The sequence below is a fragment of the Aedes aegypti genome, chromosome 3, assembly GCF_002204515.2.
Source record: "Aedes aegypti strain LVP_AGWG chromosome 3, AaegL5.0 Primary Assembly, whole genome shotgun sequence".
NCBI classification, from domain to species: Eukaryota; Metazoa; Arthropoda; class Insecta; order Diptera; family Culicidae; genus Aedes; species Aedes aegypti.
This window is the reverse complement of record NC_035109.1, coordinates 3,212,296-3,356,474: the sequence shown is the minus strand read 5'-3', so window position 1 is coordinate 3,356,474 and position 144,179 is coordinate 3,212,296. Positions and strand designations below refer to the sequence as shown.

At 36.9% G+C, this 144,179-nt stretch overlaps 1 protein-coding gene across 1 annotated transcript; it reads right to left on the bottom strand.

Moving 5' to 3' along the window:
• Positions 1-32,645: 32,645 nt before the first annotated feature.
• Positions 32,646-83,733, bottom strand: LOC5567867 (tyrosine-protein phosphatase 69D). Its single transcript, XM_021853130.1, has 12 exons — positions 83,285-83,733; positions 82,506-82,614; positions 66,829-68,687; positions 50,281-50,514; positions 49,958-50,216; positions 49,310-49,895; positions 48,931-49,251; positions 48,713-48,865; positions 48,354-48,644; positions 47,996-48,294; positions 34,116-34,251; positions 32,646-34,036 (listed from the first exon to the last, which is right to left on the bottom strand). Exons 1-12 carry the CDS (start codon positions 83,376-83,378, stop codon positions 33,953-33,955), a joined length of 4,425 nt encoding a protein of 1,474 aa, XP_021708822.1. The 5' UTR covers positions 83,379-83,733; the 3' UTR covers positions 32,646-33,952.
• Positions 83,734-144,179: the final 60,446 nt, after the last annotated feature.

Here is a 144,179-nt window from a genome sequence, read left to right as displayed (position 1 = left end):
AGGCTCTGTAACAGTGAAGACGTAACGCCAAGAAGAAGAAGAACTCATCATTCTCAGAGGAATCACTGATGGAATCTTTGTAGGAACTCCTGATAGAATCCCATGAGGAATTTCAGTTAAACTTTCGGTAGGAATTTATAAAGGAATTCTTACAGAAATTTCTTGTTAAATCACTAGACAAAATCTTGATTGGATTTCTGGAGGAACACCTGGTGGAATCATGAAGGTATTTTGGAAGAATTCCTAAAAATATCACAAGAGAATTACCTGGAGAAATTCCTAGTAAAATTCTTGATGGAATCCCTGTAGTACAGACCCAAATACAATCCATGGATGGATTTTTTTGAATCACAGGTAAAACTGCAGATGGATTCTCTGAAGATATTTCTGGAGAAATTGGTTCAGGAATAATTAAAGAATCCTTGATGAATTTGCTAAAGAAAATGGTTAGAGATAGTTCGAAACGATATTTTACTATCTATATAGAAACAGCTCAAGAGCGCGCATTTGATAGATCACTATGGCACCGACGCACAGTGGTACCGCCCATAGGTCATAAATCGAAAAACAAAATGTCTTGGTTGTCATTCCTTTACATTTTCATGGATCAATTATGATCTCAAGAATGTAAAAACATAAACATTATAGTCGTTCCTAGTTGCTATGCATAGTAGGGCTATGAATGATTGAGTGTATTTCTCATGTTTTAAAAATACGTTAAAAATTAAGCGATTTCAGCACTTTGTTTATGGTTTTTGCGAACCAGAATCAAATGATTTTTGAATCAATTTAGATTATAGAACATTAGTACATATGTATATCTATCACTTTCGATATATTTTAGTGTATTATTTGACATCTATGAAACAGTATTTATGTGAGTAATGAGGATAGAAATATACTCACTTCGTAACTACATCACTTTATTTGAAGTACGTTTTTGAATATGTTCTTAATCACATTTAATCAAGCTTATGCCTCCAAATGATCATGTTTGAGTAGGAAAATGAACCTGTGAAGGTTCTAGCTGCAAATATTTGCAAATAAGTTAACAGCGTGCCTTCAAAGTTGTGAGTTTTTACCAATAAAAGCAATGGTAAAATATTCATGGAATTAATTACATACCAGTATATTTGTAGCTAACTCGAATGAATATTCAAAATAATGAAATTTTCACTACTCATACTTTAATTTGCTATGAATGCACTTGCAACTTTGTTTATTGATTTAATAAGTAGTTTTGGTGAGAGCGCTGAGACAATAATATCTTATTAAATTAGTATTGGTACATCAGCCATTCTAATATATATGACATGACTCCCCCAAGCGACATGAAACTGTTCTTGTATTTATTTTGAGCATCAAAACAAGATATTCAAATTCAACAACATTCCAGTATCTATATATCCAGCGCTAAAAAATAAAATAGTGAGAATAAAAAAAATATTAAGAAGCAACAACATATTAACAAATAATTTATTAGTTATTTCTTTGTTGTTAGGATTCGAAACGTAAGGTTAATTACATTAAGTGACATGTTGATTATTTGGTTTTGGTATAGATTTGATGTGAAATTGGCATTATCAATTGATAAGTATTTCAAGTATTTATTTGGTATCTACATCTTCGGTACTTAGAAAATTGTTTAGATCCACATACCAAAAGTAGGTCAACGAGCATGTGAAGCAACTCTGTGCGGGGAATCTTTTCAAGTTGGACAGTAATAATCCTGATATATTGCTTTCAATATATAGAGTTCATGGTACTTATCAATAAAATTTTAAATACTATTGTAAATCTTGGACACTGAATGAGAGATAATTAACAACATTAACCTAGATGGAGTTTTAACAGTCAAAAATAAATAATTTGGTAATTTCTGATGGTATTTTCCATCGGATATCGAGTAGAATGATTTATGACCGCTTCGTAGAACAAATGGAACCACTGTGCGACGCTGCGTGAATTCACGACTTTCCACCCATCTGCATCGGTAGTTCATGGGACGTCGAAGCTTCAATTTAACATGATGACGTCGATGTTCGTGCAACATCCCTACAGACGGTACGATCGGTTCGTCAAACATTTGGCTCCGCCCACCGGTGGTTTGAGCAAAATCAAACTCGTTTGATTTTAGCCGACCAATTCGTCAACCGTCAAATCAGTTTCACAAACTGTCAAATTGGTTCGTTAAGCAGCATCACACACGCTCAAACATAGCACCAACATGAGCATCAACCTGGGGGGAGGAGTCAATGTTGGTCAAACCGTCTGAGCGTCTGTGGGCTGCATAACGTGCTATGTGTTTCAGACCTTGCGATCAACCTTCTATCCGTAAGCGAAATCTGTCAAAACGGATATCGTGTTACGTTCATTGACAAGGCATGTGAGGTGGTACAAAAATATTTTTCCATTTCATGTCGTATTTATGAGTTTTGTGATACAAATTTGATGTTTCATTTTCAAAAACAAGTTTTGCAGACAAACTATTGAATGGAACCTATATCAAAATAATAAGTTTTGTTATTAATGATGTATACAAGCCATTTATGCGATTTACGTTATGAAAACCATTATAAGTGTTAGAGCTTACATAGAAATGGTAATATGAATAATTTAGCGATATTCAGTAATTCTCTGAATTATTTTTCAGCTGTTTTCAATAGAAAATGGTTAAAAATATTGAAAAAATTCAATAAGCCCTAAATTAAAAAAGTACAAATTTGTGCAGCTAAATTCTCTACGATCCTTTAGTTTACATCTCAAAGTAATACCTTTGAAATACATTTTAGCCTGGGACAAAAAAAAAGTATGGGATGTGCAAATTTTTGATATATAATCTAATATATGTTTTTCAGTGCACTCCCCTAATTTTTCCAACCTAAAGGACGAATTTTTATTTCATTTTATTGTTTTTAAGATAACTTTTTGAATAAGCTTTCGAACAGCGTATAAAGATCTGTATAAAATATTACGATTATGCAGTTTATTGTGTTCAATGTGTACCTTGTGTTTGCACTGAATTCTTCATTTTTCTTATAAACTTTGACCTACTGTATCAATTAAAAAATAAAATATCGTGCCTTGATATTCCAGGAATAACTTAATAGTAGGGGATTTTTTTAATTTCCGTACGGGTTTGGGCCGAAAGGTCTCAGATTTTCATGAAACTTTTTCCACAGGCAGAGCTCATCAATATATGAATAAAAAAAAAATTGAGAAAAATTCAGGGTCGCCTATTTCCCCGGAAAACTCAGTTGGAAATTATTTTTTTCCCTGACACTACTTTGAAAAATCATAACTCAAGAACGAAGCATGATGGAAACAAAGTTTTTTTTTATGAAAATGAAAGCAAATTTTCTCAGGAATAAAAAAAAATAACTGTAAAAAGTTTTCCACAATTTTCCACCGTTGAGAAAATTCGTAAAGAAAAGCCGGAAAAACTATGCTCCAACTCGTGGAAAATTTTAAAAATATATTTTTGAGAAATTATTAATTTCTGCTGACATTCTAATACTAGCATCTTTAGCCATTCGCTTAATGTTGCCATCGATACTATCGACCTTTTCCATGTGAGGTTGGGAAAAAGTGCCATTCTGCTTTAATTTCAAAATCATTTTCATGGTTGCATAAATTTTTGAAATTTGACATTAAGCGAATGGCTAGAGATGCTAGTATTAGAAAGTGAGCAGAAATTAATAACGCCAAACACATTTGCACATTTTTTACAAAATTGGCCATAACTCAAAAACGAAAAAAAAGTACATTTTAAAGCTTATGAAATTACCTTCTCAAAAATATATTTTTGAAAGTTTTCCACTAATTGGAACATAGTTTTTCCGGCTTTTCTTTACGAATTTTCTCAACGGTGAAAAATTTTGTGGAAAACTTTTTCCAGTTATTTTTTTTTATTCCTGAGAAAATTTGCTTTCATTTTCATAAAAAAAACTTTGTTTCTACGATGCTTCGTTCTTGAGTAATGATTTTCCAAAGTAAGTAGTGTCAGAACAAAAAATCCAACTGAGTTTTCCGGGAAAATAAGCGACCCTGAATTTTTCTCAATTTTTTTATTCATATATTGATGAGCCCTGCCTGTGGAAAAAGTTTCATGAAAATCTGAGACCCTTCGGCCCACTTTGTACGGAAATAAAGAAAAAATCCCCAGTAGTGTTTACTATGGAAAGATGTTCAAGAAAAACCTATCAGAACAAGTCATTTTTTCGATTATTAGCCACCTTATCGCCCATAGTGCGATACTAGGAACAAATATTAATATGGTATTGAACATTAAAGCGAGCGGTATTATTTTGTGTGCTATCCGAAAGTGTTTCATCTTGGTTTTGTGGGAAAATATGAAAAATCAAATATTTGTACTCAATATAGTTCACATGTGCCTTTACGTGCACTATTTCTTATTTCTGTTCCTATAGTAGCACCAGTTTCAAGGCTCAGTCGAAACACTTAAAGTTTTCATATTTTCTTAATAAAGAATAGATCAAAAGCTCTCGATTGTTGTAAAAAAAAAAATCTTAATTCTTCCATGATTAGGCTGATACAAATATTAATTTTCTTTTATGTCACCCCCCCCCCCCTTCAAAAATCCAAAAATTTTGAAGGGGAGAAAAAAAAAGATTCATCATTTATTTTACATAAGTTAGGTTTTTTCATTTTTTAAAGTAAAAAATCAAGTAAAATAATGATCCAGATGACGATTGAAAAAAGTTTAACAACTATCATTAAAAATAAAAATTCGAAAATATAATTTTTTTTCCTCTTAATTTTTTTGTTCCTTATTTATTTTTATCCCCCCCCCCTCGTACCTTCCAAGTGGTCTCGGACATAAAAGAAATTTAATATTTGTATCAGCCTTATGTTTAATAAAAAATTATTTGTTTCAGTAGGGTTAATAATCTCTTGATTTTTTAGGATTGATACCAGCAGATTAATAAAAATTCGATTCAAAGAGCGCAATTTTAACTAAAACTACTCATACACAGAACCATATGATTTCCGTAAGACCTTTCTTTCGAAATTCATTGTCATCGCACTACTGTGCCACCCAGGAATGTTTTCTATTTTAGGGTGTTTTTGCAATTTGCTCCAATAATTGTGAAATGAACAATCATCCTCAAGGTTCTTCAACGATTTAAAAATGCAATAAACTTGATTTTGACTGAAATTTGAAGCGTTGGACATTGAATGGTTTCGTGAAATATTAATTAAAAAAAATACCTAAATAACTCGCAGAAAAATATTTCAAATCAAACTAAATATACATCAATATTCTTTAAACAATGCCTGCGTGCCTACAAAGAAGACAGCATAAACCGATTTCAAAATTATTTTAGGAAAAAGTCGTTCTAACGGTTGAAATCCAGATGGTCGAGAAAATGACAGCTTTTTATACTTACATTTTCAAAAGCACAGATTTTATTGTGTAGAAGATCAACAATACTAACAGTTTTACAACTATTTGAAAAATTATGATTGAACAGATCTATGGTGTTCACGGCATATCACGAAACGAAAATTTTATTCATTGTTTTTATTGTTTAATCTGTTTAGACTTCATTTTGCGCTTCAGGCATAATTTATATCTGTTACTTTCTCCTTACTAGAGGGGAATTGGAAACATACCTTCAAATGTTGTCATGCAGATATTGAGTTCAATATCTTTGTGATGGAAACTTTAAAACATCAACGACAGGGTAAGATTCTTCACAAGACTTGTCTCAAACATTCGCCCATGTCAAATGCTGAAACGGAATCATATCTGGAGTGCTGGAGATTTAGTCTTATTTTAGAATAAGCGGCTCATTGTAGACCAGCCGTGGTTGAATTTTCATATAACTATGATATGCGGCTCTGTTTAGCTAAAAACCTTTGAGCTAGTATTGATCTCAGTTGTGTCTAACTGAAGAAACAAATTTCTCCCTCAAAAAACTCTTATAGACCTCTGTAATGATTTTTTATTATAATTTTCAAAAAACAAAAAAAAATACTCGTCAAACCCATAAGACATAAATGCACACAAATCCATGACCCTGGCAAAATATTTAATTGTGGGCATGAAAAACATCCTCTGATACCAAACATACTAATATTTGCAACAATTGAGTGGGATTTTAGAAGGTGGAAATTTGATCACCAGTGTATACGACGGGCAAATGCTTTTCTGACACTACAGTAATAATCTTCTTCTTCTTTCTGGCGTTACGTCCCCACTGGGACAGAGCCTGCTTCTCAGTTTAGTATTCTTATGAGCACTTCCACAGTTATTAACTGAGAGCTTACTATGCCAATGACCATTTTTGCATGCGTATATCGTGTGGCAGGTACGAAGATACTCTATGCCCTGGGAAGTCGAGAAAATTTCCAACCCGAAAAGATCCTCGACCGGTGGGATTCGAACCCACGACCCTCAGCTTGGTCTTGCTGAATAGCTACGCGTTTACCGCTACGGCTATCTGGGCCTACAGTAATAATACACTCATCAAAACAATGAAATTAACGCTTGAATATGCATTCAAACAGTTTTCGCATTTTTAATGGTCTATACAGTAATTGTTACCGGACTAATTTGTATAAAAATCTCAATCGATCAGTTCTTCAGCTATTGCCAAATCATGAGAGGTTTATCCCATCAATCTTAAGTTTTGTGTTTGCTACTATATTGCAAAATAACTCATTCTCAAGCCACGAGAAACGATTAAATTTTGTTAGAAATTCAAAAACACTCAAAACTCTGAAGTATCAACGAGATAAGAGGATTTAGCGATTTTTTAACTCAACTTTATTCAGGATTTTTCTTCAACCATTTTTTTATGAAACGATTCCTCACAACTGGAACTACTTGTCTCATAATCTGAAAACACATTGGAAAAGAGGTTAGGAACCCCTGCCGCCCTAGTGGATTGTGTGCGATATGCGCCACGGATGGGAAGAATCGAAGAAATGTACACACGTTCCTGCTCCTCACAGTGTGAGAATGATATTGTACTTTTTTCCCTGAGACGAAAAGCGAGAGGTTTTAAAATTGGCGGATCACGCAGACAAATCTGTGAAATGAAATAAATTGTAACTCGTTGGTTGATGTACGGACTATGAGGTGCGGTGAACTTCCCGATCGGGTGCCTGAGTTTTGTCTCTCTCTTTTTTTAATAATAATGCTGGGCTGGATCGGTTGGATTTGGCAGCTGTCGCCCGTTCCCATTCGAACAATATGTGCACTGCTCGGAGGAGTATTTATTTCAAAGGTGGCAAACCAGTTTTTTTTTGTAGCAGGATCTCGGGTGAGATTGACTAGAGTTGCATTCAGCGCATGTACGCAATGGCTCAACAAGGATATGTTAACAATTTTGTTGATTACGAATAAAAGAGTTCCAATGCTATTATTATGCAAATTCTGACATTTTCATGAAGCAGTTGTATGCTTGTATTTTATATATATTTGTTTTTCAATCTATTGTATGATTTTGTTCTCGTTCTCAATATAAGGATGTGTCTCGACTCCAAATTATTCTTGATGATCACCATCTTGCTAGGCATCAGGTATTACTGACATATCATAACAAAGGATGAAATGGTTAAATGTGCCAAATAATTTCACCTTTTCAAATGGAGTTTCAAACTAAATGATGGTATCATTTCATATCTATATGCCTTCCGAGCCGATTGATTAGAGTCTGCGGCTACAAAGCAAAGCCATGCTGAAGGTGTCTGGGTTCGATTCCCGATCGGTCCAGGATTTTTTCGTAATGGAATTTTCCTTGACTTCCCTGGGCATAGAGTATAATCGTACCTGCCACACGATATACGAATGTAAAAATGGTAACCTTAGCAAAGAAAGCTCTCAATTGATAACTGTGGAAATGCTCATTCAACACTAAACTGAGGAGCAAGCTCTGTCCCAGTGAGGATGAAGTGCCAAAAAGAAGAAGAAGAAGGAGAGGACCAATCCTGCGAATGGCTCTGAAAAAACTCCTCCAAGGAATTACACAGGTTTTCGATTCGAGATTCAGAAATTCTTTCAGTCTTTCTTACAGGAGGTTTAGATTCTTTTATGACCAAAATCTACCAGATATTCCATCAATTTCTTCATGAGTTTTTACCACGAGTAATGGCAAAGCGTGATTGGAAGAAATTTTTCTGTGAAAATATACGAAGGTTTCACATACAGTGGCCCAATTTCATATTCGTACAGGATACTGTTTCCACTTCAAGTTAGTAAAAAACTATTAAATGAAGTATTGAGCTAAAAAAAACTTTATCCACATTGAAGGTAACAGGTGTTATCTATTTTTTGCCAATCACAAAATGTTTCCATTTACATTCATCTTTGGATTAATAGAAAAGTATTGAATTGATGTCTAAAATTCACCCAATTCCATATTCGTACACCTACCAAAATTCATACGCACAACGTTCAAAACCAAATTTAGAAGCTCTATTTGATTACTGAAATGCTTTATTATGATGTTCAGATGTAGTGAAATACATTTGGGCAATTTATTAGTGGACATATATGAAATTTTGGTAAAGTTATGAGAAATGCCAGTTTTCCAATGATTTTTGCTATTAAATCCTATAATTCGAACAATAACGTTTATTTGTGTCATTGGATCCAATCTATAGATTGTACTCGTAAGCTCTGATAGAAATTAATTTGAAATATATATAGTTTACAGAAATCATAAACAGTTTTCATCCCTTTTGAGTTCAGAAAATTGTTGTGCCATAAGTTCAAAACTCTTCTAAAATGATATTTTTAATCAATGTAAACCAAATTTTCATTTTTAACAACAGGTAAATGTTAATTTTGAATTTGTCTGTAAAAATAATTTGAACTACGAACTTCGTTTTACAATAAAGTACCCTTAACTACGCTGTACATACCTCCACATAATTGATGTCATCATTATCATCATCATCAATTATCTTTGAATTAATATTCAAGTTATATTCAAAATAGCTCCCTATTTAGCAATTTATTGATTTTATAAGATAAATATAAAATAACTTGAATGAGCGGAGAGCATTGATATACTATTTAATAGAATATATCCTGTTGTTTTCATCATTTTAAAAAACGTTTGTGTTGCGGTTATGGCAATAATATTTAATCTTTAAATCTCTATAATCATGTTTGGTAGTAAAATGTAAATTAAAAATGATAATTACGCAATGTTTTGATAGGAACATTAACTATGGATTATGTATATACATTTAGGAGCCAAACATAAAGAAATTGACTAAAATTTTTGGTTTTGGATTTGTTATAAATGTTATACTACCTAAGATTCAAAAGTATAAGTTGTCGATATCCACTCCTAGCTACTATAAAACTGATTATAATTTTTTGAAACTTGTGCAATATTCGCAGTTATCGTTCTTAAGGAAGTGATGTTGAAAAAAATGCAATTTATTGTTCGACTTACCGAATATTTTAGCAAAAAACATGGGAAAACTGGTATTTTTCTTAAATTTACTTAAGTTTCAAATATGTCCGCTTTTAAATTTTCCAAATGTATTCTACAACACAACGAAGAGCTTAAGTAATCATCTAGTCCATTAAAAATTAGTTTTGAATGCTGTATATTTCTTTTTTGTTAGGTGTACGAAAATGGAATTGGGTCAATTATAGACACAATCTCAATACTTTTCCATTATTCCAAAGATTTAAGCAAATGAATACAGTTTGTCATTGTCAAACAATAGATGACATCTATAATCTTCATTATTGATAAAGTATATCGAAGTCCATGCACCATTTAATAGATTTATACCAACTTGATATGAAAACAGTGCCCCGTACGAAAATGAGATTGAGTCACTGTAAGTGTAAATAAGTGCCCGGTGAAGTAAGTCACTCAGAAGGCGGGAAGAAATTTGAATCGTAATGTGGCGTGACCAGTGCTGGGAATAGTAATAGTAGTAGGCTTGAATTTCGCGAAAATCACGTGGCTTTCCCTGTACAGCTGAGAGAGACTCGCGAAGAGGAAAAATATCAACGTCATATGCAGCCCAGATTCCCCTATCACGAAACGTCAAATGCAGCCCACCGTTTTTATGGCTGGAAAAGTGAAAAGTATTGTGTTCAAAGAAAACTGTTATTAAAAACCTCAGTCAGCGGAGCAGTTTTTTCCAAAGTTGCTGATAAATCTAAGCAGAAGATTAATTATTTCTAATCTCTACAACGTTTGCTGGCATGAAATTTCACTCAAACGGCTGTTTATGATTCGATGTGATGCAAACTCAATCATTTTTTGCTGAGAGGTTCATGTGAGGATTTGAACGACTTGCGCATAATTGGTATAAACACAAAGTGGAATAAGAAATAAACTCAGCAATCACAGAAAAAGAAGACCGTCTTCGCGAGTCTCGTCTCAGCTGTACAGTAGTCAAAACCGTGAACCTCATCAAGTAGCCTATGTTGGGTGCATGAATTTTCTAAATCGTTAGTGTCATTGAAGGCGCAAAATGCGGGAAATGCAGCGGGAAATAGAACATTTTTCTACAGTAATTTTGGGTTGCCCTTAGCAACGCGTGTTTTGCAATTTTCAAGGCTCTTTGCCTACAGCAGCGATGGACCTATGCATGGGTTCATTATTTGACATTTTAGCTGTGCCGTGTTATTTATGTGACCATGGAAACCAGTGAATTCGGCACCGCTCAAACGTCAAATAAGTGAACTCGTGCACTGGTCCATGGATCAATGCACGAGTTCACTAATTTGACGTTTGAGCGGTGCCGAATTCACTGGTTGCTATGGCCACATAAATAACACGGCACCGCTAAAACGTCAAATAGTGAACTCGTACATTGGTCCATAGGCGTGAGTTTCAGTGGCTTCGCTGACTGCGATTGGCTTTGTTTGGCTACTGTAGAATGAATTTCAGATTTTTTCCCAACCCTTGGGCGTGACTCAGTCAATCGCTAATCAGATTTCGCTCGAAAAAGTGGAAAGTGAATAATTAAACTGAAGTTATTTATCGAAAAACAGTAGTTTTATTGCATTTTTGGTGTGCAAGGAGACGAGCCACTACAGCTTTTACAAAATTACACTTGGACTATGAATCTATATTGCAGGTCAGCTCGAACATCTACCGTAGTGGAACATTTCAAGTTTGATACGACCAGGGCCGCATTTACGGGGGGGGGGGGCCCACAAATCTCGACAAACATATTTGTAGTTAAACTTTCACGAATAATCAGAACCAATGCAATAGCCCATACTTTTTGAAATCGTGTCATATTATTTGAAGGATTTTATTTTTTAAATATATATGGAACATTCGTTGATGTTTATGCAAATAAATTGAAATAAAACTCTTAAAACAAAACATATGAAAATTCCGAATTGGATTTTGTTAACTTTAACTTCAAATTTCAAAAACAATTTACATAAACAAGAAGAGTGTCATCCTTTTGCTTAAATTCCTAAAGATTTCCTTACGTGACTATCCAACTGTAACGAAAGCTTTCTCAACGAAGTTTAAGACTAGGTTCGGATGCAATTTATGTGTGCAAATCAAGTAATAGGACTTAATTATTTATTTACACACCAAATTTTTATTGCCAAAATTTTATTGTGCCAGCAAATGAAAATTCAAAACATAATTACAAATGTACTTTGTATTGTTTCATACTCAATATATCTGCGAAATACATGTTGGCTCGTTAAATGATTGGTTCTGGTTGTAAAAACAAAACCAGAGAAGTTCAACTGGATGCAATCTGATACAACTATCTGAAAGCAATGGTATCACAATTATGTCGAATTTTTAAACTAAATATACTAAGATGCTTACCTGACGGTTAAAACTTCCAAATTCAAGTGTTTGACACATGCTTTGCTTATTGTTTCAGTAACTCTATTACTTACTGGACTATCCAGCAATTAGTATCGATGTTACTGAATTTACCTTTAAAATCTTGTTTGCTGAAGTAGTATCAGCAATTCATTTTGCTGGAAGGTGAAATGAAAATTTGGTGTGTATATATTTATTTTGAAAATTTCTCTATTATTCACACTGAAGGGCTTGTAGTGTTTAAGTGCCTTAAATATAGGAACTTTAGAGGCTTCTAGCTTGAAAAAAAAAAACAGATCAAAAAGAGACCAGAAATGGACCAAACAGGAAGCAGAAAAATGTAAACTAATAGGAAACAGAAGATAAGATTTTGATTATTCATCATCGAATCATTTATCTTTTTTGCAATTTCTCGTGAAATTCGTAGTTTTTTTTCATGACTTTCTTTATGAATTTAGTGGGAAAGTTCAGAGATTATTCCGGAAATTTCTGCAGGAGTTCATTAAGTGATTATTTGCAGTGGAATTCCTCACAAATTTTCCTTAGGAATTCCTCCAACAATTTTTTTTCGGATACTCATGAATATATTTTGGAATTTTCTAAGAATCATTAAAGACATAACCTTATCGATTCCATCAGGAATTTCTCCAAAGATTTTTTTAGATATTTCTCAAGGAAGTCTCAAGTCCTCCAGGATTTTCCAATGATTCTTCACTTGATTTCCTTACTACATCCTCCAAGAGTTACGTTTAGAACAAAATCTTTGTCAGATTTCCTTAAGTAAAACTAGAGGATTCGTTTGGAGGATAAGTGAAAATATCTGGAAAATAGTTAGTGTATTCTATGAAAAATAATCGGGATAATCACTGAGGAAATTACTGGAGGTAGTATCGTTGGAGTGCTCAAGGATTACCTATAGAATATCTCCTAAGCATCCTTTGAAAAATCACTAGTAGAATTTCTGGGCGACATAGTAAGGGAATCTCTAGAAATATTTCTAGAGAGATCCCTGTTTTAGTCCATGAAAGTATTCAAGATGAAAACGCTAGACAAACCACTTAATGATTTCTTGAAATTTTTCTTCGAGACCTGTGATACGAAATCCACGAAGAAGCTGCTAAATAGCTGCGCTAAAGTCTTGAATTTTTCTTTGAAGCCAGTAGTATATTGCATCAGGATTCACTGCAATCGCAATAAGGAAAGAAAAGACTTTAGAGACCATTTTTATTAAAATAGAGACATTCAGACTTTTTGGAGGCTTAATAGAGCACAAGTCTCTGGAAAAAAGACTTGCTACCAGCCTAACACCAATTTCTTCAACTCAAAATTGTAAGGTAAATCTGTATGTTGAACAATTTTAAGATTAAAACATAAATAAAATCTGTATAATTTCAATTAGTTTTGGTGAACTTTTTTGTTGACGAAGAAAACCCAAAAACATTGAATTTAACATATACAATCTACAAAGATATGCAGAATTTTTAGGAAAACATTAGTTAAATAAAACGTTCACAATGGAAAATCATTTTTGAACGTTATAAAATAGTTTGACGTTAAAATTTTCTAGTCTATTCTAAAGTATAAAAATGTTCTTCTGGTTAAAGGGCCTCCACCAGATAAAGGCCCCCGGGCCCCCACATTTGTAAATCCGGCCCAAGATACGACCAATAATTGTGAAGTAGTACAATGAAACCCTAATAATTTCACGAGGAACATTTTGAAGGTTCTTGAAAACAGATACAGAAATGAATCTTAGAAGACTCAAAGAAATCCCTCTGGGTGGATTGTCGAGAACCTTTTGGAGATATTTCTGTCCAAGCAACTGCAGGGGTTCATAGATTCAATAACTCAAGTAATTCATGGAAAAATCCAAAAAAGTATAATTGGAAAAATATTGAAGGAGACACCAATCATCAAATTGGTATAAACTTCATAGAGAGAATACACGATTTGTCTAAGGTAAACCCAACAATATTTTAGGAAAATCACATACAAAAACCATTGTGGCAATTCTTCGAAAAAATTTAACAGAATAACTTGGAAATTTTGTGGAAAATGCTTGTTATCCTTGGTAAAATTCCGTTTTATATGGGAATACTTTATAACCTTCGAAAGAGTTCCTGGCTTCCTGGTTTCTCGAAGCATAGAATATCTTCGCACCCGCAACACGATAAACGAATGCAAAAATGGTCAATTAGCAAAAAATCCACAGAAAAATTGTGGAAGTGCTCATAAGAACGCAAAGCTGAAAGGCAGGCTCTGTTCCAGTGAGGACGTACCGCCAGAAAGAAGAAGCAGAAAAGTTGAATCTATATAAATAAAAATGGAATGGTGTTTGTATGGCACGAAATGGCTTGAGAACGGGATATCAGATTTTGAAAATTTTTCCATACTTATGTTCCCAGAGTGCTCCGACGTGTTTGTGTATATGAAAAGTACAGGATATTGCACGTGAAATACGAGAAAAACGGAGGTGAACGGAACTGCCATTTAGTACGGGACGTTTCATGGCATTTTTCATCAGCCTACTTGATGGCAATACGAAGTTTGTCGGGACCACTAGTTTCTGAATAAATTCCTAAAAACCTGATTAAGGATATAGGCGGAATTCCAGAACAATTACAAAGGGCACTTAAACAAAAGAAATTTGGAATTTTTCATTTGTATACCATGCCTCTGGATAAGATCTAGCCTAATTGCAACGTAATAAATATCAAAAAATGTTTCAGAATCGCAAGCACTACATGCTAGAATCAGAACATATGTATGCCTAAGCACACCCTCCTGAAACGTAATATGCAAAGGGAGATCCTATCACTGCTTATATACACTGTGTCATTTGTTGGGTTTCCCCTACCGCAAGAGCAGCCCACGCTGCGTCGTATTTTCAAAATTTGTTAACCGAGAAAAAAAAAATACACCCTAGCGCGCATAGACTCCGCCCCCGATTGCTGATACCAACGTTCGTGCGCAGGATAATCATGTCGAGCAAATTCAAGCATTCAACGGCAGACTGTAGCAAAAGCAGTTGGGTACATTGAAAGTGTTAGACGCCCAAGTCCAAACAAAACGAAGAAAGAATAAGCGACACTGATTGGGTGAACCATCGAACGAAAGCAAAATGTGAGAAACTCAAACTGACCAATGGCGACGAACCGGTCAGTTGATCACTTGAGTGATTTTTGAATGATTTTGGAACTCCTCCCTCTCTATAATAATTGTAATGTTCGGCTATTGGTTAATATGATTTTTTTTTTCTAAAAAAAGTAATTTTACGATTTATTTGTTTAGTTCATGAAAAACTAATTATAATTAAATTGTTATATGGTTGGAAATGTTTCAAAGAGAATTAACATCTAGTACAAACCACAAAATTTTAACAAAAAGAATTATAGATAAGTAGATTAAAATATCGAACTTAATCCTCTTACCTATAAAAATTTTTAATAAAATTTTGTAGTTTGTAGGGGAAGTGTTATACAGTTAACTCTCCCTTACTCGATATTCCGTATTTCGACATCGAGTTAGAGAACCATATTGAAAGTAAGTTTTCATGGCTAACTCGATGGTCCCTTAGATCACAGTTGCACTGGTTTTGTGTTCTGTAACTCGATACCTCCCTAACTCGATGGTCCCTTCAATATCGAGTAAGGGAGAGATGACTGTATCACTTAACTCAATGAGAGTGTCTATCCTTTGACAGATATGCGTATTTCGACCTCAACTGTAAGGCCGTCTTCAGTGTCGTGTACTAGACTAAGAGCCGTAGCGTTGATCCTGGGCGAATCTCTATTAGTGCGCCCCTGGAAGCTTTTTTATTTTCATAGTACATGTTTGCTTAAAACATACCAAAATAGTTCCAAAACGATTCTTTTTGATGTTCTATTAGAAATCGCCAACTAAATTGTCTGAAAATTTCATGTAAAATTTAAGTTTCTTGATTGGAAAAATGTATAAATTTTATTGAAAGCTACAAATGAAATGTAATACAAAACTTTCGTTACAATGGCTAGGAAAAACATGCGGAAATTACTAGCAACAATTTTCGTTACATGTTTTATAAACATTCAGAACAAAAATAATAACAATTCAGACGAAAAAGACTTGCAGAAATTGCATCAAAGGCTGATCATAATTGTATCATCTGTTTGCCATGCCGATTTTTGAGATGGTTTTCAAATACGCATATTAACTTTGATTGTTCTCTATTCTCATGGTAGGCAATAGAACAAACAATATTAAAGTCGAGTCTAGTACACGACACTGAAGACGACCTTACAGTTGAGGTCGAAATACGCGTATCTGTCAAAAGAAACAAACTCTAGTGGAATTAAATGGTATAGTACTAAATTCGGTTTTTCATCTACTTATAGGTATTCTACTAAACAGCTCGAAGATTTATTATCAATATTAAACTATTTAGGTGAAGATTATGCAATAAAATGTTGACGCGTACTTAATTAATAAATGCGATTCCAGCACAATTTCAGCAGTAAATTTTAACGTATTTCTGGTTTTAGGAATTGCAATTCAGAAGATCGCAGCAAGCCGTGCGCGCGGGCGGCTGCGTTTTGAATTTTCTGTCACGTTTACCTCGGTTCCGAGTTATATTTTTTTTTTAGAAGTCAGCTTGTGTTTTGAAACAATTCTTTCCGAAACAAAGCTTTGCGTAGTAAAATTTGATGAAATAAAAATCAGTAGTTAAAAAGCTACATTAGTGCAAAAACATCGGCAAAAGTGGAATAAATGTGCACCTGACGTGTGATCGATCGTGAGCGTTTTCTAGCATGAGCGAAAGGGGATGGAAGCGCAGTAGATGGAAGCTTACATGGCGATAACTTCGATCAACTGAGTGCGATTGTTCTGATTTTTATTAAATCATTTAAATTAAATCAAAACAAATAGGGGAAAGTGGTCCAAAATACCACCTTGAGGAATTGTGGCGTTTTCGCATGTGTTCGTTATGATTCACTTTCAATTTACATACATAAATTGCTGTTTTACGGGATGGGGATCAGAGTAACTGTTCTTTTCATTTCAGAGAGCGAGGAAGGGCGCTCAGGCCCAGGCTTTAGAACCAGGGCATACGGGAGACATACCTGTGTCCCATCCTAGGAAAAGGAAAAACAACAATGGAGTGCGCATTAACTTTCAACGATTTTGCCTATCTCCCTAAATGGAACAGTTGGTACGGTTGTCCCCGTTTCTTTCCTCACAATATTTCAAAATTTTCTGTCTGTCATATTATTCTTTCGTGAATAATCTGATTGCCGGAAATTTTTGAATAACCTTCAAACCCCAAGTCTGCACAGTGGGCCGGGCCATTTTTATATTTGTATCAAATGATTGATATGCTGCAAATATTAATGCTGACAAGAAAATACTGAAAGAAATTTCAGTATTTCCAGGATGCTTTTCAATGTTAGCTGTGCAAACACTTAGAATTAGAATAAAATAGAATTAGGAATTGCAATTCAGAAACATTATATTATCTTCTGAGAAGTTCTTGTGCAAATATAGAATTACTCCGAATGTTCTGTACAGTTTTAATTTGATTGCAAATTTACTAAAATCTAATATTCATTCTTAGTTTTTTTGTTAAAGTCCGAGGTTATAAGATAAAGGTGCCGTGATTTAATTCCTAGCACTGCCTTGATTTTTACTGCCACTTGTAAATTATTATTATATTATTATATTACTACATATTTAAGATTTGCAACAAAGTTTAAATATTTCTCAGTTGATAACTGTGACATTGCTCGCAGAAATCTACACTAAACAGGCTTTGAGATAATGGGATTGTAATACCCATTTACAATTAAATACAAAAACTAACACTTTCTAATAAACTTCTACTAAATACATAGATAGGTATCAATTATCAAGATTTTATAATACAAACATGGCTGACCATATTTTCCGGAACCAGTTTCACGGAAATGGTCATATTTCTGAAGATTCTGAACGAATCTTTATGCGTCCGCCGGCATAAATACAAGCGACAGAAAAAATTTTACGATGCAGGATGACGAAGTAGGGGAACTTACGTATTGTCGGCAGCCTAAGCAGCTGAACTTTTAAGAGGGCAATTTTACGCAACAATAGAGCACAATAATTAGCAGCAGACACCTTAACTACACTTGAGCACTCTTCATTTGTTAATTCTTATACACAAAACACTATTTTATTCTCTTAATCTTCTATTTTTCCTCACCAAAGTCACGAGGCACTTGTTCTTTTATCGGCAATGCAATTACTATTGTCGGCAACAAAAATGTTCACTTCGGCAATCCAAAACTGCGCAAAAACTAGTTTATGTATTGGTAACATTTCGTATTTGTTGACAAATTCTGAAATTAAACGTCACTCATTATGTTCTACTTGTTGAAAGGGCCAATGCAGAAAAATACAGACTACACTGAGAACAGAATTGCAGTTATAAATAGAATAGCAGAGAGTCGAATTGAATACACAACGTCACTAAATTTATGCAGACTAAGGCACCGTCCACAAATTACGTAACGCTCTAGGGGTAGGAGGAGTAGGCTCAAACGTTGCGGCTCAAACAAAACATTTATTGTTTTCATGCAAAGACCGTTGCGGAGGGGGGAATGGTCGAAAATTACCGTTATGTCATAAATGGACGCTGCCTAATTTCGTTTTCATTTATTTTATCAAATATTTTTTTGTATTCAATCTCATTATGGCAGCATTTCGGCTATAAAAAGTGCCATGTCACGGTCTTGCAGCAAGTGCGAATCCAGCCTAGAAGTTGCAGCGTGATTCATTATATTGCGCTCTGCAAGAAAAATCCACGGAACACGATTATCGGATTAATTGCATTTCAGAGTGGCCCTTGAATGGGTTACATGCATGCCCCTATTCGCTACTCACACTACTGTTTATTAGGGTGCGGCTTATTTTTCAAAACCTCTCAAAACCAAAAATTCTTGTACTCTTATGATTCGAATCATATTAGAAAAGACACCTCAAAGTTTGAGCTAAAAATATTAAGATTTAGAGGGGGGCAAGCGTTTTGAAGGTAAATTTTCAAATTATAAAAAATTGCCTTTAGTGAAGTCACCATAACTTCGGAAATTTCTAACCAATTTTGAAACTTTCAGCACCATTATCTTAAAAACTAAATTTATGAAAACTTTGTAGAATATCAAATTTGTGTAAAATCAAAACTAGTTTCAATAAAAAGTAGTTTACTCCAAATGTTTCCTCATATTACTAAAATAATATCTTTGTTTGACCATAACTTCATGAATACTCAACCGATTCCCAATCTTTTTGCATGGTTTAGAAGCTTACTTAATAAGTTTTATACTTTTCATTCGACACATTTCACTAAAAAAATGATTTGACCAAGTTATTGAACAAAAACTGCTCAAAACCATGGTTTTTTAACGAAAAACGTCAGTTTTTTTGTCAGTTACACAATATTTTTAAAGCTGAAACTGGTTTTCCTCATTTGATAAACCTTCGGAAAGGACTTGTCAACAATTTTCAAATAATTTTGAAACAATAATATTTTTGCTCATGTAAAAAAAATATATGAACTATTCAACTCGTAATAAAAACAAAATGCTTTATAAACTCAAGTTTTATAGGAAAAATGTAATTTTTGGCGAAAAAAACATAAATAATCCAAAGAAATTCGATTTTTCTTTAAAAAATCATGTAATTGGGTAGTTTTTGTTACAAAACTAAGCCAAAACCATTTATTAGAAACAAATGTTGTATGAACAGTATGGAAACAACTATTTTTTGCTTCAAAAACATGTGCAGTTGAAGCTCGTTATAAAGACCATTTTAATAGCGACAAAAGCTCTCTATCCAGCTTTTTACGCTAGCCATAAATTTATGAGGGGTGAATTGAATTTGACATTTCTTGTCTTCAAATTTTATAGCTTGATCTTAGTAGGCTGTTTTAAGTTTGTTGATTGAGCTGTCAAGAATTTTCACTATTTACATTTGTTTGTACGTTCCTTCGTAAGTACAGGAGAATCAATTTCTGAATTTAAAAAACATTAACTTTCTCTGCGTTTATTTTTAGGAATACAAAGAGAGCAATCATGAAACTGTATAATGAAATAATACGCCAACAGAGACGTTGTTTGATTCTATATTTTCGGAATATCTACACTACTTGATGTTCAATTCTGGTCCATCAATAGGTCCGCTCGTTTTTATTTTCAGATAGCCGTTCGTAATCTTTTCATGGACTTTAGGATGAAAGAGGTCAAAAATGAAATGTTCGATAATGGATAAACGTCGGGTTGTACGAACTCCTTATGCCGTACATGACTGGTTTTGTTACGATGAGTTTTAATTAAAGAAATTATGCTTATCGAAATATTATTGAAGGCTTATTCAAACGTTTACTGTATCATTTTGAAGAGGAAGTCAATGGAAATAAAAAAGATTAATTATAAGATTAATGCGAAAAAAAGAGAGGGAAAGGTGTAGAATTCCCCCACAGTACTGCTTAATTTGAATATCGGCAGAATACCGCGGTGAAATGGAAGCTAACACATGTAATCCGGTCATGGATATGCTGCGTCCTAAGGGTCACTTGTTCGTCGTCTATATTCAGGTGGAAAATCACTAGACACCTTATAAAACTGATCATGTCCTCTGGGCTCATTAGAAAGACCACATAACGTTCAGTAGTCATGAAAAATCCGTTTCCCAGTTGAATGTTTCGCTGAAAAAACCATTTCTGCATCATGTTTTATCCCGGTTCGTATAGTCATGTAATAAGCTTCATGATAATTAGAATCTTATTCTCCAAGTTGCTGTTGTAAAACGCTTTTCATTAACCTAAAATAATAGAAATAATATAATTGTGAATTATAAAATGTTGTTTTTCAATTTTTAAAAACCCACAGTGAAAACATCTGACGTTTAACAAATTTTCAATATCACGAAGCTTACTTTGATCATGCCATAAACAAATTATAGTGTCGACAAGAAATGTCAGAAGAGGGTGATTCAAATTTTATGGCATGCTAGCATAAAAAGCTGGATAGCGACCTTTTTCGGTCCCTTGAAAAAGATTTTAATGTTATCACTATTCTCTATAACGACATTTCTCTATTACGACGCTCCCTTGTACAGCTTCGATTGTACAAATATTTGAAATAGGTTGAGTGTTATGGTCAAACAAATATGAATTTTCCATAAAAATGAAGAAAAATTCCGAGAAAACTACTTTTAATAAAGATTTCTTTCTAATTAAGACAAATTTGATGTTTTACAAAGTTTTCATAAATTTAATATTGAAAATAATAATGCTAAAAGTTTTGAAATTGGTGAGAAATAACCGAAGTTATGGTGACTTCACTGTAGGCCATTTTTTATAACTGAAAATTCACCTTCAAGGCGCATGCGCCACCCCTAAATTGTTAATAGGATAAGAGATAGAATTTACGTAAAGTACATAATATTAAGTTTTCAGTCTGTGTGATCTTTGACTACAGACGGTGAATAAATCAATATAAAAATCTTAATATGTTTGGCTCATACTTTGCGGTTTCTCTTCTAATATAATTTGAATTCATAAGAGCACACGAATTTTTGGTTTTGAGAACTTTTGGAAAATAAGCCACACCCTAGTGTCTACACACTTAAATTATTTCACCGACCTCAGTAATATTTTTCGCCGAGAACCCAACAGCTGAGAGCTGGTAAATTTTAACGCCGAATCTCGGTACTTATTTTACCGAGATTTCGGCAATCCGAATTTTTTGCCGAGATCTCGGCGAACGTTACCGAGATTCGGTAAACGTTTGCCGAGATCTCGGTAAAAGTTTTACCGAGAATCGTCAAATTATTACCGAGATATCAGCTGTTGGGTTCTCGGCGAAACCGTTTAAGTGTGTATGCGAAAAAATCACCTAACAGGTAACGCGAAATTGAAAATTCTACAGGGTATTTTTACATTTTTTTACGTTCATATTATTTTCAGTGTATGAGAAAATCAGAATAGGCCCTCTGCAAATCAATGCACTTATGACTTGACACAAAAACATCATCCTCTGATTGCCTGTAGAACAACAGGAGTGTTGCCAAAATAGTTTACCCATTGAAAGACGTATATTTTATATGTTTCTCAGTATATTGAAGTTTATGCGCTACAATCTTCAGAAAAGGAAAGTATTGAAAGGCTCAATTATTACCAATGCATGCTTTGTTGCCTAATTCCAATGCATTAATTAGTTGTGTTCAATTTTTTCAATGAATTTAAATTGTGAATAAAAAATACACCGCAATTGAATATGGTTTTCTGGCAACCTATTCCCGTAATAAAAAGTGATTGCCGAGGAAAGCAAAATGCACTAATTTAAAAAATCAGTATTTTCGAGTGCTTTATAGACAAATCATAAGTTTAAAAGTGCATGAGTGATCGGTGCGTATCTTTTGTGACAAATTGGTATTGGAGCGGAGAATTGGACCTTTCAAAGTGGTGAGTTTTTCTTAAGCTGTTCTTGTGTTGTTTTATTCGGCAGCTCACGAATGACGATAATTTCGTAAGCATTAATTTCATTCAATGATAAAACCTAAGTTATATCATATTTTTGTGAAAGATGAAGTTTACATGGAAGATTATAGTTCAAGGAATATATTGAGTACATTTAAGGTAACTCTTGTTCCGTAGATAAATTTTAACAAGGAAGATAAGTTAGTGCTGCCGAAAATACCCTCAGGGTGCCGAAGCCATCATTTACCCTATATTGAGTACTTTCTACTAAATCACAAATTACAAACAACGAAAACAATCGATCATTGCAGTTACGCCCTTATGATACTGAGCGCGAGAATTGGAACACATTGAGATATGGAGATGAATAGGGAGAGATATCGAGATGTGGAGAGTCGACTAATACTAGTAAAACTGGAAAGAATAGCCTAAGCATAAACATGGGAAAGTATCTGCCACCAGCTAAGGGCTTCGATAACACCATACATAATTTAATAGATGGTCATTCTTGACACCCACAAACCCTATCAGCGTTATGAAATTTGTTATTGAGACCTAAGAGTATCGAGACGATGTGCTGAATTGGGTCCTAAAATTTTTAATGAAATCTTGTTTTTATTTAATAACTCGAAAAAGCATGTTACTGTAACTACTTTATCAATTTTTCCCGCTCAAATAATGGCTATATCATGTTTAAACTTTAATTTAAAAATTTGGTCCATAAATGAACCATGACACTTTTGATCATGTTTGACGTTCGCTTAGTCGACAAAAACACCACAGGGGTTTTAGTTCGACCACTGGGGTTGTTCCTATCTGACATTTCGTAAGGGACACGGAAAACAAAATACACCCAAAATTTGAGTTTAAGCCAAAGGATTTGACAAAATCTACAAAAAATTTTTTTTGGGCTTAAACCAACGGAAAACATTAGAAAATTGAGTAAAAATGTGTTTTTGACCTAAACTTAAGCGTTTGGCACTAAAATTGTGACAGGGCTTTAGGACCGAGGGGGGCGACACATCCTGATTACCGTTTAGGTGCACTTTTGGAAAAAAATCCGATTTTTTAGATTCAGTGTACTATTCTAGATTTGTGTGCTTCACGCGCTGACATCTTCTTCTGAATGATGCGCATAGATTGACGAGATGTACAAAGATGTGAATGGTTGGAAGAAGAATCAATGATGATGTTGATTATGGTGAGCGTAGTTTCTTCAAAGTAAACCTGAAAAATTTGATGGATCCTATGGAATTTCTAGTTTCCGAAAAGCGAAAAGGCAATAAGTTTTCTTTTTGTAAATATGAATCAATTGAAACCCAATTAAATTACCAATACATTATTTAGGAGTTGTGGGTGTACAGCGCGTGTACAGAGAAACCAGTACCAATTTATTGATTCACAATACGCATCAAGGTTTAGTAAATTTTATTAATTGCCTCGAATTGGATGTTACCTATACCATCCGTCACAAAATTCCCCTCTCTAGATCGAACAAAATAATAGAAGTAATAAACCATAGAAGAAGAATGTCGCTGGCGTCGCAGCAGGAACATCTTTTGCTGGTGGAGATAGGCGGGGCTATAAATGTCAACGCGAAAATGTATGCAGTTTGACACTTATGTACCCAACATGTTTCTGGGCGAGAACAAAGGGAACACCAGCGACATTATTCTTCTATGGTTTATTATTTCTATTAACAAAATACATAGCTTGTATTCTCTGAGCTTATTTTGTTACCCTTCCCGATTCAATGCAGCTAGGAGTTGACTCCGACGGAGTCAATAAAATAATCAACGAATGGCAATGTTTTCCGCCAAACTCCACCAACAAAGCTTCTCGATCACCGAATGATCCAGATTATTTATCCCTCCAACCGCACGGCATCTCGGACCTGGAGCCGAACTTGACGCTCTCGAAGGCAATCGCCGATCCGATCATGCAATAACCACTTTTGCCGGGAAACCTGGCAAGCACATTCCATACTCGGCTCCTTAGCTTTTCGGGTAATTTCGTGTACCACTCCACTCACGGTATCCATTCTATCCATCCTGTCTGGTCCCACCATGGAATCGATGACCAGCACCTACTGAAAAGGAGACCATCTATATGGTGTTCAAGAATCTCCTAGTCTTTTAATTCGCCATGATGCTCGGAAAGATTGCACCGATGAGGCAGCTCCGTGCTCCTTCTTTGTTGTTTATCGACGACATCTGAGTCAATCTGTCAAAACGTTCATGTAAGATGCGGAAAGATATGCTAGATTCATGAAGATGGAAAAAGGTGTTTTATGGAATACCACAGATGAAACAAGATAATATGCTGCAAGAAGATAAATGGTCATCGCAAATATTATTCAAGGATATCTTAGTGATCTAAAATATCTGGATGTGTCGTCCCCCTCGTTTAGGACCCTATTCACAGCTTCGTCTTAAATAAACAAACCGGTTTTATCTCTCTTGGAGCTCTATGTAATGATGAAAATGACGTCCGGTAAGATCATATGAATTTACAAACTAAATAATACTAAAGCATTAGTTTTATTATTTTATTTATTTTTTGCTTAACTTGTTCATTTCACTGAGCCAAAAAACCGTTTTTAATTTTTTTAAATGTAAAAAAAACATCTGAATACCAAACTAAGGTATTCAATACCAGATAATTTCCAATACTTACAATCTGGATGAGGTATGAATGAGCCCTGCATAAGAAGTAAAATTCCTCAAATAATATCTCAAGCATATTCTACGAACACCAAACTGATAATTAGATCAGATATTGTAATACCTCAATAATACTTCATGGATTTTCATATAAAAGTGAAATTTTTCAATACCTCCAGCAGACCTCAATAGCTGTCTAATACCTCAATGAAGTATTTTTAATTATTTTAAAGATTTTTTTCAATACCATTATAATACCAAATTGAGGTATTGACAACTGAACAATACCTAATTTTGGTATGATACCAAAATATGGTATGCATAAGTTATTGGGAGTTATTTGTTAGTCCTCGGGACTAGGCCACCATCGGCACCCATCGTTAAAATTCCAATTTGATGTCACTGATCGCTAGTATAGGCCTATTCAATTGACGTCTCAAATCAGCTGATCGGGAAGCACTTTGACATTTCTTCTATGAAAATGACAGGCCCATGTTAGCAGCGGTCCTCCACCGATGTAAACAAATGCATAGACGGATCTGTCACATGAAAAGGCCTATATGCGAAAACTAAAGGGTTGTCCTTTCGGTTTTCTCAAATTGGTGGACCCCTCGTATGGCAGCTAGCCAAACAGTTTGCGAAAAAGCCATAGGAACATTCGTGATCAAACGTCAACATCCCACCGCAAAATCGCTAGTGTTTGGAGGTGATTTTAACCTCCAACTTTCCAAATAACCTCCAAATCATCACCTCCAAGTTAGTTCTAATACCCCCCGTTGTATGAAACATGGTGGCGCGTCGATCGTCGCAAGTTTATCGTTAAACAGTCAATAGATGTTATTTTGGGAACTGAAGAACTCGCAGGGACAACATTTCTATCAGGCTAGCCCAACGTACGACCCGCCGCCTCATTTTATACGGCCCACGTAGAGCTTGAAGACTCTTTTCATAACTAGCCCTTTTGCTGCTATACCAACTTGAAAATTCGAAGACTGATTATTACCAGATTCATCAATTCAAGGCTTTATTTTTTATTTTGTTGATTTACATTACATATTTTGATTCTTCTAAATTTGATGATTTTTGAAGGACTGAAAACTTTTTTTTTTGCTATAATTATCACTTAATCATCAGGTGAATTTTCGGTCTCGCAAACTGTTGAGCATAAACAAATACAACAAATATTGGGCAGATCAATTGCTTATGAAATATAACACAGGATTCACACATTAGTTCCAAGGAAAACTTGGACAGAATTTACACAAAATGTTGAGCAAAATAGTCGCAGAATCATTAGTAGAATTTCACAGATTTTCAGTCAATATTATCACCAAATCCTGGATATTATGCTGAAAAAGTTTCTCAAACATACCTAAACGAATAACATAGAGAATTCTGAGCATATCTGCAGATTTGAGGATAGGATTGAATTTTGGATAGGATTTTGGGAGCGGAGACGTGCCATCAGGTATCAGAAGGCCGGCTCCAGAGGCACGTTACCTGCCATATGGGAGATTTGTGCCATCGCCATATTTGAGCCTATTTAATCATCTACCCGATAGGAGAGGAAAGGGGAGGGAAAGATGGGAGGAAATAGGAGTGGGATCCCTTGAAGAGTGGTGCTGAGTTGCCGCCCAAGAATTTCTGAAGCTTCACCCAGCACTTCGAAATTGGAATAGCTGCCTGAGGGCCAATGAAGTCATGCGATGCTCCATTGCGAGCTAATTCATAAGCCAATTCATTCCCAGCAATGGAAGAATAGCAAGGACCCATATAAGTTTTACAGAGTTCACTGAATTCAGTTCCTCAAATTGAGTTCGACGTGCGATAACAAGCTTAGACCTTGAGTTGGCCTAAGCATGAGCTTTTAAAAGCAGCCTGACTATCTGGCATATTCCTTTACAAATAGCCAGACGACAACTCGTCCCGCGAAGGGAGTTGTGAGGAATAAAGTGACAAGCAATTGTGGAATTCACTCGAAGCAAGGACAATTGTGTTCCAATTCACCGGAAGTGGAAACATTCACTGAGGAAACCGGACGTAAGACTGTCATAAGATTTGCTTATGGAATTACGACACAAGAAAAATCTTTGAAATTCATAAGACCATCGTATGATTTTCGGCAGATGCTGTTTCCATAATACACCTCGAAGGAATTTCGTAAGATGATCTTATGTACCAGCATTGACATGATAACAAAATCCATAGATAGTCTTATGAATTACGTTCTAATCCATTCTTGATTCCATAAGACTGTCTTGTGTAATTTGAGCTTTAGATTTTAAATTTCAATGAATGAATTATACTAATTCGCGTTGATAAATAGGTTAACCAACTTGCAAAAATCAAATTTTCGTCCATTTTGTCACGCCGCAATTCGATTAAAGCTTTCAACTGTAGGCATAAGAATCGAGTTGCGATACGACAAAGTGGATGACAATTCGAATTTCTTGAGTTGGCTAACCTATTTTAACGCGAAGCAGTATATCATAGCAGAGAAAAAATATTGAGAAAAATTGTGAAGAACACTTCAATTGGTGGAGGTTTACGTTAGGGGCATCCATAAAGGGATGAGGGGGGCTTATGATTTCTTAAGCGTCATACAAATTGTTTGAAATTTTCATACAAAAATCTTTGTTCGGATCCAATTTCACAACCTGATGGAAAGAAAGTGTCAGTTACAGCGTAAATTATGATAAATAGGAAATATTTACCCTTTGATGCATTTAAAACGGAGACAGACAGCGACAAGTCAAACACGTCAAGTTCGGAAGCCATATTGAATTTCTGATAGTAAAATGCCTGTACCGAGAAAATTTGTCTCACGTTGTTTTTCACAATGATGATCAATGGGATTCATAAGCGTTCTTATGACATTGACAATTGAAGTTATGAAATAATTACACTAGTCTTATAAATCTCAATCTCGTCGTATGAAATACACAAGTGTCTTATGAATCGACAAAAAAATAATAAAAAATGCTTTCATTAGTGTGATCTTATGAAAATCATGCGAGATTTTTGCCTCAGTGTTCAAAACACTAGGATTTCCAATGGACGGAGAGAATTCATAGAATTCGGTCACAACCAATTCCCAGTTTGAGGAGTATATGTTCATATACACTTAAGTAACGCCGAAAGTTCAAACGCTGTTTTAAACATGTTTCTATCACATCTAGTATAAGTTTTATTGTTTTACACACAGGTATACTCCCAAACTTTGTACCATGAACAACAATTGTAGTAAAATATACATTAATAACATGTAAAACGTTAATTTAATGAAGCATGTCGTGTTCTTAAATCCGGACACATGCATCAAAATGCCGGACGCTTTTGAATCGAAATCCGGACAGATGCGTTTTGCGTTGAAAATATACATGAAAAACAATAAAAGGCACTTTACTCTAACGGTAAATCTCCAATATAATAAAATAACAAGCATAAATATACTAATCAATATATGAAAGGCCAAAACTTTGAATAAAAGTACAATTGTTTCATCTGCACTCCCTGCCAACAACCTGCATTTGATGTTCACAGAAAAGATCCTCCATATTAACATTTTTCTTGCGTAAACCCGTTCTCCGCCGACAAATTGCATTCTTGGTTTTATATTTATACAGTTTTACATCAATTCACATCAAAACATTTTCCAAACGCACTAAATATTAGGTTTTTACGATATGTCCGGGTTAACGATCACTAGCCTACAAATCCGGACAGCATTTGAGGCATCCTGTTTTCTCATTACAAATGATTATTTGCACAAATTGTACTCACTCTTTGCTGCACACACTTGAAAAATATTATTCCACTAACTTTATAGATACGCAAAGCACTAAAATTGTATAATTTTGTAACTTCGTTTTAACTCGAGACGTTCTGGCCAAAAATTTCTCTATGAGATTTGGTTATCTGGAGAAATGACGCTCAACTTGTGTCGCCTATTTGTTTTTATTTTTAATATTTCGTTACAAAGGATTACTAGATGAAATAATGAATTAACATGAACAGACATATTGAAAACTACGAATAAAAATTTTAAACCTATATTTTCCATTTGATTTCATATTAAATTTAATAATTACAATCAGAGTGTCCGGATATTGGTACCGTCCGGATTTTGATTCATCACGGTACAGCCATTCCATGAAAAAACGATCTAGTGGGTCACCGAATTCCGTGAAAATTGGCTATTTTGTTCCTTATCCGAAATAAGGATACACGTATTTTTGGATTTTTTGATTAGGGTGACCATTTCCGAAATAGGGGGACCAGAAAAATCGCGATTTTGCAAAATTTTTAATTTTAAAATAATTATAACTTTTGAACCGTTTGACCGATTTTCAATCTTTTTGGACAAAATGAAGGCTAAAGATTTTGACTTTTCAGGAAAAATATAAAATTTCATAAAAATTGTGTTTTTTACATGATAAAAACTCAATAGTTTCCGTTTTTTCGTGTTTTGAAGGTCTCGGGACCAAAGGGGCAATCGCTGTTCTTAATTTTTCTTGAAAGTTCAGAAAATTTTACGTATACTGTCAAATTTTCAGCGATGTATGTTTTTTAGTTTTTGAGGTATATTTTTTTGAAAATAAAAAATCAGTAATTTTTTATCGGCACACATTGTAGGTCTCAGCGCATTAGATATGTAATGTTTAAATAAAATTATAACTTTTGAAATTTTTTTTTTCAAAGTTTTCTTTGTTTTTCCTATTTTTTCTGAAAAGTTGAGACCTTAAGCTTTCATTCCATAAAAAAAGATTGGAAATCGGTTGAGCTGTTCAAAAGGTATGATTTTTTTTTTCTTATTTTTCGTCGCTGGAAATTTGACAGTTTACAAAAAATTTTCTGAACTTTTAAGAAAAAATGAGAGCAGCAATAGCCCCTTTGGTCCCGAGGCCTTCAAAACACGAAAAAGCGGAAACTATTGAGTTTTTTCATGTAAAAAACACAATTTATGTGAAATTTTATATTTTTCCCAAAAAGTCAAAATCTTTAGCCTTCATTTCGTTCAAAAAGATTGAAAATCGGTAAAACGGTACAAAAGATATAATTTTTTTAAAAATAAAAATTTTGCAAAATCGCGATTTTTCTGGTCACCCTATTTCGGAAATGGTCACCCTAATCAAAAAATCCAAAAATACGTGTATCCTTATTTCGGATAAGGAACAAAATAGCAAATTTGCACGGAATTCGGAGACCCACTAGATCGGTTTTTCATGGAATGGCTGTATAGAGATGTAGCGATGATCAGATAATGATTCATCATCTGATACATGCCAATTCGTCAACTCGTGACTGATTCTGTTCAAGCAGAGCATTATGTCTGACACTTCTTCTCTAGCAGACACCATGAAGGTTGGGCGATTCCCTAAAATAAGTAATCCAAGATTTGAACTACTTAAGCATTCCATCAGACTTCAGCTTCTCAAATTGATATCTGAGCTGATCCAGATGATGTGATGAGTATCAGCATCACTACCCACAAATCAGCAGGAGGCCTATTCATAGGCAGTGAACGACAACTCGTTTGAAATCATCCATTGGGGATGGTTCATCATGTGGTAAATACACCACACAACGAAAGACGTATTTCCTTATTGAGGTCACCAACAGAAATATCAATTGTGACAGCACATACATCTCTGGTTGTTAACTCAGAATTGAGTGAAGCAACGATAGCGCTATTTACGAGCACGCATGCACGAGGTATAGCACGCGAGTTAGCCATTTCATGTTTATGAAAGTAACAAAAACTGGGTCCACAAGGTTACCTAGATAAAAGTTCACAAAAGTAAGGTTTTTGCGCTATTTGAACTGTACCATTTGCATGAGTCTACAAAGATTGATCGTTGCTGATATTTTATGCTGAAGATTTGTCTAACTAAGCTATCCTAACCGTAGCCACTACCCAAACTAGGCAGGATTAAGCTTTTCGCAATCTCAGAACGAAAAAGACCAGCAGTGAAAAAACCAGATCGGTATCTCTTAAAAGTCGCCAAAGGCGAAAAGCACAGACTACACTGTGTAATACGCATAATGCGAAACCATCGAGGTGAAAATTTAAACTAAATTACAACGTTTTAATAATCCCACCCTTATTTAGCCTCAGGCTTGAGACTGAAGAAGGGCAGCCGATTATTTCGGAGAAACACAAGGTCACCTACACCATTGCTCCGGGTAGCACAGGAAGGGCATAATACTGTAGAGGGCGCCCAGGTACTCCACAGGCTCCATTTGCGGTTAGGTTTTATTTAGACCACCCTAACCATTCATTCTTTGGCACGGTAAGCTTAAAGCCGCATGAATTAGGGATCACCTGTTAGGTGGATTTTTACCACCGAAACAGGCAGTCCGTAGTGTTAATTCTTAGCCAATTGAAACAACCGCTACCGACACTACACGGCTATCTAGGCTGATCGGGAAAAGGAAGCTAACATTGATGATTAACTCCTGACGTGCCCAAACAGCCCCCAGAAAAGATGGAGATATCTTGACCGACGAACTTGATGTAATTGAAAGGTGGGAGCAGTATTACGATGAACACCTGAATGGCGTAGAGGCGGAACACGAAGGCAGCAAGAGTAATGGTTACATCGGTCTGGGGGCGGAGACGTGCCAACTCCGACAATAAGTGAAGCTAAGGATACAATCAAACAGCTCAAAAGCAATAGAGCAGCAGGGAAGGATGGCATTGGAGCGGAACTTATTAAAATGGGCAAGGACAGGTTGATATTTTTCCTCTTCGCGAGTCTCTCTCAGGTTACTTGTGCATGTATAGTTGCTCTTGTAATAACGGAGAAGCAATAGTAGGCGGTCAATCTTGCTATTAAATCACATTGATCAACATATTGATAAGAATTTGTTGCAATTAGTAGTGGTAAAAACATTTTTTAAGATTTCTCCGAAATTACCATCAGAATGTTTGTTACGAATCAGTCAGAGTTTATAGTATTTTCATCAATTATTTTCAACAGGAAAGCTGGCGAAATTTTTAATGGAGAATTTTTGGAGTAATTATCGGTGATATTCATTGTGGAAATAATGGACAATTTTTTGTAGAAACCTTTGAGTACGTATAATAGAAAATAATTCAAAACAGTTCAAACTTCCCTGAAATTATCACTGAGGGAAATCTGGGTAATATTCCTAGAGCATTTAATTCGGAATATGTGAACGAATGGCTTGAATAATATTTATAGAAGTTGATGAATGAATAAATAACGGAGTTTTTTTTATGTTTTTTTTCGGTTGAAAATTTAAGAATATAATCGAGTAAAATTTGGCAAAAGGGAAGTGTCCGGAGAAATACAGGGAATAATTTAAGATTAAATATTCACAGTGGATTTATGGTGAAATTTTTATAGGCTCCCAAAAAATAAACACAATTTTTGCGTGATGTATATTTAAAAGTCGTTCGCAAATTTCAGTCTTTTTTACGTATATGTAAAACTAGGGCGCTTTAAAGATTATGCCAAAAGTAAGAAGAAAATTCAAGGTTTAATAAGAATAATAATAAGTTCGAAAAAAATATCTTGTTTTTTTCTTCGTTTCCAATGCACCCTCCTTGGCAACTTGCATGCAAATTTCACGACAAGAAAATTCCAACATGCCATGTTCATCAGTTCATATTCCTATTGGATTTCGGATAGATCGAGCGCAACAACATCCACAAACTTTCGTACACAAGTTCCATCTTTACTGTTCGTGTCCTTGCTGTTTCTGTGGTTGTTGATAATTTTCGATAAATACAAACATTATAATGTAGTAGATTGTAGGTTCAGCATCAGCGCACGCCTTTTCCGTTTCACCCACGTTTTGTTCCTATTCTTTCGCGTACGTTATTATGCTGTCCCTTCGTGTGGTTTTCTCTGTTGTTTTTTTGTTTCTTTATTTTTACTCATAGAAATATCATACTGGTACAGATACCTTAATAGTTATTGACTTTTACACACAGATAGAGGTATATTTTGCAACTTTCTGCTTTATTTTAGTGTCATTGTTCACCGTCCCGTGATTAAATTTGTTGTTTGCTCTCTTTTTCAACATGAAAAATAACTTATTCTTTTCGCTCCTGTTGCTCTGCCTTTCACTTGGTTTTTGTATTGTTGCTACCCTTTTTCTACAAGCTCCCTCCGTTTTGATCACACACTCTTTTATTTTCCAACAGTTTTACTCATTTTATTCTGTCTTTTGTTTTCCTATTTGCGCATCGTCTTCCTCTTTTCTACAGGGTTGTTCTGTTCGGGGATTTCTAACTATTTCTTTCCTGCATCTGTCCTCCGCTCAGGGATAGTATAAAAGGTACCTGCTTTTCCTTCCTAGTGTGTCTGAGTTTTATTAGTTATTTGATGACTATTTATAATGTAGTGTGTCCTCTATATAAATAGGAAATGACTTTTCGAGATTAGTAACTAAGGATGGCTTTAAAAGAAGGAAGATACTTTGATTTCGTTCCACTCCCGCCTGGCGGAACACATTTCCATGCTAAACTGTATAAAAATTAAGCATTATAAACAATCTCCACTAGAAATACGTCATCGCTCTAATCTCATTGTCTTGCTCTGACCTTTGATTCGTCATTTGCTTTACGTGTAGTTTGATTGAATACAATGTTAACGTAAATCATGCTTCTGTATACTAGTTAAAAAAAAGTGGCTAAAATTACATACATGTTTATAGCATAATTGAAGCAGTACTAGCACAATAGCTTGCTATGCCCTTTCGCCAGGAATTTATCGTCGTGCACATCCGCCCAGGATAAGCAAAACGATCTGAGAGTGTGCTATCCAGTGATGTGTGGCTCTCGGCTCCAAAGTGATGAGTGGCAAATAAGCTTAATGTTAGGGTTTTGTGTGTGTGTGTGTGATTTCTTCTTCTGACTCAAATCGAACCAGAACTCATCATGCATACACACATACGTATTGTTCAGCGTGGATTTTGCGTTACCTCAGCAATTTGCTATCACTATATAATTCAGCTTATCAACAGTCGGAAGCTATGCCTAGCGAGATTTTGTATAAATCGGCAAAATTTACAATAGCTCTATGCAGAAATTCGTATTGTGCCTGTGAATTTAAGCAAGTATTAAAAGTGGAAATTATTCAATATAAGACACCATTTAGAAGACCAGAGTGGCATACTTACATATGTTTCTATCATTAGACTACGTTGTGCTCGAAGCTTTCTGACTATCGAACAGACGTCGATTCGTTTTTCGGTTTTCAGTTGCATCACAAGTATGCACATGGCAACAAAGAGGGAGCTCTTGTCCGATCCCAAGCTGTAACGAAAGCATTATTGTCAATTATTAGCACATATGGTTTTGGATTAGTCATAACAATAATCAATAAACATATCCCATATTCCCATATATTATCCCAAATGGGATAATATATAATATTATCCCATATATAACAATATTCCCATATCCCATATCCCCGATTTTGTCAGCCCCTTTTTACGAAAAAAAATTTTGCTGTCAAGGTTTTATTATCGACTTTTCTTTTAATCTTACTCAACCCTTTTAACCCAGCATGACTAATTCTGATAACTTGTTTACTTTTTAAAGGAGAGCAGAAAAACGTTTTGAAAAAGGAGCTGACATAATCGGTTCATCTATGTAATACTTCTATGTTTTTTTGTGTAAGGATTCTATATTGAAGATATAAAGAAGGTGGATGTGTGCACAATGGTCAAATAAGAGTCAAAAACGCAACATAGTGCAATTCCTCGGTGTAGCAAAAAGATCAGTCCACGGTTTGGATCACTCCCGATTCAAAAAAAGCACCTTTTTTTGGCAATAGTTTCATTGATTAGGGATTTTACCATGGCAAGTAGCCATCCAAAATCATTCATAGTTACCCATATGCGACTGTTGAATAATGTTATGAAGTTCTCATTTCCTCAGAAATTTTTCCTTGTATTCCTCCAGGAATTTTCAAATGGAAAAGAAACCTTCAGATTTTTTTTATTCAAGAATTTCTCTAGAAATTCTTTAAACTATTTTTCTGCTGCAACTTTTCTAAAAATTCCTCGAATAGTTTTGCAATATATTCATAATGGAAATACTAAAGGGCACAAAATCAAAAGTTACTCCAATTGACAAAAAGCTCATAAAAACCTTGAATAGCTTTAACTAATATGCACCTTCAAAATTTTACAGCTAGAAGAGCATTTCCATACAAAATTTAGTTTTTGTACCATTTAAACAAGTTTTGATATTTATCAGTGCTTCATACTACACACAGCAGCATGTCAAATTGTCCCATAAATAAAAGTAGCCCCATATCTGTCCCACCACAGATTTCCGCACCGTGTAACACAACAATCGGCCCAAAGCTCCATCGATCGTCTTTTGATCATCTTTATATTATTCTCGGAAAGATACCGTAGTAAAAAGCATATTGTGAAAATTTCACTGTTTTCAATCCTCTGGAATTTTTTTGAACATTTGTATGGAAAACAAGTTGGAAACTTGCGATTTACGGCAGTATAGTTCTCCTGACAACAACCATACTAGACGCTGAAGCTGCTGCGGTCCCTGAAGTGTAGCAACGAAATTTCAAACTGCAACAATTCCTGAAAGTACCCGTAAATTGATCGCATTGCGTAACAAATGGCGTCGCCAGTGATATTGGAGAAGAGATCCCATATACCGAGACATAGCTGATGGAACTATCACTTGCAAGCTATCAATATCACTTCGATTTGACAACCAACAGCAGTGATGCGACATAGCACTCTAGATCAAAATCACAGCAGAATGAGTGATCACGTGGTCATTATCCATGCTATTAATATTTTTCAGTTACCAACACTGTCATAAGTTACACTAGATTTTCTAGACCATTGCGTTATACCTGTTTTGTATTAGACATACCTTGCGACAGCTGTCAAAGACTTCCCGCTCCTTTGTAAAAGCTTTTAGTTGAGACCGAGCAAGCAAACAATAAATACACGTTTTCCAACATCAGTGAAATCTACTTTACGGATAATTGAACGGCGTTCCTCTTCCGAGACCCACATTCGGCTACCGTTACAACAGGTATTTTGGCGACGAGTGGTTGTGGACGCTTTGAGAGATGGCGGAAAACGATCCGAATGCTGTTTTCGAGGGTGCACAGCAAGGTGCACAGGGAGGTGCTCCGCCCGCTGCTCCGAGATTGGTGCTACCGGCTGTTGTTCCAGCTGCAGTGCCGCCTTCGTTTTCAATCGACCCATTCGACCGACACAAGATGAAGTGGTCGCGGTGGGTGCAGCGGCTCGAAGGTGCGTTTGTTTTGTTTGGCATACAGAACGATGTTCGTCTTTACATGTTGCTCCACTACATGGGGGGAGAAACCTATGATATATTGAGCGACAAAATTGCCCCCGAGCTACCGCAGCAGAGGACGTACGATCAGATCGTTGCTGTGCTGGAAGCTCACTTCAATCCTGAACCACTGGAGATTCTAGAGAATTTCCGTTTCAAGTGCCGCAAGCAAGCAGACGACCGCCCGGAGGAAACGATCGATGAGTACCTAATTGCACTGCGAAAGCTCGCGATCACCTGCAATTTCGGGCCGTATCTCAACACTGCTCTGCGGAATCAGTTCGTGTTTGGGTTGAAGGACAGAGCGATACAATCCCGACTACTGGAAGTGCGAAACCTGACGCTGGATCGAGCTCGGGAAATGGCCGTTTCAATGGAGCTGTCGAACAAAGGCGGACGAGAAATTCAAGCGAAACAAGGAAAATCGGAAGTGAATCTTGTGGAAAATTCCCGAGGTGGTGCTGCCAAAGGCAACTATGCGAAAGCAGGCAAGAAGAAAAGTGAGAAGTTCGAGCGGAAGAAAAAGGGCGAGTGTTTTCGGTGCGGGAGCGATGCGCATTTCGCGGACAAGTGCATTCACATTCGCACACAGTGCAACTACTGCAAACTCCCCGGACATTTGGAAAAAGTGTGCATAAAGAAGAAAAAAAGTGCTCAGGGCAAGGGGAAGAAATCTGAGGCAAATTTGCTGGAAGAGCCCAACGTTAACCAAAATGATTCGGAAGTGATTTCGCTGGACGAAGTATGTAAGCTGGAGGTTGCGGCCAAGCCGCCATCGACGAAGTTTTGGCTGGTGGTTCAAGTGATTAGTGCGAAGATCCGGTTTGAGGTTGACACGGGTGCCCCGGTTACGATTATTAGTGCCGAAGATAAGAAGAAGCATTTCGCTACCGATAGTCTGCTGCCGTCGGATCTGAAGTTGGTGAGTTTTTGCGACACGAAAATCCAAATTCATGGAATGCTTAAAGTGAATGTGCTATACGGTGAAAAATCCCTGGTTCTTCCGTTGTACGTTTCGAACGTGAAGAAACATCCGCTGCTGGGGCGACAGTGGATGCGGGCGATGCGAATTGACTTGAACGAGATCGCCTATGCGGAAGTAAACAAACTGGCTGTTGCTGCTACTCCTGCATTGGAGTCGACGCCTGCTGCTGTTCAATCGCTTGTGGAAAAGTACGCCGCTCTGTTCGACGAGTCGATTGGCCAGATCAAAGGAGTGTCTGCAAAATTGTGCCTCAAGCCAAATACGAATCCAGTCTACCTGCGAGCCAGATCCGTTCCGTTTTCGATGCGAGCAGCTGTCGAGGAGGAACTTGATAAGCTGATCAATGAAGGAGTCCTAGTCAAGGTCAACCACAGTTCGTGGGCTACGCCCGTAGTTCCTGTTCTCAAGGCCAACAATAAGGTGCGACTATGCGGTGACTACAAGGTTACGGTCAACCCGAACCTGGTGGTCGACGATCACCCATTGCCAACGATCGAAGAACTTTTCGCCAACGTAGCTGGAGGGGAAAAGTTCACTAAGATCGACTTGACTCAAGCCTACCTACAACTGCAAGTCGAGGAGGGTGATCAGGAGGTGCTGACCCTGAATACGCACAAGGGTCTCTACAGGCCTACACGTTTGATGTACGGCATTGCGTCTGCACCCGCTATTTGGCAGAGACTGATGGAGCAGATCCTGAACGGTATACCTGGCGTCACCGTTTTCTTGGACGATATCCGAATTACGGGTCCGAATGACCGGGTTCACATGGAGAGACTGGAGGAAGTTCTGAAGCGTCTCCGTTCATACAACATGCGCATCAATCTGCAAAAGTGCCAATTCTTTGCGAACGAGATCGATTACTGCGGGTACCTAATCAACAAGACAGGTATCCATAAGGCGAAGAAGAAGATAACTGCGATCCAGAATATGCCAGTACCGGAGAATAAGGATCAAGTTCGTTCGTTTGTGGGACTAGTGAACTATTACGGTAGGTTTTTTCCAAATCTTAGTTCCACCTTGTACCCTCTCAACAATTTACTGAAAAACGACGTGCGCTTCGAATGGTCGAGGCAATGCGATGAGGCGTTCAACAAGGTCAAGCTCGAGATGCAGTCGAATAAGTTCCTGGTACACTACGATCCCACTCAATCGTTGGTACTTGCCACCGACGCTTCGCCGTATGGAGTCGGCGCAGTTCTGAGTCACGTCTACTCCGATGGCTCAGAGCGACCAATACAGTACGCATCTCAGACGCTGAATAAGACGCAACAGGCCTACAAACAGGTCGACCGGGAAGCATACGCGATCATATTTGGAGTTCGCCGCTTCTACCAGTACCTGTACGGGAGAAGATTTACGCTGTTGACTGACAACAAACCGCTTAAACAGATCTTTTCTGATACGAAAGGCCTTCCTAAGATGAGCGCACTGAGAATGCAACACTACGCCACATTCTTGGCATCCTTCAACTACGAAATCAAGTTCAGACCAACGAGCCAACACTACAATGCGGACGCCTTTTCGCGTTTGCCGCTGAAGGAGAAGCCAGCTGAGAACGTGATTGAGGAGGCAGATTATCTAGAAATCAATATCATTGAAACGCTACCGCTGACTGTGGACGAGCTCGCTAAGGCGACCGCGGCGGACCAGACGGTGAAGGTGCTGCTGCAGGGATTGCGTAATGGAAAGGAGGTGGATGCAAGAGAACGTTTCGGTGTTGATCAACTGGAATTCACGCTGCAAAAAGGGTGTATCATGCGTGGCATTCGTGTCTACGTACCTCCGAGTTTGCGTGCCAAGGTTCTAGCCGAGTTACACTCAACACATTTCGGCACCAGTCGATTGAAAGCCCTTGCTCGTGGATACGTTTGGTGGGAAAAGATCGACAACGACATAGAAGATGTAATACGCAACTGTAACAACTGTCAGTCAACAAGGGCTGAACCCGCAAAGGTTCCGACGCATTGCTGGGAGACACCATCAAAGCCGTTTGAACGGGTGCACGTAGATTTAGCAGGGCCGTTCAAGAACACGTACTTCATCGTGTTAGTGGACGCCTATACGAAATGGCCCGATGTACGCATCCTGAACAACATAACCACCGCTACAACGATTCGAGTTTGTCGAGAATACTTTTCAACGTACGGGATTCCCTCCGTGCTGGTGACGGACCATGGCGTACAGTTCACTGCGGAGGAATTCCAGCGCTTCCTGAAGATGAACGGAGTTTACCACAAAATGGGAGCGCCGTACCACCCGGCAACGAATGGGCAGGCCGAGAGATTTGTCCAAACGTTTAAGAGTAAGTTGAAAAGCCTGCAGTGCGACGCGAGTACGATGCATGCCGAGTTGTGCAACATACTACTTGCCTATCGGAAGACCATCCATCCGGCGACGGGCAAGTCACCGTCTATGATGCTGTACAACAGACAGATACGATCGCGACTTGATCTGCTGGTTCCGGATAGTTCTGCTGCGAGAAAGCAAGTTGACGGAAAAGTTCGCAATCTCTCTGAGGGGACGAGAGTAGCGGCGCGCGACTATATGGATAAGACCAAGTGGAAGTACGGTGTGGTTTCCGAAAAGCTCGGAATGCTGCATTACCACGTTCAACTCGACGATGGCAGGACATGGAAGCGGCATATAGATCAGCTTAGGGAAGTTGGTCCGAACCTACCAAAGGGACGAGATCAGACAACACCAGTTTTGGTCGAGGATGTGCCTGTTGAAGTTCCGCAACCGAATGTTCCCGAGCCAGCTGCATCAGCTAGTGTCAGTGTTACCCCGAATGTACCATCGCCTAGTCAAGAAGTTCCTGCTGAATTCCCGCCGGAAATTCCTGGCCCTTCAGAGCAGAGATCCGTCGGAGCTGCTTCTGGTTTACGGACACCTGCTGTCTCCAACCAGAAGGCCAACCATGAATCACCGAGGCGATCGGGCAGAGTCATTAGACCGCCAAATAGACTCAATCTTTGAAGTGTTCCTAACACTAAATATTTCATTATTACTATTTTGTATTGAAGTTGAATTTCATTTGTTAGGGGGGAAGAGCTGTCATAAGTTACACTAGATTTTCTAGACCATTGCGTTATACCTGTTTTGTATTAGACATACCTTGCGACAGCTGTCAAAGACTTCCCGCTCCTTTGTAAAAGCTTTTAGTTGAGACCGAGCAAGCAAACAATAAATACACGTTTTCCAACATCAGTGAAATCTACTTTACGGATAATTGAACGGCGTTCCTCTTCCGAGACCCACATTCGGCTACCGTTACAACAAACACATAGTTTCAATCTATCTGCAGCACTGTCGAAAATATCGTACTGATAAATTGCCATTTTATCTGCTTAATTTAAAGCTAAACTTAACCCATCAGTAATATCCATAGTCTATCGCCATCACTGCACTGCTGATGTAGTAGACAGCATGATGTTGATGTGATATGGAATGATCCGATTTGTATCGCAGTCGGCCTGTACAAATCAGCAAATTTTAAGCATTGATAGTGACATCGAGAAACTCTGTTGAAAACACGTGGTTTATCCCCGATGAGCAGTTTGGCTTCAAACGAGGACATTCTACCAACCACCAGCTCGTCCGCCTGGTAAGGATAAATCCGCATTTTGCGCAGGGTATGGTTCTATTAGATGTCGAAAAGGCAAACGATTCTGTGTGGCAGGAGGCAATCCTGCACAAAATGTCAAGGTGTAATTTTCCCCTATACATCTTGCAAATCATCCGCTCCTTCATCCTGAACCGCTACTATCACGTAGGGGAAGGGGTGGTAAAATGAACACCTTAAGGAAATCATCTTGTTTTTGTTGTTTCAACGGGCAGACGTCAAATCGACACCAAATACCAAGGTGCTGTACTAAGCTCCACACTTTACAACATCTTCACTGCTGACCTAGTAATGCTTGAAGATGTCCAATAGTATCTCTTCGCTGACAATACGGATTTCTTCGCATCCGATTCTGACCCGGCATAGTAATTACCAAGCTACAATCGTCCCAAAACTCCATCGAAACCTATCAGAAGAAATGGAAAATCAAAACCAACGCGGATAAATCACAGGCGATTTTGACGTTAACTACGTCTTTCGGCAATATACTGGGTGTCAATTGAAAATCTAAAATTTTGCGACCGTCACGAAATTATGTGAGATTTTGAACGCTAATAACTCAATCATTTATCGATAGATTTTCAATATTTTTCCACCAATCGGTCGGAAATGTATACAACAATTTCCTCGAATGGAGAAAACTATTGATTATCGACAATAAACTATTGAAAATTGTTGGCCCCTTTCTTACGCAACCAATCACGTGCAAGCAGTTTTCTACGCTTCTTTTGCGTTCCGCTTCGCACTATAAAAGTAGACCGATTCTCATTCTTCTTTTTGCCGTCAGACTGTGAACATGGTCGGAGAGCAAGTTTCGAGTGCCTTTCGCATTCTCAGCTCAGTTGTCAATGAGACGTGAATGGAACAACATAACGCCACCGCGACTGAAGCCGCTTGTTGAAGCGCCCATCGTCTTCGCCACCGCAAACCTCATCGGGCGAGGAGGATTTCTACCAGTGCGCCGTCAAAATGTATCCGTGTTATGCGAATTCAATCGGCCCTTTTCAGAGCCAACAAATGTGTTTAAAAGAGTTATTTGTGTAATATTCCCTAATGTGTTTACCACACACTTGCTATAATCTCTTAATTCATCTCATAGCATCATACAATAATTGATTTATTACGAATAATTGACAATACGGCAATTTGAGGATGTTTCCGAGGACGCTGCTGCAGTGCCGTCGGGATTCAATAACAGCATAATGCTCATCTTGTACATCCCTTACCAAGACATCAGTTTCATATAGTCTATTTCCCGGATAAGAAAACGAAGAATTTGAAAGGAGGAGCATCATCTGCTATTCTAGGCGTATAGAGCATACTCCCTTCGTTGAATTCGGTTTCATTCTGTTTTCGCTTTCGAGCTGGTAAGAGCTCCTCCAAACCTGCTCAGCTCCTCGCTACCAGAGGCCAGCTGTTGATCATCAAGCGGCGGCAAATCCAGCGTCCGGATTGTGAAATCGTTCAAGATTTCTTAAGGGACTCGCACTTCCAGAATTTGCCCTGCAGGAATCGGGGCGCAAAGGCAAGTTTGTACGAGATGGCTGAAGTAAACCGACAAAAGCCGCTTGTTGAAGCGCCCATCGTCATCGCCACCGTAAAACTCATCGGGCGAGGAGGATTTCAACCAGTGCGCCGTCAAAATGTGTCCGTGTTTCGCGAATTCAATCATTCAATCGGCCCTTTCCAGGGCCAATAAATGTGTTTTAAAGAGTTATTTATGTAATATTCCCTAATGTGTTTACCACATCTCTTGATTTATCTCATAGCATCATTCAATAACTGATTTATTACGAATAATTGACACGTATTGTCGCAATTTGAGGATGCTTCCGAGGACGCTGCTGCAGTGCCGTTGGGATGAGTGCTCAACATTTCACAACGATTGTAAAAAGAGTGGCATTTCAAACAGCGTCTTTGTTTTCCCATATTTTATGGGACAACTTCGATGACGAAAATTATCACATGTAACAAAATTGCACAGTCGAGTCTAGTACACGACACTGAAGACGGCCTTACAGTTGAGGTCGAAATACGCGTATCTGTCAAAGGATACAAACTCTAGTGGAATTTAATGGTATTATACTAAATTCAGTTTTATAATCTACTTCAAATTGCACAATTGTAATAATTTTGGCAATTGTAATAATGGATCAGAAATTAACCTTCATAATAAATAAAACTAATGATTATCAATAGCTTATTATTGAATATTTAGTAAACGTCAACCCTTCCAACAAATCATTCATTTCACATGCCCATTTCCCAGATTGGACTATCAGAAAGAGAAGAACACGAAAGGGAGGAGCATCATTTGCTATTTCAAGGTAATAAAACATGGTTTCTACGTCGGATTCGGTTTCATTCCATTTTCGCTTTCGAGCTGGTAAGAGCTCCGAACCTGCTCAGCGAGCAGTACCTCGCTGCCAGAAGCCTGCTGAGATGTACATTTTCAAGTTGCCAATCCAGCGTCTGGTTTGTGAAATCGAACAAGATTTCTAGATTGGCTCGCGCTTTGAAAATTGGACCTGCAGGAATCAGTGTGCGCTAATGCAAGATTTGTACGAGATGACTGAAGAAAATCAGCCAAAGCCGCCTGTAGAAGCGTTCATCGTCATCGCCACCGCAAATCTCTTCGGGCGAGGAGGATTTTAGCCTGTGCGCCGTCAAAATGTGTCTGTGTTACTCGAATCTAACAATTCAATCGGCCCTTTCCAGGGTTAACAAATGTGTACTAAAGAGTTAATTGTGTAATATTTCCTAATACCACATACTTGCTATAATCACTTAATTCTTCTCGTAACATCATACAATATCTGATATGTTATGAATAATTGCCAATAAGAGCCTTCCTTAGCCGAGTGGTTAGAGTCCGCGGCTACAAAGCAAAGTCATGCTGAATGTGTCTGGGTTTGATTCCCGGTCGGTAATTTCGTAATGGAAATTTCCTTAATTTCTGGGCATAAAGTATCATCGTACCTGCCACACGATGTACGAATGCGAAAATGCCAACATTGGCAAAGAAAGCTCTTAGTTAATAACTGTGGAAGTGCTCATTGAACACTAAGCTGAGAAGTAGGCTCTGTCACAGTGGGGACGTTATACCAAGAAGACGAAGAATTGACAATACGACAAATTGAAATTTACGTTGGCGATGACGATATCGATGACTGGAGAACTTTTCCGAACGGAGAGCTTCTCACTGTTCTTAAATTCACAAACCGTTACATTCTGAACTATAACTAAAGGAAGGTTGCAAATATGACAATTGACTTGAATTCAAATGCAGCAAATCACATGGCGTAGTTAACGTTATGCGGTCGTGTCTTGTACACAACCCCCACTGATTTGTTTTTAAAACGATTTAAGTTCAATTGAAGCATAAGCATTCATCGCAAGCAAGCATGAAACATCCAGATTTAGAAAATATTGAAATATGTTACAATTTAGAAATATTGTACATGTCTTTCATTCTGCTATTCAGCAAAATGAGTACACTATAACCTCAGTTCGTACTAGATCGGGGGTGCGTAAGTTGAGTTGGTGCGTAAATTGAATCAGTGCGTAAAACGAGGGAGATCAGTTCGTAAAACGAGGTTTTGCCATTTGGAGTCTACTTGTATGAAATTAATATATATTATTTAGGAAAAAATATGCTCTTTTAGCACCATTTACATATTATTAATACATTGGGTTCTAAATCAGGCTAGAATGTGTGCAGTTGAGGTCTTCCAAGAACTCTTTGGAGTTTGGGCATATGATTCTACATGAGTTAACGGATTGGAATCGCAGCAAGCCGTGCGCGCGGGCGGCTGCGTTTTGAATTTTCTGTCACGTTTACTTCGGTTCCGCGTTTCGGACGGTGAAAAATAGATTCGGCTGATGGCGCTATGCCACCTTAAACTTTCGGTTCGTCGGAATGGAAGTTTTTTTTTTGGTTTTCGAGCAGTGCAGTTCGAGAAGCCCAACAAGTGGATTTGATTTTTGTATCGCTTTATCGGAGGAGTGGAAGTTTTTTTTTTCTCGGTTTTGAACAGTTACGCATAAATGATACTTTATAGCTAACGGTGAAATAGTTCGACGACATCGTTATGACGACCAGCTTCAAAATACAACAACGATAAAAAAAAAACCGGTGAGATCTTTTCATGATGAATTGTGTTATTTGATTATATTTCCAATGTTATATGCATTTTGGGTTGGGTGGGACCATCAGGGCACCCGATTGAAGCGAGATGGATAGGAAGAGTGAAACTGTCAACTTTCTATCGCTAACATTTCGTGGAAAAAGGGCGGGCTCTTCTTCCCATCTATTGGGTCTTTCTGACAAGCAAGGGCTTGATTGTACGACTGTTCGTGTGAACTTACTTTTGGAAGGAGATTCTTTTTCCTTGCGGGTTTCGCGTAAGTGTCTCTGCTTACGGGTCCGCCATTCGTTTTTGGCCCTTCAGACAGGAGTATAATTGAATACGAATAGTCATACAATCTTGAACAAATTGTTTTGTTAGAATAGGCCATTGCTACCGGTGGATACCTTGCTACAATAGATGGCAGCCTATATCATCATCATCATCATCATGATTCTACATGAGTTAACGGACATCAATTAATCATTTCTATGTAGAAGAATGTCTCACAATACTGAAACCTAGAAGATTGTTATATAAGCGTTTGTATTGTCAGATCCAAGTATTGGTAATTAAGTGAGTACAACAGGTTTTCTAGTTCATCCAAAAACTTCCTGGAATATATACCTGCAATGTACTGGCATATTTAGCGATCCTTTGATGTTTTTTTATATGGCACAGGCCCTTATCTATTCATAGTAGTAAAATGAGTATTTTTATAATTTGTGCCGATGTCCTAGGTCCTCCAAAGACTCCATTGAATATAGGCCTTGGCATCTACGACCGTAATAAGAGATAAGAGGTTAGTTTGCAATTACTCCACAGGCCCCTAACCATTTATGTGAGTAAACGGTGTATTTTAATAATTTGTGCCGATGTCCTAGGTCCTCCAAGGACTCCATTGAATAAAAGCCTTTGGATCTACGACCATTATAAGTGATTAGAAGATAATTTTCAAATACTCCAAAGGCCCCTTACCTTTCCTGTGGGTAAACGGTGTATTGTATGAATTTGTGCGGATGTCCTTGGGGGGGGGGCAGTAGGATATACAAGCGTAACCAATCATCAATAGATAGTTCTTCAATATTGCAAAGGCCTCTTACTGTCCATATTTGCAAACAAAGTGTTGTATTGAGTTGTGTCGATGTTTTTGTACTTCCGAGAACCACGATACCGTTAAGTCACCAGTCACCGTGCGGCCTCCATGCACCGTGCACATATACAAATTCCTACAGAATATTCATACAATTTTCACAAATTATTCTTTTGTCAGCAAAATAAGATAAAACTGATGAAATGAAGTAGTTTTTGTCACAAAGCATTTTGAAAAAACCTAATTTATGTAGTCAAAATCATGTGAATTCTTTTTGATAATGAGATTTTTCAACACTCTTAGTAGAAACGCCAAAAATTCACATTTTTCATTTTAACAATAGAGTATGAAATTTTTCAAAATTTCAACAAATTTTCACTGTGGATACTATAAGTAAGATGTATTTCATCGTATGAGCAATGAGATTTTATGCAAATTAGAATTTTTTATTGTGTTTCAGTCGAAACCCAAATGCACGGTGAATGGATCCTTTTCAATATATATGGTTCCTATTACCGTGCATTAGTATAAAAGGCAGGAAATTATTCGGTCGTACTAGATTTATAGTTATGTCGCCATTAAACTACTTCATATTTAGTTTTTAAGTGAATGTGGAATAGTTTGAACACTACAGTCAAACCTCCTATAACGATTTTAATGAAGAAAATAATGATTTAGCCAATTTTTAAACTTTTTATGGGTTTTACTGTAAATGAAGATTTGAACACTCTTAAAAATGAGTGCGCACACTACTAGCAACATAGTGGCTCCATCAACAACGTTTCTTCCAGATACAAAATTAAATCATGACGAAAACTATACGCACGGTGAATGGTGCACTAGTGTGCACGGTAAATGGTGACATAGAACGGTACGAGGCGACCTTAACATGACATTTTCAAACATAATTTTTGAGTATTTTTTTGTTGTGCATCACTAGTTTTAGAGTTTTTCCTGAATTATTATATAATTGCACGCTACGTAGTGGTATTCTAGTACGCTTCAAATTATTTGGAAAAGATATATAATTTTTTGAAGCGCAAATTTTTCTTAAATGCACGGTGAATGGTAGCTTGACGGTACATGGGCCTGAGTATCTACAAACTTTAGTAGTTGTACATTGATGATACTTTAACATAAAATCTAAACTCTTAAGGCTAAGTGGCTCGTCATTCGTTTTGGTAGCCTTGTTGATTCAATTCCAAATTGGCGTCGGACATCGATTTTCGTCATCCCCTCATCGTGCCCATTCCGAAAATACCCATATTGTATGGGTTTCCAACGGTTATCCCGAACCAGAGGTCGCCATCTTGGATTCCAAAATGGCGTCGGACATCGATTTCCGTCATCCCTTCGTCGTGCCTGTTCCGAAAATACCCATATTTTATGGGTTTCCAACGGTTTTCTCCAACCGGAGGTCAATAATTTCCCACAGAATTATCAAAACTCAATTTACGCACTGCGTAAAAAAAGTGACTTAAATTGAGATAGCGTAAAAAAAGAATTCGTAAATTGAGGTTTTAGTGTAATATTCGTGCTGCACAACGTCAGGTTCGTACACGGTATCCTTTCCCTTCCTCGTAAAGGAGAAGATAGACTTGGTCGGCTATCATGCTTTTCCATTTTAATCTCTTCAATTCGATAGATGTTCCAACCTTCAGCATAAAAAACTTGAGTAATCTACTTATTATGTGCCAGACATTTGTCTGAAATGTGTTTAGGTAGTGTAAAATCCGGCCTGTTAAGCCCAAAATATTTGTACTTTGTATGGACCTTTGAGCTCATTAAGCTTTATTCTTCCACCAGTTATTATAAAGGCTCGTATATCAGCCATTTTAGGCTCATATTTTAAGATTTTCAATAATATTAATACAATCCCTTACCTGCAATGAACGGCAATGGTGAAAATGTCCTCCTGCTGGGTGCTGTGCTTCTGCGCTTGATTGACAATCTCGATCATACCGCGGGTCACCTCGGGCACCTCACCTTCCACCGTGGGCCAACCGTTGTACTGGAACTGCGTCACCTGGATGGTGTCCTTCGTCTTGCAGTTGGTCACCGTGAACTCCCGCTTGGTGTAGTACGGTCCACTTTCGCTTTGGATGTACGTGACGAGCAGATTCTCGTACTGCATCTCCTCGTCGGCCCAATACCGTGGGCACTTGTTCGGACCATCTCCGATCTAGGAAATTAAGTTATGGCTGTAATTGACCTTAAGCAACTTCACTTCCATCAACCAACCTCAGAAAACATGACGATCGTCTTTATCCGCTGCTCGAAGATCATCCGCCAAAAGTCGAATATGGTGTTCTCCATTGGGTCCTGCGTGATGATGAAGTTGTTCTCGTCGTCATACCCATCGATGAACGACGCATTGATGTAGGTGCAGTTGTCATGACCGGGAATCGGCGCCAGAATCACCCTATTCTTGTCATACGGCACACACGACTCGGAGCGATTCTTGGTCTTGTTGTCTTCGCAACCTCCGATGGCTGTCGTTTTCCGGGTGTCTTCCTGGAACGTTTTTATTCGCTGGAGGGATAACAGAAAAGGATTAGAGCCATATATGAGGTAGAGTTAGGTACGATTTGTAGACATACCTGGAATTGAGCTTCCAGTTTGCATATTTCCGGATTCTCAGCGAATGGCTGTTTGAGGCTTTCTACGGTTGCGGCTAACGACTTTTGGTCGATTTCTGTGTCTCCAAAATACGCCAGTTCGGTGAGAGCTCGATATAAAAATATGTATTGTTTCTAGAAGTCAAGAACCATCATGAAACTATTTTCAAACCGAGTGACCCAGATGCAAGACAGCTTACCAATGACTGTACGAGGAAATTTCTTTGATATCGCATATCACAAATGGTGTTGAAGATGGACACCTGGCCCTCCTCGTTTAACTGCTGACTGAGTGAATCTAGTGCTACAAAAGTTCCAGTTCTGCCGACGCCGGCACTACAGTGTACAAGGATGGGACCGCGCTGCAATGAGTATTCGGAGTTGATGCGTTTGATGAACTTGGTGATGCCCTGCGGGTGCTCCGGGGCCATGAAATCCTTCCAGGTGAGATAATGGTACTGCGAGATGAAACGGGTGTCTTCGACTTCTTCGCCGGATGAATTGACGCTACGTTTGGTGACCTAGATAAGAACAGGTCAAAAAACTGAGAAATCCTCAAATACAATTCTTTCAACCTACCTTCAGATTTCTAATGATATAATCCGCATAGTAACTGTCCGAAGCGAATGTTATCAGTATATCTCCATACTGAGTAGAATCGTTGATGTTCTCCGGCCAGTACTTGGCGCATTTGGTTTTATTGTACTCCTCCAAGTTGGTCAGCATGACAATGATCTCCAAATGTTGCTCCCAAATCATTCGCCAGAAGTCGATGATCGTGCTGTCCATTGGACCCTGAGCACAGATGAACTTCTTGCGTTCCTTATAGCCAATGACGAAGTTTGCGTTGATGTAATCCGAGCCGGACATTCCGTTCATCGTGGACAGCTTGACCCGTGTCTGATCATACGCCTTGATATCCGGGTATCGATTTTTGTGCATGTTCTCCTTCAAGTCGGAGTACTTCGTTGTCCTATCGACAAACTTATCCGGGAGTAATTCAAACTCGTGCTGGAATCCGTAGTCCGAGTCCTTGTGCTTGTCGTGGTATGCTTTGACGAGGTCTTCCTTAGATATCGGAGGAAGCACCGGTGGCTTGGCACTGTTCGTTCCAAGTAAATGTCGATGATGGGGATTGCCATTCCGTCCATGACAAAGAGCGCGCCTAGAATTTATTGAGGATCAGTTCAAATCACGTCGGCTTGGAAGATCTAATAAAAGACATACCTGAGCGAGTCTCCCAGACTGATGGCTTCGCCTTCCTGGGCGATATTTTTGCTGAAATGCTTGTGTAAGAGGCAGAGAGTCAATAAGACGATTAAAACTATCAATATCAGTCCGCATAAAATCTGTATAACTATGTTGAGGATGAAGGTGAGATCTTTCCCGTCGTCTTCACTCGCCAACGGTGCTCCGGCGTTCATCTCCTGGAAATATTCGCTGAAGGCCGACACGTACCGAGGGCCGTGATCGGTCTCGGTTTTCACTGAAGTGGACAAACAATTGATCAACGCATTCTACGGACATATTCTATTCAAGCTTTGACCTACCTACGACCTCGACGAAGCCGGTATAGTTGCTGGACGGATCCAGAACGCCATCGAAGGCCGTTTCCAGCTGGGGAGGTCCTGGGTGATCGTTGTTGTGTCCGTTAGTTTCTCGCTTGTCGTGACTAGATACTTTCAGCTGATCCTCAACCGGAACGGCTTCGTTACCGGTGCGTGTCGGAGGGCTTGCTGTCGTGGCTAGCGAGGCATTCTGCGCCTCGTCATCTTTGTTAATGGCTTGAAGAGTAAAGAGAAAGAATCGATATGAATACTCGTTGAACGAGTTATAGACGAATATACTCAAGTAATTTGCAATAAAACTGCCCAACTGCCTATAACAGCATATTTGTCACATTTAATATTTTTGACTATTTCGAGTTTATACCGTGGAGTGTCATCAACTGATAAACACTTTCGATCAACTTACTAAAATCTGTGAGATTGTTCTTGTTTTATTCAAAGAAACGTGTGGTGGGCTCGGTGTGCAGAACATAACTGTTTACTTCATGTATATACGTCAGACTTGTTTGTATAGCAAATAGAGCTGGGCATAACTAGTATGGCAAATGGAGTAGGATACAAATCTTGATTTAGCAAACGACATCAAATTATTAATGATATATAACATCTCCTTTCTCATCAATGAAAAGCCTCGGCATCCTACAATTTAATACATTTCAAATCTTCATATCTCTTTGGGACTCGAACAGTTCGTCTGGGACGATCAACCTCTGTCATAGCCGGTTGGCCATCCTCAAGGTTTGGTTCTGGGTATTGATGATGCTCGACGACAGCCTGCTTTGAAAATTTTGTATCCAAGCGTGGTTCGACCTGATCGGACTGGAGAGCATCTGGAGGATGAGCTAGTTCGATACATGTGTTGTCTCGACGATAATTCCGACCAGCAACTTTAACTACCGTAGAACGATCTGTGACTGGGTCTCGCACAGTTCCTTTTTGCCAATTTTAATCCGACGGTTTTATCTTCACATAAACCGGTTGCCCAAACTCCAGGGCTGGGAGAGGCTTCGTCTTTCGGTCATAGAAATACATGGCTTGTTGTCTACTCTTTACGATTCGCTCTTTCACCCCCTCTTCCACATTTGGTGAGTATTTCTCTTCGGACATTGGGATTCCTGATCTTGTTCTCCTATTAAGAAGCCGTTGAACTGGTGAACTTTCAATTTTGTTGGGGGTATTTCTCCATTGCAGCAACACTCGCCAAAAATCTTGTTTCGATTCGTCAGCCTTTTTCATAAGAAGCTTTGCGATTTTAACGGCCGATTCAGATTTGCCGTTAGCTTGCTGGTGGTACGGCGCGGAGATGCTATGTTTGAAACCCCAACTCTCTACAAATCGGTTGAACGTCTCATTCGTAAACTGCGGACCTCCGTCACTCGACACTTCTTGAGGAATACCGATCCTTGAAAAGTTTTTTCGACATACTTGCACCACTGCAATCGCATTTGGAGTTTTCAACTCGTCGATCTCAAAGTAGTCAGAAAAGTGATCTACTGTGATTAAGAAAACTCTTCTCTTACCTTCCAAGTCACATTTACATAGGTCCATTGATACCTTCTGGTATGGATATAGCGGAATTTTGTGACTTTGCATGGCTTGGGGTTGCTGGCTAGCAGAGTATTTCGCACAGACCTCACAATTTCGAACAGTCCGCCGGATATGGTCCTTAATACCTGGTCAAAACACAGTATCTTTGGCCAATTTGGTGGTCGCTTCAATTCCAGAAGGAGACAGGTGTAGCCTCTCCAAAATGTGATTTCTCATGTTGCTGTAATATCGCTTTCGTTTAGTCGAGACTTTCGACCACAGAGTGGAATCCCCAAAACAATGTATTATGGAACTGAGTGGAATGAGAGTAGCTTACCAGAGACGAGTGAGTTCTAGTTTGTGTATAAAATGAGCATGAGAAATACATGAGCTTCAGAAGTTTTGTAACTATCAACTCGACAAGTGTTCACCTATTTTATTCTCCCGAAAATACCAGATAATACAGTGTCGACAAGGATTGAACTGGATTTTTTTTTAACCGCGTGTGAAAGTGAAAATTTCAGTGCAGATCGAAGTTTTCGGGTTTTTGTGAACCGTCAAGTGCGCCGGAGTTGGTTCGGATTTAAGATTTGTCCGTTTGACGAAAGTTGGAAGGCCACAGTACGTAAAAAAATTGATCAAAAGTAAGAAATCATTATTAGCTGAAGCATATATTGAAGCGCTTTTGTTTCTGCTAGTGGTTTTCAAGCCTTTTTGCAGAACGTTTGTCAGCTTCTGTGAAAATCGATATTCCAGCTAAAACCTGTGATTTTGTTTTACCGTGAAGTTTTGAGCACATTTATAAAAAGTTTTTATAGAGAAATCTAGCATTCGCGCCACCAGTAACGCCATTTTGTGAAGTAATATTTGCAGTTGGTTATTTTGAGTTGGTGATCTTTTATTTATCTGCTATTCATACCATTGTTTTTTTTTTCTCCATCTTTTATTTTGTGCTCAGGCACAGAGTTCTGGCGTCAGTGGAGATCACACCGTGATTAGTGAGAAAGCCAATAGTGAGAGATCTTTCACCTCAGTAGATCTTCAGTGAGAGCTATTTTTGGAAGCAAATATCACTCGGTTTGTTTTGAAAAAAGGTTATTTAGTGTAGAAAGGTCATTGACCCGCTTGTATTTTGGTCAGAAGATCGTACGTTGACCTTTGCACCTACTACATTGCTCTATTGGGCTGTTGCTGTGAAGAATACGCTGCTGCTGTGAAAAATACGCTATAACTGTGGAGGAAACGTTGCTGCTGTTAAGAATACGCTGTTGTTGCTGTGCTGCTGGTGCCATTGCTGCTGTTGTGGATATTTTGCACCGCTGATTGACGCTGTTGTGGCTGAGTTGGAGTGATCGATCTATTGGATTACATTGGTCGAAAGGTTAGTGGTAACTTTTATTGCCCATTTTGTTTTTTGATTGTGATTCGTTGCTTTTATACTCCGTTCATTTTCCATTTTTGTTTTCTTTTGTCTTTATCAAAAGATGCCTCTATCTACCAATACCGAACAGTTTTTGCCAGGAACCATTCATTTCGCTCAATATTTAGAGCAACTTGAATGGATGTTTCAACATAACAAATTCACGCCTGATGATTATAAATCATCATTTTTGGCGGTTTGCGGAACGGAAGTTTTTTCCCGTTTGAAACTACTGTTTCCAGGTCGTGATTTCAAAGACCTTACATATAATGAAATCACCGAGAGTTTAAAGAAGCATTACGACAAAACAGATTCTGATGTCATTCATAGCTTCAAATTTTGGACGCGCAGGCAGAGCCAACACGAAAAGGCGGTTGATTTTGTTCTCGATGTAAAGAATTTAGCAGAGCAGTGTAACTTCGGTGATTTTAAAGATAGGGCGATTAGGGACGTGTTAGTAATAGGAACATACGACCGTCAATTACAAAATCGACTATTTGACGAGGAGGACCTTACTGCTATCAAGGCGGAAAAAAATATTGTTAACAAAGAATTGGCTTCAGATAGAACGAATTCATTACAAAGGGACGATGAACCGCGAATGGGTGTTATAGCCAGGCTCGGGCGTAGATCACCTGATAAAATAGGCTACAGAGAAAGAAGTAGAAGTGATAGTAGAAATCGTTCGGTTCGATTTAGGAATGGAGGTTTCAATAGGTACAATCGTGAATACGGTAACAGGAATAGAAGTTCCAGTAAATCGCCATATTTCTGTTCCTATTGTAAAAAGAGAGGCCACACTAAAAAGTATTGTTTCCGTCTCAAAGACAAAAAAGAAAGTAAGAATACACCAAATGTAAATTTTGTCGGTTCTCCTAAGCCTAGTACCTCCGATTCTTCTGGCCTTTTTAAGAGACTTGCAACAGACTTAGAGGAAAACTCTGATGAAGAGGATTTTGCATGTCTGATGATATCTTCGGTCAATAAGATAAATCAACCTTGTTATGTTGAAGCAGTAGTAGAAAACAAATCATTTAATATGGAAATTTATTGCGGTTCAGCAGAAAGTGTAATCTCAGAAGAGCTGTTCCTACGAAGTTTTAAAAATTATTGCTTGGAAAGGTGCAACAAACGGTTCGTGGTTATCGATGGCAAAAGATTACAGGTTTTGGGAAAAGCGGATGTATTGGTACAGCTGAACGGTTTGAAGCAACGTCTGCCTTTGATTGTATTACGATGTGATAACGATTTCGTACCTCTAATGGGGAGAAGCTGGCTGGACGTCTTTTTTGGTACCTGGAGGCAAGCATTTACCCAAACAATGACCCGTATCCACTCGCTGCAGAATGAGGAATTAGTAGACATTAAACGTAAGTTTCCATCTGTTTTTGATAAAGATATGTCTCGTCCAATAAAAGGTTATGCTGGTGATTTGGTGCTGAAAGATGATAAGCCTATTTTTCGTAAAGCGTACGATGTTCCTTTAAGGTTGAAGCAGAAGGTTTTAAATTGTTTAGATGATTTAGAAAAGGATGAAATTATTGAGCCAATTGAAGCCAGTGAATGGGCCTCACCCGTAGTGGTGGTAATTAAAAAAGATCAGGGTATTCGTCTAGTCATTGACTGTAAGGCAACAATAAACAAAGTAATTGTTTCAAATTCTTACCCTCTACCATTGATACAGAATATTTTTTCAACTCTCAGTGGAGCTAAATATTTTTGCTCTTTAGATTTAGCAGGTGCTTACACACAACTTCTGTTGTCAGAAAGGTCGAAGAAATTCATGGTGATTAACACCTTAAAAGGTTTATATCGTTACAACCGTTTACCACAAGGAGCTGCTTCAAGCGCAGCCATATTTCAAAAAGTAATGGACCAAGTACTTCATGGTTTAGATAATGTTGTTTGCTATTTGGATGACGTTTTAATTTGTGGGAAAACTTTAAAAGAATGTAAAGAAAAACTTTATTTAGTTTTGGAGAGATTAGCTAAAGCTAATATAAAAGTTAAAATGGAAAAATGCAATTTTTTTGTTAATGAGTTGCCTTATTTAGGACATGTAATAACTGACAAAGGATTATTACCCTGTCCTGATAAAGTGAGAACTATTCGCGAAGCGAAAGCTCCGGAAAATGTTACAGAGTTAAAGGCTTTTTTGGGAATGGTGACGTATTATGCTAAGTTCATTCCAAATTTATCTTCTCGAATCAATTGTTTCTATAGTCTGCTTAAAAAAGATGTTAAATATGTTTGGAGTACGGAGTGTGACAAAGCATTTAATAATTGTAAACATTATCTTTTGAAGCCTAAACTTTTGGAGTATTTTGATCCTGAAATGCCTGTAGTAATAGTCACTGATGCTTGCTCCTATGGTTTAGGAGGTGTAATGGCACATGTTGTAAATGGCGAAGAACGTCCTGTTTGTTTTACGTCCTTCTGTTTCTGTAACAAGGTTACAGCTTTATTTGAGAGAACTTGCTATTTACGATTACGAGATAATTTATCGTCCATCAAATAAAATGGGTAACGCCGACTTTTGTTCCAGATTTCCACTTCCAGATGCTGTTCCGGCAAATGTAGATGTGGAGTTCATTAAAAGTCTTAATTTTACAAATGAATTCCCGATCAATTACAACGAAATAGCCCAGGCAACAAAAACTGACAATTTTACAAAACAACTTATGAAATATATTGACAAGGGTTGGGCAGAACGTTTTGATAAACAGTTTAAAAATGCATATACTATCCATCAGGAAATGGAAATAGTGGATGGTTGCATTTTATTTCAAGATCGGGTTATGATTCCTGATGATATGAAAATAAACATTTTAAAATTACTCCACATGAATCATTCAGGTATCACTAAAATAAAGCAACTGGCACGCAGATGTGTTTTCTGGTTTGGTTTGGACTCAGATATTGAAAAATTTGTGAAATCTTGCAATATATGCAATGAGATGACAGCAGTTACAAGACCTGCCAAATATTCACAATGGATTCCAACCAAAAAACCATTTTCACGCGTCCATGCTGATTTTTTTCATTTTGACAAGAAAATTTTTCTGTTGGTAGTGGATAGTCATACTAAATGGGTAGAATTGGAACACATGCCTCATGGAACAAATACCAAGAATGTTATTAAGATTTTTCTCAATATTTTCGCCAGATTTGGTTTACCAGATGTCCTGGTAACAGACGGAGGTCCGCCATTCAATTCCGACCTATTTGTAAATTTTTTTGAAAAACAAGGGATAATTGTCATGAAAAGCCCTCCTTACCATCCTGAAAGTAACGGACAGGCAGAAAGAATGGTGCGTTTGGTAAAGGATGTATTTAAAAAATTTATTAGGGACGCAGACATGAGGAAATTAGATATAGGGTTTTGTTCTTCTTCGTCGTAAGCGCTACTATTCGTCGTATCAAACTATAAATGTTCCACTGCGGCGGATATTCAAACTTACCTGCAACATAGATTCATTATCCAAGTGTAATTTTGTGAAAGCTGTTAGGGTTTGTACACTTGTACACCAAAAATGCAATAAAACTACTGTATTTCGGTAAATAACTTCAGTTCAATTATCCACTTTGCACTTTTTTACCGAAATCGCATGGACGAACACGATTTGAGAGAAATGCTTAGCGATCGACTGAGCCACACCACTTTCCAACACAAGTTTCTTCCCGCCCCCTTGGGTGGCTCACTTCGCCGGGCACTTATTTTCACTATGGAAAACCTTCGTACTTCTTCGCTGAAGGATTTCATTCCAATCACACGCCGTAAAACTTCAATAAATCACCAAATTTTACGAAATTTCCTCAACCGCCGCGTATAATTGAGAATGTAAACAAAGTTCAATCCGTCGTACTGAGAAAAAAAAGCTTGTGCGCATCAATGTGTGCACGACGCTCGATGTAAAAATACGGTTTCTTTGATTGTGTTGTTTTCGCTGTACTGTGAGCAAATGCCATAATTGTACGGACAAAAGGAATTGTGTTCATATGTTTGGGCTGAATTTTAATAACGAACAATGAATTTTAAAGGAAATTAGTATATTCCATCATGCTGAAGGAATGGAGGGAGATGCCAGTAGATCTATATATTCTAGTAAAACATTTTATTATAGCGTTGAAATGTTGTGTTTTAACCATTCAATACACACAGTGAGCCGTAAGTTGTGAGACGAATCTGGAAACTGATTGCGACGGAGTTGAAAACTATACGACGGACTGAGAATACGGTAAGATGCATTTTCTTTGCATTATTTCCGAAAAGAGATCAAGATTTATCAAAATGTTATTGTACAATGCTAAAGCCGTTTTGTGAAAGAATTGTTTGGCATCGGTTTGTGTCAGCATCATTCACTGCAATACTGGGAAAATTGCAGTTCTCACTGATCAATGCTTAATACGATGGATACTAGCACATTACCCTAAATGAACAAACAGCATTCTTTCTCATCAATAGACCATTTCCGTCAGATCTAACCCCCAGTTTTTGTATTTTTATTCGAAAGACAATCATTTATAATGAATATTAACGCTCTCAGATTTTGTTTATATGCACTCCTGATTTTCTTGCAAATTTTTGAAAACATGGATACTCACCACATTTTGAAAAATAATTCGAGATGCGGCACAGTTTGTTCAACCCTATGGGTATCAGCGTGGTGATTTTGCAACAGTTTTTCGATTCCACCCCTGCATTGGGATGCTTGTTTACATTTGCAAACGTCAAATCAGGTGCGCGCTCAAACCAGGGCTGCCAGATGTACAGATTTCTCTGTATTACACAGATATTTTTATTCTGACACAGATTCAATTTGTATGGAATACAGATTTTCTTTCAACAATTTTTGTATGGACACAGATTTTTTTGTATGGGACACAGATTTTTTAACCTCGTGGATACAAATTTTCTATCAAACCATCTGGCAGCTCTGGCTCAAACTGACCGTGATTCCGGTCAGGGCGCCCCAAACAGGAGCGCCACCGAATCTACTCAAACAAACGTTTTTAAACCAGGTTGGAACTGGCGCAACCCGCTCTGATCACAGTTCCAACTCCAACCCGATTCAAGTCTTCCTTTAGGAAAATATATTTTCCTCCACAGATTCAAAATTCAAAACCACCCCCTAACAACAAATCTCTCACCCACCCAGCAGTTACGGTACCGCTAGTTCTATTAGAGGCTATTTTTTACTATTCATGCCGACAAATGCCTTAATCTGTCTGTTGGCTGTTGATCCGGAAGATTTCCGCCTTGAGGCAGCAACAGCCGCGCAAGGAAATTTTGAGCGGCTGTTGCTGCCTCTAGGCGGGAATCTTCCGGCATATTCAATCCCTTTAATCCTCGTCGGCACAAAGCAGAGAGTTCAGGCATCTGTCGACTACAATCCTTGCGTTACAGAAACGTGTAGTGTTCGCCGGGTGCGGTCATAACCGTCCGGCGCGGTGATTACGGAGACTTCTGGAGCCGTGAAGGAAGGAGGGAGCGAAACCGCAACGGAGCCCATTATGATGAATGAAAACATAAACAAAAATCATCTGGTCACGCCAGCTGATCGTAAATTCACCACAACGTGGTGGCAAAACCATAGGGGAAAAAGGGGTCTGCTTTTTTTCGAGGTGAAACAAATTGTAGGGGACCGAGGGGTGAACTAACGTGCCGCAAGTTTTTAATTGTTTTCTAACAGTTAAAGGCTCCAAAACACATAGGTTCCTTAGGAAAGTTTGTTCAGTAAATTGACAGAAAGCATATAAGCCAATAAAAATTTTTCACGGAAATGGTCTATTACAGAAATACGTGCCTTGGCGCAAATGACAAATTTCCATCTGAAAAGCTTCTTTCATATAAACCAAAAGTTTTATTAGACCTGATTCATCCGAATAATAATTATAAGAAAAAAATGACTAATTCAGTGAATGAATCTCAAAGAAATGATAAAAGAAAGGATGACGCACCCGATCCTTTTGCTTGTTTAAGAGTTGGAGATCTGTTATACTATAGAAATAATAACAAGACTGACATAAGGAAATGGTTACCTGTAAAATTTATAAAAAAGACTTCTTCAAATATTCTACAGGTTTCTCTTGGTGGAAGGGTGGTCCAAGCGCATAAGCGTCAGTTGAAGTTGACAGACTCTCGCCGGAAAACGTCAAATCGGTTTGTTTTCCACGGAGAGAGCGTTGCATCGATACCACTAGAACAACCAAGTACTAGCGACAGAAACATTGTACCGAGTCATCCACATCAAGCCGACATGGCTGATACAACCAAGAGATCGAACAAGAGAAGAAGAGAAGACGATGAAGGAGATTGCGTTGGTGTTATTAGCTCTGATTCAGAATCCGACTTTTATGGGTTTGCGGCTGATTCATTCATTTTTGGCATTCATCAAGATCCACAGTTTTTAACACATATCGGAAATGATTCAATTCGAAGATCAGGAAGAAGATTGAAGAAAAAACGAAACGAAGATTATGTATATTATTAATGATTCCTAATTTGTGTTTAAATAATGAATTGTATGTTCCATCTGAATTGTAGTATAAAGAAATTGCTTTCGAGTTTTTAATCAGTGATATTTTTGGCTTAAAGGGGTAAGGAGTTGTAATATCGCTTTCGTTTAGTCGAGACTTTCGACCACAGAGTGGAATCCCCAAAACAATGTATTATGGAACTGAGTGGAATGAGAGTAGCTTACCAGAGACGAGTGAGTTCTAGTTTGTGTATAAAATGAGCATGAGAAATACATGAGCTTCAGAAGTTTTGTAACTATCAACTCGACAAGTGTTCACCTATTTTATTCTCCCGAAAATACCAGATAATACAGTTGCGTGGAATTAGGATGCGATCATTTCGCAATACTAATCCGTCAAAAGTGCTAAGCTCTAGTTTGTACTTCCAGTACACTTGCAAGTTTTGAGGGACTGTGTTAAACTTATCGGGCCATCCATTTACAATGTATGCAACAATCGCTTGGATTTCAGGATCTGCTTGGCTTTCCTTTCGGATCTGTTCAACTTTCTCGTCTGCAATAGGTAAGTAATCGACAGCATTTACAGTGTCTATACCATATACAGTCAAACCTCCATGAGTCGATATCTGAAGGGACCATCGACTCAAGGAAATATCGAGTTGTGGAAAGAAATGCCTTGGAAAGCTGTTTCAGGGGACCATCGTAGTAACCATGAAATTGTGTTTTCAGTATGGTTCCATGAGTCGATATCGAGTCATGGAACATCGACTCATGGAGGTTTAACTGTATATCGTAAATTTCACGACATGTGTTATCGTTGCTGTCCACCGCAGCTCGAGATAGCATGTCTGCAATAATGGCTTCCTTATCTGGCATAAACTTCAAGGTTATTTGGTAACGTTGCAGTCCGAGCATCATGCGCTGGATGCGCAAAGGAGCTTCTGTCAGAGGTTTCTGGAAAATTCGAATTAACGGTTGATGGTCGGTTTGTACCGTCACAGGGCGTCCGAGTATGTACATTTCGAATTTTCGACATGCAAAAAGTATTGCTAATGTCTCCTTCTCTATCTGGGCGTACTTGCGTTCAGTAGCACTGAGGGTCTTAGACGCGTAGACGACTGGCTGCCCTTCTTGAAGGAGGACAGCGCCTAGTCCTACGCTGCTACTGTCACATTGTATCACTGCAGATTTGGTGATTTCGAAATACCGCAAGACTGGGGCTGACGTGATCATTACCTTCAATCGGCGAAATGCATCTCCATGGTCGGGTGACCAATTCCAGGGTTCCGTTTTGTGGGTCAACCGTCTTAACGGTTCAGCAACCGTAGACAAATCCGGAAGATATTGCGACAAATAAGTGATCATGCCCAAAAATCGTTGAACCGCAGTTCCGTCTTCCGGCCGAGGCATGTTGATGATGCTGTTTACTTTTTCCGGATCAGGCTTCACTCCTGTTGATGTTAAAACGTGACCGAAAAATTTGACACTCTGTTGACATAGCTTGACTTTATCCGGGTTCAATTTTACGTTGCACTCCTTCATTCTTTGCAAAAATGCGTCCAGGCTTCTGTTCTGATCAGCCATAGCTTCGTCCATGGTTTCTCCACAACCGAAGATCATGAAGTCGTCCATTGATGCTCTCACGTTCCGCACGTTCCTTGGATAATTTGGTGCGCTTTCAGTTGGAATATCTCTGGTGCAGACGAGATACCCATTGGCATTCGCAGCCATTTATAACGGCCGAAAGGTGTCCAGCAGGTTGTGAGTTTTGCACTTTCGTCATCTAACTGCAACTGAGAAAATCCCGATTTGGCATCGACGGTAGTGAACACTTTTGCTTTCGATAGCTCTGGTAAGAGCTCGTCCAGAGTTGGCATAGGGTAGTGTGGCCTTTTTAGGGCTTTATTTAGTACCGTTGGATCAATACATACCCGAAGTTTTCCATTCCGTTTGACCAACACTAGGTTGCTTACCAGGGTTGGGAAAAAATCTGAAACTCACTCTACAGTAGCCAAACAAAGCCAATCACAGTCAGCGAAGCCAGTGAAACTCACGCCCATCGCTGCTGTAGGCAAATGCCTTGAAAATTGCAAAACACCCGTTGCTAAGGGCAACCCTATATTACTGTAGAAAAATGTTCTATTTCCCGCTGCATTTCCCGCATTTAGAGCCTTCAATGACACTCATGATTTAGAAAATTCGTGCACCCAACAGAGGCTAATTGATGAGATTCACGTTTTTGAACTACTGTACTGGGAGAGCCACGTGATTTTCGCGAAAAGTCAAGCCTACTACTATTACCATTCCCAGCACCCATTCCCAGCTTACCAATTCTGAATGGTCTTTCTCTTCGGCGATGACACCTTGTCGCTCCAGTTCTGAAAGCACTTCACGTAGCTCATCGCGCATGGTAACTGCTATGCGTCGTGGTTGTTGAACGACGGGGTGCACGGCAGCATCAAGCTCCAGATGAACGGTTCCTTCTAATTTTCCCAATCCGGTAAACACTTCCGGGTAGCGTTCGATGATTTGCTTCGCAGATGATTCCTGATTTACGTCGATCGAATGGCAAACTTGGATCAATTTCAATTTTAAACACGTCTTCAATGACAGGATCGGAGCCTGATTGAAGTCGACGACATGGAATACCATTTTGTATTCCTCTGTGTTATAACGACAGGGTATGACGATTAGACCTAGTGGCTTCACAGTTCCTGCTCCAAACGCTTTCAACAATGGTCGGCAGTTGTCCAACGTTAGCTGTTTCGTTCTCAGAAGATTGATAGCATTTTCCTGGCCAATTACATTACACCTGGGAGGGAGGCACCGATACTACACACGAAATATGACACAACACTTTTCCAAATTGCAAGATAACTCCCGCTCACCGACGACAATCAAGGCAGGCTTGGGGAAAATCGCTAGTTTTCTTTTGTTGTGTACCTTCGATCTTTCTGGACAAACTTGGAAAAAGGGCCATAGTTTTATGTGCATTCAATTTTTATGATGATTGGAAAACAGTAAAAAGATGCGTGTTTCTTTACTATATATTCGATCAAATTAAAAGGTACTATCGTGGCATTGCTTTTGGGTGTTGCAGGAATTGATTTTTAACCGACTGTTGTCAACATTGTTACTACTATGATGGCTTTTTTAAACAGATTTCTGAAAGTTTTTGTTCCACAACTCGTTTTTTTTTAAGTCGATCGTCCCTTCAGATTCTTCATGGAAATTAACTGTATTGGAGAAATATAATCATTGTAAAAAAAATTATAGATCTCAAAAACACCAAAATATACCTCTCTGGAATTTTGACATCCGTTTCATCAAGTATTGCTCTTTGTTGCCTGAAAATTTGAGCTTGCGATTTTTTGCGCTTTTGGAGATATTAAGGTTCAAAAAATGCTCCATTTTTCAGGTTTTTTCATAATTTCTTAATTTTTATGCGTCGTATTACAGTGCCTTCCCGATTTTGGCAACACCCGCTTTTGTCTACCCCCGATTTTAGCAACACCCGTTTTTGGCAACATTTTCTTCTCGATTTTGGCAACACACTGAAAAATATTTTTAATTGCTTATCAAGTACAGTGTTTTGAGCTAAAACAAAGTGAAAATTAGTCAAAATGAAATTAGTGGTGAACATTGTGAGCTTGAAAACGTAATGTGGAACATCTTTATGAGTAGAACTCGCAAGAAAGTTATTGTTTAACGTAAAGGCAGGCAAGCTGTATAACTTATTGCTACTGTCATGTATTGTTATGTTATTGTTATGTTCTTCTTCTTCTTGGCATTAACGTCCCTATTGGGACAGAGCCTGCTTCGCAGCTTATGCGCTTATGCTGTTCTTATGAGCACTTCCACAGTTATTAACTGAGAGCTTTCTTTGCACTGAACGAAATCTCCCGCCATAAAGTGAATGATTTTTGCCTCATCTCCGCCCCATACCTATTATCAGACACAATCAAGATGATTTACGTCTGCATGGAAATCATCTGTTTACAAATCACACCGAATGAAAATCATCCGGTCTTGAAACGATTTCTACCCTTCAGATAGATGCCTGAAATTGAATGATTATCATATTCCAATGTAAACAACCCCCATTACTTGTAAGTTAAAAGTTAAAACAAATTCAATTGGAAAATAAAGAATCACCCGACGATGTTGGTTTCATGTATTTTAGTATTTATTTGTATATCAATCATCACTATTACAATTCTCGAGAATAGATCCCTGGATGCCTTGTGATGCAATGCTCCTCCTGGATGAACAAGTGATGCGCTGCTCTTCCTATTCTATGGCACCACAGCTTCAACTCCATGGAAACCTGGTATAATCAATTTGTGGGTGGTACTTACGCTTAAAATGTAATGAAAAGGTGTTATAATTAAGGATAATTGTGGATTATTCCATATGAATAGCACACTTTCCTACTGATGTCGCCATGTTTACGATGCGGTTTGCAAAGATAATTTGACATATTCAATTATCAGTTTTCCATCTGGTATTTCAGACAATAATTGAATGATTTTCGGTTTGAGACATGGGGAAATGAAAATCTACCATAAGTTGCACGTTACTCATTTGTTTTATTATAATTCAATTATCTGCTTATAGTAGCTCAAATCTATAGTGAACGTCATCACATAATTGGATGATTTTTGTTCAATGGACTTTGGATGCATCATATTGTTTCGTACTCATTCAAAATTAGGAAAGCAAAGATTTGCAGCCATGTGAATTACAAATCATTCAATTCACGGAAGGAGCTTTCGTTCAGTGTGCCTAAGTTGCCATTTTCGCATTCGTATATCGTGTGGCAGGTACGACGATACTCTATGCCCAGGGAAGTCAAGGAAATTTCCATTACGAAAAGATCCTGGACCGACCGGGAACCGGTACTTCTTACCATAGATAATTGTAAGCATTTCTACAAATAAAAAAAATCTTTTTTTTACTGTTATCAAAAATAAACGTTAAATTTCACACATTATTCTGCAAGAATACAAAAGAAGTAATGATTATTGCATTTTTTTCCACTGATTCCGCAAAATTTAAGCTACAATCCCGCAAAAATAAAACCGAAAATTGTATCCCTATTGTATCGAACGTGTTTTCATCAGAAGCATACATTGGTGGAAACAAATTCATGTGTGCCAACAAGATTTCGCATGCAGTTTTTTTCAAAAAATCGTTAAAAAATCTCACGGTATTCTTGTGAGAAAAGAAACAACAATTTTCACCAACATTTGATTCGAAAATTACTCCTCATGTTGCTTCAACAATTCCAGCACAAAATACTTCCTTAACATATATATATATATTTTTTTCAAGAAATTCCTTTCATTTAGCTGATTTTGCATTTGCTACTCTCAACAAAGTATTTCCCGAATTTCAGTAAACGACCTTAATGTTTGATGAGATCTCGCCATTGAAGTTATTTTTGGGTGCATGGTGGTCTCGATAGAAAGCATTGAAAAAGTTACATGATCCAAAAAAGCTTGTAGTTTTTTTACGGGCCTTACTGTACATATTTGATCGATATCTTTCATCTACTCGTTTTCTATTCAGTCCTGAGCTTACATTAAAACTGTGATAACATTGATTCTAGCATAGTAATGTATAAGAACATCTACTTCTTTTTAATTTAGAACCTTGTTCACTACATAACATGTGTGGTAACCAAAATTGCACTCTATGTTCAGGAAATCCCTCTTGAAAGATATTCGAAATCTGATACTTTTAATATGGTTTTGCTATAAAGTTGCACATTTGCACTCTATAACACTCGCAAATGGCCATTGAAAGTAATACCACGCTTATACTGTGTACAGAAAGTGTATGCTTTCCAGATGGTACATATAATCATGATGTCTATACTTTTGGGTCAAAAGCTGAACTGAAGAAGGCTCCCAGACATTGTTTACATCATTCGTTAAAGTTGCCAAGCATTTTTTGATACATTTAAAAAATCCCGAATTTGGCAACATCCCCAATTTGGCAACATAAAAATCACGCCTTGTTGCCAAAATCGGTAAGGCACTGTATTAAAATTTTTCCACCAGAGCTTGCGTTTGGTATATATTTATCAGCAAAAAATATTATATGACATGGTTCTTAGGAAAAATGTCAAATTCGGTGAAAAAAATCGTTTTTTCACTAATTTTCTCGTATTTCGCCATTAACTCGAAAACAGTAGGCTGTGGAATTTTGACGTCTTCGAGAGAGTTGTTTATTTTATCAAAATGAACAACTTTGCAGAACATATCAAGTCTCTAGAACGTCACAGTAAAAAGTTAGATTGTGGCGCCATCTATGCGGACGATTTACGAACTATCCGTTTATGTCAGTAGATGGTCCTCATTGTAACAAAAAACTTTGTCGAAGACACCAAATACCGGAAACGCTTCGTTACCGAGTTATTAATTTTGTCCCGCCAGATTGCGTCCCTGTCCCATAGTGGCATTGATAACAAAGTGTAAATCATGCTGAGATGATCATTTAATTACTTTCAGAGCAACACTGCTTTTTCGCTGTAGAACATAGTAGCCTGGATTACTTTGATCTATTCTACCCACCAGGGGCACCACTGTTGCCTGACGAGCAGTTGGTGAAGCATGCAAAAGCGTTTTCCATAGTAATCTCCATATGAACTTACAATGGCGTGTGCACAGTCCAATTTCTTCTGAATCGCTTCAAATTTTGGGAAGATGCTATTTACCATTATAAAAATCGTTTAAGCATACTTAGGGGAGCCAAAATTTCAAAATTTGCATCGCTCTAATGACCAAAGTATGACTGGGACTCATGCTTGTAAATTGTTAGTTCTAGATAATTAACAACTACAAGATTTTGACACCAACTTTTTGCACAATGTTAGTCTAAATCAGTTTCAATAGTTCACCTCACTTTAATTGCTTGATCTATGGAAAATTTAAAATAATATTATAGACAACAAAAATTAAAAAAAAACCTTGCGCTTGACCCTCCGATGGATTCTTTTGATTTCAACAACAAATGAAAGAAAAAAGTCTAGGCTTCGATCTGTCCAAATTTGAGACATCCCGATTTGTATCAATGTCAATATCAAAAGCTGCAACTTACCACTGGGTTTCTCCACCGGAGGCGCTCGTTTGTGCAGGCACTGCGGGCACAGGTCCGGGTTATGGTACTCGTTGTTTCTTCCATCGCCCAGGAACACCTCGGAGCTGTAGTTCAGCGTGGTGAACACTTCCGCCAGATAGGTACCGCCGTGGGTGTTGTTGATCGAATGGACGTCAGCGTAGCTCGTCACCGGGATATTCTCCGGCACGGGAAGCGAGTTGTTCCGTTGGCCCAGCCGCGTAAGGTAGACCTTGTAGCAGCAAATTGGTCCATTCCGTTCGGAAACCCGTGGCAGGAACAGCTTGAAGATCCATTGGTTGTCTTCGGTGCGAAGCTTTCCCCACATCATGCGACCAATGTTTTCCGGGGTAGTCGCCGGCATGGTGCAAGTCGCGGTAGCCATATCTCCCGGACGTTTCGTCCGAGTGACTGCCGCGACTCGAACGGTGTAATTCGTGTTGGGCAGTATACCGTCATATTCAGTTTTCGTGTACTGTGCTTGTACATTCTTGATCTTAGGGCCGTAAGTTTCATTTTTCAAAATACCGTGTTCACTACGGTACTGGGACAATCCGTCCAAAATGACCTGATATGATATAACCTTTCCATTAGGTTTCTTTGGCGGATCCCAATGGATCCGCACGGAGGAGCGGCGTGAGATATTGTAGTGTATGCAGGAAATGTTTAGGTTTACGGGCTCTGACGCGAGACTGTCGCTAGTAGTTCCATTTACTTGTTCTGACCAGTTTCCGCAAGCTCTATCAAAATCACTACAGGCCCGTACTTGGAAACTGTATTCTGTGGCGGTGTCTAGGTTGTCGAACATGTACGGAAGATTACGACTGTTCTGCGGATAGTATGTTTCCCATTTGGAAGAATTTTTGCCTGCAACGGAAACCTCCATTTCGTAGTACTGGATGTACTCTAGAAGATCGGCAGGTGGAGGTGCCCATCCTATTGTGATAGTCGAATGAGTATTGCCCTTGACTTCTACCGCCGGTGTGAAACTCGGATCGCTGTCCAGAGTTCGAACTTTGACAGATGGCGATGGAGGGCCACTGCCTTGACCATTTTGAGCAGTCAGCTTTATCTCATAATCAGTGGAAGGAGCAAATTTCTGCAACACAACTGAAGTGTTAACACCATCTATGCGATTTTCGTAATATGTAAATGTAGAATCTCCTTTCTTCATGAACTGCGCCATGTAATGTTTGATGGGATCGTTTCCATCATTGACAGTCCAGTTCAGAAAAATCTTATTGGCACCCACCGCCTTAACATAGTCGATCGATACTTGTGGTTTATCGAGAACAAGCAAAGCCATCGATTTCTTATCGATAGCTGAGTTTTCGTCCAGCATGGCAGATGGCCCAACGTTGCAAGAGTATGTTCCATTATGCGTTTTGCTGACATCTTTGATAGTTAGTGTCACGTTGACGTGGGTTCCATTCAGTACACGCACTTCTGTGTTCTTGAGAAAGCTGTTTTCGGTGGTATCGTCTTCCTTGAACCATTGAATTGAATTGTTGAAATACTCCAGTGGGTACATTTGTATCACACAGTACAGCTGGGCCTTGGTTTGCTGCTTGATTTTAGTCGACTCCGGACTGGAAGCGGTAATCTTTGGTAGAATCACCTCCCGGACAGAGTATTGGGAGAGTACGCTGTTGTCTGCACCGCGGCATGTATAGTTACCGGCGTCGGCTTTTGAAAAGTTGTGTATGGTTAGGGTGGTGATGGCCGTGTTCACGTCTGCTGCCGGTTCTGTGGTTTCATCTTCTGGAGATTTACCGTCAGAACCACCGGTGATTTTCTCCACATCGGCTTCCGTGTCGACGATTAGGATGGAGATTTTTGCACTGTAAAGAGTATGTTAAAAATTTGATGTTAATATTGTTTCATTTATTTTCATTATAATAAATGATTCATTTGTGAATTCAACTTAAATTCAATCAGAGCTTCTTATACAATTCCTCCAGAAAGAAATTCTTCCAGGAGCTCCTTGTGGCGAATATGCCTGAAGCAACAAAAACACTACAACATACTCATCATCTTCTAACAATACTTTTTTTTAAGGCACTCTTTGCTCGTGGCCACTACTGTGCCGGAATCAGTTGATCTGTAGCTTCTTCTTAACCGATATACAGATCTATTTTCAACTTATCTATATTTACATCTTATTTTCAGTCTCTCCTACTCTTTTACTCTCACACCGAGCAGGTAGGAGAGAGCTCTGTTTTTAGTGAGGCTAGGGTCAGTTTGTCTCCGTCACCATTCTGATACTGACGGAGGATGGATGTGCTCCCCAAAGCATGGTCCTCCGTGAGGCGTCTTCTGGTGGCTGGACGGTTTTTTTTTGTGGAGGGGCTGGGAATCGAACCCATGACCTTCCGCTTATGAAGCGAAAGCGTAACCTCAAGGCTACAGCTACCTCCTTCTAACAATACTTATTTACAGTGGCTCAATCTCATTTTCGTACGGGGCACTGTTTTCCTATCAAGTTGGTAAAAATCTATTAAATGGTACATGAACTTCGATATACTTTATCAATAATGAAGGTTATAGGTGTCACCTATTGTTTGGCAATGACAAACTATATTCATTTGCATAAATCTTTGGAATAATGGAAAAGTATTGAGATTGTGTCTATAATTGACCCAATTCCATATTCGTACACCTAACAAAACAGAAATATACAGCATTCAAAACTAATTTTTAATGGACTAGATGATTACTTAAGCTCTTCATTGTGTTGTTCAGATGCAGTAGAATACATTTGGAAAATTGAAAAGCGGACATATTTTAAACTTAAGTAAATTTAAGAAAAATATCAGTTTTCCCATGTTTTTTGCTAAAATATTCGGTAAGTCGAACAATAAATTGCATTTTTTTCAACATCACTTCCTTAATAATGATAACTGCGAATATTGAACAAGTTTCAAAAAAGTATAATCAGTTTTAGAGTAGCTAGGAGTGGATATCGACAACTTATACTTTTGAATCTTAGGTAGTATAACATTTATAACAAACCCAAAACCAAAAATTATAGTCAATTTCTTTATGTTTGGCTCCTAAATGTATATACATAATCCATAGTTAATGTTCCTATCAAAACATTGCGTAATTATCATTTTTAATTTACATTTTACTACCAAACATGATTATAGAGATTTAAAGAATAAATATTATTGCCATAACCGCAACACAAACGTTTTTTAAAATGATGAAAACAACAGGATATATTCTATTAAATAGTATATCAATGCTCTCTGATCATTCAAGTTATTTTGTATTTTTCTTATAAAATCAATAAATTGCAAAATAGGGTGCTATTTTGAATATAATTTGAATATTATTTCAAAGATAATTGAATATTACGATGACATCAATTATGTGGAGGTATGTACAGCGTAGTTTAGGGTACTTTATTGTAAAACGAAGTTCGTAGTTCAAATTATTTTTACAGGCAAATTCAAAATTAACATTTACCTGTTGTTTAGAATGAAAATTTGTTTTACATTGATTAAAAATATCATTTTAGAAGAGTTTTGAACTTATGGCACAACAATTTTCTGCACTCAAAAGGGATAAAAACTGTTTATGATTTCTGTAAACTATATATATTTCAACTAAATTTCTATCAGAGCTTACGAGTATAATCTATAGATTGGATCCAATGACAAAAATAAACGTTATTGTTCGAATTATAGGATTTAATAGCAAAAATCATTGGAAAACTGGCATTTCTCATAACTTTACCAAAATTTCATATATGTCCACTAATAAATTGCCCAAATGTATTTCACTACATCTGAACATCATAATAAAGCATTTCAGTAATCAAATAGAGCTTCTAAATTTAGTTTTGAACGTTGTGCGTATGAATTTTGGTAGGTGTACGAATATGGAATTGGGTGAATTTTAGACATCAATTCAATACTTTTCTATTAATCCAAAGATGAATGTAAATGGAAACATTTTGTGATTGGCAAACAATAGATAACACCTGTTACCTTCAATGTGGATAATGTATATGTAGCTCAATACTTCATTTAATAGGTTTTTACAAACTTGATGTGGAAACAGTATCCTGTACGAATATGAAATTGGACCACTGTATAATGATTTGGTTCTACCATCTATTGTAGCAAGGCATCTGCCTATAGCACTGAAATAAACTAAGAAGCGGTTTGTTCAAGATTGTACTAGAATCTTGTCACCTTTATTCGCAGAAGAGAGGCTCGATGAAGAGAAATCGATCATGCGACTTACGCCCTTATTCTAGGACACGCTTGTGTTGTTTGTGATCAGTCAGACTCCTGTATGAAGGACCAAAAATGGATACATCCGCACATGTGCGGACCCGCAAGCAGAGACACTTGTACACTACCCGCGTCAGGGGAAGAGAATCTCCTTCCAGAAGGAAGCTTTCATGAACAACTGTAAAATCAAGCCCTCGATTGACAGAATACTCCCAAAAGATGGGGTCGAAGAGACCGCCCTCAATTTATGAAATGTTAACAACAAGGAGGAGGCAGTCCCAAGCGCCTTGTCCAAATTGCTTCATTCTGATGTCCTGGTGATCCCAAGCCCAACCAAAAATACAAACAAGAATAGAAATAAAATCAGATATGATATAATAAATGAAATCATTATAATGGAATATAAATACAAACATTGAAATTATAGTTATATATGACTTAGATATAGATGTTCAAATTAATTTGATTCTTTGAATGTGATGAATCCAACTAAAGTAAGGGCGGATTGCGATTTCGGGAGAAGAACGACATTCTGAAATATGAAGAGCGGTGATTAAGCTAGTATTTATATTTATATTTATATTTATATTTATATTTTTATTTATTATCGTCAATCAAAGTAGACTACATGTTAACACTTAAATCTATATACTGCTATATCTTACAGAGTTAAAGTATATTCTTAGTTTACTACGCGACATTGTTAAATCTATTGTTTTGCAATGTTGATTATATAAACTCATCATTCGGTTTAGAGGAGAAAATTTTGCATAATTAGTACGACGGTGATTAATAAAAAACAAGTTACGATTCCTCAATTGCCGGGAAGGAGTATAAAAATTTAAACTGTTTAATAGGTTAGGAGAATCAATACGATGCGAAACAATATCGTTCACAAATGAAACCATAGCGAATTCACGGCGCTTTTTCAATGTCTGAATATCAATGAGCATGCATCTTGATTCATAAGATGGAAGAGGGAAGGATGTCCAGCCCAATTTACGAAGAGCATATAACAGAAATTGCTTTTGAACTGATTCAAGACGTTCTTCATGCGTCTTCATAAAAGGAGACCATACAATACTACAATACTCTAATATAGACCTCACGTAAGCGACGTACAAAGTTTTAATAGTGTATGGATCATTAAAGTTAGAACCAAAGCGTTTGATAAAACCAAGCATATTTGTTGCTTTATGTATAATGGTGTTGTAATGATCGATAAAAGTGAGTTTTGAGTCTAAAATTACGCCTAAATCTCTGACCCTATCGCATTTTTCAACGATTTGATTTCCTAAAACTACAGTTGTTTCTTCTGTGTTTCGCTTTCTGCTAAAAGTAATTAAATTACATTTTTTAACATTTAACTGAAGTAGGCTTTTACTACACCATTCATCAAAAATAGATATTTCACTCAGATAGATGTCAATGTCGTTAGCATACTTGATTTCCATGAATAACTTCATATCGTCGGCATAGATAAGAATATTTATATGCTTAAGAATGTAGGAAATATCATTTACATATAATATGAAAAGAAGAGGTCCTAGATGTGAGCCTTGAGGAACTCCTGATGTAACTTGGATAGGATTCGATTTTTTACCATTATATCTCACGATTTGTTGCCGATTTGTTAAATATGATTGTATCCAGTTTAAAGATGGTTTATCAAATCCTATTTTTTCTAACTTGAAGAGTAACATAGAGATATCAATGCGGTCAAATGCTTTGCTGAAATCAGTATACAGAGCCTCTACATAATTACCATTGTCCATAGCATTCAAAGTGTAATTGGTGAATTCTAGTAAATTTGTAGAAGTGGAACGGCCTTTAAAAAATCCATGTTGTGCATTTGTAATTCTGTTCCTTAATTGCCCAAACAATTTTCTATTAACAATGGATTCAAAGAGCTTTGGAATACAGGAAATTATAGCAATTCCACGATAATTACGAATATCAGTTTTCTTCCCTGATTTGTAAATAGGTACTAAGAATGATTTCTTCCAGATTTTAGGAAATTTGCCGGATTTTAGTGACATATTGAACAGCCAAAACAAAGGAGATGTTAATTCAACAGCAAGCTTCTTCATAAATACTGGAGGGATTTCATCAGGTCCTGCACTTTTTGTGGCATCCAATCCTTTCAAGCCTGATAAGATGTCTTGTACACTTATCTGGTGCACACTAATGTCATTTGAGGGGGCAGGGAAGAACGAAAAATAATTTTGGTCCCGATCCTCTTCTGAAAATGTCGTATAGATTTCTTGGAAAAACGTTGAAAAGAGGTGGCAAATTTCTTCCGGGTTGTTAGCGTCTTTATCGTCAAGTTGCATTTTGGATGGTAGATTGTTTGATTTTAATTTTGTTTTAGTATAATTAAAGAAACTTCTTGGGCATGACTTTATATCGCTCCCAATTTTTCTATTATACTCTTCAAGTGCAGAATTTATAGCAATGTTCAACTGCTCACATAAGTCCAGGTATTTCTGCATATTATCATCACTTCCATGTTTTTTTTATAAATTTTGTGAGCCTTTTGCTTTCGATTTTTTAAATTCCTGATATTTCTATTAAACCAGATGGGATTTTTTGAATTACCAAAAAGTTTTTTCCTTTTCACAGGTACCTCTTCACGAATAATTTCCATTAGTAAACTGTAAAATATATCAACAGCTTTTTCGACATTATTTTCTTCTCTGATCAGTGATTGCCAGTCAATTAAGTTTATTCTATTTTTTATGTTTTCATAATTTGCATTATCGTATTCATAGATATCCTCATATTCGCACACTGTGGGTCTGCAGTTATTGTGAATAAATAATTTCCTATGTGCAGCCTTGTAACAGTACCTATTTATAAGGACAAATCCTAAGTCGTCTAATTCTTCTGTATTTTTCAACGATGCAATCAGAAATTCTACAAAAGAAAATTCCTCGAATTCCTACTAGATAAATCAGATGATTTTTCTAATAATTTGCATCAATTCATTTTAAAGTTTTACATTAGAAATGCGTGTTACTCCAGAAATTCTTAGTGAAATGCTTACATGAAGTAAAGTAATTGTGGATGTGGGTAGACTAGTGGGAGAAATTGATCACTCCCGTATCCACGTGTATGTATAGAATCTATTACAATATGAATAATGCACAACTGCCAACATGTGGCTAGAATGACTCCTATCAATTAATCATTGTCATAAAAGGGGCGAGCAAATGATCCATCAAGAATCATTTTGCACTTTAATTTTAGTGTTAACTATATCAAAAAATGATTTCATACTTGCTCTAAAACTCACACGAATTTCAGAACCCAGTCGTCTCTTCTTGCCCTGAATGAATTAGAAGAATATCAACTAAGCCCTCCTAAGCTTGTAAATCACGCAGTTAATTCCATATATATTGTAACCTAATACTTGTTAGCGCTCAATCATCTCAACTAACTTCAACATTTTTTGTAAAATCAATTGGTCGGTGTTCAGACGGACCGGACTAGATAATATTTTGGCGTTCTAAAGATAAGTTAAGGACTCCATCAAATGTATTTTTGTCTATACTATTCATAAAATTCTGTTCTTAAGGTGGATTTTAAGGTGAAGCCACTTTGTGCTGGTGCACAAAGCCAAAATAAAAAGTGCACTGTTGTGGGATGCTTTCTTCGCGAGATTTATGCCTTTAAAGTTTTAGTGCAATCTTAGAAGTTGATTCCAAACTGTTTCACCTTAACTACGGTAAGTGCGAAGTCATATATCTTGCAACACAACTTATTTAATGTGTAGCCAACAGTTGAAAAACAACATGGTCTGCTTGGAGTGTCACCGCATCAGTCCACCCTGCCTTACACTGAGAAAAATCTACACGTCAAGGTCGTGTGTTTTACTTATAGATTTGCGCAAAGAGGAAAACCACATGACTTGAGTGTGGTAGCCATATGGATTTCGTAATTGACTTCACGGTATAATAACATTTGTATCAACATTAGGTTGTCATGTGAAACGAACATGAATGTCTAAATATTAAATCATGAAAACCAACTGATTTGCTTATTGAATGCGAAATGTAGTGGCTTTAGATAGTTATGTGTGATAGAACATGAATGTCATGAGACTGAAAGAAGAAATTTGGTAGAAGAACTCTTGCTCCCCAATATATGGATTCGAGGCTCCTCTGCTTGTCGCAAGCTCACTTGAATGTTTTTTTTTTTTCAAGCATGTGAGTCAGCAACAAGCGTGGCGCCGCAAATCCATATTTTGGGAAGCCCGGGATTAGCATATTTCATTTCATTCGAAGCTGAAAGCAAGGAAAATCTGTTAGTGGAATTCGATTCTCTAACACCATACATTATATCCAATGCTGGAAGTAATGCATTTCATTTATAGAAAAATAGAATGAACTCATCATCTTCACTCGGATATCTTCACTAATTGAAAGAAAAACGAATCCGCAAATTTTCCTCTAACACTTTCAGCTTCAGAATTTGCTTCTTCTCTTTGGAACATGATGATGACCGTCGTTCGACACGAGGGCCGACCGCAATTTAGTTCACTATGGGTTGGTCACTAACAATTGAGAAATTTGGAACACGGAAATCGACAGCAAGCTCATCGATTTCAAATCGACCAACTTGAACATGATGAGCATGACACAAGATAACCATAAGTTAAACACACTGAATCCGTGTTGGATGATGATATATGCACCCATAGGTTGACACACACGAATTTGAAATGGAAAGCTTCAGGAACTTATGTGGAAAATTATGGAATTCATGTTGTCGGTTGATGAATCGGTCCATGAAGCAAAACTAAAGAATTGAATGTGGAACACACACGAGGTTTGTAAGAAAATCACAACAAATCGATATAGACGTTCATGAATCGATCCATAATTTTAAGCACACGGATCAAACGTGTGGATTTTTCTCAGTGTACTCAGATTGCAGCGACACAACCAGCATTGAGTGTCGTGCGGTAAGTCGTCAGTCTTCGGTCGTCGGTCGTATAGGTAAGTCCAACTCGTAGTTTTGGGCGATTCTTTTAAACGCCAATAATGAACTTTCACGCCTTCCTGTAGAGGAATCTTTAAGTATCATGTCCAAGATGTCACAAAAAGCCTACTCAAAGTTGTATGAAAATCTTGCCGGATTCTATTCTTGGCACTTTTGATTCACTTCGGCAGTGAGCAGTTGTTTTTTTAAAGCTACAGGGCTCATATTTCGCCACAATATGCGTCATACTGATGCGCTTCTTATTGCAAAGCGTTTGACAATTCAGCCGAGAAACCCCACACCCGCCCCCTCTTCCTTGCCAAAGTGGTCATGGAAGTACCTATGTGGTTCTGCACTTCATCTTGTTTAGCATTCTGTAGTTTTCTTTTTGGATTTTTTCGAATTTATTATCAGTTTTCTTTGAAAATTTCTTTCAGGATTGTGTATGACTCAAGCATGATTTCTTACTATTTCCAAAACACAAACTTATTTAATATATCTTTTCCTTTTCTTCAAGTGCGTCATGCATTTTGGCACCCCCTAATGCCTGGCCTAACCAGGCCATTTACATGGGAATGACATCAAACAACTCTTGTGAAGGCAAGCGATTGACACACTTAGGACAATTTCAGTCCAGTTGATCTCGTGAAGATAGAATACTTATAGACAAGTTTTGTGCTTTACGATTCTGATAGTTGAGGTGAGATGTGAAGAACAAATTGTATAGATTACAGAATTTTCCCTAAAAGGAAGAATTTTCCTGTGAGCAAGAAGCATAAAAAGGCTTAGATAAGCTAGTTTGTGATTCAAAACTCTCATGAAGCATTCTTATTTCGTTGTGGAATAGCATTCCCCGAACGAGGGATTTTTGTTTTGGTATTTAGAATCCCTAATCTCATCGGCGCATCGAGGTACCCACGCGCATCAGCACCAACCTAAGCGCCACGGTGGTGCTCATCCCATTTCGGTGAGAGCGTGGAGAGGAAAATCTCGCGCGCTATAGGAGAACTGTGCGACACTCCCAGCGCCGCACCGCCAACGAATGACGCTCAAACCCACTGTCCTTCCATTTAAGGCTCCCCCAAATCAAGGCGATTTTTTACAGCGACAGCGACAAACAATCGCTGCGATTTCGTTGATGTTTCGCTGCATGCACAGTTTTATGAGCGTACCCAAGCCACGGAGGCGCGATTTCGCTGCGATTTTCGTCGCGTTGGTCTAGATAGTATCATACAAGATTGCCTGCAGCGAGAAAACGACGGAATCGCGGCGATTTTTCGTCGCTGTCGCTGAAAAAATCGCTTTGATTTATCGACGATCGATTCGGGTTACATAACCGCCGAATGATCTCACGGTGCAAGTTCCAACTGCACGACAGCCAGGGTGGATCTCAGTTAGACTGAGACTGCAGAGAAGTCGATAGAGCCGTCGCTCTCTCTTAAATAGCTCAGTGCTGAGAGCTTAGCGGTACGAGCTTGTGCTCCGAGGAGCGACAATCGGGCCACAACCTAAGAACAGAATTTGTACGACAAACTGTAAGTTTTTCACACCATTGAGCTCAAAATTCTAAAATCGTTAGAGTTGGTCGGAGAAAACTGCGTGTTTGAGCCACCTCAAATACTCGCCTATATAAAAAGTCTTATAACCGGATCTTTGAAAAGCGTCAGCAGTCTCTCTAACCAGAGAATGGCGCTAGAACTGTTGTACGTTGTGTTCTAAGCAAGCATTACAAATCAATTTGCAGAGAAAAAAATGATTTTTTCGTAAACAGGTTGCCAATTTCAATGAGTAATGATTCAAACTCAGTAAGCCAATATGTAGCGATCTGTGGCATATCTCTTCATTTTTCGACACTAATAGCAGTGAAAACTTCCATTGTAGATTTCTGAAAATTGTTTTTGTTGTTGTTAAATCATTTCGTCAAAATTTCGTTTGCATAATTCGATAAACATCCAACTAGTACTGGTTTGAGCAATATTTAGATGATAAAACATGCATCCCAGCAGATCTTATTGAACAAAATCGCTCAAAAGTAATCAACTTCACCCCATTTACGGTAGTCAGAATTTATTCATAAAACGCCGCGCGAGACAGGGCACAAATAAGTGTTAATAATCACTTACGTTCTAAGAACAATAAGTGTTGTGTTCTATCTTGCGTTTTGTCGAGGTTCTTACGTTAGTACAAACTCTATGAAATTTAAGCAGTTTGGATTCCTCACAAAAGTGAACCATTTATCGTTTTCCTCCAGAAATTATTACGGGCCTTGTTTCAAAGAATTCCTACAGATATTTATCAGAGAGATTCTATAGGGTGTCCGTATATTATCGATATAAACTTTGAAAACATGTTTTTTTTTGTGACAAAGCTGAATACTCTCGTAACAATTCTAAAGGGCCAATGATAAAATTGTAAACGAATCGGATTTTGATACCATTTGATAGCATCTCCCAATACCCACAAACTATGCAAACATTGTCAACATAATCATAAAACTTACCGTTATAAATCTGATTTTCAAAACAGCCAATAACCGCTTTTTCCAAATATTCATTGGCCCCCTGCTTAAAAGTCATCGGGTCTCTCTCCATCAAGACGACCTACACTGATAAAAATCCACACGCTCGATCTGTGTGTTTAAAATTATGGATCGATTCATGAACGTCCATATCGATTTGCTATGATTTTCTTGCAAACTTCGTGTGTGTTACACATTAAATTCCTGTGTTTTGCTTCATGGATTGATTCATCAACCGACAACAGGGATTCCATATTTTTTCCACATAAGTTCTCGAAGCTTTCTCTTCAGATTCGTATGTGTCAACCTATGGACGCATAGATCATCACTCTAACACGGATTCAGTGTGTTTTGCTTATGGTTACCTTGTGTCATAATCATCATGTTCAAGTTGGTCGATTCAATGATTTGCGCAATGAGATTGTTATGATGAAATCCATGAGCTATGCTATCGATTTCCATGTTCAAAGCTTCTAAATTGTTTGTGGTCAACCCATGGGATGCATAGTGACCTGAATTGCGGTTGGACCTCGTGTCGAACGACAGTCATCATCATGCTTCCAAAGAGAAGAAGCAAATTTTGAAGCTGAAAGTGTTAGATGAAAATTTGTGAATTCGATTTTTCTTTTATTAGTGAAGTTGACCGATGTACGAGAGTTCTACCTTTCTATAAGAAAACATTGATTATAATGTATAGTTTAGTAGAAAAATCGGATTCCACTATCAGATTTTCCTGGCTTTCAGTTTCGAAAAAAAATGGAATATGCTTATCCCTGGCTTCCCAAATTATGGATTTGCGGCGCCCCGCTTGTTGCTGGCTCACGGGTTTGAAAAAAAATCAAGAGAGCTTGCGACAAGCAGAGGAGCCTCGGATCCATATTTTGGGGAGCAAAAGTTTTTCTACCAAATTTCTTCTTTCAGTCCCTTGACATTTATGTTCTATCACACATGACTATCTAAAGCTACTACATTTCGAATTCAATAAGCAAATCAGTTGGTTTTCATGATTTAATATTTGGAAATTCATGTTTGTTTCACATGACAACCTAATGTTGATACACATGTTATGATACCGTGAAATCAATGATGAAATCCATATGGCTACCAGACTCAAATCATGTGGTTTTCCTCATTGCGCAAATCTATAAGTAAAACACACGACCTTGACGTGTAGATTTTTCTCAGTGTATACAATCGCAAACTCTCGATTACTTTTTCAAATCGACGTAAGTAACTTTTATACGGTTTTGAGAAAATTAATTCAGAAGAATCAAAACCTGTCTTCTAAAACTGTTTTAAAATGAATCACCTTTTTAACATTTTTTCGACGTGTACATTTCTTAAATTTTGCTTACAATGAGCTCGCGTTCAAAAACTATGGAGTTCCTATTATTTCACACAAGAATTTTATGACAAAATGATAAGCCGTTTCATTCAGTTACTTGCGACGTTTTTCTACCAGTGTAAAATCGACTCAAGTAGTGTTTTGTTTTGATTCGTGGTTAAGTCACTTTGTCTCTCCATACAGCGGGGCGGCGAAAGTAGTGGTTAGGTTGCGAAAGTTGAAAATCTTACTTTCGTCATTTTGTAAATCCGGAAATTAAACGTTCTAAAAGTGAAAAGTTGAGTTGGTACAGAGCGGTACGCGTAGAATTCCGCCTGCTTAACACGTAGGATCGATAAAGTAAGTTTGTATACTTTTTTGACTTGAGTCTGTATGAATAAGTTTTCGAGAACTGTCATTGGCCTTAGTACGGTGAGAGGCCAATGACTCTTTCTTGCTCATTCGTTGAAAACCAAAAGGGCCTAGCCTTGGGCCAAGGCACGCCAACAAAATTATAGATGGCCTATAAAAATCGGAAATAGGCTGAGCAATTAAAGTCATCATATTTTTCACATTTTCGGCAGTTTTCAGAATCTAATCGATTGTTAACGCGTAATAATAGTAAATTGTCACTCATCGAGCAAGAAATCACATTGATCGATTTGAATACTGAGAAATAGGAATCAAAAATTTTATAAACAATATTCATATCGAGTTTTCTCAGAATCATCGATCTGAGGATTGGCCCTTTTGAATAGTTACGTGAGGTTTGTTTTCTCAAAATGTAGAAGTTGATTGAGAACGTAAACATAATGTTGCCACCCACTCGAACTACCCACTAAAGCACCCTCTTGAGCCACCCAACAAGACGAAGCACAGTGTTATGTGCGCAGGCAAAAAATGAATAATCATGTTCCATGTATATCTCCATCCACAGAATTGAGTAGACAGTCACAGTTTACAATATTATTCAGGTAATATACTTCGAAAACTGGCAGCTACTTGGCAACGTCATTCCTATCCACTTCGAACAAATTTGTTGAAAAAATATTCTAGTGATCCAGATTGTATATGCTACGATAGGAATGACGTCATATGTTTACAACCAAATTTGATGTTTACACTAGTAAAGAGACTGCCTTGTATTGTTTATGCCGTGAGCAGTATTACTTGTACATGTTGCATACAATGGTATTTATGTCGATATTAATTCATCAAAACATTCATAAAAGATCAAAGTATGTCTTTTGACCAAAATTATAAGCATTTCTGACACCATGCGTGTTTTGTTTATGTTGTTTTTACAAAACAGTTGCCATCAGTGTGCATTTAAATGGCACGGTCAATTGTAGTGGATAATCCGCCACCCGCAGTGCTCGCTTCGTTTTTGTTCGTGTTTGATGTTTACACACTACCGCCATCTGTTGACCCGTCGGCCAAACACGCTGATTTTAGCATTGGGCGTACATGTCCTCGTGACTATGATTTTGATCGAGATTTGTTCTAAGTGTTACGTCTGTTTGTCTGTGATCTTATATTCATTTTTGCTGTTAAGTGGCGTCCTAGATTGTTTTTTCCCACGCAAAAAAAGTTTTGCAAAATTTATTGAATGTTGATGCAAGCGAATAAATATTCAAACCACTTCCAATGTTGGCTCAGTTAACTTGCGTTCCGGTACTGTTTTTCGAGCACAAATAGATGAATATAAGTGATTAATTGATTCCAGCACAGTGTGAGAAAAATCAAAGTGTTTCAAGTATCGCATCAAATTTTCAAATGCTACGATGAGTAGAAAAAAATAGAGTTTCAGAACGGGCATAGAAAAAGCACTCAAAAATCGAAATCGGCAACGAGTACCGTACAACATTTTTTGTGCAATCTGGTAAAAGGTCACTTAGCGGATATCAGAAATCATATCGAGATGCGTTCACGATTATTTTGTCATTGCTGTTTGCATTTGACGTGCAAATCCAGTCTAACTGAGCTTCAAATGCGGTAACATTGAGTAACCAAAGGATACTTAGCAACCATGATGCATATCACCGCCAACCTAGCAAAGAAAATCAAATTTTGTCTTCGCCTTCCTTGTTAAAAATCTTACCGCGTTTGGTGTTCCCGCATTTGATATTTGCATTTCAAACGCACACAGCAATATTTCATTACGAAACTAAAAAGGTATTTTTTGTAATTTCTCATCGTAATAGGCTGTTTTTCATTATGCCAATCTGTCATGGAACGGCCTACTTTCGTGCACTGAAGTTAGCAGTATGGGAATAGTCATTACGCAACTGAAGACAGTGCTGTAATGACTCATTACGCCATCATCCATTACGCATTGTTTTGAGTTGCGTAATGAATCATAACACCACCATTTTTCAGGAATTATAAAATAATGGTGAATGCATTCCGATATAATTTCTGATACCCTCATGTGGTCTTCTACGAAATTGCAAAAAATGTTGCACGGAACAAGTTGCAGAATAATGATTTTTACAGCACGAGTCGTAAATTTATCCTACGCGGCTTGCCATAATCGATTCCACATCCACTTTCAGTATCCCGATCCGTTCCAAGATTTCCGATGACTCACCTGCTGTCGGAAAAGTTCTTCCCATCCTTCTGCCACATTGGGTTCTCCGCTCCAGTAAACCTGCAGGATAAGGTGCCATTTTTGCCAGCGAGAAAATACCGCGGTTCAACTGAAAAGCGAAAGAAAAGACGTCAGCTAGATGAATGAATGTTTAATGGCTTCGAAACCGCAAGCATCCTCCGAGTAGGCGGTGCACTTGCCATGCTAAAATTAACGGTTAATTATTATCGGGAGTTGCAAAAGGGGGGTGGATTATAGTAAATTATTATCGTCGAACAGTGTGATGGCTTGTTGTGACACATCTACGCGCCAGACTAGTATTGGTAATAATGCAAATATATGCAAGGTGGCGTCGAACGGATCGGGCTCCATTGTATGTTTGAGCTAATCTTTGTGTGTCCAGTCAATGTTAATAAGGAGCTGAAAGGACACGTTTTGGAGCCCGCTCGTAGCACGCATAGTAGGCGCATATATCGCCATAGGAAGCCTGCCCGTCTAGAGTTGTTGCTGCCTGCCAACGAAGTCGCCTACTACATATGTGCATACTCAACAAAAGAGCATAGATGCGACTGTGTACATCTAGGTTGCTGCGATTGAATGAGTGAGTGAGGAAGAAAAGAGAGCTACTGAGTGTTGATGTTACGGGAGAAGAACTGAGGGGGTGTCGTACAGAATGAATGAAAAATGGGATTCCGATAGCGAATGGCAACCTAGATTTTACTTTGATTAAGATCTTAAAACTAAAACACTTGATCAGATTTCGATTACTATCAACGTACCTAGACTACCGGCAGCGTCGGTCTCGATAAACTGAAGGCCCAAAGTGTAAATACAAACAACTAGAAAGCACAAGTGGGCTTGGTTCTTCCACATTGCTCTCCCTCTTGTCGCAAGTGTGTAGGATCCGTCGTCGCCCGTAAGTCGTAAGTCTGTCCGTCCGTCGTCCGTCTTTTCGCGTAGGGCTGCGCTCGACGGCTTATTGACTGCGTTTTGCACCGATAGCGAATCGGAAAAATGCCGGTATCGTCAGTTCACACCATTCTCGCACGTATTCCGCACCGAATCTACACAGTTCCACTCATGCCGGACCGAATTCAGTTTGATTATTTCGCGACAAAATAATGGAAAACAAAAACTGAAGGAGATTTGTCGAAAAGAATAATGGACACTCGCTCTCGCACTTCTATACTCTTTTTTGCCTTCTTTCTTCTGCCACTGATGGCCGTACTTCTAAGGGCAACCCTGCGGTAAAGTAGGCACCGAGCTTGGTGCCAGAGCGAGACGGTAAGAACATCTGTCAGCGTTGACGTCTGTCAGAATGGAACGAGGGGTACTGTATGCTGATAAAATGATTTTTATTCAATGTATGCTGATGCTGAACAAATCCAATTGGATTTTAATTCTATAATGGCTTGTTCATATATTTCATAACGCTGAAAATGGTCATTTTGGACACCCACCCAACCCCTTGTGTCGCTTTTTGTATTGATATTTTTCTGATTTCTGTGCCCCGCCATACTTTGTTGTTCCTACACGTTTGAAATATCCAGTGCAGTCAAACCTATATGAATCTACTCATGGAAATATCGAGTCATGAAACAGAAAAGCTTTGGAACTCTTTCATAGTAACCATGAATTTTTTGTTTTAAGGTGAAACAGTTAGGAGTCAACTTCTTAGATTATACTAAAATTTCAAAGGCGCATACCTTGCGGAAAAAGCATCCACGAACAGCGCACTTTTTATTTTGGCTTTGTGCACTAGCCGAAAGCTTAAAATAAGAAGATCAGAAACGTTTGCAAACTATTTCTCCAGTTTAGTGCCTTTGAAAACGCGAGTAGGGGCACAAGTCGGCCATTGTGGCGGCCATCTTTGGATTCTGAGACGTTTCTCCTTAAGCATGGGTCCATGAGTCGATATCGAGTCATGGAACATCGACCCATGGAGTTTCCACTGTATTTCCCAAGTTTTTGAAGAGAACTAACAGATAACTTTGACCCTTTTGGCCAAATGGCGTTCGGCCAAATTACACGGAACCACATATGCTTCCTTTCAGTAACTACCGTAAAACTGGGTAACTTCGATAGTTTTTTCGAAGAAAACTTGAATATTTAGGCACGCTGTTTCAAAGAATTACAATTTATATTTTTAAAACAAGTACCGTAATCCGGGGTATCATTGATCAGCGGGGTAACATTGATCGGAATGACCCATCTCATAAAAAGTTCGCATTATCATTTATTGATGGAACATTTCCAAATCATGAATGGTGCTTCTCTTTCTTATATTCATCAGCTGATATTACCGAACGTTGTTTACATAGGTGATCAATGTTACCCCATATCAGGTAAAATAAAAAATCACTTAAAACATTTTTTTTTAACATGCTTAAATTTATTAAAAAACAAAATAAAGTGTATAGTCACGAGCTATGGGTGGCAGTACTTGTTTTAAAAATATAAAATTTGCAATAATTGCATTTTCGAACCAACTATTTAAGAAACATTCAAAAAAATGATCAATGTTACCCCGGTTTACGGTACTGGCATCCTAACTATCGATTGCAGTTGATAGATAACCAAAAGATTTATACTGAATGGATATATAATTTTTCATACAATCGAAAGTCGGCTTTCTGATTTGGGGTAACTTTGATAATGGAGTATAAGTCGAACAAAATTGTATGAGTTACGGAACATTTATAGGGCGTTGCATACCTCTAGGCGTTTAACGCTATATGGAAATTTCTGACTTAGATTACAAAAATGACCCTAGTTTGTAGAAATGGTTTTCGCTAAAAGATTTGAGGCCGAATTCATATTCTACTACAACTAGGCTGTCAAGAATAAGTGACGACTTTATTATGACTTCATCAAATAGTGATCATGGAACAGATTGTTTGTGAGCATTTCAAAAATTCTAAAATCTTATACAATTTTAATATTTGCATATAAATCCTCAAATGCACTTGATTCCAACGAAAATAGCTTTGACATGAAGTGTCATACAAACACTCTTTACTTTTACATTCGTTTTGCTTAACAGATTAACTGCAACTTTGTTATTTCGTTTAGTATGTTGTGGGTCTCGCTCTATCAAAGTTACCCGCATTATCAAAGTTATCCTGTTCTACGGTACTCATAACTTCAGGATTCAAAATATAATGATTGAATATTCATTCTCTTGGAAGAAATAAAAAGCTGTTAAGATCTCCAAGTAAATATTGATAAACAACCGTCACACGATCAATGTTACACATGTTGATTTGAAAACGTATGGAACTATCTCATATTCCAAACACATTGATTTAAATTATGATCAGCATGAATGAACATGATTCAATTCGTCTGAGCTAGTTTAACTGATTGTGCATTTCCCAAAAATCCACTCTGCAGAACACTATTCCCCTGAATGGGACATTCCTCAAATATCCATTCCTCAGGATGAGACGTTCCTCAGAAAAAAATAAGAAACCGATAGGTACACATCTAACTGGAAAACACGGAGGAAAACTAAATTTTAGTTTCCCGGAAACGTTTGTGTTTTTTAAGATGATTCAGTTTGGAATCAACTTCTAAGATTGCACGGAAACTTCAAAGGCATAAATCTCGCGAAGAAAGCATCCAACAGCAGTGAACTTTTTATTTTGGCTTTGTGCACTAGAAGAAAGCTTAAAATAAGAAGATCAGAAACGTTTACCAACTATTTCTCCAGTTTAGCGCCTTTGAAAACGTGAACAGGGGCACAAGTTAGCCATTGTGATGGCCATATTTGGATTCCGAGATTTTTCACCTTAATGGAACGACTTCCGGTTTGTAGCAATCGTTTTCATATTGATTGGGAGATATTGAAAAAAAAACTCATCGACTACTGTGCAGCGCATGGTCGGAAATGTAACTGTGTTTTCCATATATTTGGACGATTTTCTTCATATAAATTGCAAGCCTAGAATTGATGGATTCCACTAAAATTGCGACATTAGCTTCTTGAATCCCCAGAAGCTGAGCTAATACTCCAGTGGCGAATCGCGTGACATGAAAAAGCGTAAATTGCGACACAAGCTGAAAGAACAACGCGAAATTAATGATTTTACAATTAAAGTAATAGATTCGGAGGAAGGTTGTAAGAGAGAGATGATGCATATAGAAGAAAAGCTGGTGAAGATTTGCGATAAGCTTGAGCATAGCAAAACAAAGAAATTCGATATGTCCGCGGTCCAAACCAGGTTAATTCAGTTGTATTACCGATTAGAAAGATTGAAATAAAAGGTTGATGTGAATAGATTAGTGGAGGAGATTTTAAGTCTGTTGATTCCGTTCCGGATTGAAAATCATGTTGTAGAAACGAATGTAGTTGGAGCAGTAGATCGGGATTTAATGAGACTTAGTATGCCCGAAGAAGATGAAGATGACTCAGAGCGCGAGGGTACAGATTGCGACGACTCAGATTGGAGAGAGACAGATTGTTCAAATAAAAGTACGGAGGAAGACACACGGAAAAAGAAAATGCGTAAGACGAAGTCAACTGTTAGGAAAGCGAAAGGGAATGAGCCAAAGTTAAAGAAGATTAAAGAACCAAAAAGAAAGTACATTCCGAGGAAATGTTGAAAAAGCTGTTAGATCACATAGATAATTTTATGGAAACTAAATTTAACAATCTAAGGAGAGAAATGGACGAAGACATTTGAAAGGTAAGAAAAAGGAAAGGCATGCAGTAAAGAAAGGCAAGAAAGATAGCGAGACGGAAGAAAAAAGTAGTTTGGCCTCGGTCAGTAGCAGACTGGCGGATGCGCTTTGATGGGAAGGATGATGGGAAGAAGCTGAACAAGTTTATTGAAGAAATAGACTTTATGGCAGAAGCGGAGGGACTGAGTAAACGAATGCTGTTCAACGAGGCCATTCATCTGTTTGCTGGTGATGCCAGGACATGGTACATGGAAGGATAACGTAACTGCGATTATCGTAACAGGAGTGTGCTGATTGCAGAATTGAAACTTGAGTTTCAGCCTCCGGACATGGACTTCCATTATGAGCAATAGGCTGCACAACGCAGACAAAAACGCTCGGAGAAGTTCCAGGATTCTCCGAGGAAAAGCTTCAGGAATTACCATAGTGATTGTATATAGATTTTTGTCAGGGTCTCACACAGGGATCTCTCCAGAAACTCTTCTAAATATTTCTCTACCAATTCTCCCAGAAATTTTTCAAAGGATGCTCAGAAAAATTTCTCCAGAAATTGCTCCAGGAAATCCTTGAGAACTCCAAAGCAATTAACTTCAGTAATTTTCTCATGTATTACCTGAATTCTCCATCCCAAAACTCTCTTAGAATATTTCTTTACTCTTCCTTTAACTGAATTCTCCATTTGTTACTCCAAAAGATGTTCCTAAGATTTCTACGGATTTTTTTCCGATGAAATCTCCAAATTTTAATCTTCTTATTTCAGAGATTAAAAAAAATCTGAGGGGTTTTTCAAGGATGCCCCAATTATAAATAAAAAAGCTACTCCAATATAAACGCCAAAACGTATAATATTGTTTGAACACCTTTTATTTAACTCGCATAAAATAGTTGTTGTAGTTCTGTTCTATGATATGAGTCCGTTTGATTCCTAATAAAGGTATTTTTATCCCACTGATCCATATCTGTGGGATGGACTACTTTGGAAAATTGTATTGAAATTGACACTTTCACAAAGAGCCATGAAATTTGAGGTATATGTGAGGTGTATATGTGACATTGTCAGGGAAAAAAAAATGTTTCATAAAGCATCATTAAAAGTCTTAGTCAAGCTTTGTTCAAGAAAATGATCATTAATTGATCCACAACTGAAGGGTGACTATGTTGGTATGCAAGGATGAGACGCTTGTTTGACAAACTTCCTCACTACACAGTGTTTGCAGAAACAATTGAAGAAGAGAGAAGCAAATAGCAGTAGTAAAAAGTCACTCATACACCATTGCATCCGAACTTCTCAACTGCATTCAAAAAAGATTTGAAAATTCCTGGTATCTCCTTATTATTATTCGGACATATTTTCCAAGAAGTGCTTGGGTGGCTCAGAACATTCACTTCATCAATGCTGCAACCCATTTATTTGAAGCAATATATGTACAAAAATATATGTACAAAATATATATGTACAAAATATATATGTACAAAACACATACACTTTCAAAGAATCATGGTCCACTGATCTGGAGACTATATTCCAGGGAGTTATGGAGTTTATAGCTGCAAGAAAATATCAATAATTTGATCGAATGAATGGCCTAAACTAGATTAACAAACTTCACAAACGAAATTGTAAACATTATATAAGTAAAAAGATATCGTAAAATGAAACCAAAGTGTCTATCAATTATTACTTACAACGCGAATCTATGTCCAATAGACTGATGCAAATTTTGAAATTTTTGCTCCCCTGTGCTTAAACGGTGTCAATTATGATGAAAACCATTCTCCCAAAATTTGAAGTGATTTGGAAGAGATTTGGTTGTGCACAGGTCATTTGAAGTTAATATGGAAATTACTATGGAAAAGGCAAAGCTTTTGTGTTCAGTCCTCTAATTGCTCGTACTAATAATCAGTGGCGTAGCTAGGGTTTTTTTGGCCCGGTGCGGTGTTCCATTTAGGGGCCCTCAAGAAAGTAATGTGAACGCCGTTCAAATGCGAACGCTAATGTGAAATCAACTGTTGAAATAAACGATGACCAAATAACTTTTATAGAATTATGACTAAAATTATGGAACTTATGTTGATATGATGATAATGTTGTTGTAGTCGTTAAATGACACAAATGTCAGTTAATGAGCCTACAGTTCTTTTTTTAAATTCTGTTCAAAAATACATTAGTTTACTGAAAATTATCAAAAGGACTTCCAGTGAACTGCCATGTAAGTTGATATATTAGCTGGCGGAGTAGCTCTGAAAAGCAATGATCCATATACAGCTTAAATTGGGAATTCTAGCGTAATGTTGACATTACCCGAATTTTGTGTTTTGTTCGATTTTGAAATTCTTGATGGCAGAAAAGCCTTATATTATGCTAACTTATTACAAAATGAACACCAAAGATTTTCTCAAGAGTTCATTTTGTGATTTTCACGAACTTCCTAAAAATTAATAAACCCTAAAAAATCCAATGTAGAGTTCTCCTTAAGATAACCATAAAAGTTACCTTAGAGATTCCAGCATAAATGTCTTCAAAAAACCTTCCTGAAATTGTTCAAGAAAATAAATACTCCAGAAATGTTTACAATGATTTAACGTTTTCTCATAACTTCCACCAAGATTCCCGTTTACAATATCTTTATGATTTCAAGTCGTCTTTCTCAAAGGGTTTTCTAGAATTTTTTTTCAAATTATCGTTCAGATTTTAACCAGTGAATTCCTTCAGGAATTACTCCAGAGATTGTCCCTAGGATTATTTCGGGAATTAAAGAATATAGAGTTCTTAGAGATTTTTTTAATTGCGACAGTTATCTTGTAGGAATTCCACAAGTTAATCCTCATGATATTCATGCATAAAATCTTCTGAGATATTCCTCAAAAATAATTCCAGGGATTCCACCAGATTTTTTTTTTTTCAAAGCGAATTCAGAGATTGTTTTAAGAGTTTCTAGAAACATTTGATCAATATTGACTTAACGGATTCCCGTCCCAAGGATTTCTTGAGAAATTTCATAAGAAAATTGTAATTAAATTCCTCCAGGATTTTATCCAGAATATTTCCAAGAACTGTTTCCAAAGAATTCCGGATTCTAGGGATTTTAAATTCAAGGATTTTGAATTTCTCCAATAGTTTCTTTAACAGACATATCTATGAATTCTTCTATGCCTTTGATCAAGAATTTCACCCAGTGATTTCTCCAGGATATAAAGAAGATTCAACTATTAATTCTTCAAACCATTTTGCCTACGATACTTTAATTTTTCCGGAGTATAGAAATTCATAAATTATTCCAGCAGTTTATCATAAATTTTTTCAGCGACTCTTTCGAAGAACTATCCAGTGATGATTCTTGAAATGCCCTAGCAATTATTCAAAAAACTCGTACAGGTATTCGTCCAAAAAGCTAAAAAAAAATTTCTCGAATTATCGTCAGTAAATTAATTACGAAATCCGTCCATTTGATTCCATCAGGAATATCTTAAGAAAGTTCTTTAGGATTTTTTTCAGTAGGTTCTCCAAGTAATCTTTAAAATTTTCGTCTATAGAAAATCCTACTGATATTTTGTATTACAAAATATATTCGGGAATTCGTCCAAAAACTTATCAAGATCTCCAGATCCCCCAGAGATTTCTCCTGGAATAATGCCGATACTCTCACAACGTATTCGTTCTGAAACTTTTCCATGGAAAATCTTTCAACGTTGGTTCTTCTTTGAATGGAGTTTTCTAGTGATTCCTTCATCAATTTACTGATACGTTTTTTAAAGAATTCTTGGGGAATTTATTCTAAAATTCTGTCAAGAAATAACAAAAGGATTTATTTCAAGAGTTCCTCATAACAAAATTCTTCAAGTCCCATAATTGCCTAGGGTCGGTGTTCTCTTAGTGGACAGTCCCCTATAGTCGCACTAGTGGCCATTTTGATATAAATCATTTCAAAACATTTTTTGACATGGAGGTCAGCTGCTATTTATCTAAGTACCATTGATACTAGAGTTTTCAAATTTCCCGGGATTTTATTTCCCGAGAAACGGGAAATAAAATAACCATTTCCCGGGAAATCCCGGGATCCCGGGAAATTCTGGAAAACGTGAAAATAAAGCAAATTTTGTGGAATTTCATTTTTCAAATTATTCGTTATTCGTGTAGGGTCGGTGTTCCCTTAGTAGACAGTCTCCTATTGTCGCACTAGTAGTTTTTTACGGCCGTCTTGCTACAAATCGTTGCAAAATATTTTTAACATGAAGCTCAGGAATTATTTACCTAAGTACCATTGATACATAACTCGATTTTGATAAAAAAAAATGATCGAAATATAGTTTAGCATATAATTTAAGCTCCTTTGCATCTACAGGAAACCTATTGTTCCTATAGTAGCAGTACTAAGAAAAACTATTTTTCATAAAACAAAATAATTAATTAAATTAGAACTTTTTTATATCAATCAAAAGCTTTTGATCCACTTTTTAAAGCAAAAATGTAAAAGTTATGTAAAAACACGGTTTTGATTTGTGTTTTGCTTTGTATTATAGGCTATAGTAGCACAAGCGAAATAAATACAAAAAAATGTTTTCGTATTTTTTGTGTTTTTTTTTTTACAAAACCGCGATAAAAAGCTTCCAGACGTAAAAACAATGCCACTGACTTTATTTTTCGATTTTATTCGAATATTTGTTCTTAGTCATGCAGCTTCATCGACCCTATATGTATTTTGTACCAGTGAATATGTTGGTTATTTCTCTTCTTTGTGAGTAATTTATTTGTGTTTCCTAAAGAAATGTTAGCTTCATTTCAAACGCTAGGCTTCAGAACAACAAAGTTTATAGCATTAAGCAAAAGTCCTCGTGTAGTTTATTCTTGATCCAACTAGAGTCTTCATATTAAAAATTGTGACTGTTACATCCATGAAAACTTAATAAGCCTACTGAGTTCATAGAAAAGATGCCGGAAGATCGCAGCAAGCCGTGCGCGCGGGCGGCTGCGTTTTGAATTTTCTGTCACGTTTACTTCGGTTCCGCGTTTTGGACGGTGAAAAATAGATTCGGCTGATGGCGCTATGCCACCTTCAAAATTTTTTTGTGCTGTCGATGTTTCCGCCGATATTAGCAGGTGCAACGTACTCCGGGTTGTAGTACTTTGTACAGTGATAAACAGCTGCAATAAAACTGGCTGTGGGTGCAGTGATTTAAGTGTTATTTTTTATTTGCGGGGATTTTAAAGATGGCTTGTGGCGTGCTAGATTTTTGCATGATTCCGTTAGTGTTACGCCACCCGGATAGTTTTTTTTTCGTTTGGAATAAGTGTAACTTTGACAAAATAAGATAAGAAAGCATACGATTGTGAGCTATTCATCATTTTAATTTTATGCTTTCTGATAATATGTTTTAAAAACCTGTGTTAAGTATGAAAACCGCCTTCGATGATGATTATTGTGCTACGCAGAAATTAGTTCAAACCAAATTCTGATATGAAACCATTCAGAGGATGCCGATTCAAATTCCCAACAGATTAATATTAAAGTTTTTGAGGAAACGTGTTTTTACTCGGCGTTTCGATAAATGGACGGATTTGGTGAGTTTGTTCCGATTTAACCGCTATTACTAATTCTAGGCTATTTCTGTAGCATGTGGTTGGTCATTTAATCTTCTCGTTTCAGAGAGCGAGTAATGGCGCTCAAACCAAAGCTTCTTAGCTAGGGCACAAGGTGGAAATACCTGTGTCTCATCCCTGGAAGACGAACACGCATGGAGTGACTTAAACTTTCTTAGCAACGTCACTCTCAACGATGATGGAAACATTTCATTCACACTTACACTCAATTACAAAAATTATACTAAACTACACATACACTAAATTTCAATCCGGTCGCATCACTCGCTTATAGTGAATCCTAGACCATTTCCCTTCCCATCATCCAACTCCTTGACATCTATGAGGGCGTCGGTGAGTCGCTGGCCTCTCTTCAAGTAGGTGTCATATCATCATTTTCCTTTCCTTTCCTCGTAACGGAGAAGATGGGCGTGGCCGGCAATGGAAATTATCATGTCTTTGCATCTCTGACTTCCGATTGGATAACTATTTGATCCAAAATAGTTTTCCATGAGCAATTGGAACAAGTGTTGTAAAGTTTCTAACATGACAGTTTTCAGTATGCAATCTACGAAATACTCCGTTACCACGCAACGCAACGCAACGCAACTGAGTTCATAGGAAAGATGCCTTGAAAATTCCTTTATTTTATATAGCACAATTCGTCAAAAACAATATCTATTTTATGAACAACTTTTTCAGTACAAAAAAAAAAAACAAAAAATCAGCATCGAAATATAACTAGTGATGTAGTGAGTTCATTGGTAAAAAATATATGATAAGTTTTTGATTTTTGTTTGAAAATAGATAGTAATTTCTTTTTTTTATAAAGCTACCCGGGAAATACGGGAATCCCGGGAAACAGAAAATCATTTCCCGGGAAACGGGAATCCCGGGAAATCTCAATTCCCGGGAAATGTTCCCGGGAATGAAAACTCTAATTGATACACAGATCGAATTTGTTCATCAAATGATCGAAATAATTAGTTTTGCTTAAAATTTGAGCTCCCTTGCGCCTATAGTAAACCTATTGTTCCTAAAGTAGCACTACTGAGAGAAACTATTTTTTTATTTTACGACATAATTAAATAATTAAGAACTTTTTTTACATCAAACGATAGCTTTTGATCCACACTTTGTAGGAAAAATATAAAAGTTGTGTAAAAATACTGTTTTGATAAGTATTTTGCCAACGACGTCATCCTAGTGCTACTATAGCGTTAGCGTTAGCGTTAGCGTAGTTACGGTATACTTCGTAGATTGGATACTAGCAACATTCATGTTTCTTTTTATTAATCTCATCCTGACTACTTTCAGGAACAAGGCAGGGGAGTATACCTTGTTCAAATAATAAACAAGAATACTAAAATCATGAATATCACTATTCCCGACCTCGCCCATCTTTACCGTAACTTGGGATAGGGGAAGGAAATGTTGATGTAGCACTTACTTAATGAGAGGCCGCCGACTCAGCGACACCCTCATTAGTGCTACGGAGTTGGAGGTTGGGGAAGGTATATTGTCAGGATTCGCTTAGAAAGCTGGCGATAGACCATAAACATTTGTTGTTTAAGTGTTTTCAATTTAATCTTCTGAATGCCGGCAATCAAAAGTGAAAACAATAGTTTATTTATAGTATAAAAAGTATTTCGCGAAATGCTTGTCGATTAGGCAGTAATATTTTTGCTCAATAGCCAGTAAAAAGCAAAACCGATCCCTCCAGGGTCATCGGATTGTATAAAATAACATTACGCGTAAAAAAAAAACCGCCCGTTGAAAAAAACAAACCCGGTGGTACTGTATTTTTAGATAATCGAAAAACGAAAGGAAGCGCGTTCGAACTTAACATCCTAGGATCTGTTTTTTCTGCTCAAAATTCTACGAAAAGCAGAATCGATCCCTCCAGGGTCATCGAACGGTTAAAAAGCATCCACAACCGATTGTTAGTTGCGTAACACCCGCCCGGACAGAATGCGCAATCTGAACATAAGTATCAAACTCCGAAAATAACATTTTCCGTTCAAGAAACGACCGGAAGTTCCACGACGTGGACAAAAACGATCCGGAAGGCTCACAAAAGAAAAAGTATCATACTGGAACAAACTCACCGGATTGATTCTCTAAATTTGTAACGACTTTTTACTGATCCGCCTGGAGATTCCATAGGAATCAGCATTTTTAGTACTATCTCTCAAGAAAGGGGGAGATTGCTACGCTCGCGTTACGGAATGTATGGCTCCACTCGAAATTCTCCGGTACCCCAAATTCAGGTAGCATAACGGATTGAGTATGAGTGCTTGCTAGGTGAGATGGCTCACCCCCAAACGATATGGATCGTAATAGGGATCGCGGCACCTACTCTTGAGAGAAAAAAGAGAATCCCCGGATCGTGGTTTCACGTGGCGGTTTATGATTGGCCACTTTTTGTCTGCATTAGGATCATCCGATGCATCGCACGATAATCCGTTGGGCCGCGAATTGATGGTTGAACCTAGATGAAGTAGTTTTTGGGTGGAAGCCCTCAATCAGTTTTGTGAAGTCGAGCGAGCTAGACTGAAGTGATTTAAAGTTTGCTAGTGCCTTGAAGTTATTGTGGCTTATTATAACTTAGGTAATCCGTAGTTAAACCTATTCAGTGGATTTAGTTTCCCATATTTAGGTGAGAAGATAATTTTTCTGGTCAGATAATATCTCACAAAATAAAATTGTGTAGTTTGCAGAACACAGGATACCAGCATACATACGAAAATTAGCCTCTTTAAATTGTGTGCTTAGTTAAAAAAGCTGTGGTAAGCAAAATAGCGATTAAACATTGGTGGTGTAAATCCTAATATCGTTGTCGGGTAGCTTTCCCTTCAACGAAGGGTTTTTTCTTTAGTTCCAAAAAACCATCACGTGCTACGCATATAAGCCTCACCACCAAACGTCTCGGGCCGCATGCGCCTCAGCCAGCAACGCTGCGTACTATTCCCATTGCTCACGTGTATACGCCTTCCGACGCCTTCGTCACGCTGACGATCCTCGCTCACCCGTGCTTTCGTCCTTCGGCGCCAGGGTACGCTCAAGTGGAACGATTGGCGCGCAAGCCCCCAGTGGACGCCGTTTTCCAGCCTGCTTTGATGCAACAGCGACTGCCGTCGCTCTTGACTGGAACAGATTCGTCGCATCACACGGTTCACGCACGAGGAGAGCCAACGCAACATTTGGTCGTATCAAAAGCTGGCGCGTGACACCGCCGGAAAGAAAACTTGTTGCATCCAGTGCGGCTTATCCATCGCACGACCAACGCCGGTGCGACACAGTTGAATTCATCGCCAGCACACACTTTGTTAAGAACCGTAAGTTTAAAATTAGATCCTTTGAGCTCAAGGTAGGGCCCTCCCACGCAAAATTGTAAACTAATTGTAAAATCACCCTATAGGCATGAATAGACTATCGCTTCCTTTACCTGTATTGTAGCTTACACTTGTTTCAATTTAGAGTTTTTATTCGGAGATCCTTTTTTCATTTCAAAATTCGTAGGTGCTTCGGTTGGGGTTGTCGGATAAGACCGAGTGTTTGAGCCACTAGTAAAACTCGCCCTTGGACAGAGTCTCATAGCCGGACCTGTGAAAAACGTCAGCAGTCTCCCTAACCCGGGAGTGGCGCTTAAACTGCTGTACGTTGTGTGCACAACATTAGCGTTACAAATTCATGTGCTGCCTGTCACTTCCGGATGGTTCGGTGAACTTGGGGCAGCCAACAGTACTGATGACACAAATCAAACAAATCACTTTTTCATTTTTCACTTTTCACTATTCCATTTCTGAATGTAAAATTGTATTCTTATATAACTGTATATTAAAATGGACAGAAAATTTTTCAACGAAAACACGCGCAAAACCGTGAGCAAAATCTATCGGATGACGCAAAACAGAACTGTCCTGCTTGGGCTGCACGTCGTCATCCTAGTGCTACTATAGGAACAGAAATTATAAAAAGTGCTACACAGTTAAAAATAATGAAGATTACATGTCATCTAAACTTCATTTATGCCATGTAAACCCGAAATCATGTAAATTTAAGTCCGAAATAATGTATATGGCATGTAATCACTCAGGATCCTGCTGGATTACATGACATATAATTGAAGTTTACATGACATATCATGTAAATATCCATGGTATTCCACGCTCCAATTATGTGCATTATATGTCTCAGAAATTTACACGTTTCGTTCGAACTGTGTACTGTAGGCACATGTATTCCTATAGTGGCACACGCGATAATAAATACAAACATTTGAGTTTTCGTATTTTTCATATTTCCCATAAATCCAAGATAAAAGCTTTCAGATGATGTAAAAATAATGACACTAGCGTTATTTCTCGATTTTATGCGAATTTTTGTTCTTAGCTATGCGGTTCTTGGTACATCGACCCTACTAGAACTGTTAATGGACGGCTCAACATTAACTTTTTAAGAGTTTCTGAATGATCTCGTTTATGAATTTCTTTCAGAGTTTTTCTGAGTGTTTAAGAATTCCTCCAAAGATATTTCTGGAATACTTTTTTTTTTCGAAGATTGCAGCAATAGAGACGTAACAATAAAAAAAAGAAAATTAAAAGAAACATAAACAATTAAACACCCAAAAATATGTAAGAAAGACTGAAAATGCTTGCTAGGTCAATAACATCAATTTATGATCCATTTTCCAATAAAAGAATACATGTTGAACTAAATTTAGATACAAAAAACTTGCTTCGATATAACGTAACCTCGATGTAACGTAACGAATATAAAAATCGAGTTATGTTATATCGAAGTATTGCTGTTAAAAGTCCTGTATGGCAAACTGGAGAAACTGGCATAGGAATTATCTTAGGAATTCTTTGAAAAATCCTCAAATGCAAATGAACAGTATAGTATTTTTTAAAGAGCTCCTTTATGAAGCTAAGGAAGATCTCCTATACCGTTCTGATTCATATTATGGACACTTAAGGCCTCAGTGAAATTTAACTCGTCAAAAAGCATATAAAATAAATCATTATGTACGATTCTTCTGCATTATCGAGCCTTCAAAACACTTAACTTTCGAATGTTGGGTGAAGATTTTGATTCCGCAACAGGAATAATTTTAAGTAAATGGAAATGTGTGGCCTTATCATGATTCTTTTTCCGGACGCCTCTTCGCTTTTGCCTCGTATTCCGGACACTTTGATTCAAATTCCGAACAGCTCATGGAAATCGTAGTTAGAAAGATCAAATCATCAATTTAAATCGACAAAGCATTGAATAGACGTCTGAGGCAATTGGGAATTGTAAATTTGTATAGAATATATGGAAAAAAAATCACTATCAGAATTTAAGAAGTTTTTTCTCGAGGAATCCGAAAGGAAATTCCAAAAGAACCAGTAAAAAAAAATTCTTAAAAAAGTCTCTATTTTTTAGATTTTTTAAAAATAGAGACTTTAAAATTAAAGCCTTGCATTGAAATAGAGGCTAAGATCTTCTACCAGCCTTGAATATGTACAAACCATTTCCCGAAGATGGTTACTGATTTCTATTCTAAATTATAATTGAAATGAAATACGGTGAGGTCTGTAACATACCTCCAAATCAGTTTCAGATATGGTTATGGGCCCGCACATTTAGGTAGATCCGTATGAATTTCAAAATTAAACCGAGTTATCGAGAATGAATTTTGAGGTATTTAAGCTTTTCTAATCACTAATACCATTGATTATGGGACCCTACACATTGCCGATCAAGATCACCGTCAAACTGAGTTTACATCTGCTTGTAATTTGTTAGTTTTCTAGAAATCAAATTCTTTATAGTAAATGAAGGTTCCGGGTCATTTGGCCGAACGCCGTTTGGCCGAACGCCATTTGGCCGAAAGGGTCATTTGGCCGAATGCCATTTGGCCGAATGCCATTTGGCCGAATGCCGTTTGGCCGAATTTGAAAAAAATAGTGAACTACAATTACCATGCATTTTGTAATTAATTTCAAAGCTGAATTTCAAAGAGCAGTTTAGAGGAACATCCTAGATGTAAGCAATTTTTCACTTCTTTACTAGCGAAAATAGCTGCCAGCATAGGTTTTGGTATTGCATTTGTAGTCAGTCAGCTTTTGACAGTTACTAAAACGGTTTACGACTTATTCGTCCTTCTTTAGCATCAGTTTGCTTCAATCATCCTGATCGTACTTAGTAAATTAATTATTTTTAGCAACCACAAGTTTGGTTTCTTCTCCACAACTGTGAAACAGTGAGCTTATTTGATGTAAGTATTTTTCGACTCGTCCGGTTTACTGATATACGCAATCAACGGTACAGAGTTCAGTTAACACTTTGTAATATTAATCTTGGTGGAGAATGATATCACATCATCCCTTGTGTTAAAAATTATATGTTTTTAATAAAACTCTTTACTTAGACTGAATACCAATAAGGGGCGGTCCATTTATTACGTAAGGCAATTTTCGGGATTTTTCGACCCCCCTCCCCCCATGATAAGATTTTTTGTATGAAAATTAAAAGTAAATTGTATGCCGCGTAAGAAATCTCAAACCCCCCCTCCCCCCATAAACCCTTACGTTATTAATGGATCGCCCCTAACTATGAAAAATATTCAAATATGAAAGAACAGCATATGATCAAAAGAAGGAAAAATCTCTTATAAATTTTAAGCAAGTGTAACGCAAATAACTGTCACAACTACAAAGAACTGCCGATGATTTAAAGAAGGTAAAATTCCCTTTGAAAATACAAGCTAAATCATTTTCAATAATAATGAAACCAGTACGAATCGAGAGAAAAGCCTATGTTTGAAAGAAGGAAGAAAATCTGATGAAAATATAAAAAACTCCAAACCCCAACACACCGTTGGTAATCTACAGCTTAGAGTCTTAACGCGAGCTCACAACTTCGTCCGGAATGAACGGATCGTATTGATTATGCTCTTGGAGCACTTATATATCGACAAACATGATATCCCGCCTCATCGTAAAGATCAACAAATTAATTAGTTGATCAATTATTGGGCCACACTTATGATAATGCTACACATCAGTGTTGAAAAAATAGAGATATTTTTGTTCGTTATTCGGCCAAACGGCATTCGGCCAAATGGCATTCGGCCAAATGGCATTCGGCCAAATGACCCTTTCGGCCAAATAGCGTTCGGCCAAACGGCATTCGGCCAAACGGCGTTCGGCCAAATGGCCGGACACCAGTAAATGAAACACTTACCACGATTTGGGGGCCCCTATGAACTCGGGGCCCGGTGCGGACTGCACCCACCGTACCCCCCTAGCTACGCTACTGCTAATAATTTATGGAAAAGTGAACAAACTCTATTCATGTGAAATCTTCCCAGCTAAAATTTTGCCGAAGACCACATTTTGATGGGACGTAAGGATAATTTGTTATTAGTGATAACAAAGTCTAAATCATGCTGAGATGATCATTCAATTACTTTCAGAGCAACACTGCTGTTTTGCTGTAGAACATAGTAGCCTGGATTACTGTGATCTATTCTACCCGCCAGGAGCACCACTGTTGCCTGCCGAGCAGTTTGTTAAGCATGCAAAATGCAAACCCAGTTTTTGATTAAGAATAGCAGTTTATCCTTAAGTCCTATCAAAATGTGGGCTTCAGCAAAGTTGTAGCTAGAGTGTCCATTTCCCGGCCATTTCGCTCGTCCCGGGATTCGGGACAAAAATCTATGCTTGTCCCGGGAAATCCCGGGATCCCGGGATTTATCAATTTTTCAATAAAACTAGCATTTCAGTTGAAATGGAAGTTCAAATTTACAATACAATGTTTTTTTTAATGAAATAAACAGATAATGTAACTTTTCAAAATAGTATGTTAATTATAGCAAATCACATTCAAGATATTCTGATGAAGAAACCTAACAAAAATCGAAACTTAGCTTGACTAATTATGGGTTTGCTATGGATTTTTTTCAAATTCTCTATAACACTTATAAATGGAAGTATGATAACAACTTAAGTCATAATATAAAAGCAATTTGCTTCAAACATTTGAAAAGGCATAAAAACTTTAGAGCAAAAGAAACGATCAAAGATCATTGAAGGTTTTGTAGATCATGCTAAAAGTTAATTACTGAAAATTATTTACTTAAGTTTACTGCCTTGATTCGCAACTCAATGGTATCTGCATTTTGGTCAAAATTGGGTTGATACCAGTTTTCATTATATATTCTAATGATCTTTCAGCTGCACTAACAAGAAATCACTTTTTTCAGTAAAATTAGGAAAGAACACCAAATCGAATTGTCCCATAATAAAAAGTAAACGCATGTCAGTCCCACTTCAGATTTTCGCATCGTGTTACACAAACGTTATTTGGACATCTTTATTTTTTCCTTGGAAAGGTAACAGAGTGAAAAGCAAATTATAAAAGTTTCATTTTAATCTGAACTTGTTCCAATCTCTTGGAATTTTTTGAATATTTGTTTAGGTTGTTTACAGTTTAGGTGTACTTTCAAATTTGTTATCTCAGCATAGGCTTATAAAAATGGCTAATGTTGAAAATAAAAGCATTAAAACCTTGCAACTAGACAATTAAAAATATGTGTTTCTTACTTGGTAGATGGATCTTTTCATGAAAATAATTACTCTTGTGTTCTCTTTTTCATTACGTTTTTCTACTTTATCAAAGAAGGTTTATAGTGAGGAAAAATGTCATTGTTTTTTATTGAAATTTAGTGATTTTCATCAAATTCTACGTACATTTCGGGAATCCCGGGATTCCCGGGATATCAGACATAAAATCCCGGGAAACGAAAAATCCCGAAATTTGTCAAATCCCGGGTTTTTCTGTCCCGGGATGTCCCGGGTTGGGTACTCTAGTTGTAGCTGAAAGGATTTCACATGAGCAGAGGTTGTTCACTTTTCCATAAAATATTATGTCGAAGAGATAGAGGCCTGAACATAAAAAGTTGGCGTTTTCCATAGTAATCTCCATATAAACTTCAAATGGCTTGTGCACAGTCAAATTTCTTCCGAATCATTTCAAACTTTGGGAGGATGCTATTTACCATAATATAAATCGATAATATAAATCGTTTAAGCATAGGGGAGCCAACATTTCAAAATTTGCATCATTCTAATGTCCAACCTACGGACCTCTTCCTTACTCAACTCAGAGATGTCATGACTTATGGCATCCGCGTTGCTCATCACACAGCATTATCATCTACACCGGCAGCAAAGAATTTCCCACTTGGCATTTCCAAGTAGATTGAAAACAGCAGGAAAATGTCGCACCGTCCAATCATCCGGACAATCACATCGCTCTAAGTAAGTAATCGCTGCAGGAACGCTATTCTCACCTCACCACGTTGCACTGCGCATCACTCCAAGCAATCGTTTCCGCCGCCGTTTGCAAGATAGGCCCCGTTGCATTCACTGCTGCTGACGCTGAAGGTTGCCGAGCCGATAGATATGATTTACAACTCTCGAACGAACGTGGTGACAGAAGTTGATAAGTTTTTTTTGAACAATAGATCTTCTCGATAGGGATAGCAATCCACTTCGGTGAGATAGGGCACTTGAACAACGGAACATCCAGTGCAGGTACAATACAGTGACGCTCTGCATGTGACAACGATGATGATGATGGTGATGAGTTGGTTCGTTAGTGCTCCCTTCTGCGTCAATATGCCAGCTCATTTCCAAAAGGTTTAACCCTTTCAGGACGTAATAATGACCCAATTTTCCACAATTTATCATCCAACTGCATTGAGATTAAGAAGCTATTGACGAATTTCATGCAGAATGAGTCGAAAAAAATAAAAATCGTGCTCGATAGTCTTCGATTTGGATTAAATTTTGCACATGCTTTTGGTATGGTAGAATAAGTGTTTTCCATAGAAAAATTGATCATTTTGACTCAAGTGTAACTTTTGAAAATGGCCTATGAATTTTTGCATGCAACTTATTTGAAAAATTCTAACTCCGAAACTGTTGATTTTAGAGAAAAATGTTCTATGAAGAAGTTGTAGTGAACCGTTTGGACTATAAGAAAAAAATATACACTGAAAAAATATTTTATTAGTTTTCATAAAAAATTCAAAAATAAAACTTGAATTTTAAATTACACAAAAACCCCATTTTAATATTTTTTAAATTTTCACCATATAATCTTGATATTAAAAAGAGTTTTGGGACAAAGTTTCATGATGGAGAAATTTTTAATAAAAAAGTTTTTCTAAGAACAACTTTTGGACGATTTTCAAAATGTTGATATTTTGTCAAAATAAATACGTTCTGATGATACAGTAAGCAACTTGAAATGATTCTAAGCCATAATGATTATATGAATAATTTCTCCAGAAGTAGCGCGAATAACTTATGAAAATGGCCTATTTTAATATTTAAACAATATTTTTTGCATTAAACTCGAAATAATTCGAAAATGGCTACTTCTAGAGAAATTATTCATGTAATCATTATGGCTTAGAATCATTTCAAGATGCTTACTGTATCATCAGAACGTATTTATTTTGACAAAAAATCAAAATTTTGAAAATCGTCCAAAAGTTGTTCTTAGAAAAACTTTTTTATTAAAAATTTCTCCATCATGAAACTTTGTCCCAAACCTGTTTTTACTATCAAGATTATATGGTGAAAATTTAGAAAATATTTAAAATGGGGTTTTTGTGTAATTTAAAATTTAAGTTTAATATTTGAATTTTGTATGAAAATAAATGAAATATTTTTCCAGTGCATATTTTTTTCTTATAGTCCAAACGGTTCACTACAACTTCTTCATAGAACATTTTTCTCTAAAATCAACAGTTTCGGAGTTAGAATTTTTCAAATAAGTTGCATGCAAACATTTATAGGCTATTTTCAAAAGTTACGCTTGAGTCAAAATGATCAATTTTTCTATGGAAAACACTTATTCTACCATACCAAAAACATGTGCAAAATTTAATCCAAATCGAAGATGGTCGAGTTCTGTGACTGACCGATTTGACATGGAATCCGTCTATTGTATATGCAAAGATTTTCAAATGTTCATAGATCACGTTTGTAGATTTGGAAACTATATTCCAAAGTATTCTTGAGTTTAAGGCAGGTATGACCAAAATATGTATGATTATTTTATTAATCAAACAAGTTTAAACTGAGCTACAAAGAAGAAGTTGAAAATACATCACGCGAATCTTGTCATACTTATACATGATTTCCTATTCAATCGTTCTTACTCAATTTATGAACTTCGTTAAAAAAGTATCTTCGCGACTTGGCGAAGTTGATCAAAAATCAAACTTCGCACGTTAGTTAACCCATTTTTAAATGCGAAGCAGTATATGCTCGCGTGGTTCAATGAAGCTGCTTGGTAACACTTTGTACGAGAAACAGCTTTCACCCCATACATTTTTTAAGTATTCGCAACATCGGAATTCCAGAACATTTCGGATGACCTAGAACATTCCAAAAAACAATTTGCTTTTTCTATATTTTTATCTAAACTGAAAAAAAAAACAACTCCCTACTTTGAACGTGAGTAGAAAACAGTCGTCCTGGAAGGGTTAAAGTCGTGTGCTGTTGCGCGTTTCGATGGCTTGAAGGCTGAGTTATTTTCGATTTTTCAATTGGTTCAGTCGGAAGGTGTAGAAAGCGCGCGTGTTCTACCCCTTGTAGCACATCCGATGAACACGTTTTATGAACAATTTAAAAGGCCTTATCAACTTGCCTATTCCATGCATCAGAAAAAAAAGTAAAACTCAAGCCCACTTATTGATGGCTATCTGGTATCTTGAAGACCGACGAGCATTTCTATTTATTGGATTATAAACGTCGAATTGGACGGTGAGCCAGCGTTTCGATAAGATTTTTCCATGTTTTGGAAGCGAAAATCGGCTGTGACATCATTACGGGGCAGGTGATAATTCGATAAAGATCAGGCTGTTTGGAATCGGTTAGGGCTATTGTGTGTTTGTGTGTCGATGAAATTAACTGACATTTCGCTAATGCAGACATCATAATTCCAAAGTCACGAGCCGGCTGCCAAGTACATCTTGTCGGTGTGATAAGAAATTTACGATCACGTCCAATAACACCGAGTCGGATACGGAGGTGCTTGTTTGGCACTAGAAAGATCACCATCACGTTTATCACCGGCGTTCATTTTTGTTTGTCGGTTTTGTGTTTACTAACTTTTTAGAACAATTTCTGGTAGCCGAAAGGCATTTTGTTTTTGTAAGTCAATGAAATAGAAAGCAAATCAATTCTTTTATGTATCCGTAACTTCCGAGTAGAATCTCAAGAAAGGGAATCAAGAAAAGTAAAATTTAGTTTTGCACATATTATTTTCAAAAACTCATTGGCTTTTATCGATGAAAAAGGACGATAGCAGCTTAGTTATCGTTACGCGTTTCGACCAACTACTCTTCGGCCATCTTCAGACGTAAGTCGAAACGCTGCTATCGTCCTTTTCCACCAAGAAAAGCCAATAAGTTTTCTCATTATACGTTGGCCACATTGGCCTATTGATTCCGCCCTTATTTCTTATCTCATGACAGATACGCGTATTTCGATTATCACTTGTAGTTTTCTTCATACGGTACTATTCTCCATTAACAAATCAATGGTGTAGAAAAAAAATCTGCAAAATTTTAAAAATTTCAACGATTGTATTTTACTTATCATCAGAAAATATTGCATATTTTGCCTTATAAAAATACAATCTAATTAAAAAAAAATCCCGCCAAATCAATAATATTTGTAGGTTGTTTTGTAGATAATACAGTCGACTCTCCCTAACTCGATATTGAAGGGACCATCGAGTTAGGGAAGTATCGAGTTACAGAACACAAAAAGTGCAACTGCGATCCAAGGGACCATCGAGTTGGCCATGAAAATCAACTTTTAGTATGGTTCTCTAACTCTATATCGAGATTCAAAATATCGAGTAAGGGAGAGTTAACTGTTTATACACATGTAAGGACTGATCATTTTATAAACTGGACACCTTGTGCATAAAGGTGTCTCTCACATTGTTATAATTAAACTTGTAAACTTGGGGCTTCAATCTCCAAATGGTAGTGAGGCATGTTATAATCAAACTTGTTTATGGGGGGAGAAATGACGTTTAGAGGTATCCCAGTTGAGATTTTTTAAAGTTTGATTTTCGTGAGTAATATCAAAATAGTTATTTATGCAACAAGTTGCAAAATGATGATTTTTTCAGCACGAGTTGTACATTTATCCAACGAGGCTTGCCGAGTTGGATAAATACAACGAGTGCTGAAAAAATCGAGTTTTGCAACGAGATGCATACAACATTTTTTGCTATTTCGAAAAATGCCGTCTCAGCTAGATTAACTCTAAAAGCACGGACAAACACTTCAAGAGAACCCACATGGGCATACATCCATACGTAGTATCAATTCAGTATTCTCAATCACGTAGGCTGTGATACAGTAGTACCTATGAATATCACAAGTTTTCTCGCTCCCATCGGTATCATGCTGGACAATCCGATCCCAAATCAGAATCGCCAGCATTTGTCGGAACCAGATATTTACCGAGATACCTAACTTTGGAATTCGTGCATTCTATTCGCATCCGGATGCGCTCGAATGCGCCCTACTTTCGAAGGAGGGTATCTTGCATGGATTCCTCGAAAAATCCAACTTCAGTGAAATGCATTTTCTAACAATTAGCCGATTTTACAATAACTAGATGTAAATGTGCTTATTCTGCACGGCGTGTGAGGAGGCGAGACGAGTCAAATGAAGTGAAAAGTCGCCTCCCGTCACCCGAGGTGAGAACGACTCTTTTCGAGTCACACGCCGCCCAGAATAAGCACAAATGTTATGAAGAGACTGGGTTATTCGATTGACTCCTACCAAAACAGTACTGAAAAGTGCTACTTTTCAGCACCGAAAAGAGTGCTGAAAAGTAGCACTTTTCAGCACTGTTTCTTTGGTAGGAAAAGTAGGCCGTTATGTTGACTAACTTCTCAATGAAAAGTTGATTGATTTGCAACGGAGTTGCAAAAAAATATTTCTAGTGCAACAAAATTTCATAGAATCTATAGCTTACATATTCTTTGCAGATCCCTCGGGGCCCAAGTTATCCAAACAAATAATACACTCTACTGTTTTGCATGAAAATTTCAACACTATTGCAACAAAATTTTGTGATGAAGAGGAACACAAAGAACTCAATAATGTAAATACCATCTTGAGAGCTATCCACCAAATTATGAACCTAGCCTTAACCCCCCAACGCCCAGTGTCACCTCTAGGTGACACCTGTTTTGTTTTGCTTGTCAAAAATCCAATTCTTTTTTGATTTCCGTGAAATCAGATGTAAATTAAAGCTATACGTATCTAGTTTGATTTTTGCTTAAAGTGGTCCACATCAATCTGGAGTGGCCACCGGGAATCGACTCCAAGCAGAAGAAGTTCATTTTTTGTTTTCAATTATGACAGGAAATCAAAACGACATTTTATTTCAAAACAAACGTGGTTTGCATTTTTTCAGAAGTGCTTCAAATATATTTGAGGTATTAATTTTTTGGACACAGTATGTTCTTTATATTCCGATTTTTCATCTCTGACAAATTTTCGTGTATGCATTTGATATGACAATGGATTGCAATAATATTCAGAAAGTAACTGTAAGAAGCGATGAATAATAGTTGTAGAATGTCGAAAAAAATCAGAAATGGCCACCGCGGTCTTTATTATTGTACCCAGAACCTGTTTTGGGAAGCATGTAAGAGTCCCAGAACTGTTTCAATCGAAATAATGAATACTGCGGTTCTCAGTTCAATTCCAATGAGCTGTATTTATCTAGATTCGTTAAATAATGAACAAAATACTATCATGGTCTAATGTTGGACCTACGTGGCAACAGTTTGGCCTTCTGGGAGATCCGGAACATCCGTAAAATGGCCATTTCATCAATATTGATCTAGAGCGTCGCGATTTTTTCTAATCTATTTATTTTCATGGCTTATAGATAACGCCAATATTGAAACCCGTTTATCAGCTTGGGTGGCCATCGGATACTTCACCGGACGATCCGGAACATCCGTATAAGCCCAAAACTTGATCTAGGGTGCCCGAAGTTTTTCAAATCCATTTGTTTTCTAGATTAATTTATGAAACTAATAATGGAATTAAATATTCAATCCACTAATAAAATCCGCATAAAATGCGGAATATCCGTGAGAGCCATGAAATGATTAATAGTGTTTTAGTGCGCTATGAACTTTTCTAAAATATGTTTTCATGATTTTTTTTATTTATGAAATCAGTATTGTGACTCACTTATCCCTAATTAGATGCTAGGGACATATATTTCACATATAACGCTTTTGAAAGCGATCAAATCGACCGGTTCAATAATTTACATAAATTTGTTGTAAATAATGAATGATTTCGTTATGTTAAAATATTGTTTGAAGGTTAAAAAGTGTACTAAGCCCATCAATCTGTTAAACAAATATGTAACAATATCAACGTTACACTTCTACTCAATAAATCCTTGTTATTTTATAATTATACCTCCAATCGAAATACAATCAACTTTCCCTAACTCTATGTTCCGTAGCTTGATATCGAAGTGAGTTGTTGTCCTGCTCCTTTGCTCCTACGGCCACATAAGATGAATAGTATTGGAAAAAAAAGTGACCAATTTAAACCATCACTTTTCCCCGTCATAAAACCTGCAATTGTAGTAGTGAGAAGATTTATGTTTGACTCCCTCTTACCACTATGTGCAAACACAAAGCACGTGGTATATCTGTCAAAACACCGGATGGCATTTAAACATGCCCTGTATTCGAATATAAAGCCAATATAGTGCTTATTTAATGCCTGTATGCATCAGGCTTAGAAGCATTAATGATGCTGTAACAGGGTTCCTATGCAGCGGAAGTGCTGCTATAAGGTGTGTAAGCATTTGTGGTGCTAATATAATGCATGTACGCATCTATGATGCTGATTTAGGGCTTATTATTAGTGCTTATGGTTACTTGGGTAGTACAAACGCTGAAGATTTTCTGGGGAAATCACTACTTTTATCACTTGAAGAACTCCTTGTAGTAATGGACTAATCCAAGAAGGGCTCCCTGAAAAAGATGAAGCGATTTGCAATTATCTAAAAACAAACTTCTAAGATGAGTATCAGAAATAAAACCCTCAGATATATCTCAAGGGGTATGTTGAAAATAAGTAAAATATTTTGTGGAGTTATTGGTAATTTTCCAAGGTTACGCCGAGAAATCTCTTCAATGGTTATCAGGTAAAAATGCCAGATAGATTACTACAAGCCATAATTTGGTGATTTAATGTTTGAAGCATTTAAAAAAACTGGAAAGATTCCTGGTGGTATTATTCTGAATATTTAGTAGAGGTTCTACATGAAAGCGCTGGAAAATTTTCCTGGATTTGTTGCTAATATTGATTCTGAAGAAATCCAGTCTTTTTTTGCAACGAAATCTTAGAGAATTTCTGGATAAATTATCAAAAAAAGGTGGTAGAATCCATGGCATAATTTGATATTATTACTAGGAAAAAATTTGTGATGAATTGTTTAAGATCACTCGAAAATAAATGTGGATTTTTTAAAGAATGCCTGAAGGACCTTCGATTCAAAGTCACTGTTCAAAATAAAAACATAAATTCAAAATTTGTAGAATTTACTTTTTTATATTTTATTTCTTTGTATTCATATTAATATTTTTCCCCGCCCTGAGCCTCCAAAGTGATCTCGGGCATGAAAGAATATTAATATTTGCAGATGCCTAAGTAGTAAATGAAAAATCTAATTATTTGACTACTCATTAGAGTGGTTCAAAAAATCGTTTTTGCTCCACACCGCTCATTCGATCCTAGATCAAATTCTGAGTGTCCTCCCAAAATTTGAGTTCATTCGGATGAAAACTGAGACTGCACAAGTCCTTTGAAGTTTATATGGGAATTACTATGGGAAAAGCAAGCAGTTCATACAATCGGTCATAGTGTTTGCCCATGTGCTCTTGGGGATTAGAACTACGTTGATACTGTGAGATACAATAGTCAGCTACAACTTTGCCGAAGACCGTTGTTAAATCGGACGCCCCAGTAATTAGTTATTGATTTTTGAATGAGTTGTAAAACTTTGGCTATAATTATTGGGCTGTTCTGCGGGCATCACTGGATATATGCAGTAAAACATAGTAGCCATGATTTATGCGTGGTATCTTTCGCGCCAAGTGCAGCAATGTTGCTTGTTCAGAAGTTAAGGCTAAGTAGCCCGTCATTCGTTTTGGCAACAATGATTACTTTTCAGCTTGCATTTCAAAGTGATAAAACTCAGTCTTGATAGTTTATATTGACTTGAGAATGTATCACTGTACGCGCTAACATGCATAAAGTATGCTGATACTTTTTCAGCTGTGTCAGTGCAAAACCAACTAATTTTCTTTGATTCGAAATCGTGAGATGAATTAGCAACAATCATCAACGACACGTACTAATTTCAATGACGGCCCACTTCGCCTTAAATGAGCACTGCTGAAGAATTTGTGACTGGATATAAATCAATAACTAATTACTGAGGCGTCCGATTTGAAAACGGTCTTCAGCAAAGTTGTAGCTGATGAATGTATCTCACAGTATCAATGTAGCTCTAATCCTCAAGAGCACATGGGCAAAAACTATGACGGGTTGAATGAATTGCTTGCTTTTCCCATAGTAATTCCCATATAAACTTCAATGGACTTGTGCAGTCTCAGTTTTCATCCAAATGAGTTCAAATTTTGGGAGGCCACTCAGAATTTGATCTAGAATCGAATTAGCAGTGTGGAGCAAAAACGATTTTTTGAACCACTCTACTACTCATTCTACAAAATACATGATTTTGAATATATCTCAAACGTTGAAATCATTGTACACATTTACCCTTTAACTATAGTTAATGACTGGTATCATTTTTAAAATGAACGACAATGAAGATGGTTCAGATCGTAAGAAAATGTGTAAAAGTAATGTAAAAGTAAGTCAGTAATGTTCCAGATTTTTGGAGACCTACAAACTTGGATAGATTTGTTTAGAAATCTGAACTCATAAATCACTATGTGAAAATAAATATATATAAATTCTAAGGTCGCTGAGGGCCCAAAACCGCGGTTCTAATCCTAGATTTCAAATAAGGGATAATCAAGGGGCAAGGTACATCGCTGATCCAAATCTTCCCCAAAACTTATGCTTGTCATCTCACAAATTGTCAATTCCCTATAAGTTATGTCAAACTTTTAAGGAGCCAGGATCCGTCATTGTTTTTATAATTCTCAAAAGCTGCTTTTTGGTTCAAAATCAAGAAACAGTACATGGAAGTGTATGCACTGTCTTCTATTCTACAACCCAATCACAGTGAACACAATGTCATCGAAAAATTTTCAGTTTTGAACAGAAAAACTGCATTTGAATTTTCGGTAGTTACGATGATTACGATGACAAACTCTTGAGCGTTATTACTATGATCCGTACTGCGATTTTGGGGCCCCTAGGAGATTGGGGCCCGGTGCGGACCGCACCCACCGCACCCCCTAGCTACGCTACTGAGTTGAGTTACTTATAGAGATCAATGAATTCATGAAACTTTGCAAGCGCATGACCATATCGAAGCAAATAAGCGCGTACAGGAGCCCTAATGATTGGAGGGATTTGGGGGAAATACTACTAAGATGGAGCCTGAAATGCGGACGGCGTGAAGGTGACTTACTGTGCAAATTAGTAAATCAAAAGACACGATGATATTTACAACAACTTCCGTGCGGGGTGACCTTGGGCCACGCGGGTGACTTTGACCGCCTCTTTCGATGCATCTCATGGCAAGTATAAACGCCAAAAAACTAATCTATGACCATCTATTGGCTTTTTGTGACATACTCTTGAAGCTTGACACTTTGTTTTCATTATTATGGCATTAGCTTTCTGTAAAAATATTGACCCAAAGTCACCCTTATGGACCAATGTCACTCTGTGCGAAAGAATATGCAAATTTTAATGATTTTTAAAATTGTTGCCAAAAACAGAATCTCACTGTTTTAACCAGTGCTTCCCAAACTTTTCCAACTTTCGCCTCCATGAAACCAATAGTTATTTGAAATCACCCCCCCCCCCCCTGATATGTGAATTCAATATTTTAATTTAATCTAATTAAATATGTAATATTTTCTCAAATATCGATAACCCCCAATTACTAGGAATAATTTATTAGACTGCAATTTATAATAGAAATTTTCACAATATTTTGCGTGCATTACAGGCTACTGAATCAGATTTCTATACAAGTTTGGTCCAGTTTAAACAATTTTAATGTAATACCGTACACCCCCGTTAATTTGAACGGTACCTCATGCTAACCATCGGGGTTCATTTTTAATTTGAACATCTAGTCACCCTGGAAACGTGTATCTGGTTACCTCTTTTACTGTTTTGTTTTGATTATGCGTTCCATTCCACAGCGTTCTATTCCACTTCTTCCGTTCCAGGAGCTGAATGACGTTTGAACCATTTTTAATCTGAACGATGTGCAAATTAGTGGCAAATTAAAAAGTGTTCAGATTAAATGTGGTCAAACCAACGGGGGTACCCGGTATATGCAAATGCGCCAACTAGTGGCGTAGTTGAGAGATGATTCGTTAATTGTGATTTTATACTGATTTATCCGCTATTTCTAAAATTACTGCCATAAAGTTTGATATTTTTTGGAACGCTTTTTTATGTAATAGAAAAATACTGAAAAAGTATATGGACAGAATATTTTTCAACTTATTTTTCATTGATGCAATGATGGTATTTTTTGTAGCACCAAGAAAAACTCAGATTTTTATGGACATAATGAAGGTTCTAATCCGACGCATCTCTGATATTTCTTCAATTTTTTTTTAACTAGAGTGTTACTCGTCTTCGGTATCAAACGGGTTTGTCGTTGGAACCCGATTTTTGTCTGCTAAATTTTCAAAATTTGTCTCCAAAATGATTTGTACCATAAGAAATGATTACAATTAGTGCAACCGAAATTTTACAATGGGTACTGTAGATTTTTTCCGTTAAAGGTGGATGCCAATAAAAGAAATATAAGCTTCCTAACATCAAAGTTCTTACACAAGAAAAAATTATTGTATTAAATAATGGGCATTTGCAAAAAGTTCTAAAAATTCTGAAATACATGTTTTGTACATCTAAGATTTGCTGTGTTTTAAATGTTATCTGTGACTTATCATACGACCTTGTGAAAATCTCCAATACCGACCATTTTGAAAATTCACATGATATTGAACATGGATGCACAACACAAACATTTTGTGTTTGACCATTATCAAGTGTTGCTTATCATAATTTTAAAATGATCATTATTAGAGATATATAGATCTAAATGAGATGAACCAGCCTATGGCTGAAAGTCTCAATAATAAAGAAATGAATAAAGAAAGAAAAGATCTAAGGTAAAATATTCCTGGAATTAGTTTAGTTTGGAACTGATTAACCTTCAGATGTATGTCCTCCAAAGGTTATGCGTAATTATTTTCAAACGATCCAGTGTTAGTATTTTCGCCCCCTTTCTGGATATTTCGCATCCCCCCCCCCCCCCCCCAATTTTCACCCCTTTGAGCTTGAAAATTGCTCCCCGGGGGGTGAATTCGCCCACTTTGGGAATCACTGGTTTAAACGGTTTCTAAAATGAAGGAAATTTATAAAAACATTTTAAGCTCATCCTTTTCGGTTATTCTGGCAACTGAAACAAGCTGGGATGAAAGCGTAAAAAGCGAAGAAGTCTTTGGAAGCGGTTTCAACGTATTCAGAGGCGACCGGAATTTTTCAGAGTCCGGAAGAAAATCAGGTGGGGGAGTACTCGTTGCTCTTTCAACTGATTTTAATTCTGAAGTAATCAACACACAACATTTTAAAGAATTCGAACATGTCTGGGTAAAGTCACACATAGCAGGTGAAACACACTTGTTTGCCTCAGTGTATTTTCCACCTGACCATGCGCATAAAGGCACGTATGAAAATTTCTTACAATGTGCCGAACAAATTTTATCACAACTCCCCCCAGAGGTAAAAGTTCACATCTATGGTGATTTTAACCAACGCAAAGCTGATTTCATTCGGGACTCTGAAAATGAAAGTATTTTACTTCCAGTCGTTGGGGACAATGAAACATTGCAGTTTATTTTCGATAAAACCGCAAATTTAGGACTAAATCAAATTAATCATATTAAAAACAGACAAAACTGTTATTTGGATTTCTTATTGACAAACATTTACGAAGATTTCTGTGTAACTGAGTCATTGAATCCATTATGGAAAAATGAAGCGTTTCACACAGCAATCGAATATTCCCTATTCATCCATAAGAATGCAAGACCCAACGACTATGAATACGAGGAAGCCTTTGAATACAAATCAGCAGACTATGAAAAAATTAAATGTAGATTAAATAGTGTTAATTGGCAAGAAATAATCAGAAATGAAGGAAGTGTCGAAACTGCTGCATACATATTCAATGAAATTGTACTAGAAATCATAAAACAAGAAATTCCTTCCAAAAAAATACGACGAAACCTCAGTACAAAAAATCCAATATGGTATAACAACCACATAAAAAATCTGAAAAATCGGAAGCAAAAGGCACACAAAATTTATAAGAAACACCAGAAAGATGAAAACTTAGCAAAATATTTGGACATTTGCACTCAATTGAATCTTGCCATCAGTGATGCTTTTGAAGAATATAATTCAAAAACTGAACTTGAAATAAAGTCCTGTCCAAAGAACTTCTTCAATTACGTAAAAACAAAACTAAAATCTGACAATTTTCCATCTGTTATGCACCTTGATGAAAATGTGGGCGACAACTCAGAAAAAATTTGCAATCTATATGCAAATTTTTTCCAAGAAATCTATACTACATTTTCGGAAGAAGACCGCGATCGCAATTATTTTGCGTTTTACCCGGAATTTTCTAGAGATATTGGTGTGAATCAAATCAATGTGCGGGATATTTCAGACGCTCTAATGAATTTGGACGCTTCAAAAGGTCCCGGCCCTGACACGATTCCACCAATATTTATGAAAAATTTAGCAAAAGAACTTACAGCGCCATTGTTTTGGCTTTTTAATAAATCCCTTGAATCCGGAATCTTCCCAAAAATATGGAAAAGCTCCTTTTTAGTGCCTATCTTTAAATCTGGCCGAAAATCTGACATACGTAATTATCGTGGTATAGCCATTATCTCTTGTATTCCAAAACTTTTCGAGTCAATCGTCAACGAAAAACTATTTCTTCAAATCAAAAATAGAATTACTGACACACAACATGGCTTCTTTAAAGGTCGCTCGACCTCATCAAATTTACTTCAATTTGTTGACTATTCATTGAATGCAATGGACAATGGAAACCACGTAGAAGCTCTTTATACGGACTTTAGCAAGGCATTTGATCGCATAGACATACCAATGCTACTTTTCAAACTAAAAATTGGAATCGAGCCAAGACTGCTGAAATGGCTTGAATCGTATTTAACTGACCGCCAACAAATAATAAAATTCAAAGGAAACAAATCAAAACCAATTCAAGTCACTTCGGGTGTCCCTCAAGGCTCTCATTTGGGACCTCTTCTTTTTATTATGTATGTAAACGACATTTCCTTCATTTTTAATAAACTCAAAGTGTTAATATATGCTGATGACATGAAGCTCTACCTGGAAATAAGAAATGAAGAAGACATCAATGTATTCCGCAATGAAATAGAAATATTCTACATATGGTGCAAAAAAAGCCTATTAGAACTGAATGTAAAAAAATGCAACCTAATATCATTTAGCAGAAAAAGAACAACACCGCGAATTTCAATTTCATTAGGAAATCAAAATGTAGAAAAATGTGAAAGAGTAAGGGACTTAGGAGTAATCTTAGACTCATTGGCGTAAATAGGTGGGGGCCAGGGGGGGCCTGGCCCCCCCCGGAACTTCGGTTTGGCCCCCCTCAATATTTTTCGAAAAATAGATGATAAGATAATAAAACTGCATGTTGAATATATATTTTATAGATTTCTGGATGATCAGCATTTGACATGCAATAGCAATATGTTATTTTGAAAGTTTTCATATTTACTACCTTTGGCCAAACCCTTTTTGTCTAGAGATGATGAAATTCACCGATGCACTTTTAACGATTGGCAAAATTTGTTTAATATATTTGTAGTCGTATTGTTTATTAGGACACCAAACTATCCTTTTGAGTATGATTACAAATTTTATAAAAGCTTAAAGCTTCGAAATTCTGGGACCAATGATTGCCATTTAAACAAAATTTTCCGCTGATTTGCTGTTGAATCATCAAAAGGCTTCAATGATACCTTGGATGCCACCCTGAAAATTGCTGATTATTGCTATTATTCGAAGCGTTTCAAAGCATACTAGGGTTTGATTATTTGCTTCAATGATAAAATAATTTTCAAGCCTGCGGCAGAACTATGATAGCTGCATTATAACGTCGAAGCTATCCGAAACCAGAAGGCTTCCTTAACAATCCAAATGTCTAGAATTTTGTTGTTCACTCAATGATTTTGAATAATAATATGAATCTGTACTACTGGAAAATGTTTGTGTTTGGTTTCCCTCTTATCTGTATGTTGATGGATGTTTGAGAAAAGCTTTAAAAATAAAGGTTTTTTGAAAGTCTCAATATTATTAATATAAAACTTGAAACACAACATATTTTAAAAATTTCTCTTGATTCTGTGTGCGTTCTGATTGAAAACTGGTAGGTCTATCAAGAGTAAGCGCATTTATTTCTCAGTAAATATATATTTACTCAATCGTACATTTTTAGTTTAAGACTGTTTTTTTTTTATTTTGTGTAGTAGCCCAAATGATTATATGTTATCAATATAGTATATTATTAAATTTACGATCTTGCTTGCTTCAAACAGCTGTTACCGTACAAATTTTAGGCCGACAAAGAAACACGTTAAAATTCTTAAAATTTACGATAACCATGCAGGTTTAACGTGTAAAATCTTTAACTGTAACAGAAAAGGAATTTTTGAAAATTCTAAATTTAATGTTTCATCCGTTAAAAGGTATGATAATAAATGAGTCACTCGCTGTTGAACTGCTTAGGCAACAAATCATCCATATTCTCAAACGACTAAATGCAAATATAAAATAATTTACATCGGTGAACTAGATTTCCTCCAAAGATTTCATTTTAAATCTTCATGTACCATTTGAGTTCTATATCATTTCATCTGATTGGGCAAAAACCGTTAGCTTGGCAAAATATACCGAAATTAATAGATTTTTTATTACTTACCGTTAAATGGGGTGTTAACGTATTGAATTTCTTTTTCAAGTTTGATAAGTTACAGAAACGCTGGAAGTCGATTTATCAGTCATATTGAATTACTTGCTGATAGCGATTGTATATTAATCTAAAGTTTTATGGATTCTAGACATTGGAAGCGGTTCAAAATATTTTTGTTAGTACTTTATGGGCTCAAAACATTTATTTTCAAAAAGAGGAAACAATATTGAGAGAAATCGTGACTAACGTAATAGAAAAGTAGTTTAAATGAAGTTCATAATGCAGACAAAAACATTGAAAATGTCATCATCCTTTTTACAATTTTTAAGCAAAAAAGCTTTTTTTTTAATAACGAAGGTGTGAATATTGCTTAAAATTAAACAAAACCTATTAAATTGAACGGAATTCATAAAAGCTATAAGCCAAAAAGATAATCTTTTGCTGTTGATAAAACATAGTTTTATTTAGAATACTGAAATACCTTAACACCTTATTATGTATTCCCACCAAAAATTACACATTTCTATGATTAACGTAACAATCTGGCATGGGATCGTCATCATTGTAATCGATTCCTGATATAGACGTCGGGAGAATGGAATTACTATATTTTTTTCAGTTATTGGCAAATTAATTAATTTATTTTGAAATTTAAGTTGAACATTTTTATCTCTTTACACCCCATTTTACGGTACACTATACCTGTTGATTGTTCGATTTGGGACATTTTAGAGATTTTGGCTTACCTTTGTAATCGGTTCATAAATATTTTCTTAGCAAGTATTGGATAGTTATGCGAATCATCGAAGATCCACCACCTCCAGGGGCCGTGCCCCCCCCGAAGTCTGACGGCTATTTACGCCTATGCTTAGACTCTAAGCTTTCTTTCGTAGACCACTACAATACAATAATTCACAAGGCTAATAACATGCTAGGGTTCATAAAACGCTTCTGCTACAACTTTCATGACCCATACACAATTAAAACTCTATATATTGCATATGTAAGATCAATCATGGAATACTGCAGCATTGTATGGTCTCCTTTCTCAATGACACACGAAGAAAGATTAGAATCTGTACAAAAACAATTTCTACTATACGCTCTTCGTAAATTAGGTTGGACATCATTTCCACTTCCACCCTACAAAGCACGCTGCATGCTTATTGACATACAAACTTTGAAAGAGCGGCGTGAAATCGCAAGAGTTTCATTTGTAAATGATATCGTTTCGCAACGTATTGATTCTACAGAAATCTTATCAAAATTAAATTTCTACGCTCCTTCTAGGCAACTACGAAATCGTAACTTATTCTTGACAAATCATCATCGAACAAATTATGCCAAAAACGGGCCTCTAAATCAAATGATGGCCATTTACAATCAACATTGCGAAACTATTGACTTTACCATGTCTCGGCAAAATCTAAAAACATACTTCAAATCCATTAGAAATCGCAACACATAAAATAAAACAAAATGAAATAAACATTACTTACACTACACTTTTTTTTCAATATTTCTATTAAATTTCATAATTTTAGTATTAAGAAATAAAACAAAAATATGTATATGTAAAATGTACTAGTCTACGTCGTTTGACGAAATAAATAAATAAATATTGAAGTGCATACTTCCCATAAGGCCTGTACTCGAAAAAAATGCACCATTTTTATCCGTGTATAACTTTTTTGTTCGTAGGTAAAAATTGATGAAAATGTGGTTAAAGCTAGATTGTGTATTGTTTACATGTGCAAAATTTCATAACAATCGGCTCAGTGTTTATTGAGATGGCATCGAAACAAGAAGAAATCGCCGGAGAGTTTTATGCGCCGTCATGGAAAATCCGACTGTGAGCATGAGATGGATCGAAAGACAACTGGGAATCATCCCATACAACTGTCTCTCGGGTAGTAAAATCCAAGGCGGGTTCACTTCACTAAGATGACCTATTATGCTCACTTTGTGGAGAAAACCAGACAGGGTAGGTGAGGAAGGGCCTGCCGTTTTGTTTACAAACATCTTAGACAAGTAGTCGAGAGACTGACTCCTGATTGATTGGAGAAACAGTGTTGTCAAGAATTATTCTAATCTGGTCGCATGTACCTTGTGTGCTCTACTCCTTTCTTTCTTTTTTTGACAATTTCGTCCACACTGATGGCAGCACAGTTAGTTTCGGTTTCAGCATCATTCGAGCTAAGCAGTAATGTTTGTAAACAAAACGGCCAGCAAGTTATAGATGGCCTCCTAGCTACTTCCACCAAGTGATTACACCTTACCCTTGCTACAGAGAACAATGCACACACCTTGGTAAAGTCTTTAAGGAGTTCCAGACAACCGAGCGGTGTGATAAACAAAACACGGCTGTCAAATCTCGCGTAAGGAAGCTGTATCGAGAGTGGTTAACGTAACCGAAATGTGTGGTTACGGATGATGAAACCTACATCAAGGCAGACGCAAAGCAGATACCGGGGCTGGAGTTCTACGCTGCCAAAAAAAAAAAAATGGGAAAATTCATTAAAAAATACTTGCTCTGGCAGGCCATATGCCAATGCGGTAAACTGAGTAAACCGTACATTCCAACGGGTACCATCAACAGCGAAATTTACCGCACTGCGGTCTCACGGAGGCGAGACATTATTTTGGCCGGATCTGGCATCATGCCATTACGCACGATCTACGTTGGATTGGTACAGAGACAATATCGTTGTTTTTGTACCAAAAACCGCCAACTCCCCAAATTCACCAGAAATTCGTCCGGTGGAAAGATTTTGGGCTATTATGAAGGCCAAAGTTCGAAAATCGTCCAAGGTGTTTAAAAAACGAGCTGGAAATGAAGAAAGCATGGATGAAGGTGACCAAAAAGGTTGGCTCCACCATTGCACAACATGTAATGAAGGGTCCCAAGGGAAAGGTGCGGACTTTCAGCGAAGGAAAGGACATTGAATAAAATAATTATGCCGAAACATAATCCATATGTATTAGTTCATTCCCAGAAAGTTTGAAGAAAATCCGACCTAAAATAAATTTTTGGCGAACACTTTTGTCTGGTGCATTTTTTTTTCGGGTGCAGGCCTTAATGACTAGGTGTCAGAGTAGTGTAATTTTATTGGTGGATTTTAAGCCTTGCCTGCAGTAGAATATTGAATAATACCAAACTACAGCTTATTCTCAAAATTAGGATTTTTGTTACGCGAAAAAATAAAGTTAAGTTTTGAAGAATAGCTTTTCTTAGGAGGGTTTGAAAAAACCAGAAGCTTTTTGTTAGATCTTCTAAATTCTATAGCATCGAATAGAAGTTGAACGATGTACAAGAAAACCAATAACGATTTCACTGATAAATGAAGAAGATATTTCATAAACAAGGTCTCCACTTTATAAAATGAACAGTCCTTAATTGATATGACTTTGATGTTGAACATAACGTCAGGCGTAACGCGTCATACAAATTTCATTGAAAACCATCGTAAAATTTACACCATCTCAATCTAGTGAGCATGTTGCACAAATCTGGATGTGAGGTTTGAAACAAAGCAAACATGAAATAATCGTTAAAAAAGTGGTCGATGGAAATAACGTCAGTGTTACGTCTGTTTGTCTGTGACAATATTGTATAGTTGTTGACAATTATATTTTTGGCTGAATTTACATAAGCATGAGCATGAGCATGATTGAACATCCGTGGATGCTTCTCCATTATTGCAAGAACAACTGTACTTACACAGGGAACCAACAGACACTACTCAGGATCAGTAGCATCTTCAATGTGTAAGTACTGGTGCTCTAATTATTATAACAAACAATAACGGCACCGGCTGCGTCCGAATGTAGGGAAATTTTGACGTGTTACTTGCCTTAAGGAAGCCGAGAAGTCCTCTGTCCTTCCACAAGAAAATACTGGGAGTCTGGATATAGAAAAGGATTCGTTTTGGTAAACGATAAAGATAGGGTAATTCGCCAATTGTCGAACGGTAGAAATGCTCGCTTATTTTTGGACACGCCATAAAGAATACACGGACTGTTTAACATCAGTCCTGGCCTCTAGCCGTTCAACATTAGGCAAACTGCCCTATAATCTATATAAATAAAAATGGAATGGTGTTTGTATGTCACGAAATGTCTTGCAAACGGGTTAATGGATTTGAATAATTCTTTCTCCGTTTTATTCATCAAGGGTTCCGAAGTGTTTGTGTGTATAAAAATCCCAGGATATTCACCGGGAAAGTCGAAAAACGAGCGTGAACGGAACTGTCATTTTGTATGGGACGATCGTTTGCGTTTTTCAACAGCCTACTTGATGGCAAGACGAAGTTTGCCGGGACCACTAGTTTGAAATAAATATCTAAGCATATACACTGATGACCGATACCGATAGTGTAGTTACAACGCGACACGATCCTAATTTCGTTGCTCGCTCCACAGGAGCATGCAACAGATTCAACGGATCATCCATAACTCGATGCCATTGGTAAAGAAAGATCTGAATAACAAAGTTAGTTATCACTATTGAAGTGCTAACAGAGTAGAGCGGTTCCACAGAAAATGACGACTTTTTCCCAAATTTCATTTTTATATTTTTTTAGATGAAATTTTGCATATGCTTTCTTTATGTCCAAAAATGCCTTTTTGCATCATCGATTCGCTATTTCGACTCTAGCCTTACTTTTGAGAAGGGCCTAAGAAATAAAAATCCTTAATAATTATCAAAATATTATAACTTGGAAACGGTTTGTCCGATCAGTTTGGTGTCTTCCGCATAGTTTTAGGTTATTGTTGAGACTATCTGGAAAAAAAATATACACTGTAAAAAAATGTTGTATTTTTTTATATTTCGAAAATAAAGCTTAAAAATCAATTTTCTCAAAAATCGTATTTTTGATTTTTTTTTTCAATATTTTATATGTTAAAGTAGACAAAAAATGAAGTCTTTTGCACAGTGAGTCAAGATGGAGAAATCATGGACAAAAAAGTTATGATATTTAAAAAAAAAACGTGAATTTTTAAAAATGGTCATAATAAATTTTTAAAATGTTTTTCAACTCAATTTTATGAAAGTACGCAAAATTTACAACAAAAAAGGTATACGGGTAAATCAGGCTAACTTTTACCGCTTTAACGATACAGCGATTTTAATACAATATTATGATATACAGCTAACTCTCCCTTACTCGATATTCCGTATCTCGATATCGAGTTAGAGAACCATAGTAAAAGTTGATTTTCATGGCTAATTCGATGGTCCCTAGGAACGCAGTTGCACTGCTTTTGTGTTCTGTAACTCGATACCTCCCTAACTCGATAGTCCCTTCAATATCGAGTAAGGGAGAGATGACTGTAATTTTCAATTTTCGGTAATTTTCGAATGTTTTTCGAGGCTCATAAGCCTAGAAATTTGTTCATTGTCTGTGAGAGCAGATAATTTTTGACTAAAATGTTTGAAAAAATATTGATTTGGTAATTTTTCATGGTATGAGGCGAAATAAAAAATGTGCCCTGTAAAAATGATTTATTTATTTTTTTAACGAAACACAACTTCAACATTCAACATTGTGATATTTTGATATGTTATTATCAAGAATATATGGAACAAAATGTTGAAAGTTAAAAAATAACGAATATAAAGCAATCAATACGTAAAATGCATTTATATCGATTTAAGATAATGAAATATTTCCATTCGAAAACAAATTGTTATGAGTAGAGGAGTAACCTGCCCAGTTGTCTCACACAAATATACCTGATGTTTTCTTAAAGTACAGCACGTTGGTATATTTTTGTGGTCGGACAGAAACGTACCTAATAGTTGATTCAAGTACCCATGTTGGTATAAAATATTGCCAAATTAGTTGAACTAGGATTTGCAGATGAAAATCAGCTTAATAAACAATTTAAAATTTGCGAATCGTGTCGTTTACAATTGGCCAAAAGAATAGCATTATCAAGCAGTGATGACTTATCAAGTAGGGAATAGGAAGATGTTTGCATGGAAGAGGAAACAATAGAAGCATCAGCAACTTAAATACAGTCGAACGGATTCCAATATGAATATTCCTAGTCAGGAGTCATTGGAAGCAACGTCAGCAACTTCAATAGAATCAACGGACTCCAACTTGAATGTTTCTAGTAAGGAGACATTAGAAGCAACGTCAGCAACATCGATTGAAACAACGGATTCCACGTCGTGAACATCCCATCAAAAATGCCAAGGAATTATTTGATTGGGCTCAAAAGCGAAAGGAGGAGCAACTAACACCAATTTTCTTTTCTTATGCAACTACAACAGAGTATGAACATATCAAGCAGCAGCCTAATGAACAATATTCGAATGCAATAACTATTCAGGGAACACAAAAATACCGTTCATTTATTCCAGATTCCGTAGATAAAATATAAGTTAGGCAATTTTCAAACTGTAATGATAGTAAAAAAATTGTAAACATTATGAAAAAGTAAGAAATCTGTATCAAAATAGGACGCTCCATCATTGTATAAGAACATGAAATAAAATGTTTTCAGAAAAAAAAATATTTATTTTATCAACTCGAAAAACATCCGAAAACAACCAAAAGTTGTGAATTTTCAGTAAATTTAATTTTAAAATCGTTGTATCGTGGAAACGGTAGCAATTAGCAAAATTTTTTCATAAACCTTTTTTGTTGCAAATTTTGCGTACTTTCATAAAATCGTGTCGAAAAGCATTCAAAAAGTTTATTTAGACCATATTGAAAAATCAACCTTTTTTTTAAAAAAAAAAATCATAACTTTTTTGTCCATGATTTCTCCATCTTGACCCACTGTGCACAAGAATTTATTTTTATCTACTTTTAAATATTAAAAACTAAAAAAAAAACTAAAAACGATTTTTGAGAAAATGAATTTTTAAGCTTTATTTTCGAAATAAAAAAACTACAACATTTTTTTACAGTGTATATTTTTTTCCAGATAATTCCAACAAAAACCTAAAACTTTGCGAAAGACACCAAACCAATCAGACAAATAGTTTCTGAGTTATAATTTTTTGAAAATCGTTAAGGCTTTTTTTCTTATGCCCTTCTCAAGAGTTACGCTAGAGTAAAAATGGCGAACCGATGATGCAAAAAGGCAATTTTGGGTATAAAGAAAGCATATGCCAAATTTCAGCCAAATCAAAAAATACAAAAGTAAACCGACATTCGAATTCAAATGGAACCGCTCAGTAGTAAGTTGCGCTGCAAGCTCTTTTTTAGGAATAAGAAAATAATCGTTTGAATTAATGGTGGCTCCTTGAATTACCTGATGTGGAATGGTTAGGCAAGAATGATGTTGTATCATGAACCCCAGAAAAAAGAGTTTATGATTCCACATTTTCTTTCGTTAATTTCGAAGAAGTTTCTTCAATAATTTCTTTTATGATAATAAGGGGAATAGTATTACTTTTTGACCTACAAGCATTTCTATACAAAATAAAGAATCGTGTTAATGGTTAGAAACTGTCATTGTGTGGTTGGTGCTGGTGGAAAAGAGCATTAATTTCTTAGAAATATTTGAAATTCTGGACAGAACACTGAGAAGTTTGTTAACCGTTGAGAGAATAACTCTTTCTAAAAGTACTTCCATAAGTACCGAATGACGAATTTCATGAACGAATCTCTTAAAGATCTTTTAGACCGAACAATATGCTACAGAGGTTCAGCTTTTTGAGAATTATCAAATGTCGTGATATACGTGCCTGTTCAAAAGGCGCATCTTTTTTTAATTTTCCAGATCAAAATCGTCCACGCGAGTGATTGATCCAATCTGAAAATAGTAATCATCAGGAATTAACCCGTAGACAGTAATTTATACTTATACATGAGAGCACGGCCCAAACCCACCGTCGGCCTGCATCTTATCAAACTTCATTTGCAACATCATTCAGCCATCGGGCGTGGAACAATGGTGTTCCGAGCGACGCTTCATTTTTTGGAACTAATTTTTAATCAGAGGACGGCTCCATTCTTATCATCCCGGCCGAATAGGCTAGATATGGCTAATAGAGGGTGCTCGTTATGATTGATTGTCCAATTGTACGTCAAAAGTGGCTTTTATTTGCGATTATGAAATCAGATCGTAGGGAAAACGTGGCGAAGTTTGTCGCACAGGCTCTGACTCCAAGACTTGATTTCTACGCCAAATATATGGCATTGCTTTGTGGTTCGAATTCAACGAAATTTCAAAATTGAATACAGAAATCAAGACCAATTTACACCAAACTCCCCTACAAACGATAGGCGACGTAGAAAATGAACGATCTGTTATACTAAATAGGTTGAGTAGTTGGCCCTTTCTTGTTGTCATGGCCGACTGAGATTGATGTGTACGGATTGGCTTCGAAAACTGTTGTTGAACATACGGCTGCTTACTTAAATAAAACAGCCGGAGGAATTTCGCGACCAATACCTTTTATCACAAACGCCAGGGCCATTCGCACAATCGGACACACAATCGGGTTGAAGGACCGTAAAAGCGAAATTTATCGCCCGTAACTGCTACGGGAGCAATTTATAACCGCTGTCTGTTGCATTGGTTATCATGCGTCGGACTGAAGGGGAGGTTGGGGATCGTCGAAAATTGACAGATATTTGCAGAATTCAATTGCACTGACGCACTAGAGAGTCACATTTAAAAAAGAGATAACAGTCTTAGATAATTTAGAGATGTAGGTTATCGAAGGTCACATATGAGCTTGATATATACCGATTGGCGAGCTTGGCATGGGCGAAAAGCAACCGTAATAAAGACAATAATAATAATTTAGGATTCTATTGAATATAGATTTCGATTTCATTGCATGTTCGGACAAAGTGTATATGTTTTTTGCACAGTCCATCTTTACCGACTTTCCCCAACATCGTATGTAGAATGGGTCGTCCATCGTGGGTGAAATCCACCGAAAACCAGCTCTCTCTTCACGGCCCGGTAAACAATGCAAAACTAATGTGGCGGCTAAACGGTCAAGATTACAACATCATCGCGTGGTACGATTTTGGCAAACCCAAAAAGCAAGTCAAGCAATCGGCTCATCATCGCAGTAGGCTATTCCGATCACGTTCGACGGCCTGTAGGCCTGACATACTGAGATTGGAGAACAATAAACACTTTTGAAAAACAATTACTGGTACGCGCGGATCGATGATTTCAATGGTCCCGGTACGATCGGCAAAGGTTACAACTAATAAAATAACAATTTGCTTACATGCATACGAACTACCGCAATCTGTCAAGACTTTGCACTAAGGTGACCCATATTTATAGGAAAATTTGGAATGTAAAAATCTTAAGTTACACCCACTAATGTTGTTCATTTGAACTACCAGAAGCTACTTCAAAAGTCTAAATGAAATCAAAGTTTGTTCGAAAATGTAGTTTGAACACTTTTTGGAGCCGTCTACTAATTGTTTAAACTTTCACAGTATCTTCTAAGGATCCAAATGAACGAATTTGGGAGTTGTAATTGTATATCTCTATAGTTTTATCATTCCGAGCCACCCTACTTTGCACGTTGCGGCAGAATCTGGGCATGCCAGACGAAAATCCCCAGTATTCCATAGACGTCAGCTCAAGGTTTGTTCCGCGTTGTCTCCTTGAGTTGCGCGAAGAACATGGATGAGCCTAACGCCGCTCGAATGCAGGCGGTGGCTGAACGGCTTAATATTGGATTATCAATTTTTAGACTCAGATACTATCTGTTAGTCGGGTGTGTGTTTAATCGTGCCGCTAAGCCCAAGTGATAACAGCCAAGTCGGACGAGTTTTGGGAGCCTGGCAATAGCAAAAAGACACCAACCTGTACACGGTACCGGAGGAGCGGCTGTTTGATGTTACGTCCGAAACGTGATAATTAGATATTAGGTCAAGTAATCCCAGCTCACTTGCCTACTCGGGCACAGGCAGACAGAGACAACGTTATCCATCTTGCTGACGGCAATGGACAGCCAGAAGTGTCGTCTCATGTGTGGATCTTTGCGTACACCTGGACTGCTTTGGGTCCAAATGTTGCAAGTGTAAATCTTCCTCAAGTCGGTGGTTAGGCCGACTGATAACACGGTAAAGATTAGGTAAACGCGAGCAATACATGTGTTTCCATTACCCCTCCCTTCTGGCATTACATCTTAACAGGGACAGAACATGACAGTTAGCCAATCGTTCTACACAGCTATAAAAATGTTGTAAATTTAATTTTATTTTCATGCATGTAGCATCCTGCCGATCAGAGTGCTGCAAACGAGATTGCTCTCCTACCACACTGATAACAGTCTCCCTCAGTTTTCACCACACACTACACATATTTTTTATCCATCCACACTGACAATAGACAATTGTACCCGAATTGAATTTTAATAAAACCAGACCCATTTAGTAGGGTGATGTGCTAGCATCCATCGTATTAAGCATTGATCAGTGAGAACTGTTATTTTCCCAGTATTGCAGTGGAAGATGCTGATACAAACCGATGCCAAACAATTCTTTCTCAAAACGGCTTTAGCATTGCACAATAACATTTTGATAAATCTTGATCTCTTTTTGGAAATAATGCAAAGAAAATGCATCTTACCGTATTCTCAATCCGTCGTATCGTTTTCAACTCCGTCGCAATTAGTTTCCAGATTCGTCTCACAACTTACGGCTCACTGTGATGTGCTAAGTGGTTAAAACACAACATATCAACGCTATAAAAAAATGTTTTACTAGAATACATAGATCTACGGGCATCTCCTTCCATTCCTTCAGCATGATGGAATATACTATCTTCCTTTAAAATTAATTGTTCGGCATCAAAATTCAGCCCAAACATATGAACACAATTTCTTTTGACCGTATAATTATGGCATTTGCTCACAGTACAGCGAAAACAACACAATCAAAGGAACCGTATTTTTACGTCGAGCGTTGCGCACACATTGATGCGCACAAGCTTTTTATTTCTCAGTACGACGGATTGAACTTTGTTTACATTCTCAATTATACGCGACGATTGAGGAAATTTCGTGAAATTTGATGATTTATTGAAGTTTCACGGCGTGTTATTCGAATGAAATCCTTCAATGAAGAAGTACGAAGGTTTTCCATAGTGAAAATAAGTGCCCGGCGAAGTAAGTCACCCACGGGGGCGGGAAGAAACTTGTGTTGGAAAGTGGTGTGGCTCAGTCGATTGTTAAGAATTTCTCTCAAATCGTGTTCGTCCATGCGATTTCGGTGAAAAAGTGCAAAGTGGATAATTGAACTGAAGTTATTTACCGAAATACAGTAGTATTATTGGATTTTTGGTGTACAAGTGTACAAACCGTAACAGCTTTCACAAAATTGCACTTAGAAAATGAATCTATGTTGCAGGTAAGTTGGAATATCCGCCGTAGTGGAACATTTTAAGTTTGATACGACGAATAGTAGCGCTTACGACGATGTAGAACGAAACCCTATTAGCCTACACTTCAATCGGATCACACTTTTCGCTCGAGAAGCTTCTCTAAATTGATTGTACGCTAAATGCACATATTTAGACCATCAAAATAAACTGAAAGTATAACTAAGGTACCCTGGGGCAAGTGAGAATCCGGGGTAAGTGGGGCGTTCCGTCAAAGCTCACTTAGGAAAAGTTTTTCATGGGGGTACTCTTCTAGAAAGTTAAAGATGACAAGGAATGCATTAAGGCTAAGTAGCCCGTCATTCGTTTTGGCAACAGAGATGACTTTTCAGCTTGCATTTCAAAGTGATAAAACTCAGTCTGAATACTTTACATTGACTTGAAAATGTATCACTGTACGCGCTAACATGCTTAAAGTATGCAAATACTTTTTCAGCTGTGCAAAACCAACTGATTCTCTTTGATTCGTCTTCGTGAGATGAATTAGCAACAATCATCAACGAGTAAGTACAAAAAATATTGTTTTTTTATTATTATGTAATTCATGTAACAGTTGTCAATGAGGCGCCATTTTCAACTTGCGCGATAAATTGTGACACGTTCCACGTACTGCATTGACTCGCAAAAAATAAATGTGTTATAATCCGAATTTCCATCAGTAAGCAACAGTATTAAGTATTATTACAATCTGCTAACGATAAACCGGTATTTTGTTTTCATTTCATATGAAATTTTGATGGTCTAACTTTCCCCAAAATATCTTTATACCCGGGATAAGTGGGATCTATCAAAACAAAAACCAGAATCAAAACTTTTCCTACACGTTCCAAACATTTTCCTAGAGAGTAGCCCTAAAACATTCAAACAAATGATTTTAATCAAAAAAGATTAATCTCAATGGCTGTCTTGGTAGTGTCATTCTCAAAACACACCCGAGCCGTTCCCATAGGGGACGTTAGCCATTTGGAAGGACGTTTCAAGTAATACTGTTTAATATGGTATGCCCTCTTCAACATCTAATCCAATTTCTCTTGCCGTTCCCTTACGGTACCTATCCATCTAGTATTCATTGCTTTCTTTTCCATGCTCCCTCTTACTTCGAGCAAAATAGACCGATTTGCCGATAAACAAATTCAAAATATTTATTTATTATTTCTACCGAATTTGGTAGCTACCGAAAACATGTTCACTCCATTAAGTTGTTTTCTGTTATGCATATATATAATAACAGCACATATTTATAATTTTGTCAATTATTGAAAGTTTATGTGCTATTTTTTTAAATTAATAACTTATAAATTATATATTTTAAACATGTTTTATTCCCCTTACGCTTTTATTTAGGAATTTTCATTTAATGTTAAGTGCGATGTGACATACTATTGAATAAACCTTTTCTTCCTAAAGCGTTACGTATTTTATGGTTGATCCCTTATTTACATAAAAAATGTACTCCAAATTAAAATTGTATGATTTATCAATCATATTATTGTAATGGTTGACTTACTGATAAGGATTGATGCATGAAACTGAATGTGTCTCACTTGTCCCGTTTAGCGAGGTAACTTCGTCTAATGGCTCATTCTAAAACTTTCTCCTAAGGTTTTCACAATTTCGAAATTATTAGATCAGTTTCATGCACACAGCAGCAAACATGGTGCCAAAATGTGATTGTGCTGGCGGGCTTTGTGGCCGTGCGGTTTGCGGCGTCAATTGTCTAGACGTATTGTGGTACGAAGTGTGGGTTCGAAAAATTCATCACTAGGCTACTGGGTGTTTCGTGTTGTCCGTTGCCTAATGTTAGTGATTGTTCAGTCTGTGCAGCGCCTTTGCTGAAGACGGTGTGAATTGTCTTTTTTTTTCACTTTCTCCGGGGTACCTTATCAATATCTTATTTTTTAATGGAATGCATTTTAAATTTACACGATCATGTAGCATTTGTAGCATGGTCACTTTTTTGTAAATATTATTTTAAGATTTATTCAATATAAATATAGATGTACATAAATTGTTATATAATTATATTGTTTTTTCATGTTCTTCAATGTTAATTTATTATTCGTGTTAATTTATTTTTTCATTTTATCATATATTAAAATGAAAATTAACAAATTCAATAGTTCACTTAAATATATGCGATATTCAATATCACAGTTCAAAATGAAATGCACCTTTCCAAAACCGCATACAAAACTTGCATACAAGTCGCCTTCTACCAATACTATATCAAATAAAAGCCCCTGTCTCCTTACACACTACACCACGAAACACGAATAAGCCTAAGGTTCAAAGTTCAAGCCCGAACGTTTACGATCGTTATAAATTGATTGGAGTGCAAAAATAGACGGAACGATACAGGTCATTCAGATGGAATGGTAGCGAAAGAGATAGCGCTTCAATCGGTTCTCATTCGTACTTGATGAGGATCGTCGTTTGAAAAGGTCGTGAAATTACTTCGGTAATTTTACGTACATCCGTCCACGAAGATGTAAAATCACACCTTATCTAAGGACTTTCAGAAACTCTACTCGTCCATTTTGACCTGGAAGAGGCGAGAGTGCGTGAATACTTTTAGTGTCGCAGTGTGTTTAATTTGGTAATTCTTTGAAAATGTGAGAGGTCTTTTTAGATTAGAAATAATGTTAGAGTAAGGTGGGGCAAAAGTTCGACCTTAGTGGTATAATCAAAGTTTCCAGGAAAACAATAGTAGTTTAAACAAAACAAATACCATACATTGTATCTTTAACGTATTGGCTATAATTTTGCTGAACAAACTTGTGTCAAAATATTTACCCATTTTTAGTTATAACAGTTTCAAAATTGATTATGCTATTCGAACTTTTGCCCCATCGGTGGGGCAAGAGTTCGAATCTAGTGTGGGGCAAAAGTTTGCTGGCTAAAACACAAAATATCGATCCTTTTATGATAGGCATACTTTACACCAGCCGTAAACTTAAGTTTGATGAAAAATCCACACTAAATTTTCATCAAAAAATTGCCCAAAATCGGGTTAATTGTAATATACTCAAAAATAGCAGTTTTTTTACAAAACTATGTGGAAATGAAACATTTTGGTGACAATTTTCACACGATCAGACAAATTCAACTGAATTTGAAGATAATATGTGGATTTTAGGCAATTTGCAAATTTTTCCGTGATTTTATACATGGGTCGAACTTTTGCCCCGCTGATTCGAACTTTTGCCCCACTATGGACCAAAAATTGTTTACAAGCATTTATGCAAAAACTAATACACCTCAAAGCAACCTTATGATAGGCCTAGAAACGCCCTCACATAAAATATTGAAAAAGATTTTATCTTCAATTGGTTCCGTGCTATGAAAGTTTGACCAAAAATTACAATATTCACGTCGAAAAACAACAAATAGCCATAACTTTTCCAAATCTCAATCGATTTTTATGATATTTGGATTGAAAGTCTCTTACTTGAATAGCATTCGAACCACTATGACATTTAAAAGATTTGTTTTGAATTGAGCTGGAAATCTTAAAAAGAAACTCTTACCCCACTCGAACTTTTGCCCCACTTTACTCTACTTTTTGTTCCTATCTGTAGTGTAGTAAAATTCGAGTTCTGTTTGATCTATCGACCTTGACGCTTGCTCCTACGGGGGCGAGCGACGGAGGCAGGATCAAACATGTCGCGCGTCGGTCTAGTAAGTGAAAAAGTGGCGTGATCGGTTAGTTGTTTTTGATCCTTTGACCTTGACGCTTGCTGCTGGACAGTGCGTCAAGAAAGCCAAGTTCTTTTTTTCCTTATCGGGTCACGTGCCTTTTTTTTCTGAGTGCTTTTATATAGCCGAGCAAACGAGTGAGGCTGAGAGTGGATTGTGGCTGCACAGTGAAGGATAAAGGATCAATTGGTGAGCTCGTTTCATGCTACTATTTCTAATCTATAAAATATGTATGACTGTACATATAATCGTTACAATTGTGGGATGTAAATATGAATTTTCAACAAACTATGAATTGTTCGTCACTGTGAGTGTTAGCGTTAGCGTAGTTACGGTATACTTCGTAGATTGGATACTAGCAACATTCATGTTTCTTTCTAATAATCTCATCCTGACTACTTTCAAGAACAAGGCAGGGGAGTATACCTTGTTCAAAACATAAACAAGAATACTAAAAGCATGAATATCGCTATTCCCGGCCACGCCCATCTTTACCGTAACTTGGGATAGGAGAAGGAAATGTTGATGTAGCACTTACTTAATGAGAGGCCACCGACTCAGCGACACCCTCATAAGTGCTACGGAGTTGGAGGTTGGGGAAGGTATATTGTCAGGATTCGCCTAGAAAGCTGGCGATAGACCATAAACATTTGTTGTTTAAGCGTTTTCAAATTAATCTTTTGAATGCCGGCAATCAAAAAAGAAAACAATAGCTTATTTATAGTATAAATAGTATTTCGCGAAATGCTTGTCGAGTGTGCAGCAATATTTTTGCTCAATAACCAGTAAAAAGCAAAACCGATCCCTCCAGGGTCATCGGATTGTATAAAATAACGATACGCGTAAAAAAAAATCACGCCTATTGAAAAACTGTACTGTGCCCATTGAAAAACTGTACTGGGTGGTACTGTATTTTTAGATAATCGAAAAACGAAAGGAAGCGCGTTCGAACTAAACACCCTAGGATACCACAGTCGGTTTTTCTGCTCAAAATTATACGAAAAGCAGAATCGATCCCTCCAGGGTTATCGAATGGTTAAAAAGAATCCACAACCGATTGTTAGTTGCGTAACACCCGCCCGGACAGAATGCGCAATCTGAACATAATTATCAAACTCCGAAAATAACATTTACCGTTCAAGAAACGATCAGAAGTTCCACGACGCGGACAAAAACGATCCGGAAGGCTCACAAAAGAAAAAGTATCATACTGGAACAAACTCACCGGATTGATTCTCTAAATTTATGTGCTGCCTGTCACCTCCGGATGGTTCGGTGAACTTAGGGCAGCCAAAAACCAACAGTACTGAGGACACAAATCAAACAAATCACTTTTTCATTTTTCACTTTTCACTATTCCATTTCTGAATGTAAAAACTGTCCTGCTTGGGCTTCACGAAGCACTATCCAGCAAGACGCTCCAAAACAGAAAAAAAAATCTCCGGCGACGAAAACACGCGCGAAACCGTGAGCTAAATCTATCGGACGACGCAAAACCGAACTGTCCTGCTTGGGCTTCACGAAGCACTACCTGAATTGTTCGTCACTGTGAGTGTCGACACAAACTCTGATTCATGATTTATTTATGTTTAACATTTTATTTTAAGAACACCCCTTATATATACAGTGAATCCACAATTAAGAATCACCCACAATTTATGAATCAGCTGCCTTTAAAGGACAAAATAACAGTAAAAAATAGCACAAAACATCACGGAAACATGTTCGCTTATAATTTATTTTGAGTAAAATTGTTTACGTGATGTTTTGTGTTGATTATTGTTGTTATTTTGTCATTTAAAGTCAGCTGATTCATAAATTGTGGACGATTCTTAATTGTGGATCCACTGTACCTTTATTTTTGTAATTAAAAAAACTTTGATTGGTTCGACACTACAAGTGTAGACTTGCGAAAGGTTCACTTTATTCAACAAACTTTGGATGGTTCGCCACTGTAAGTGTCGGCATAAGAATAAGAGTGTTCTATGATGTTCCAACCAATCAAGTTTTTTGTTTCTTTTCAAATAAGTAAAATATAATAACACATGCTTTCGTCCTGACAGCTGTGGGAATGTTACATTTAGGTATTTGTTCAACAAACTTTGAATGGTTCGTCACCTCAAGTGTCGGCATAATTTTCCACTACATAGAAATTGTTCATATCAAATGAAAATATTATATTTACAAATAAGCATGTATATATCTCACAAATCATTGTTTATCATGGTCTAATCGCTTATCAAAATTAATCCTGTGACCCAACGATCCTTCCCATTAACAAACATCCTTCCCAGTAATCTTTGTGGAGATGCAGAGGCAAACACGGTCTCCAAATAGCAAAGGTTACACACTAGCATTCCTTCCCCCAATCCCACCTGACTGCAAGGACGTGGCCGGCGCCGTTATTGACCCTGTATAAATAAAGGCACTGAATTATGCACATTGAAGAAGATTATGGCCAATCCCAGCCAAACTTCTAGTTGATTCTTTGTGCATTTTCACTGACTTCGGTCAATCACGGAATAGCAACCATTGATAATATCACATATTATGTGTAGTCAGTCTAAGCTAAGCTAAGCTATCTGTAGTGTAGTAAAATTCGTTAGCCTAAGTTCGAAAGGTTACGTGCGGTTCAAGCAAGTTTGTGTGTGCGTTTGTGAATAAGAAAAGGTAATTGTGTTTTATTTGTTGTGTGGAGAATTTTTTGTTAATGCGTCGAACAGCCGTTCGATGGCTTTTTGTCTAGGATCTGCATCTAGCGATCAACGGCACACCACATCTACTCGATAAACGCTGCTCTCGATCCCACGCTTCAGCGTTCAAAAGTCCCGTTTTGAGGGGAAAGCCGGAAGGGAACAAACCGTTCCGACAGAGCGGCCACCACCATTTCTATTACCTCGTGGACAGGCCACGTGTGAAGCCCCCGACGATCCCCACCGTCGTCAACTGCGTCATCCGTCACCGACGCATGTGATTTCCGGCGTGCGACTCTTCATCATCTGGTAATTTCAAAAAGTCGCAGTTCGTTGCTGTATTTGGGGTGGTAGTCGCAATACCACCCGCGTCCATGCACTGAAAGAAGCTTGATGGTGAAAATTACTACAATGGGGGTTACCCGAGTAGGAAAGAATAACTCGGCAATAACTTATGCATACCATATTTTGGTATCATACCTCAATTAGGTATTGTTCAGTTATGAATACCTCATTTTGGTATTATAATGGTATTTGAAAAAAATGTTTAAAATAATTAAATATACTTCATTTTGGTATTCGATAGCTATTGAGGACTGCATGAGGTATTGAACTATTATTGAAAAATTTCACTTTTATATGAAAATCCATCAAGTATTATTTAGGTATTGCAATACCTGATCTAATTATCAGCTTGGTATTTGTAGAATATGCAGAAGGTATTATTTGAGGTATTTTACCTCTTATGCAGGGCTCATTCATACCTCATTCAGGTTGTAAGTATTGGAAATTATCTGGTATGAAATACCTCAATTTGGTATTCAGTAGTTATTTTCTTCTGCTTGGGTAGTATTGACAGAATCGCACCAACGATTTTCAACCGAAGTGATTTCATGATCAACATGAGAACAATTATTGTATTTTTTACCATTATGGTAGGGGATTTTTAAGGTTGTTGCCTGTACTAACGAATCTACTATTGAGTAGTTAAATTTACTAGAAAATGGTAATGTTCATATTGGTGTAGCATGGTAATGTTATTTATGGTATTGGATGACAAATATATTTTTTTTTTAGAATTTCCAGCAGAGAAAACAGTTTATTGTATTAACAGGTACATCGAAACGACACAGTAAGGTCATATATCGGAAACTATACGCATATTTTTTTTGTGACATAGGCGTTCTGCTTGTGAATTCCATCGATTGGGCACCATGAAAATACTTCTTGAAGATTGATAAGCGTCTGACGAGGAATTAACGAATCCATGAACAGCTGAAAAAATAAAAATAGTACTGACAGAGCCACCATAAAGTATGCTAACGGGTACGGTTTTACCATTAAATGAAGACATCTTTTTCATCAGCAACAATTGTAAGTGGTACCAGATGCTCTTGTTTATCTATCTGTTACGAATAAATTTCCAACTGGGTTTGGAAGTGGGCTTTATTTGCTGGAAAAAAAATCGCCAAATGGACTCTGAATTGTAACACATTTAATCATTTAACTTAATGATGTATTCGTACGGTATGTTCACTTACTAACAATAAATTCATATACTTCCCGGCCAGCGTTACTCATTTAAACAAATTCTAATGTTTTTAAACATTATTTAAAACAGAAAACTTCAAAACTTTGCCGGCGTTTCAACATTTGCACAAACAGATCTAGAATAAAATGGAGGCCAGTGTGTTTATAAACACGGTTGGAAAATTAACTTCGATGTTGAAGATTTAAACATTATAAATACCGTCAAATTGAGAATAACATGATATTATAGACAATGAAAATAGTTGATTGAGCTATTAATTGTTGTAATTTGTATAAGCTTTTTAAAGACTTTGTGTTGTTAAATTTACTACGGAAGGATGACTATAAAAATTGTGAAAATATTGAAATGTGGATAATTTTAACTGATTTGATAGTAATTTTGCAAACATTTGGCCATAGTGCATTTTACTATTCGGGGGTCGTTCGTTTGACGATGCAATTTATTTCAGTGTGTGCTAAATCCGGAGTTCTACTTTGCCGTTCCATTCTTCGTCCGGCACTTCTGCTTGCCGGCCCATTCAACGGCCGTCGCTTCTGCTTTGCCGGCGGCATTCATCGTAGCAAAAAGGGTCCGTGAGTAGAAACCAAAACCAACTAACCATGCGCATGCGTTAAACACCACACAACTAACCGAGTTCGAAGACAAGAAGAAGATGACCGATAAATATCGATAGATTTAGATTAGAAATCCGCACACACATTAGGGAAAGCTAGGGTAGAAGTAGAAGGAAGGAACACACGTCATGAATAAAAACCTAGGTTACAATATTTGAATAAATTTCTTAATGTTTGCTGTTCTCAACCAAATTATGTATTTTGTAGTATGTAAGAGCTTTCCCTGCGCTGAATCAGAAATTACGTACAAATTTCATAAGAGAACGCTTGTGAATTGATTTCCTGACTGGTTTTCTCTCTTTCATAAGATTCTTATGAAACACAACACGTCCGATATTCACAAGAAATTCTTGTCGTTATCATTAGAGATCTTATGAATTTCTTTATTTTCCTAAATTCAAAGAGCGATTCTCTAAATACATAATGGGCCTAAAGAATTCCATAATTGATATCTATGATCCTTTATAACAGTATCTTATGATATTATACCCATTTATATTATGAACGCAATGATCGATGGAAGTTCACAAGTTTTTCTTATGAGTCCCATTAGATGCTTCTTATGTCTTTATTCCAAAAGAATTTCGTATGAAATTCTTACGTGGTTTTTCATAAGAAGTCGACTGTTTTTCACAAGTGTTACTAGTCATTGTTATACGCGCGCTTATAAATCTCAATCGTGAATATTTTTTTTTTTTAATTTCTTTATTAGTATCATTCCAAACATTACATTCATTTCTTATATCTAGGTGTTCTGTGTTATAAGACAACACTATCATCCTAATTTGGTAAAACAAATTTAAGATTGTATTAACATTTTGTTAACAACATAGAACATTTCATTTGCCGTAGCAGTTCAGATTTTTTACAGGTGAGTTGATTTCACCTGCTTATAGAAGAAAAAAAACACGTTTTCAATTTACTTAATTTAACTTAACCTAAATATATTACGCATTAATCGTGGCAATAGAAGATTGTAACGATTTTTGCCTGAAATTATTAATTATTTTATTTGACATTTGTTCCAATGTTTCAACATTGGATATTCTATGTAACTCATTGGTACTATACCAGGGAGGAAGCCTCAGAATCATTTTCAAAATTTTATTTTGAATTCTCTGCAGAGCTTTCTTTCTGGTATTACAACAGCTAGTCCATATTGGTACAGCATACAACATGGCTGGCCTGTTTGAATATCAAAAGCTTGTTCTTAAGACAAAGTTTTGATTTTCTATTAATAAGGGGATAGAGACATTTTACATATTTGTTACATTTGGCTTGAATGCCCTCAATGTGATTTTTGAAAGTTAAATTCTTATCTAGCATGAGCCCTAGATACTTAACTTCATCTGACCAATTTATTGGAACCCCTCTCAGCGTGACAACATGTCTAATTGAAGGTTTCAAATAAAGAGCTTTTGGTTTATGTGGGAATATTATTAGTTTAGTTTTGGAAGCATTACACACTAAGCTCGTACGGTGAATTTCACCGTAATCTCAACAGCTGAACAGTTCGGTGAAATAAAACACCGTAATTCCGTCGAAATTTTACGGATTCCGGTGATTGTTCACGGAATACTGTAAAAATTTACCGTACTCCGTTAATTTATTTTACCGAACTGTTCAGCTGTTGAGATTACGGTGAAATTTAAGGATTACGGTAAAATAATTTAAGTGTGTAGGAGAAATCTTCCATTTTTGCAAGTATGAAGAAAAAATATCCAAACTGTTTTGCAATCGACTACAGATGACACGCAGACTTCGTCCTTTGGCGAAGAGGCCTGTGTCATCAAAGATTTTTGACATCCCTGAGGAAACTCAGGTAAGTCAGATGTGAAAATATTGTATAATATTGGTCCCAAAATGCTGCCTTGAGGAACACCAGCTTTTACAGGAAGTCTTTCAGTCCTGGAGTTCTGGTAATTAATCTGAAGTGTACGATTTTACAGAAAAATTTGAATTATTCTAACAATGTATGTTGGAAAATTGAAGTTTTTTTAATTTTACGATCAAACCTCCATACCAAACACTGTCGAATGCTTTTTCTATGTCTAGAAGAGCAAGACCAGTAGAATAGCCTTCAGATTTGTTGGAATGGATCAAATTTGTTACACGTAAAAGTTGATGAGTGGTCGAATGTCCATGGCGGAATCCGAACTGTTCATTGGCAAAAATTGAATTTTCGTTGATGTGGACCATCATTCTGTTCAAAATGACCTTTTCAAAAAGTTTACTGATGGAGGAAAGCAAACTGATTGGACGATAGCTAGAAGCTTCTGAAGGATTTTTGTCTGGTTTTAAAATTGGATCAACCTTAGCATTTTTCCATTTGTCAGGAAAATATGCTAATTGAAAACATTTGTTAAATATATATATATATATATATATATATATATATATATATATATATATATATATATATATATATATATATATATATATATATATATATATATATATATATATATATATATATATATATATATATATATATATATATATATATATATATATATATATATATATATATATATATATATATATATACAGCCATTCCATAAAAAACCGATCTAGTGGGTCTCCGAATTCCATGCAAATTTGCTATTTTATTCCTCATTCGAAATAAGGATACAAGTATTTTTGGATTTTTTGATTATGGTGACCATTTCCGAAATAGAGTGACCAGAAAAATCGCGATTTTGCAAATTTTTATTTTTAAAACACTTATAACTTTTGAACCGTTTGACCGATTTTCAATCTTTTTGGACGAAATGAAGGCTAAAGATTTTGACTTCTCGGGAAAAATATAAAATTTCACAAAAATTGTGTTTTTTACATAAAAAAACTCAATAGTTTCCGTTTTTTCGTGTTTTGAAGGCCTCTGGATGAAAGAGGCTATTGCTGCTCTCATTTTTTCTTAAAAGTTCAGAAAATTTTACGTAAACTGCCAAATTTTCAGCGATGTATGTTTTTTAGTTTTTGAGTTATATATTTTTGAAAATAAAAAATCAGTAATTTTTTCATCGGCACACACTGTAGATCTCAGCGCATTAGATTTGTAATGTTTAAAAAAAATCATAACTTTTGAACAGCTCAACCGATTTCCAATCTTTTTTATGGAATGAAAGCTTAAGGTCTCAAATTTTTAGAAAAAATAGAAAACTTTGAAAAAAACATTTTTTCACATAAAAAATATGAAAATTTCTAAAAAAGACTAGAAATTTTTATATTTTTTCACGTTTAAACATATTTTTATCAGATTTTTCAATTATGTCTGAATAGTTGAAATTTTAAGCTTTCATTCCATACAAAAAGATTGGAAATCGGTAGGTTTTGAAAGTGTCCAAATACAGTTTATCTAAACGACATCTTGCTGAACGGGCAACGACAGTATTATGAAATAAAGTTTAACTGGTTGAAACAGTTTGCAGGATTGAAAGACTTGGCCCAAATGAGATCTTTATTGCATGAAAACCTAGAAAAAATAAATGCGTCACTTTGTTATTTTTGGACGCATCAGACAGTTCAGCACAGTGCTGTAAGCATTCAACACTTTGCGCGACTTTCGTTTCGTTGCCATGTTCAACAGTCATTTTATTCTGCTGCATTAATCCACCGTCACCACTCACATATACAGGGCTGGAAAGCGCCAATGTAAATAGAGAGTGTCGTGCGACTTTTACATAGATGCTTCCCTCACTGTCATCGGATGGCGAGAAAATGACAGATTTTTCCAAATTCTCTTTCATTTTTCCGTCGCTACGGCTTGTGACGGAATCGCGAACTTGATAATTTAAAGTTCATTGTCTGGTATGATTGTTGTTTATATCACTGGAATCATGGAAGAAAATGCATTTAACATGTCAAACGCATTTACTTCCCGAAATTCTCCAAAATGAGATAGAAAATTCAATAGAAAAAAAACATTCAAATTGCTCTCGTGAGAGCTTACAACACTGATCCAGGCTATCATTCGATCATTACTCCCACGCACTGTGTTTTATTTTCTCGATTTCATGCGCTTTTCGAACAGCGCCCAAACCGTTGATTTTAGCGATATAGTTTGTTCGGAGAAGTTTCTTGGTATATTAAAGCGCAACTTTTGACGCAAAAAGTTTTGTGATCAATCCACCTAGCATTGAGATAGAAAAACTATTTTTTCAAAACATTTAGATAGACATATGGTGTCTTGGGCAAAACTGTAGAACTAGCAATTTGAAACAACTTTGTCGAAGACACAATTTTTCTATCTCTCATACTTTTTGAGATATATGCCGTTGTATGTGAATGGCCCCTAAAAATCATATTTTTATCATAACTTTTTTCCAAGATTTTTAACATTTTTTGCGTTTTCTACAAAGTTGTATGTCATAGAAAAACCCGTGTTTTTGCTGAACATATCGTCACCCTATCTTTTGAAGTAACAAAGTTATTCATGAATTACTCTTCTTTCAAGGGGTAGTTTAGGCCTCTATAACTGGCTTCGGCGCAAAATGACGCAGACAACTTTTACAAATCATGAAAGTATCATATCTTCACTTTCGGCAGTTGATTAAAACTTTTGTCTTTAAGCGTCTTTGCATGGGTTTTTACTTTCAAACAAATAAGCCTTTTCAAAACGAATTTCGACGAATAATCCTTTTACTCTAAGAGATAGAGAGGTGCATTGTTCAGCAAAAACACGCATTTTAAGATGTTTAATAACTTTGCAGAAGACATGAAAAATGTCAAAAATCTTGTAAAAGAGTTACGAATTTTTTAACATAAAGTACACAAATTTGTAGGAAAAAAAATGTTTAAAACCATTTTTGTTCATAACTTTTTACTTAATTTTTTAATATGTTTCATGTCTTCTACAAAGTTGGTAAACATATTAAAAGGCGTGTTTTTGCTGAACATTGTACCTCTCTATCTCTTAGAGTAAAAGGATTATCCGTCGAAATTCGTTTTGATATAGCTTATTTGTTTGATAGTAAAAATCCATGCAATGACGCTTATAGACAAAAGTTTTTATCAACTGCCGAAAGGGAAGATATGGTACTTTCATGATTTGTAAGAGTTGTCTGCGCCATTTTGCGCCGAATACAATTATAGAAGCCTAAACTACCCCTTGAAAAAAGAGTAATTCATGAATAACTTTGTTACTTCAAAAGATAGGGTGACGATACGTTCAACAAAAACACGGGTTTTTTCATGACAAACAACTTTGTAGAAAACGCAAAAAATGTTAAAAATCTTGGAAAAAAGTTATGATAGAAATATGATTTTTAGGGGCCATTCACAAACAACGGCATATATCTCAAAAAGTATAAGAGATAGAAAAATCGTGTCTTCGACAAAGTTGTTTCAAATTGCCAGTTCTACAACTTTGCCGAAGACACCATATGTCTATGTAAATGTGTTGAAAAAATAGTTTTTCTATCTCACTGCTAGGTGGATTGATCACAAAACTTTTTGCCTCAAAAGTTGCGCTTTAATATACCAAGGAACTTCTCCGAACAAACTACAGTCGACTATCCACATCTCGATGTTCTACATATCGATTTCTCTCCCTATGTCGATGGTTTCATAAGTCCCTTCAGTCTGCATACATTTTCACTCTCCATATCTCGATATCCTCCTTATCTCGATATCTCCATATTTCGATGTGTTTCTGTTGATTTTCCGTTCTCAATTTTCTCTCCGTATGTCGATATGATCAATATCGAAGGTTACTAGACCAGAGTTTTGGGATTCAAAACAAATTAGGAGCGCAAAATGACGTCTGTTTGTGTATTACTTTCTTGACAACGGAGTGTTTTTCAATCTAGTATTCATCAAAAATTGTTTCCTTGTCTCGATCTCTCCCTATCTCGATGGTCCCTTCAATATCGAGATGTGGAGAGGCGACTGTATATCGCTAAAATCAACGGTTTGGGCGCTATTCAAAAAGCGCATTAAATCGAGAAAATAAAACATAGTGCCACGTTAGGTGTTTCGTAAGACATAAGCAGAAGGTTTTTTTTCTATCTCGATGCGTGGGAAATTTCTTGCAAGAAATGCTCAAGAAAAGCATATTTCTTTTATCGCAGTACCCAGTCGAAAGGAAATGTCAATTCAAATGGAGCTCTTCGTAGAAAATTTATTGACAATTCCTTGGGCATTTTCTTTTTTTGATTCTATGACACTACCCCGAACGCCATTACCCCGAAAGCCATTATCCCGAATGGGTCATTACCCCGAATGCCACTACCCAGAATGGGTCACTACCCCGAACGCCATTACCCCGAATGCATAAAATTTGTAACTTATTCTAGTGAGAGAGTGGGGAGGAAATTGTACGATTCCTTATGAGTATTTAACGAGTTTGGCTCAACAATTTATATTTCAAACATTAGAAGATATAAAAGCAGCTAGTTTTTTAGCTAATAATTTTTGAATACTAAGTTTTATTTCGATTTGTCCTCTAATTTTGGTAAGATTCACACAGCCACATTGCAATGCTCTGAAGAACAGCCTATTCCGAAAAGAAGGGTGAATTTATTATGCAAAGGATAGCTATAATGTGCACAAAATTAGGATGTAGTAAATTTTCTTATTGGACGTCGGAACCCACTTCCTTTACTCATTGTAGGTGTCAGGCTACTAGCATTAAGATCTCTTTAAAGATTTTGTTTCGTAAACGGTGGTAATGGAAGATCACCCTGAGATAATCGCTGCAAGTGTTCTATGGAACCCGCTTAAAAACCATCCTGATAGACAACTGTTCCACTAAAGCAAGGAAACGTTAATACACTTGCACATGTTAGAAAAACGGCGGCCTTTGATTGCCGCTACAGTAAAAACTTTCATTGGTTTGTGGGATCATTAATTTGAATTTCGTTGAGATAATCACAATTTTTCGGATTCTGCACAATGAAGAAATGATGATGACAGGAAAGCGGTGAGAAAATTCATAAGAGACCTGTCTGTTTCAATACAAGAAGATGAAAGAAAGGGAAAATTACTGATTAGAATTATAGGAGGATTCACTGGAGTCAATGTCTTCAGGATATATTCCTTCAAAAAAAGCTGTTCTATATGGAAATATTGATGACTAGCTTGTCTAACGAAAACTTGAAAGAACAGCCTATTTAAGAAAGAAGGGAAAATTTCTGGT

What these genes read in the sequence shown, in the direction of transcription:
- LOC5567867 (XM_021853130.1), bottom strand. Translation starts at nt 83,378, where the DNA reads ATGTGGAAGAACCAAGCCCACTTGTGCTTTCTAGTTGTTTGTATTTAC. An exon ending in AAGAACTTTTCCGACAGCAG is followed by an intron (nt 68,688 to 82,505) that starts GTGAGTCATCGG and finishes TACTCTTTACAG; the next exon opens with TGCAAAAATCTCCATCCTAA. An exon ending in AACTGGAAGCTCAATTCCAG is followed by an intron (nt 48,645 to 48,712) that starts GTATGTCTACAA and finishes TTATCCCTCCAG; the next exon opens with CGAATAAAAACGTTCCAGGA.